At 33.4% G+C, this 102,782-nt stretch overlaps 3 protein-coding genes and 1 long non-coding RNA gene across 5 annotated transcripts; all 4 read left to right on the plus strand.

The window, feature by feature from the left end:
* Window positions 1-13,460: 13,460 nt before the first annotated feature.
* LOC143084031 (AP-2 complex subunit alpha-2-like) lies at window positions 13,461-68,411 on the plus strand. 2 transcript variants are annotated; one of them, XR_012980992.1, is made up of 24 exons: window positions 13,461-13,587; window positions 25,611-25,688; window positions 30,564-30,632; window positions 31,318-31,460; window positions 31,944-32,137; window positions 32,891-33,020; window positions 35,953-36,054; window positions 38,980-39,088; window positions 39,840-40,062; window positions 41,016-41,112; window positions 41,614-41,751; window positions 42,440-42,622; window positions 44,351-44,448; window positions 45,146-45,275; window positions 46,917-47,018; window positions 49,255-49,437; window positions 50,304-50,506; window positions 52,450-52,621; window positions 53,336-53,460; window positions 55,155-55,271; window positions 61,698-61,767; window positions 62,118-62,252; window positions 63,473-68,212; window positions 68,282-68,411. XR_012980992.1 is itself a non-coding variant. In XM_076260444.1 (23 exons), exons 2-23 carry the CDS (start codon window positions 25,625-25,627, stop codon window positions 63,548-63,550), a joined length of 2,865 nt encoding a protein of 954 aa, XP_076116559.1. In that variant the 5' UTR covers window positions 13,461-13,587; window positions 25,611-25,624; the 3' UTR covers window positions 63,551-68,411. The 2 variants fall into 2 exon arrangements, 1 of the variants encoding a protein (XP_076116559.1); XM_076260444.1 differs by having other exon boundaries at window positions 63,473-68,411.
* A 2,145-nt stretch (window positions 68,412-70,556) lies between these two features.
* On the plus strand, window positions 70,557-75,308 carry LOC143084032 (synaptic vesicle 2-related protein-like). The gene is made up of 3 exons (XM_076260445.1): window positions 70,557-71,132; window positions 72,588-72,869; window positions 73,382-75,308. Exons 1-3 carry the CDS (start codon window positions 70,592-70,594, stop codon window positions 74,077-74,079), a joined length of 1,521 nt encoding a protein of 506 aa, XP_076116560.1. The 5' UTR covers window positions 70,557-70,591; the 3' UTR covers window positions 74,080-75,308.
* A 5,853-nt stretch (window positions 75,309-81,161) lies between these two features.
* On the plus strand, window positions 81,162-89,865 carry LOC143084033 (uncharacterized). The gene is made up of 4 exons (XR_012980993.1): window positions 81,162-81,897; window positions 87,639-87,690; window positions 88,757-88,803; window positions 89,543-89,865. It is a non-coding gene; the product is annotated as an uncharacterized LOC143084033 (long non-coding RNA).
* A 4,273-nt stretch (window positions 89,866-94,138) lies between these two features.
* Window positions 94,139-99,620, plus strand: LOC143084034 (uncharacterized). Its single transcript, XM_076260447.1, has 4 exons — window positions 94,139-94,276; window positions 97,011-97,131; window positions 98,297-98,472; window positions 99,332-99,620. The coding sequence occupies exons 1-4, from the start codon at window positions 94,171-94,173 to the stop codon at window positions 99,556-99,558; spliced, it is 630 nt and encodes a 209-aa protein (XP_076116562.1). The 5' UTR covers window positions 94,139-94,170; the 3' UTR covers window positions 99,559-99,620.
* Window positions 99,621-102,782: the final 3,162 nt, after the last annotated feature.

Consider the following 102,782-nt stretch of genomic DNA (forward strand, 5'->3'; position numbering starts at 1 on the left):
GTAATTAACGTACGTTTTACTTTATGTTATTAGCTGTATCGATAACGTCGTATATGGCGCAACTTTGTCATGTATTGTTCAGAACGTTACCGTTGGGTCAATATTTTAAGCGTGAACCCAAAAGTGTACATTTATGAGTTCTTAACTGGAAGAATTAATATGTCTAGATATGTTTATTTATAAGAGTGTTTTATTATAAGCATTTTGAGTCGAGGACTCCTATATTTTATGTAAGCGTTTTACGTTGTTTTTCTTCCTGCTTAGAATATTTACTTCCGGTAATTTGAAATAAATACCAGTGCAACGTCACATTCGTCAGTCTTTGTTGTGTTTACTTTTGGCTTGCAGCAGGGCTCATCCCGGGGGTTCATATAGAGGTAAGAAGCAGCGCATTAGCTGTATGCCTCGCATTTTATATTACAAGTAAGGGTTATAATTTCGAGGTAAGAAGCAGCGCAGATAGTTGTATGCCTTGCATATTTATTTATACTGTCAAGTAAATCCCGGTTGGTCCGTACGAAAATACAAGTAAAAGACTATCATTTTAGTAGCTCCGCACGTATGTAAATTGTATATACTATTGTTGGAATATTGTACTTGTATGGAAATATATCAGATGTTTAATAAAAGTATCATTTTTACTATTGACTATTTATTCACGCTACCAAGAGAGAACAGACAACATATTTGACGTCCGTATTTATTTATCCCGTGTATTTACTAGTTTTATGAGATGTTCGTATTTTCTGGCTTTATAACTATACCAAAATATAGCGAGAAGCAGAAATCACGACATACACCATGAACAGTTGATCAAGTTAGAATTTTTTCACATCATAGAAAGACACACAATAAAATATCAATTGAAATGGCTTAACTCAATCATCAATGGAAATACAAAATCACTTAATTAGGTGTGAAAAATAAAGGTAACAGTAGAATACAGCTGTGGAATATTGAAAAACCACAGAACGTAAACCATATTTCCTAGAACAAATACCATTGCCGCTAAAAAGAATATTGTAGACAGGTAACAGAAACCAATTTTTTTGTAAGGTATTCAGAATAAACGGAGACCAGAAATATTTGTTTGTTCATAGTACGAGCAACGAAGTAAAAATGTATGTTTAGTCTGTTTTTGCTTATATCCTTTTGACGTGACTCTGACGAAAAACTAAGGATTTTCTTACCCCAGGAGTAGATTACCTTAGCCATATTTGGCACAACTTTTAGGAATTTTTGATCCTCAATGCTCTTCAACTTTGTATTTATTTGGCTTTTTAACTATTTTGATCTGAGCGTCACTGATGAGTCTTATGTAGACGAAACGCGCGTCTGGCGCATAAAATTATAATCCTGGTACTTTTGATAACTATTTACACCACTGGGTCGATGCCACTGCTGGTGGACGTTTCGTCCCCGAGGGTATCATCAGCCCAGTAGTCAGCACTTCGGTTTTGACATGAATATCAATTATATGGTCATTTTATAAATTTTCTGTTTACAAAACTTTGAATTTTTCGAAAAACTAAGGATTTTCTTACCCCAGGAGTAGATTACCTTAGCCATATTTGGCACAACTTTTAGGAATTTTTGATCCTCAATGCTCTTCAACTTTGTATTTATTTGGCTTTTTAACTATTTTGATCTGAGCGTCACTGATGAGTCTTATGTAGACGAAACGAGCGTCTGGCGTATAAAATTATAATCCTGGTACTTTTGATAACTATTTACACCACTGGGTCGATGCCACTGCTGGTGGACGTTTCGTCCCCGAGGGTATCACCAGCCCAGTAGTCAGCACTTCGGTGTTGACATGAATATCAATTATATGGTCATTTTATAAATTTTCTGTTTACAACACTTTGAATTTTTCGAAAAACTAAGGATTTTCTTACCCCAGCAGTAGATTACCTTAGCCATATTTGGCACAACTTTTAGGAATTTTTGATCCTCAATGCTCTTCAACTTTGTATTTATTTGGCTTTTTAACTATTTTGATCTGAGCGTCACTGATAAGTCTTATGTAGACGAAACGCGCGTCTGGCGTATAAAATTATAATCCTGGTACTTTTGATAACTATTTACACCACTGGGTCGATGCCACTGCTGGTGGACGTTTCGTCCCCGAGGGTATCACCAGCCCAGTAGTCAGCACTTCGGTGTTGACATGAATATCAATTATATGGTTATTTTATAAATTTTCTGTTTACAAAACTTTGAATTTTTCGAAAAACTAAGGATTTTCTTACCCCAGGAGTAGATTACCTTAGCCATATTTGACACAACTTTTAGGAATTTTTGATCCTCAATGCTCTTCAACTTTGTATTTATTTGGCTTTTTAACTATTTTGATCTGAGCGTCACTGATGAGTCTTATGTAAACGAAACGCGCGTCTAGCGTATAAAATTATAATCCTGGTACTTTTGATAACTATTTACTCCACTGGCTCGATGCCACTGCTGGTGGACGTTTCGTCCCCGAGGGTATCACCAGCCCAGTAGTCAGCACTTCGGTGTTGACATGAATATCAATTATATGGTCATTTTATAAATTTTCTGTTTACAAAACTTTGAATTTTTAGAAAAACTAAGGATTTTCTTACCCCAGGAGTAGATTACCTTAGCCATATTTGGCACAACTTTTAGGAATTTTTGATCCTCAATGCTCTTCAACTTTGTATTTATTTGGCTTTTTAACTATTTTGATCTGAGCGTCACTGATGAGTCTTATGTAGACGAAACGCGCGTCTGGCGTATAAAATTATAATCCTGGTACTGTTGATAACTATTTACACCACTGGGTCGATGCCACTGCTGGTGGACGTTTCGTCCCCGAGGGTATCACCAGCCCAGTAGTCAGCACTTCGGTGTTGACATGAATATCAATTATATGGTCATTTTATAAATTTTCTGTTTACAAAACTTTGAATTTTTCGAAAAACTAAGGATTTTCTTACCCCAGGAGTAGATTACCTTAGCCATATTTGGCACAACTTTTAGGAATTTTTGATCCTCAATGCTCTTCAACTTTGTATTTATTTGGCTTTTTAACTATTTTGATCTGAGCGTCACTGATGAGTCTTATGTAGAGGAAACGCGCGTCTGGCGTATAAAATTATAATCCTGGTACTTTTGATAACTATTTACACCACTGGGTCGATGCCACTGCTGGTGGACGTTTCGTCCCCGAGGGTATCACCAGCCCATTAGTCAGCACTTCGGTGTTGACATGAATATCAATTATATGGTCATTTTATAAATTTTCTGTTTACAAAACTTTGAATTTTTCGAAAAACTAAGGATTTTCTTACCCCAGGAGTAGATTACCTTAGCCATATTTGGCACAACTTTTAGGAATTTTTGATACTCAATGCTCTTCAACTTTGTATTTATTTGGCTTTTTAACTATTTTGATCTGAGCGTCACTGATGAGTCTTATGTAGAGGAAACGCGCGTCTGGCGTATAAAATTATAATCCTGGTACTTTTGATAACTATATATTTACACCACTGGTTCGATGCCACTGCTGGTGGACGTTTCGTCCCCGAGGGTATCACCAGCCCATTAGTCAGCACTTCGGTGTTGACATGAATATCAATTATATGGTCATTTTATAAATTTTCTGTTTACAAAACTTTGAATTTTTAGAAAAACTAAGGATTTTCTTACCCCAGGAGTGGATTACCTTAGCCATATTTGGCACAACTTTTAGGAATTTTTGATCCTCAATGCTCTTCAACTTTGTATTTATTTGGCTTTTTAACTATTTTGATCTGAGCGTCACTGATGAGTCTTATGTAGAGGAAACGCGCGTCTGGCGTATAAAATTATAATCCTGGTACTTTTGATAACTATTTACTCCACTGGGTCGATGCCACTGCTGGGGGACGTTTCGTCTCCGAGGGTATCACCAGCCCAGTAGTCAGCACTTCGGTGTTGACATGAATATCAATTATATGGTCATTTTATAAATTTTCTGTTTACAAAACTTTGAATTTTTCGAAAAACTAAGGATTTACCCCAGGAGTAGATTACCTTAGCCATATTTGGTACAACTTTTAGGAATTTTTGATCCTCAATGCTCTTCAACTTTGTATTTATTTGGCTTTTTAACTATTTTGATCTGAGCGTCACTGATGAGTCTTATGTAGAGGAAACGCGCGTCTGGCGTATAAAATTATAATCCTGGTACTTTTGATAACTATTTACACCACTGGGTCGATGCCGCTGCAGCCAGCTGGTGGACGTTTCGTCCCCGAGGGTATCACCAGCCCAGTAGTCAGCACTTCGGTGTTGACATGAATATCAATTATATGGTCATTTTATAAATTTTCTGTTTACAAAACTTTGAATTTTTCGAAAAACTAAGGATTTTCTTATCCCAGGAATAGATTACCTTAGCCATATTTGGCACAACTTTTAGGAATTTTTGAAACTCAATGCTCTTCAACTTGGTATTTATTTGGCTTTTTAACTATTTTGATCTGAGCGTCACTGATGAGTCTTATGTAGACGAAACGAGCGTCTTGCGTATAAAATTATAATCCTGGTACTTTTGATAACTATCTGACCTTTTACATTCCGTCATAGTGTTATCGTTCTATGATCATTTTTATGTAATTGTCTTTTGTTTTGCCAATATGTCTTGTCTATACAGTCTACAGAGGCGGTTACAGGATTTGAGATTAGGGGGGCGCAATGTTAAAATTTCGCCGAGCGGAGCGAGGCGAAAATTTTTTTGAGGTATAATTATCGAAATTATTGGAATATTCTTCTAAAGAGGGTGTAATGTAGATATCTTGCATGGCAAGCAAAACGTGGCGAATATTTTGTGTTAAAATAAGCGAGAAATTAAAGTTTCAAGCTAAAACCGCATAAATCCACCCCTGTCAATCTACAATCACCATAATTAACAAGAAATGTGCAAGTTTCAATTCATTGACTCAACAATAGCTCAACTGTCCAATATTAGATTTTAAAAAAAAACGGTCCACTTTTGCCAGCGATTTTTCATTGTCTTTTCACAATTTTTTATTATTATTATTTTTTGTTGTTTTCGGAGGTCGTGCCAAACTTTTTATGTACATTTTTTTTTACAGCAAACCACTAAATTCAAAATGAGATCTTTATTTTCATGGGATCCTATATGTAATACGGAAATACGAGTTGGAGCCTTGATCGTTTATGCATGCTTCGGCAAACTTTACAGGTTGCAACTAAGTGAGAAACATATATTGATACAGATATATTAAATATTAATACAAATTAATAAAAACTAACCTTTCGCTTGAACCAGTATTTCTATCTTTCATTAAGAAAGAATTTAACCAGTTACCTTGACTGTTTTCTTCGCTGTGCACTGATGAAATACCCAACCCAACCGCGGGTAGGGCACTTTCACCTACTTCGTTGGAAAGGGAGTTTGTGATGTTTTGGAGTTTCGATTATCAAAGAAATTGTTTATAATTTATAAATAGTTTTACTTTAACTGCCAATTAAAGCCTATGATATGTGTCATCAAACGTAGTACCGCGTTTGACACCTTTCTTTGAAGTATACCATATTTATGATAGAACTTATAGATAAACCGTAGGTCAGTATATTAGTAATCACATTGGTTCTGTTAAACTTACTGTTTTATATACTTCTTTGAATGATAAAACAGATTGCAATGCGACGACATTATGTTTCGTCGACTGTTCAGATACTTTATTGAGCTGGGGACAACCCATGCTTTGCAAATTTTAGGGGGGGCGCACGCCCGCCACGCCCCCGCCTAAATCCGCCCCTGGTCTATGTATCATCAGCTTCCAAAAACTATGCAATAGCCTATTTTGTGATCAGCCTCCACAAACTATACAATAGCCTATATGTCATTAGCCTCCAGAGACTATACAATAACCTATGTGTCATCTCCTCCACAAACTATGCAATATTCGATGTGTCATCAGCTTTCCCAAACTATGCAATAGTCTAAGTGCCATCTCCACAATCTATGCAATAGTCTATGTGTCATCAGCCTTCACAAACTTTCAATAGTCTATATGTTATCAGCCTCCACAAATTATGCAATAGTCTATGTGTCATCAGCCTTCACAATATATGCAAATGTCTATGTATCATCAGCCTCCACAAACTATGCAATAGCCTATGTGTCATCCGCCTCCACAAACTTTGCAATAGCCTACATGTACCTGTCATTAGCCTCCACAAACTATACAATAGCCTATGCGTCATCAGCCCACAAACTATGTAATAGTCTATGTGTCATCAGCCTCCACAAACATTACAATAGCCTATGGGTTATCTCCTCCACAATCTATGCAATAGCAAATGTGACATCAGTCTACACAAACTATACAATAGTCAATGTGTCACCAGCCTCCATGAACTATACAAAAGCGTTTGTGTCATCTCCTCCACAATCTATACAATAGACTATGTGTCATCAACCTCCACAAACTATACAATAGCATATGTGTCATCAGCCTCCACAAACTATGCAAAATCTGATGTGTCATCTGCATCCACAAACTATGCAATAGTCTATGTGTCATCTTTCTCCACAAACTTTGCAATAGCCTACATGTATCTGTCATCAGCCTCCAAATACTATACAATAGCATATGTGTCATCAGCCTTCACAAACTATACAATAGCCTATGTGTCATCAACCTCCACAAACTATACAATAGCATATGTGTCATCAGCCTCCACAAACTATGCAAAATCTGATGTGTCATCTGCATCCACAAACTATGCAATAGTCTATGTGTCATCTTCCTCCACGAACTTTGCAATAGCCTACATGTATCTGTCATCAGCCTCCAAACACTATACAATAGCATATGTGTCATCAGCCTCCACAAACTATACAATAGCCTATGTGTCGTCAACATCCACAAACCATGCAAAAGCCTGTGTGTCATTAGCCTCCACAAATTATGCAATAGCCTTTGTGTCATCAACCTCCGAAATCTTTAAATTAGCCTATGTTTCATCAACCTCCACAAACGATACAATAGCCTATGTGTCATCAACCTCCAAAAACTTTAAATCAGCCTATCTGAAATCAGTCTCCAGAAACTATGCAATAGCTTATGTGTCATCAGCCTTCAAAAACTATGCAATAGCCTATGTGTCATCAGCCTCCACAAACTATACAGTAGCCTATGTGTCATCGACCTCCACAAACGATGCAATAGTCTATGTGTCATCGGCCTCCACAAACTATATACAATATCCTACATAGGTGGATCCAGGGGGTCTTTGAGGCCCGGGCCCCCCTTTTCGTGGGAAAAATTTGGTTGATTATATAGGGAATCATTGAAGCATGACTGGAACGGCCCCTCCCCTTTTTAGGTCAGTCAGCGGCCCCCTTAGGAAAAGTTCCGGATGCGCAACTGGCCTTTGTGTCTTCAGACTACACAAATTACTCTTCCTCGTATGTGCTATCGCCACTGAGTATCGGTCAGGAAAAACGATAACAACTTTATTTTGTATCGTATTTGAAACTATTTAAAGAAGATGTATGTCAATGGATTCTTAGTCTTACGTTCTATGAACAATTATTATACTTCCTGTTAGAAATTCCTTCTAAAGTCAAATTGATCTATTTTTGCATAGTGTTTAAACGAAATATGCAGCATTAACTTAAAATTGTTTGACTACTTTAAAATTCATTTATTACAGATAAATACAGATAAATAGTTAATAATAAATTTTACTGTTAAATATAACTGCTTTAATGTCATTGAGTACTGTGGAGAAGGTTAATAAGAATAAAATGGAAGGGTATGGAGTTAATCTTCTCGAGACAAAATAAAAAACAATACAGGATAAACAAAGCTATAACATAATGCTTTTATGGTACATCTTTATCTTGAAGTCAACATGAGTTCATGCCTTCAACAATGAGTTATATACTTGCACATCTTTGACTGTTTACGCAGTCAATGTTAAACAGAACATTATTATATGATTAACAAGTTTAGTTAATTTTCTTCTTTTTACATTTAAATAATTCATAACTACCATTTTAAATTTTAGAATTTATTGGTTAAATTTTGTATATTAAATCATACAAAACTCTGCCTGATTTTGAAGATTAAATATTAGTAATTAAATTTTAAATTTAGGATCCAAAACTTGAGGTTTCCACGCGGTTTAGGAAACCCTATCTTTCCTTCCAGTCATTGATAAATCATCAAGACGTTTATTATAAAATGTGTTGGGTTCTTTTTAAACTGCATACATATATATTTGAACTAATTTAGATAAAGGATACTATAGATACAATTAAGTCGGCCTCATATCTTGACTTACATCTAGAAATTGACATTGAGGGTCGGTTGAAAACAAAACTTTACGACAAAAGAGATGATTTCAGCTTTCCAATTGTGAACTTTCCATTTCTAAGTAGCAACATTCCAGCAGCACCTGCATATGGGGTATATATCTCCCAATTGATACGATATTCCCGTGCTTGCATTTCCTATGATGATTTTCTTGATAGAGGGTTGCTGCTCACAAGGAAGCTATTAAACCAAGAGTTCCAAATGGTGAAGTTGAAATCATCCCTTTGTAAATTTTACGGACGCCATCACGAGTTGGTTGACCGTTATGGAATAACCGTTTCACAAATGATATCGGATATGTTCCTTACGTCGTAACTACAATTTCCTTCCCTTTCATGAATGTGACCTACCGAATTAAACTATTTACCGGAATTTGTTATCACATAAGCAACACGACGGGTGCCACATGTGGAGTAGGATCTGCTTACCCTTCCGGAGCACCTGAGATCACCCCTAGTTTTTTGGTGGGGTTCGTGTTGTTTATTCTTTAGTTTTCTATGTTGTGTCGTGTGTGCTGTTGTTTGTTTGTCTTTTTTCATTTTTAACAATGGCGTTGTCAGTTTGTGTTAGATTTATGAGTTTGACTGTCCCTTTGGTGAGGGGGGCAAGGGGTTTAGCTGTTATGCTGTTATGGGGCATTTTAATTCTTTGTTATCTGTTATTCTGAAAATATATTTGCTGTTAGCTGTTATTGTCTTATTCTTTGTTAGCTGTTATTGGGCTTTTAGTTTTTTTGTTATCTGTTATTGTGATAATGTATTTGCTGTTAACTGTTATCGAAAATTGGAATGTTAGCATTTTTTTGACAGCCACGAAAGAACATATAAAATTAGAACAATTCTTAATATGACAAAAAGGAAAACATATGGCCAGGAATATCTGACAAGGATCTCAATTAAGGACTAGGTCCTTGCAACCAGTTAACTTGTTGTATTATATGGTACATAGACTGAGCTCTTTTCATAGCAGAACAAAATACATTGTACAATGAAAGTTTCCACCATGTACTAGGTCCAAGGCCGAAGCTGCACATAACTCATAACAAACAAAGATTTATTTCGTCTTCAAGCCATCGTTCCACTACTAAACTATGTATTCTACTTATTAGTAGACTTGGTACAATCAAAAACCTGATAAAAATTGTTCAAATAAGGCCTATGAAAATAGTGGAATAAATTACTTTTGGAGTGTCGAAATTGGTTCGAGGTACTTGATAAATTGCATGCTTATAATTGGGGCTTTTGATTTTTCTACTCTATATACAACTTTGCCTATTAGTCTTATTCAGAAAAAAATCACACACCTCATTAAATGGGCATTTAAAAAAGTCAGAATGCGAATATATATATTAAAACTCTTTTAGGTCATTTTTTAGTAGCAACAAACACAAGAACTATGTCAATTGGACCTACTTTGATACCATAACTTCCCTTGAATTTTTACGAGATATCTTTTTTGTCTCTTTGACATATTCCTCATTTTCATTCTCAATTTTATTACTCACTATTTATGTGAGTTTCTATAATTGTACAAAAAAATGCTGAAAAAGTATTCTATAACAAATAAATAGCTACGCCATGAGCACATGATACGCCCGTCACCTTTTTGAAATATTCAATAACTTCTCAATGTCATATCAGATATTTATAAAAATCAGTCAATATATATCATGTATATAAACAATACACCAAAGTTTTATGAGAACTGCTGAAAAAAAATTTGAGTTATTGTCCGAAAACTGGAAAATACCAACTGTTTTAATGAATCAACCCCTTAACTGAATAATAAAATCGAGAAAAAAAAATAAAAATTGAAAGATTGCTTACAACAATAGATATAAACAATAGATATAAACAATTCAGCAAAGTTTCATGAGAACTGCTGAAAACGTCTTTGTGTTAATGTCTGAAAACTAGAAAATCCCCCCTTTTTAATTAATAAAACCCCTTAACTCGGAAACGTAAAATCTAAAATTTATAAAAATTGAAAGGGAGCTCATGTCAATAGATATAAACAATTCACCAAAATTCCTTGCAATTTTATGAAAGGATTTTTGAGATATTATCAGAAAACTGAAGAAAGAAAATTATTGAATAAAACCCCATTACTCAGAAACTTAAAATCTAAAATTTATAAAAAACGATAGGGAGCTCACGTCAATAGATATAAACAATTTACCAAAATTTTATGTTAATTGTTTAAAGAGTGTTTGCGTTAATGTCCGACATGTTGACGACAGACGGACAAGAATATACCAAATACATATCTAGATACATAATTCTAAAAACCATGTTCATAGGAAATGGAATTCATTACAAAGGATGATTATACCCGTAATAAGAAATACTGGATTTGTCAAGGACTCGACTTATTTTAATATTTCATTTACTGTTATCTGTTTTTGTCCATTTCAATTCCTTGTTATCTGTTATAAGCCAAACCAATTTGCTGTTTTGCTGTTATTGGGACCCCCCTTGCCCCCCCCCCCCTCTTTGGTATCTTTCGTCCCTCTTTTAATCAATGTGTTTTATTCATTTTAAAATAATATACGCGTTTTTTTAATTTCTTGTCAGACCAATGTGACGGTACGGTGTAAATACATGTAAAAGTTCTCTCTCGTTTTAACTTTTATTCTTATTTAATTTAGCTAAATAAAATTGAGAATGGAAATGGGGAATGTGTCAAAGAGACAACAACCCGACCAAATAAAAAACAACAGCAGAAGGTCACCAACAGGTCTTCAATGTAGCGAGAAATTCCCGCACCCGGAGGCGTCCTTCAGCTGGCCCCTAAACAAATATATACTAGTTCAGTGATAATGAACGCCATACTAATTTCCAAATTGTACACAAGAAACTAAAATTAAAATAATACAAGACTAACAAAGGCCAGAGGCTCCTGACTTGGGACAGGCGCAAAAATGCGGCGGGGTTAAACATGTTTGTGAGATCTCAACCCTCCCCCTATACCTCTAACCAATGTAGAAAAGTAAACGCATAACAATACGTACATTAAAATTCAGTTCAAGAGAAGTCCGAGTCTGATGTCAGAAGATGTAACCAAAGAAAATAAACAAAATGACAATAATACATAAATAACAACAGACTACTAGCAGTTAACTGACATGCCAGCTCCAGACTTCAATTAAACTGACTGAAAGATTATGATTTCATCATATGTACATCAGGCACAATCCTTCCCGTTAGGGGTTTAGTATCATACTATCATAACATATATGAGAAGAACATAACCCGTGTCATGCCAACAACTGTTTTTAGAATAAATGTGTTTAGTTTCGACGCAAAGACCTTATCAGTGACTCAATATTAACGCCAAAATATGCAATCTTTAATGACTTGACAACAGTATCGTAATTATATCCCTTCTTAATAAGTCTATTCAAAGGTTTTTTAAGTTTCTGAGGTGAATACTGACACCTTTGTGCTTTATAAAGAATATTTCCATAAAAAATTGGATGTGAAATACCTGAACGTATAAGAAGTCTGCATGTTGAGCTATATTTACGAATGATGTCTTTATACCGATGATAAAATTTAGTAAATGTTTTGACTAGTTTGTGATATCGAAAACCCTGGTGTAATAATTTTTCAGTAATACATAAATTTCTCTCGTTAAAATCTAAAACATTGTTACATACACGAGCGAATCGTACAAGTTGAGATATATAAACACCGTAAGATGGTGACAAGGGAACGTCACCATCTAAAAACGGGTAATTAACGATAGGAAATGAAAAATCATCCCTTTTATCATAAATTTTAGTATTCAGCTTTCCGTTAGTGATATAGATATCAAGATCGAGGAAAGGGCAGTGGTCATTGTTAGTATTAGCTTTATTTAAAGTAAGTTCAGCAGGATAAATTTCATTAATATACATACTGAAGTCGTCATTATTGAGAGCCAAAATATCATCCAAATATCTAAAAGTATTATTAAATTTGTTTATCAGATGTTGTTTTGATGGGTCTTTGCTTATTTTTGTCATAAATTGTAACTCATAACAATACAAAAAGAGGTCCGCAATAAGTGGTGCACAGTTAGTCCCCATTGGAATTCCGATAATCTGACGATATACGAAATCCCCAAAGCGAACAAAAATGTTATCTAGTAAAAATTCAAGGGTATATATAGTATCAAAGCATGTCCAATTAACATAGTTTTTTTGTTTATTGCTACTAAAAAATGACCTAAAAGAGTTTGAACATATATATTCACATTCTGATTTTTTGAATGCCCATTTAATTAGGTGTGTGAATTTTTTCTTAATGAGAATTTATATATATTAATAAAACATTTATAAATAGTTTTTAACAAGGTAAGTTATTTTTAGACTGATTAATCCTTATTTTTTTTAATGCCGTGACACTGTCGCGCTGAAGTTTTACACTCCTACCTAGGAGTCTACTCCCGTATTCGGAAGAAGAAGAAGAATAGGGTGGATAACAGGTCCGAGACCACAATTGTCGTCCTTTCATTTTCGTTGTTCTAGTCTCTAGTGTTGACTGTGGGTTACTTGCCATGAATTTTAATACCCCTTCCAAATTCATTTCTCCTTGTTTAATGCCTCAAATTGCAAGTAGGGGGTGAAATTACACTGTAAAAAAAATTGGGTCCGGAATTTTAAAGGAAAGTAGTGATGTGGTCCAGGTGAAAAATGTTTGAAATTAGCACTACGGAAGCTGTCAAAAGATTTCAAGACGCCCTAAACATAAAATTGTCCATATTTTGAGTTAGAGCCGATGGTTTTCTATAATTTTGATATATTATGTCCCAAAAGTAGTACAACACACTGTAAAAGTTTCTATGAGAAAGGGCAGGTGAGATTTTTTTTTAATTTTCATTTATGTTCTATTTAAAAAGAAATGCACTACGAAATAATTGTGGTCTCGGACCAACAGTCTGGAATATTAATAATGTTATCATTTTTATATTCACGTAAAAGATAACCACTTGTTCCCTGATTTGTGTTATTCATTTAGACGAAAGAAAATTCAAATTTTATTAATCTTTTGTGACGAAAGAATATAGTGTCGACCGATTTAAGGACGAAAGCAGATAAATTTTGTGGGTGTCTTCAGAGCCTCGACTTGACGTTAGACATGCAAATGGCGGACATGTTTCGCCGATGATACCCCTATTGGATGAATTACGAGTATAAAAACCTTTACAACAAATATTAACGATATATTACATCAAATATAAGAAGGTATTATATAATATTACACAAAAATAGCATGCAAACTATACACCAAACCCGGAAAAAATAAATAAACATACATTATTCCCAAATCTTCCGAGTACATAATTTTTAATATCTGTCATAATCTGATAGGAAAACACTACAAGTAAAATGTTCATTCGCTATTACTATATTCTAAGTCAACTACCATGATTTTTATCTACTATCAATATGTCATGTTTGATAAACATGCTGCTGGTTTCTAGCATATTTGTATTTTAAGTAGTGAGGGAAAATAATTAACCTAATCATGCTGTCCCTGATGAAACGCCTACTTTCTACACTTCAAATAGTTTGGTAAACGAAAGTATGGAATATACACCAACCCAACAGCAGAGACAAGCGGCATTTGTCCAAATTATCAAATCTCAGTCTCTACTGGAATCTCTAGACAATGCTACATGTAGATGAACACTCAGAAAAGTATCTGTATCATGTTTTTTCGCCAACTAAATTCTTTTTCTTCTTCTTCTTCCTATATAGTACAGGCCTCCCAGCGGAGTATTATCGTACTGTTTTATGTAAATGTTCGATGTGAGAACAACAAATGTGCGATTAGGTTCTAAATATCTACAGTGAAACGGTGATTCTTTAAAATCACGTTTAAAACAAGGTTGAACATCTATCGAAACTGGACCCCTTGCACACTTCATTTTGAGTGATTCAAGTGTTGTGTAACTTACTAGCAAAATGGCAGTCCATTCCAGATTCTCATGACTTCTGTGAAAAACGATTGTCGATATACTGGAGTCCTCGCAAAAGGAACAAGGAATCGTTCTTTGTGCCCTCGTACTGTTGTTGTTACTGGCTGTAAGGCCAGGTTTTTGGTTTTATGGATCCGCTGTCCAATTTTGCCGATTTCGAGTCAGCGGATTTATTGAAATAAATGATTTTTAAATCACTTATTGAAGTAGCAAATTTGAAATTTTGTCATAAATTGTGATTTTGTAGTTTTACCAAAATTTTAAACACATAGGTTTAGATAATATCTTCTCATTAGTAAAATTGAAAAAAATGAACTTTTTGCTTCATTTAAGTAGAAAGGTTACTGCCTGTGTTGCAATAATCTTGCTGTAAATTCTATTTTAGTGGATAAAATGCTATAATAACGGTGTAACTTAATGATCTGATACTTTTCAAACAGATTTTCCCCAGCAGTGGGAGTATTTTTCCTGTAAAGTTCAAGGTTTCATCTTTCAGATTATGTAATAAAATTCTACTAATCGCGATAAAAATTTCACTGTTCAAGGGAGTGTTGAAATTAGTAGGGGTTAATTAGAATAATGATACTTAAGGAAGTGATTTTTTGGAAGGAAATTGAGGTATGATACTTAAACAAGTGATTTTTATGTCATTATCCTAGATTTAGTACAAAGTCATCACCTGACATGACCTGGTCATCCTAGACAACACAGATGTTGGTTCTGATAATTTTAGCAACATAATTAGTCCCTGGATCATTATAATTAGTATTCTATATTTAAAACTACAATAAAATTAAATCACTTAGTCTAGTGATAAAATTGTACTACTTAAATAAGTGATTATTAAAGAAACACAACCCTTACTTCCAATCTTTATGAACATAATGTTACTTGAATCAGTGATTTAGAAAATCACTCATTTAAGTTAAAGTCCCCTGACTGATTTCCAGAATAAAAATAAAATTGACTTTTCATGCTTTTTTATTCCGGCCAACCCTAACAAAATACATTATCCCTGAAAAATAATTAAAATATTCTTTTTTTATGAAATGAAATGCATTAACCACTAACAAAATTGATAACACTTTCTGTTGTGAAAAAATAAAACTTCCAGTTTACGTTTCTAAAAATAGACAAATCAATTATAACTGACCTTGAAATGTCGTTTGTGCAAATAATATTGCGGAACGAAATTTGTGTTTAAAACCAATTACACAATAAGTTTGTTTCCCTTATTTGTCATCAGTCTGTAAGATGCATTATCTCATAGAAAAAGACTTGTCCAAATGTGGACAAGTCTAGGGTGAAGGCATCAAGTTAAAGGCCGTACAGTGACCTATAGTTGTTTTAATGTCTGTGTCATTTTGGTCATTTTTGTCATTTGTTTACAAATGCACGTACATTTGTAGTTATGCAAAATTAATCGATCAAAAATTTGAACAAATCAGATTATTACATTAATAAAACTCCTTTAAAATTTAAGCAAATGAATGTTAGCATAAGATAAATAAAATAAAAAACAAAACAATTCCATAGAAAAAATGAAATTTCTTTAAATGTTTAAGATTTATTTTTAGCTCACCTGGCCCGAAGGGCCAAGTGAGCTATTCCCATCACTTTGCGTCCGGCGTCCGTCGTCGTCGTCCGTCGTCGTCGTCCGTCGTCGTCGTTAACTTTTACAAAAATCTTCTCCTCTGAAACTACTGGGCCAAATCAAACCAAACTTGGCCACAATCATCATTGGGGTATCTAGTTTTAAAAATGTGTGGCGTGACCCGGTCAACCAACCAAGATGGCCGCCACGGCTAAAAATAGAACATAGGGGTAAAATGCAGTTTTTGGCTTATAACTCAAAAACCAAAGCATTTAGAGCAAATCTGACATGGGGTAAAAATGTTTATCAGGTCAAGAACTATCTGCCCTGAAATTTTCAGATGAATCGGTCAATCGGTTGTTGGGTTACTGCCCCTGAATTGGTAATTTTGAGGAAATTTTGCTGTTTTTGGTTATTATCTTGAATATTATTATAGATAGAGATAAACTGTAAACAACAATAATGTTCAGCAAAGTAAGATCTACAAATAAGTCAACATGACGAAAATGGTCAGTTGACCCATTTAGGAGTTATTGCCCTTTATAGTCAATTTTTAACCATTTTTCGTAAATTAAAGTAATCTTTTACAAAAATCTTCTCCTCTGAAACTACTGGGCCAAATTAATCCAAACTTGGCCACAATCATCTTTGGGGTATCTAGTTTAAAAAATGTGTGGCGTGACCTGGTCAACCAACCAAGATGGCCGCCACGGCTAAAAATAGAACATAGGGGTAAAATGCAGTTTTTGGCTTATAACTCAAAAACCAAAGCATTTTGAGGAAATCTGACATGGGATAAAAATGTTTATTAGGTCAAGATCTATCTGCCCTGAAATTTTCAGATGAATCGGTCAATCGGTTGTTGGGTTGCTGCCCCTGAATTGGTAATTTTGAGGAAATTTTGCTGTTTTTGGTTATTATCTTGAATATTATTATAGATAGAGATAAACTGTAAAAAGCAATAATGTTCAGCACAGTAAGATCTACAAATAAGTCAACATGACCAAAATGGTCAGTTGACCCGTGTAGGAGTTATTGCCCTTTATAGTCAATTTTTAACCATTTTTTGTAAATTAAAGTAATCTTTTACAAAAATCTTCTCCTCTGAAACTACTGGGCCAAATTAATCCAAACTTGGCCACAATCATCTTTGGGGTATCTAGTTTAAAAAATGTGTGGCGTGACCTGGTCAACCAACTAAGATGGCCGCCACAGCTAAAAATAGAACATAGGGGTAAAATGCAGTTTTTGGCTTATAACTATGAAACCAAAGCATTTAGAGCAAATCTGACAAGAAGTTAAATTGTTAATCAAGTCAATATCTATCTGCCCTGAAATTTTCAGTTGAATCAGTCAACCCGTTGTTGGGTTGCTGCCCCTGAATTGGTAATTTTGAGGAAATTTTGCTGTTTTTGGTTATTATCTTGAATATTATTATAGATAGAGATAAACTGTAAACAGCAATAATGTTCAGCAAAGTAAGATCTACAAAAAGGTCAACATGACGAAAATGGTCAGTTGACCCGTTTAGGAGTTATTGCCCTTTATAGTAAATTTTTAACCATTTTTCGTAAATTAAAGTAATCTTTTACAAAAATCTTCTCCTCTGAAACTACTGGGCCAAACTAATCCAAACTTGGCCACAATCATCTTTGGGGTATCTAGTTTAAAAAATGTGTGGCATGACTTGGTCAACCAACTAAGATGGCCGCCACAGCTAAAAATAAAACATAGGGGTAAAATGCAGTTTTTGGCTTATAACTATGAAACCAAAGCATTTAGAGCAAATCTGACAAGAAGTTAATTTGTTAATCAAGTCAATATCTATCTGCCCTGAATTTTTCAGATGAATTGGACAACTGGTTGTTGGGTTGCTGCCCTCCAAATGGTAATTTTTAAAGAAATTTTGCCGTTTTTGGTTATCTTGAATACTATTATAGATAGCGATAAACTGTAAACAGCAATAATGTTCAGCAAAGTAAGATCTACAAATAAGTCAACATGACCTTAATGGTCAATTGACCCCTTAAGGAGTTATTGCCCTTTATAGTCAATTTTTAACAATTTTCATTAATTTGGTAAATATATGTAAATTTTTACCAAATATAGTTCTCTGTTACTAATGGGCAAAGTTCATTATAGATAATATTGTAAGAAGCAAAATCGTTCAGAAAGTAAGAACTTCAAACACCTCACCATCACCAAAATACAATTTTGTCATGAATCCATTTGTGTCCTTTGTTTAATATGCACATAGACCAAGGTGAGCGACACAGGCTCTTTAGAGCCTCTAGTTTTTTATACATAAAAAATGGTAAGTTGAAAGATGAAATTAGGTGCCAGGAGATTGCGAGAATGCAGGATTTTTCTCTTTTTATGCTAGAGCTAATGGGGGCCTTAAGCGGCCCCAGACCCCCTGATGTCAAGCATCAAGCTTCGCCGAAGCATGTTACAGCCAAAAACCATCTGACACTTCCATTTCTCTTTTTTTTTAAATAAAAAAAGAAATTGCCTACCTACCTACCCATTGTCTCTACTTTTGGGTAGCGTTTGGGCGAACTAAAATATTTTTATGTGTGAGCCAATTTTATTTCAGAGTCAATACATTTTTAATATATTTTTGATAACTTTTAAATTGAAAAACTACTAAAATACAGAAAGCTTGTGTGAAACTCTTCCATTGCAATTTATCAAAGATACAGACATGACCGTCCATGATGCAGGGAACTTTCAGAAAAAATAGTTTTGTTATTTTTGCCTTCCATTGTTCATGATGTTTTTAAAATTGCATTGTCTTCCTTGATATGGACTTGGTGTACATGCAGATGTTTTTGTACAAATATAACAGACAAAATAAAATAAGAAGTCACGCATGATTTATGGGACAGGAAGAGTTACTGGACATGATAATTGATGACTGTATTGGTTAAAACGAATTTTCATTAAATTGCGTGAAAAAAATAATTTTTGATATTAAAACCAATTCTATATATGCCATTTTGGCTAGTACCATTTAGAAAACTTGGGCTAGATGAAGAGTAACTGTTATACACATGTTTAAATGAACTGTTTAGACAGAAAAGATCTAATAATACTATAATCCAATTGCTCTGGGCCACAATTAAAAATATTTTGGTTTGCCCAAACCCTACCCAAGGTTGAGACAGTGGGTAGGTAGGTAGACGTTTTCTTTTTTTTTTTTCAAAAAAAGAAATTGAAGCATCAGGCGTTTATTAGTCTTCATGTCTATCTGATTAAAAAAACAGGACAATAAAAGAATTTGATTAGGCAGCTTTTTTCTGGGTACATTGTAGGTAGAGTTTGGGAAAACAAACCTATTCTTTTTTATGGCCCTGATGTGTGATTGGGACTGACTGTGGTCAAGGATTGTCAGAGCACATTACATGCACATAAAAAACTTCGGACAGAGATTATTTTAACATGTTTAATGTAGATAATTCATATTAAGTTTCCTCCATAAAACTTTATTTACATATATACTGTTACAAATCTCCTGAAGTACAACAGAAAGCTTTATTTCTATCAACTCCCCATTTTTATGCCCCACCTACGATAGTAAAGGGGCATTATGTTTTCTGGTTTGTGCCTCCGTTCGTCCGTCTTTTCGTTTGGCCGTGCGTGAGTCCATTTGTTTCAGGTTAAAGTTTTTGGTTAAGGTAGTTTTTGTCGAGCCTGCAACTTTTGTTGCAGAAAGCTCGACATAGGGATAGTGATCCGGCGGCGGCTACGGCGGCCGCTACGGCGGCGGTGTTAGCTAACTTCTTAAAAGCTTTATATTTTAGAAGGTGGAAGACCTGGATGCTTCATACTTTGTATATAGATGCCTCATGTTACGAAGTTTCCGTCAGTCACATGTCCAATGTCCTTGACCTCATTTTCATGGTTCAGTGACCACTTGAAAAAAAAGTTCAGATTTTTTGTAATGTTGAATTCTCTCTTATTATAAGTAATAGGATAACTATATTTGATATGTGCGTACCTTGAAAGGTCCTCATGTCTGTCAGACAGTTTTCACTTGACCTTGACCTCATTTCATGGATCAGTGAACAAGGTTAAGTTTTGGTGGTCAAGTCCATATCTCAGATACTACAAGCAATAGGGCTAATATATTCGGTGTATGAAAGGACTGTAAGGTGTACATGTCCAACTGGCAGGTGTCATCTGACCTTGACCTCATTTTCATGGTTCAGTGGTTATAGTTAAATTTTTGTGTTTTGGTCTGTTTTTCTCATACTATATGCAATAGGTCTACTATATTTGTTGTATGGAATGATTGTAAGGTGTACCTATCTAGCGGGCAGATGTCATGTGACCTTGACCTCATTTTCATGGTTCAGTGGTCAAAGTTAAGTTTTTGAGTTTTGGTCTTTTTATCTAAAACTATATGCCATAGGTCATCTATATTTGGTGTATGGAAATATTTTATGATCTTTATGTCAGTCGCGCAGGTTTTATTTGACCGTGACCTCATTTTCATGGTTCATTGCACAGTGTTAAGTTTTTGTGTTTTGGTCTATTTTTCTATATATGTTGTATAGAACCATTGTTAGCTGTACATGTCTGCCTGGCATGGTTCATCTGACCTTGACCTCATTTTCAAGGTTCATTGGTCTTTGTTTAGTTATCTTGGTTAATGTTAAGTTTATGTGACAGTTGTATTAAAGCTTAGCTTTATACTTAGGACTATCAACATAATATCTATGATTAGTATAGAAGGCGAGACATTTCAGCGTGTGCACTCTTGTTGATGAAGTTGAAGTTCAATCAACTGAAAACTTAGTGCACATGTTCCCCATGATATGATCTTTCTAATTTTAATGCCAAATTATAGTTTTAACCCCCAAATCATGGTCCACTGAACATAGAAAATGATATTGCAACGTTCAGGTTAAAGTTTTTGGTCAAGGTAGTTTTTGATGAAGATAAAATTACAGCAACTTGAAACTTAGTACACTACACATGTTCCCTATGATATGATCTTTCTAATTTTAATTCCAAATTAAAGTTTTGATCCCAATTTCACGGTCCACTGAACATGGAAAATTATAGTGCGAGTGGGGCATCTGTGTACTATGGACACAGTGGGGCATCTGTGTACTACATTGTACTATGGACACATTCTTGTTAGCTCAATATATTCACCAGTAGTACCTATAATCTGGCCAAGGGAGGTAACAATACTTTGACCAAGATATTGCAATTTTGTATTAGGCCTAAATTAAAATATTGTTTGTTTGCCCTTTTCCGACCCTATTTTTTGAAACGGGGTAGGTAGTTAGGCCACCCTTAAAAAATTGTTTGTTTGGCATTGCCGACCCACACTATCAGCAGGTGGGTAGGTAGGTAGGGATTTTTTTTTTTTTACATTTAAAAGCTTTATACAATCATGTAAATTATGAAGTCTCTAGATCAATGTTGTCTTAAGCATTGCAGCATTGTTGTGTGTACATGCTGGTAGTTTCTTTGAAAGGGGTCAACCGTCAATGTCACATTCTACATCATGGATAATTTCATGTAAGACAGTCAGTTTTATTGGCAGAGTTAACCAAAGTACCCAGAAAAAAACACAGAACTGAGGCAGGAAACTGACAAATTAACCATATCAATTTATGTATGACGTGAAAATTGATCTTTTATAGTGGGACTGCCCACTGAACAGAGGCCTGATATCACATCTTGAAGTTGTGGTCAGAGTTTAGTAAACTTACCATAAGTTAAATGGTTCAACCACTACGGCTCCTTGTACAAATGGACAAAGATTTAAAACTTTGATTGCTTGCTTTGGTTTTATAAACATCACCATATAATAGGTAATTTCATGGCAGTCAGTTTTATTGGCGTACTAAACCGTAGTACTTGAGGAAAACGCCAAACTGCAGGAGGAAACTGACTAACCGTATCACATATCACATGAAAATCAAACCTTAATTTTACAACTGCCCAACTAAGGCTCAAACCAATACCTAAAGGCTAGTAATCATACATGTAAAGTGTGACGAACTACCATACAAACACACCTACTGCCCCTGATAAGTTTTGAGGATAAAGGATCTGTACCAAATTAGGATAGCAAAATATTAAAAATTTGGAAGGTTGGCACAAATAGACATACCGGTACTAATATTATCCAAGTGCAAGGTTTTTCAGGGCTAGGTTTAAAACGTATGATAAATTCAAAATGGAAATATGACGACAATTTTTGCAGATAAATAAATTATGGGTTGTAATGCTTGTTTGATTAACAGAAATCTGGACATGCATTACATGAATACAGATAAATTAATGAGCCCTTAGAATTGTGGAAAAGGAGGGGATTTTATCCATCACTAGTACGCTAGATTATGTAACATTTATAAATATGTTTCTGTCAGTATCTTTTCTGTTTTAAGAATTATCTTATTCATGTTAAGAAGAAAGGCAAGAAAAGGGGGAAGTACTTCAATTGACACAAGATGCTAGTCTTTAAAATATGTATGTTTTGTTTCAGGCTAGCATCTACTGGTACAAAACTACTATAAACCTGTAAATCTGGGACCATTTTGGTCTTTTAGCTTACAGCCATAATTATCTTGAATGCATCATTGTGGTTCTGACTGTAGTAGATACTTTGTTGATAAATTTCAAATATTTAATAAGTTCAACAAATGCATATTTGTTCTGTGATGTCCCGGTGAAAAACTATCTCATCAAGCGACAAAGTCAAGCAGAAATCATCTGTTTCTGCTTTACAAAAGATAAAATTTGAGTCCTCTACAAGGTCTCTCAGAACGTTTCTTTCAAAGAATAGCTGAAAATTAGATTTTTTGATAAAATCCATGTCCCTTAACCAATTCATTGTAGCATAGGGAGATGCTTTCCCCTGCCGGCATCTATGACATTACTTTTGGCAGACTTTTTCTATTCCAAGTCATTTAAATGTTTGCTCCCAATACAGTGTAAGGCAAGCGCTTTTAAGATCGTGATTTGAAATAAGTAAAGCCAGGAACAAACTCGGCGGATACGATCAAATTCCGGCACAATTTCGATTTTTTTTAAATAAAAAAAAATAAATTCCTGAAACGCAAATAAAATTATTTGGGCGGCAAGTTTTTCAGTGGGTCGGGCGGCAATGCCAAACAAATAAAATTTTATTTTAGGCCTAAAATAACTTGGCTCGGTACATTTTTGTCATGGGTAGGCAGGTAGGTATAATATCTTATTTTATAGATACAATATCTGCATGATATTATTTTTGTCTGTATTTGCCTTTGTTTTAAGAATGATCGATTTTACTGATCTTTACTTTTATTAAAGTTTCTGAATAGTCCCAGGAAGTTATGAAAAAAAAAATAATCATGTAGAATGTAAAGTTTAATTCATATGCACTACCAAGGATTTGTATAGTATACAAATCCTTGGCACTACTATTTGTTTTCAAATATCAAAATATAGGGCTCTAGCATATTTACAACAATTATATGCATGGAACATTTAAGAGTTTTAACTTGCACTGATATTCTGTACTACGTACATGTACCTTGTACGCTTAACTTGACCGAAAGATTTATTAATATCATATATATCTCCCTAGCATGGATTGTGAAACAGCTGTACAATGTGCAATCTATAAGGGGGGGGGGGGTAGGATCTTTATCGGGACTCCGGGATCAAGTGTTTTTAAGCTCAGGATTTCCAAGAATTGTTTTTTCGAATTTGGGGATGCAGAATTTAAATTTATTTAAATTCGGGAGCTCAGGATTTCGTGTTTTAAAGCCAGGGATTTCAGGATCAGGACCCTCCTACCCCATCTACATGATCTATAGCATGTGTTATTCTGACATTCTACCAATTTTATAAAAAATTGAACTGAAATTATCAGAAATGATATCTTTGAAATAAAAAAAATATTTGACTAGAATATAAAGCCACTGCCCGGCATTGCATTTGATTTTCCCACCATCATCATCATGCAACCAGTTAAAAGAGCTAAAACTAAGCATTTATCTTACTTTACTTACAACCCTAGAGACTGAGTGTTTAAATTTCCTTGTGTCCTGGTGTTATCACTAAAAACATAAAAGACTTGAAACTCAAATGTCACGTATTTTACATCGCATTTATAAATGGTCTGCAAGGAAAACTTGGCGATTTTACTGCCAATTATTCCCCAATTTACAGGACAAGGTTCATGTCAGATATAAATAAAATGTCAAAGCTGGTAGAAGGCAGCGTTAACATAATCATCCTGATATACGGATCACTAAAGGTCATCCTTACATAGGATACAACATCCGTTAACAAAATATTTTGTACACACGTTGATAATTTTGTATTGGACAAACTTTTTTGAATGAACCCTGCCCTTCAAGTATAAAGGGCACCGTTTGTCATACTTTCAACATTGACTTCAATCAAATGCTTTGAATCTCTAAATGCAAGTGTTCATGCCAAACGCTCACGTGATACCAAATGGACTTAACCTTATACGGGGAAGATAAAAACCCATGGATTCCGGTAAAAAAGTTTTGAGCGGGAAATACAAATATAAGATTTTCAGTAGGAACGGGAAAAAAAATTAAAATAAAATATTGCTGGTAAATACAAATAAAAGATTCTCAGTCGGAACGAATTTATAGGGTCGGTCGGTAAAGGGCAAACAAACAATATTTTAATTTAAGCCTTATTTCCTCATAGTAATAATAATCTGGCCAAGGGAGGTAACAATACTTTCACCAAGATATTGAAAACTTGTATTATTTCCTCCTAGTAAATATAATCTGGCCAAGGGAGGTAACAATACTTTCACCAAGATATTAAAAACTTGTATTATTTCCTCCTAGTAAATATAATCAGGCCAAGAGAGGTAACAATACTTTCACCAAGATATTGAAAACTTATATTATTTCCTCCTAGTAAATATAATCAGGCCAAGGGAGGTAACAATACTTTCACCAAGATATTGCAAACTTGTATTATTTCCTCCTAGTAAATATAATCTGGCCAAGGGAGGTAACAATACTTTCACCAAGATATTGAAAACTTTGTATTATTTCCTAATAGTAAATATAATCAGGCCAAGACAGGTAACAATACTTTCACCAAGATATTGCAAACTTGTATTATTTCCTCCTAGTAAATATAATCAGGCCAAGGGAGGTAACAATACTTTGACCAAGATATTGAAAACTTGTATTATTTCCTCCTAGTAAATATAATCAGGCCAAGGGAGGTAACAATACTTTGACCAAGATATTGAAAACTTGTATTATTTCCTCATAGTAAATATAATCTGGTCAAGGGAGGTAACAATACTTTGACCAAGATATTGAAAACTTGTATTATTTCCTCATAGTAAATATAATCTGGTCAAGGGAGGTAACAATACTTTGACCAAGATATTGAAAACTTGTATTATTTCCTCATAGTAAATATAATCAGGCCAAGGGAGGTAACAATACTTTGACCAAGATATTGCAAACTTGTATTATTTCCTCATAGTAAATATAATCTGGTCAAGGGAGGTAACAATACTTTGACCAAGATATTGAAAACTTTAATTTGTATTATTTCCTCATAGTAAATATAATCTGGCCAAGGGAGATAACTCTGTCATAGGCAAAAGATAGACTGCTACATGTACAAATCTATAGTTACAATGTATATATCAAATATAAAATGTTTATTTTATGTAGGTTAAGAGGTCATCATGCCGGCTGTGAAAGGAGATGGCATGCGAGGATTGGCTGTTTTTATATCAGACATTAGGAATTGTAAGTATCAGTAATTTACTCTATTACAGTCTGTGAAATCCCTTCTTCATTGTATTTCAGAGATGTTTCGGCAAAACAACCATAATGCAGAGCTATGAATTATGAATTGAATTGTAAATTTATTTATATTCTATATATAGCTATATTCATTCATTACTTTTCTTTTTTTTTTGCCCCACCTACAGGCTACAATGATCAATTTATAAAAAGTTTTAAGTATGTTAAGGAACAGAAAAAACATTTTATTAAACTATAAATTCAGAAATTATTGCATAAATTTATTATTGCTTTTTTTTCCCTTTTAGACTAAAATATGAATCTAATTTTTGAAATATGGAGAAAAATCCTGTTTAATTCTTATAAAAAAAAATCAAAATGTGAGTTTAAATTATTGTGATTGTAAACTCATCGCATTTTCGCAATAATTTCTGAATTAACTGTAGTTATTGCCCTTGGGTAGATTAAATATGTACAAATGAAATAGAGAATGGAAATGGGGAATGTGTCAAAGAGACAACAATCCGACCATAGAACAGGCAACAGGAAAAGGTCATAGGAGACATAGGAATTCAGATGTACGGTGAATAAATGCAATTGCCGGTGAATTGTAACATTTTAAGCAGAAGAATTTAGATAGATATATGATACAATGAATTTAGTACTATGAATTTAGAATGCATGTACAAGATCTAGATGTGCATGTATGTATAACAATTAACCCTTTTTCACCTGAACAAATTGCCTTTAAACCTTTTGTACTCCATTGTAACACCTTTTGACGCCTGAATGTATGTGTGTTACCTCATTGGAAAAGTTTAGCCTTTGAAAAATCTGTATTTATAAATTCCTCAATTTTATCAAATATGAAATGTATATATATATATATATATATATATATATGATTAGGAACATCTGACATGAATTTACTTGATAAATTATTTTTTTGCCATGCATATTATAACCATTAAACGTAGGGATTTTTTTGATAATCAGTGTCACCATTTTTATAAAAAAAGTTTTTATTATGGTCCCGCAAGAAATTCTGTAATTCCGTCTTTCCGCAACAAACCATTATACAGAGTTTTTTTCTAAACACCTTCCGATATTGGACTGATTTTTGGTTTGTGAGTTAACCATGATGAGTTACAGATCAAGTTTATGTTCATTCTGCTCCGCTATTTTTTGCCAAAAATTACGGGCTTTGGACTTTATTAAATTGTTGAAAATCACAGTTATACCAACTTTTTTTCTAAACGCTTTCTGATATTGGGATGATTTTTGGCATGTGAGTTAACCAAGATGTGTTACAGGTCAAGTTAAAGTTTCGTTCCACTCCGCTAATTTTTGCCGAAATTACGGGCTTTGGACTATGTTAAATTTTTGAAAATCAGTTATTCAGACTTTTTTTCTACACGCCTCCAGATTTTGAACTGAATTTTGATATGTGAGACCACCATCATGTTTGTGTCCACATGTGTTATTGAAATTGCAGATTTTTCAACTTTTTGAGTCGGGGCAATTCGTGTCGCTTTGACACATCTAGTTTTTTTTTATTGATTTTAGCTAATTTTAACATTTTATTGCGGGTTAAGGGAATCAATACCCAGACCTTGAGTGTCTGTCTCTTATTATGAACATTAAACACTTTGATCAATGGTATAATGTGTATGTACACATGGTATTGATTTCTGGTAATCAAGTTACAATCAAATACAAGACAAAGTAAACGAGGAAACTCTTCCTGTATTATAAATACATGTTGTATGGTGAATTTATTTATTTTCATAAATTGAGAAAAAATGTAAATTTCATTGGAAGATTCAAACATTAATAGCCCCAAGCACATAATTTAATTTATAGAATAAGGAGATGTGGTATAATTGCCAATGAAACAACTATCCACAAGAGACCAAATGACACAGACATTAACAACTATAAGTCACCATGTGACCTTCAACAATGAGCAATCCCATATGTACAGCAGTCAGCTATAAAAGGCCCTGAAATGACAAATGTAAAACAAATCTAATTTGTAAACTTGTGGTATGGGGAAATAACGATTTAACTTTGAGCTTGGGGTATGGTTTTTTCCTATAAAAAAAAAATCTGATCCACAATTTGAAGAAAAAAAATTGCGATAAGGCAGATGACAAAAAATTATGAATATTCTGAATCCAGATTTTCCCCATACTTAGCTTGAAAAGAAAATATAAAATAATATAGTAAACTTGTAAGATACTTGTACAAGTGTATTTTATTAACCTGTATATATGCATAAGTAATGTTAATGACTTGGTTGTGTAATCAATCATGTGGCAACTTTTGTGGTCTCACTTTTGGCAGCCTTTGTGATTACCCATGTGGCAACTTTTGTCATCATACATGTTGCAATTTTAGTTTTCACACTTGTAAGTCACAACCTTTTATGATTACACATGTGACAGAGAGGCTAAAGATACCAAAGGTATGTTCAAACTAAAGGAAATGATGATCGGAAATACAAGTCCTGGAGTATGATATATACTCTGTATGCAGGCTCTGATGAAATACAAGTCCTGGAGTATGATATATACTCTGTATGCAGGCTCTGATGAAATACAAGTCCTGGAGTATGATATATACTCTGTATGCAGGCTCTGATGAAATACAAGTCCTGGAATATGATATATACTCTGTATGCAGGCTGTGATGAAATACAAGTCCTGGAATATGATATATACTCTGTATGCAGGCTGTGATGAAAAGCCTAAATGATCATGCATATTGACAGCCTTTGTGATAAAATAAATTCACACATGTGGTACATGTGGTAGTCTTTATGATTACACATGTGACATGTGTCATTTGAACAGTATTTGCAGTACATGTTCAACTTCATTGCATTCTAACATTCAATAGTCCATTTGCCAATTACTGATTTGATTCTGTTATTACACACTTTTTAAACAAATTACTTCCCTTTGTCAATCGTAGACTGGTTCCATACCGGACAAAATTAGGATGAATTGAAAGTGACGGTTTAACTAATTTTTCATAAAAAATAATTTCTGATGTCAAAAGTATTTAGATTTCAAATTAATGTAATTAAAAGATTTGAAAGCCTTAAATGTTACTCACATTACGCACAGGTAAATTTGCTCGTTCTGCTAGCTCTTCATTATAAATGAAAATTAATGTCCCTCATAAGGGAGACAACTGAAAGAGGGATCTCTAATTACAGGGTCAATTACGGGAATTGGCAAATAGCCTATTGTATAGCTCAATAAAATGCAACATTCAAACTGTACGTAATTCCCCTCAAGGTCTGATTTTTGCATGATCTAAAGTAGAATTCACAACTTTCTGAAAGAAAATGTGTTGTATGTTATAGTTTACCATTAACGTTGTTAATTATAGATTTCACTGATCACTAACAAAACAGCATCCCAGAACTATCATTGTAAATTGATTGTATTGATGTTTTCAGTTCTTGGTTGTTTGTTTTAATGGTCTGATCTTGATTGGTTACTGGCTATATTTAGAAGAATTGTTTTTGTTACAATGATAACAGTAATTACCAAAAGATCATTGAGAAAAATCCATCATTCAGTCGTTACTTATACAAGTGCTGTGAATAAATAAGGTTTTATTGAATAAAAACAAGTAATTTATTTTAAGCATTAATTTTATTTAAAGGTAAAATAAGATATCAGTCATTTCATGTCCAAACTACACCTCATCTTGGATTGTTTTGAAACATGTTCAATGTACATTTAGGCTCATGACAGGGCCAAATAAGTCACATGGTTTATCCCGATCATTAAAAGCGTAATCTAGTCACCTAGATCATTTGTAGATGTTCAAAACAATCACTCTCACCGTATCAAATGATCATCAAAAGCGTAATCTAGTCACCTAGATCATTTGTAGATGTTCAAAACAATCACTCTCACCGTATCAAATGATCATCAAAAGCGTAATCTAGTCACCTAGATCATTTGTAGATGTTCAAAACAATCACTCTCACCGTATCAAATGATCATCAAAAGCGTAATCTAGTCACCTAGATCATTTGTAGATGTTCAAAACAATCACTCTCCCCGTATCAAATGATCATCAAAAGCGTAATCTAGTCACCTAGATCATTTGTAGATGTTCAAAACAATCACTCTCACTGTATCAAATGATCATCAAAAGCGTAATCTAGTCACCTAGATCATTTGTAGATGTTCAAAACAATCACTCTCACCGTATCAAATGATCATCAAAAGCGTAATCTAGTCACCTAGATCATTTGTAGATGTTCAAAACAATCACTCTCACTGTATCAAATGATCATTCAATATTACATTTTCACCAAGTAGTTTAAATCACCAACTTATGATTACAAGTATCGAAATTTATCCATGATTAGGCTAATTAAAATTAATTGATAGATTTTCATTCCCGCCTGCCCCTCTTAAATCGTTCCGCCCTGATTTTTTTTTAATTTAAAAAATTTACAATTACGTTTTTTGTTCATTTCCGTTACCGGTAACTGTTAAGATTTCATTTCATTTAAAACTTCCTGTTTTAAATTTTGGTTTTGTACCTCTAGTAAATCTAACCAAAATGATTAAGTTGACATATTCTGCTGCTCGATTAATTACGAGAATGATGTGATCATGCAATCACTTCTCCCTGTCAGAAATGACCAGGATTAATTACGAGAATGACGTGATCATGCAATGACTTCTCCCTATCAGAAATGATCAGTTGTGAAAAAGAGAAGTAAATTCTCCCTTTGATTCTGTAGTGAGTGCTCTGGACATTGAACATGCCTACAATTTTGATTAGTTTTGTTAGGTAGTAGAGGCTATTTTTAGTTCACTGATTATTTTGAAATCCTATTTTTAGGTAAGAGTAAAGAAGCAGAAATAAAAAGAATCAACAAAGAATTGGCAAATATTAGGTCAAAGTTCAAAGGTAAGAAAACAGAAGAGAATGAGGTTTGATAATAAAGTGTTAATATCTAAACAGAAGAGAATGAGGTTTGATAATAAAGTGTATATATCTAAACAGGAGGGAATGAGGTTTGATAATAAAGTGTATATATCTTAACAGGAGGGAATAATTTTAAATGATAAAGTGTATATATATCTTAACAGGAGGGAATAATTTTAAATGATAAAGTGTTTATATTTTAGCAGGAGAGAATGAGGCGGGATGATAAAGTGTTTATATTTTAACAGGAGAGAATGAGGATGGATGCTAAAGTGTTTATATTTTAATAGGCGAGAACTATTGTTTTATCAAGTGTTCATATTTATAAGCAGGAGAGAATGATGTTTAATGATAACGTGTTTATATTGTAACAGTAAAGTGTGATGTTTAATGATAAAGTGTTTATATTTTAACAGTAAAGAGTGATGTTTAATGATAAAGTGTTTATATTTTAACAGTAAAGAGTGATGTTTAATGATAAAGTGTTTATATTTTAACAGTAAAGAGTGATGTTTAATGATAACGTGTTTATATTTTAACAGTAAAGAGTGATGTTTAATGATAGAGTGTTTATATTTTAACAGTAAAGAGTGATGTTTAATGATAAGTGTTTATATTTTAACAGTAAAGAGTGATGTTTAATGATAAAGTGTTTATATTTTAACAGGAGATAAAACATTAGATGGTTACCAGAAGAAAAAGTATGTGTGTAAACTGTTGTTTATATTCTTACTTGGACATGATATTGACTTTGGTCAGATGGAAGCAGTGAACCTCCTTAGTTCTAATAAATATACAGAAAAACAAATCGTAAGTTAAATAAATGGTGATTGAAGTTTTTTCACAAATACTCTGATTTATCAACGTTTATTGTCACATGTAAACATCATGAACATGGTCAACACCTAAAGTTCCCCTATAAAAAACAGTTTGCAGGACATTTGCACTACAAATAAAGACTATTGATATTGCTTAAAAGTTCAAAAGTTTGGATACTTTTTATTTCCAACTTAAGTGGATACAGGAAAAAAGTATATTTGCTGATATTTGGTTTCATGGTTTTGTCTAAGTGTGTATAAAAAGCCTATAGACATGATAAAAAATTTGTATTATTCATTGAACTTTTAAAGTTGTAGTTCATGTATAACATGTATAATGAAAATCTGTATCTTAATATGAATAATTTAACGAACCACAGTAATTACTTGCTAATTATTAGAGGTCTAATCTCAATTGAATATCTTCCTGAAAATAACACAGTGTAATGATTTTCTTATTGTATCTTTTATTTAGGGATATTTATTTATATCAGTGATGATTAGTGCTCATAATGACTTGATGAAATTAGTCATCCAGGCCATAAAGAATGATTTATCTAGTCGTAATCCTATCCATGTTACCTTGGCCCTACAATGTGTGGCTAACATTGGTAGTAGAGAAATGGCTGAAGCTCTAGGTACAGAAATACCAAAACTATTAGTCTCAGGGTAGGTAAATCTATTGTATGTTACAAACAGTTAAATTTAGAATGGAAATTTGGAGTATGTAACACAGACTATAATCTGACCTAGTTATTAAACAGGGTTATCTAGAAGATGTGGTATGTGTGCTAATGAGACAACTCTCCATCCAAGTCATAATGTGTAAACAGTAAACATGACTTGTTTACATGTATAAAAATACTGAGATGTGATCATATGATTTTCAATGAAAAAACTATCCATAGACCAACAACATGAACAAGACAAAGATCTAAATAATCACAAAAAATAAAAACAAAAGGGGAAAACAATTCATATAGAAAACTAACAGCATTATATACAACAAATAACAACAAAAATGTACCAGAAAGCAACCATTGAAAATAACACTTGATACACTATGAAAGCAACCACTGAAAATAACACCTGATACACTGTAAAAGCAACCACTGAAAATAACACTTGATACACTGTGGGTTTGGTCATTTACAACTGCATGAGCTGTCCATGTCAGTTTTGTTGTTATTTGCCAAACTGTAAATGATGGACTGAAGGGGCTTTATCTACTTCTGCTTAAAGTTAATTGAGTCTGATTGATTATTTGGATGATAGTATAATATAATACCATAAATATTGATAGTGGTTATTTAATTTCAATGAATAAGTAGCTTTAAACAATTAAATTGTATTTTGATCATCATTAAAAGGGAACAACTATTTGAGAAAGATTCAAATCAACCATGTATTTTATACCTTCAGAGATACGATAGATGCTGTCAAACAGAGTGCTGCATTGACGTTGTTACGTTTGTTACGTACGTCACCTGATCTTATTAATATAACAGAATGGTCATCTCGAGTCATACATCTTCTTAATGATCAACACATGGTTAGTCTCACAGCTATAATCTTCCCTCTTTAGGCGCACCTCAATATGTTATTTAAGTCTAACAACTATAATCTTCCCTCTTGAGGAGCACCTCCATATGTTACTTAAGTCTAACAGCTATAATCTTACGTCTTTAGGAGCACCTCAATATGTTACTTAAGTATTACAGCTATAATCTCCTCTCTTTATGAGCACCTCCATATGTATGTCAACTGATCTTATCAATATATCAGAATGGTCATCTCAAGTCATAGATCTTCTTAATGAGCACCTCCATGTGTTTTAAGATGTAGCACATATAGACATCAATAAAATAGAAATGGGAAATGTGTCAAAGCGACAACAACCTGACCATAAAGCAGACAACAATCAATGTTTACTTTATTATTAACATTTTTTTAGAAGAGAGTCAAAGGGTTTTTATTATTTTAGAACAGACAGATTTTTGAAAGTCCCTGCTGAATTTGTTCACCACTTTTCTAGATGTTGTTCAATTAAGACTTTGACATATTTACGTGTAAGAGACTAATGTCTTATAGACTTCTTTATCATGACTTTCGAATTGGTTTTTGCTACCAAGTTGACATATAGACCATAGCTTCTTTTCTATGCCCCTGCCGTAGCAGAGGGGGCATTAAGTGTTATCCTTGTCCGTCTGTACGTACGTACAAACGTCCCAAAATCGGTTTCCATTCCCTCAACTTTAGTTTGCCTCAAGTAAATATTATACACAATGCTTATCACCACAAAACACAGATCAAGTACAAATTTAGGTAGAATCATTTTACAATTCTTAACCCTTTCAACACTATACACGGCATATGCCGCGATGACATACGCCGTCCGCCACTGCTATTCGCGGCATATGCCGCGATGACAACGGATTTTTCATAAGGACTCTTAAACCATTCGGTTTTCATTCGGGTCTTCTCTAATTTTTCCTTGTATGAATCGAGGATATGCAAGGTCTCATTTGCGCTTGAAATCCTGGCAATTTTTATTGTAAAATCATGCAGTAGAAGGAAAATTGAAGGAAAATAAAAACAAATATTTTGACAAATGCAAATGGCGGAAATCGGAAACGAAGCTGTAAATATGGAAATATTTCAGCATTTCTATGGCAAAACTGATGACGAGGATTAGTTAAAAGGTTTCTTGTTATCTAAATGTGTTTATTACATTCAATTCGTGTGGGAAATATGATTTGATCGATCATTACGAGACGTAGAAAAAGGGGGGAAAACGGAATTTTGAGGACGGAGCCACTGATTTGTGCCATGATTACATAATACGTTGTGTATGGTGCAATACGCTACGGAATCGAGCAATTGGTGTTTTCTTTATTATATGGCAGATAAAAAAACAAATTAGATGAAGACGAAAAGTAGTTTTTATTCAAAATTCAACACAAATGTAACAAATTACACCTTTTACCTGTTAATTACCTGAAAATGCAGGTAACCTGATAAAAATTTTACTGAAATAACTGCCTAACATTACAGTTCATACTCTCCTGAGCATTTTTCATGCAACAACTTTTTCTGTATCTCTTACAATAAAAAAGATACAGCAGTCTGAAAAGGAATATACTGTTCTAATGAATGAACACAAAAAAAATGCAGCAGCAGCAGCCATTTTTGTCGAGCCTGCAACTTTTGTTGCAGAAAGCTCGACATAGGGATAGTGATCCGGCGGCGGCTACGGCGGCGGCGTTAGCTAACTTCTTAAAAGCTTTATATTTTAGAAGGTGGAAGACCTGGATGCTTCATACTTTGTATATAGATGCCTCATGTTACGAAGTTTCCGTCAGTCACATGTCCAATGTCCTTGACCTCATTTTCATGGTTCAGTGACCACTTGAAAAAAAAGTTCAATTTTTTTGTAATGTTGAATTCTCTCTTATTATAAGTAATAGGATAACTATATTTGATATGTGCGTACCTTGCAAGGTCCTCATGTCTGTCAGACAGTTTTCACTTGACCTCGACCTCATTTCATGGATCAGTGAACAAGGTTAAGTTTTGGTGGTCAAGTCCATATCTCAGATACTATAAGCATTAATAGGGCTAGTATATTCGGTGTATGGAAGGACTGTAAGGTGTACATGTCCAACTGGCAGGTGTCATCTGACCTTGACCTCATTTTCATGGTTCAGTGGTTATAGTTAAATTTTTGTGTTTTGGTCTGTTGTTCTCATACTATAAGCAATAGGTCTACTATATTTGTTGTATGGAATGATTGTAAGGTGTACATGTCTAACGGGCAGATGTCATGTGACCTTGACCTCATTTTCATGGTTCAGTGGTCAAAGTTAAGTTTTTGAGTTTTGGTCTTTTTATCTAATACTATATGCCATAGGTCAACTATATTTGGTGTATGGAAATATTTAATGATCTTTATGTCAGTCGCGCAGGTTTTATTTGACCGTGACCTCATTTTCACGGTTCATTGCACAGTGTTAAGTTTTTGTGTTTTGGTCTATTTTTCTTAAACTATATAAGTAATAGGTCAACTATATATGTTGTATAGAAGCATTGTTAGCTGTACATGTCTGCCTGGCATGGTTCATCTGACCTTGACCTCATTTTCAAGGTTCATTGGTCTTTGTTTAGTTATCTTGGTCATGTTGGTTAATGTTAAGTTTATGGTACAGTTGTTAGAAAGCTTAGCTTTTTACTTAGGACTATCAACATAATATCAATGATTAGTATAGAAGGCGAGACATTTCAGCGTGTGCACTCTTGTTCTATTTTTTTGTGTAGCGTTGAAAGGGTTAAGATATGTCCATTGATGACATTATATATGCAAGCGGGGGCATCGTCTGTGTACCATAGACACATTCCCTATTTATCTTGCTTCAGAAGTATTTCTTTTTTTATTTGACCTGAGAAGCACATATTTTGATTGTATGACCTTATATTCTATATTTCAGGGGGTTGTTACATCAGCTGCCAGTTTTATAGAAGCTTTAGTGAAGAGAAGTCCTGAGGAATATAAAGGATGTGTCTCATTAGCAGTATCAAGACTTAGCAGAGTAAGATAGATTTACACAATAACCCTTTTTGATTTTACTTTTTTCACCTGCTGACAGTGGACAACCCACCTGTGCCCAGGGTTGGCAAAGTATTACCCACCCGGGAATTCCCGGGCGGGAAAACCGGGCTGGGCAATACTCCCAGAAATGGGTAATAGTGGGCATTACTGGGCAATATGATTTTTTAAGCTTATTTTAACACAAAATAGTAAAGACTTGTTATAGTTTCATAGTATAACAGCTAAATATATAATTTTTATACAGATAACTAATGAACTATTGACAGTCATTTCTAGAAAATTCAATTTCATTCTCTTCTCTATTAATTTTTATACGCCCGTCGTCTTTTAGACGGGACGTATTATGGTATACCGTTGTCCGTCCGTCCGTCCGTCGTCCACACTTCGGACAATAACTCAAAAAGGCTTTCACCAATTTCCACGAAACTTAAGTGAATTGTTTATATCTATTGACGTAAGCTCCCTTTCGTTTTTTTTTAATTTCAGATTTTAAGTTTTGGATTTATGGGGCTTTATTCATAAAAAAAGGGTGATTTTCAACACTTCGGACAATAACTCAAAAAGGATTTCACCAATGTCCATGAAACTTTGGTGAATTGTTTATATCTATTGATGTAAGCTCCCTTTCAATTTTTATAAATTTCAGATTTTAAGTTTTGGATTTATGGGGCTTTATTCATAAAAAAAGGGGGATTTTCAACACTTCGGACAATAACTCAAAAAGGATTTCACCAATGTCCATGAAACTTTGGTGAATTGTTTATATCTATTGATGTAATCTCCCTTTCAATTTTTATAAATTTCAGATTTTAAGTTTTGGATTTATGGGGCTTTATTCATAAAAAAAGGGGGATTATCAACACTTTGGACAATAACTCAAAAAGGCTTTCACCAATGTGCATGAAACTTTGGTGAATTGTTTATATCTATTGATGTAAGCTCCCTTTCAATTTCTATAAATTTCAGATTTTACATTTCCGTGTTATGAATTTTTATGCTTAAAAAAGGGGGGATTTTTCAATTTTGGGACAATAACTAACACTTTCACAAAATTTTATGCAACTTTAATAAATTGTTTATATCTATTGATATAAGCTCCCTTTCCATTTTTATAAATTTTAGATTTTACTTTTTCTTAAGTAATGAATTTTTATACTTAAAAAAGGGGGATTTTATGAAACTTTGGTGAATACATTAATGTAACATCCCTTTTGATTTGTATATATATTTCTAGTTGATCATTTAAATTCATTTAAAGCATAAAAGACAATTTAAAAGAGCAACGGGCGTATCATGCGCTAAAGCGCAGCCCTTTATATATGTAGGCAGAATACAAGATTTGCACATTTAAAGATACCTTTTAATTACCAAGTATTATTTCAATAATTCAAACTTTAAAAAATGCATTTTATTGCAGTGTTTAAGTGATTTGTTAATTTTAATTGTTATAAATTCATATTGCTAAATAAACACCCTACAGGGTCATGCCATTAACTCTTATAAAATTGAAAAGACTGATTATTGTTACATAGACAAATCTGTGTTCTAATCTGAATAACTACTTATTAATTAGTGACAGTACATATACATTATTTAAATGTGATGTTTCTTTAATACATGTAATTGTTAATTCTTAATAGGAGCTATATTCATTTGAAAAAAAAAAAATATTTGCTTTCTATTTACAGTTTGCCAATCTAGACAAATGCTAAACAAACAAAATAGGGTATAGATATCTTATTAAATGTATTGCATTTGTGTTTATCACTGAATTCTCTTTAAAATTCAGACAAATATTTTATATTACCCAGTATTGCCCAGTATTTCCCACTAAAACCCAGTAAAACCCGGGTTTTCCCAGTATTTCCCACTGGGCTGGGCAATACTTATAAAACCCGGGTTTTTGCCAACCCTGCCTGTGCCCACTCAAGCTATATCTTTATTTCTGTGAAAATTTTGATATTAAATGCTTATTTGCATTTTTCAATTTACCTGCAAGTCTTTTGATTCAACAAAAAGAATTAAATACCTACTCCTATGGGTGGGCAGGGTGGACAAACTAGAAATGTAGCCCTCCTGGTGCCCACTCCTATGGGTGGGCAGGGTGGACAAGCTAGGAATGTAGCCCTCCTGGTGCCCACTCCTATGGGTGGGCAGGGTGGACAAGCTAGAAACGTTGCCCTCCTGGTGCCCACTCCCACTGTGGGCAGGTGGACAAAGCAAAACACACAAAAAGTAAAGGAACAGGGCTTGTATTGCTGTTATTCAATTCAAAGTCTCAGTGAGGTCTTCAACACAGAGCAAAAAAAACTCACTCTCACCTCAATGTAAGTTGAAGACCGCTCCTAGCACTGGATTGAGCAGAATCCTTCGCAAAAATAATGTGGAAGACTTTGTAAGATGTTACAAACCACTGCACGGTCAAAATGAACATACGGAAGTAAAGGCTTATGTAGTCCACAGTTTTATTCTCCAAAATTGAACCTATCACACAGGGGTGCGTACTACAAGGTACAAAAAGCAAGAAATAAAACAAACAATTTGATTCACATGATGGGAAAAGGATTTCTCAATAAAAATACAGCAAACGATCACTTAGGATTTGGAATTACGGGAGTTTCATAAGACATTTTCTAACAGTTACAAAAAGAAATCTCATGCGAGAAAGTAGTGTGGACATTGTATCAGTGCAAACTATACAAGCACTAGTTAGGACCTGGAAAGTAGAACATATTTAATAAATATAGTTCCTGTTGAGTCTATGTTCGAACTTTTGTATACACCATATACTCTGAACTTTGTCAATTCTTCATAAAATTTTATTAAAAATTAGACATAGATTTACAAGGATTAAAAGACTTTAATTTGAAATTACACGACTACACATACTATTTTGTATTTTCAGATTGTGACTTCATCATACACAGATTTACAAGACTACACATATTATTTTGTACCAGCTCCATGGTTATCTGTAAAACTTCTTCGACTTCTTCAGAATTATCCACCACCAGGTAAGAGGAGGGATCCTGATCCCAAAATGCTGGGCTTAAAAACAGTAAATCCTGAGGTCCCCAATTTAAAGAAATTTATACCCAGACATCCTGAAAAGAGAAAAAAGAATTCCCAGATCCTGAAGAAAGGGATCAAACTCGAAACCCAGAGCTTAAAAACACCCAAACCCGACGTCCCGTAAAAGGTCCTACCCCCACCCACCCCTCAAGTAAAGATTTCAGTAAACAATCATATTGTGCCGTTACACCAATTTCCATGATAAGTGCGAGGGTGAGTACTTAAAATATACAAAAGAAGATGTGGTATGATTGCCAATGAGACAACTCCCCACAAGACACCAAATGACACAGAAATTAACCACTATAGGTCATCATATGGCCTTTTACAATGAGCAAAGCCCATTGAGTACTCGCAAGCATTTTAACCCTGTCTGTTCCAAGCTGCTTACTATACAGTTAGGGTATTAGTCATTGTTAAAGGCCATAAAGTCATGACCTATAGTTGCTAACATGAAGATGAATTTTAGAAAAGCATAAAAATCAGGAGGAGCATACAATTTGCACATTTGTATATCTTAATACCAAAAATATTAAGGTAGGACTTTTCAGTAAAATGAATGACCAAGGTCCAGATTGGAAGTCATTTTACATACATTACTTTTAAGTTATTGAAATTGAATAATGACATGTATATTTATGAAACTTCATGGATAGGACTGACTTGTTTATATTTTAAATGTGTGTATTTCAGAGGATCCTGCTGTTCGCACAAGACTAACAGAATGCCTGGAAACAATACTCAACAAGGCTCAGGAGCCCCCAAAGTCAAAGAAAGTTCAGCATTCCAATTCTAAAAATGCTGTTTTGTTTGAGGCCATTAATCTAATCATACACATGGACAGCGATCCAAATCTTCTAGTCAGAGCTTGTAATCAATTAGGACAATTCTTACAACACAGAGAAACTAATCTAAGGTAGATAACTCTAATCAGAGCTTGTAATCAATTAGGACAATTCTTACAACACAGAGAAACTAATTTAAGGTAGATAACTCTAATCAGAGCTTGTAATCAATTAGGACAATTCTTACAACACAGAGAAACTAATTTAAGGTAGATAACTCTAGCCAGAGCCTGTAATCAATTAGGACAATTCTTACAACACAGAGAAACTAATTTAAGGTAGATAACTCTAATCAGAGCTTGTAATCAATTAGGACAATTCTTACAACACAGAGAAACTAATTTAAGGTAGATAACTCTAGCCAGAGCTTGTAATCAATTAGGACAATTCTTACAACACAGAGAAACTAATTTAAGGTAGATAACTCTAGCCAGAGCTTGTTATCAATTAGGACACTTCTTACAACACAGAGAAACTAATTTAAGGTAGATAACTCTAGCCAGAGCCTGTAATCAATTAGGACAATTCTTACAACACAGAGAAACTAATTTAAGGTAGATAACTCTAGCCAGAGCTTGTTATCAATTAGGACACTTCTTACAACACAGAGAAACTAATTTAAGGTAGATAACTCTAGCCAGAGCTTGTAATCAATTAGGACACTTCTTACAACACAGAGAAACTAATTTAAGGTAGATAACTCTAGCCAGAGCTTGTAATCAATTAGGACAATTCTTACAACACAGAGAAACTAATTTAAGGTAGATAACTCTAGCCAGAGCTTGTAATCAATTAGGACAAATCCAGAGATGGGTTGTTACATTTGGGCCCTTTTCATATTTGCCAGACATCTATTTGCTGTGTACCAATAGTTTTAATTACTAATGAGGGTATGCTAAGAACAGCAATGCATGTATTCTTATAATTGGTTATAATTTTTGTTATAATTTCAGTTAGTGTTAGGGTAAGGGGGATATCTGTGATTCAAAAAGTATTCATTAATTGACATATTTTATGATTTCAGATATCTTGCATTAGAGAGTATGTGTTTATTAGCCACATCAGAATTCTCTCATGAAGCAGTCAAAAAACATCAAGAAACAGTTATTACTTCATTGAAGGTATGGACTGTGTACATGTATAAAGGGAAGTAATCCAAATATTACAAAAAAATATCTCTCTTTCAAAATAAGGACTTTCATTGGATTTTTAAAGAATTTCTATTTCTATATCTTTTTTATGGTACAGATTTGTTAATACTTTTAGAAACCCATTTTGATCAGTATTATGGGGAGGGGAAAAGAAGATATTAAATACTTTAATATCAATATCAAATTTTTGTCCACATGTAATTATAATGAGAATTTCCTGCTTCCAATCTCAATGCTGATTTGTTTATACACAGTTACCTTGGTTACACAATTGATCTACAGTTCATTTCTCAGTTGCTCTCCTGCTTTACAAAGCATTTTACCAGTCAACAGACAGATAATACTATCCCTATTGTATACTCAGATATTCAATTTACAAAACGGTTTGTGTAAATGACTTCATTGTCAAGAAGAGCATTGACTAGGTTAAACTAATGTAACCTTTTAATGTATTACATGTATATTTTTCAGACTGAACGAGATGTGAGTGTACGACAAAGAGCAGTAGATCTTCTGTATGCTATGTGTGACAGAACAAATGCTGAAGAAATCGTCGGAGAAATGTTGGAATATTTGGAATCAGCTGATTACTCCATAAGAGAAGAAATGGTATATATAGTTTAGTTATCTGATATAACCGTCAGGTGTCAAAGGGTCATGTTTGGCTACAGTTAGCATCAAATTGATTAGAATTTTAAAGTGGTTCATCAAAATATCCTTATTGTGATTCATTAGATGTCTCATATAATTATTGTTGCAGTTATTATTGTTTTTCAGCTTGATTCGTCAAAATCAGTTGTTTTTTATCGTCTAAAAGAAAGTGTACATTTTATCGTCATGTACCAAAATTTACCGTTAATATCATTTGGGCAGAATTTTTAAAGTTATTGGTCATGAAGGTTCCCCTATTACGACCCTCTTACAAATTATTTTATATGGGTTTGGTCAATTAGATATATTTTGATTGAATTAGTAGTTACAACTAAAAATAAGTCTGTGAAAAGTTTGTTTTGGAAAAATCTCTTTGTAACAAAATAGAATGGAATCGTGAAACCCTAATCATGTTTTTTATCCTGATATATAAACATGTTTCAGGTGCTGAAGGTAGCCATCTTTATGCTGATATATATATACATGTTTCAGGTCCTGAAGGTAGCCATCTTTATGCTAATATATATATACATGTTTCAGGTCCTGAAGGTAGCCATCTTTATGCTGATATATATATACATGTTTCAGGTCCTGAAGGTAGCCATCTTTATGCTGATATATATATATATATATATACATGTTTCAGGTCCTGAAGGTAGCCATCTTGGCAGAGAAGTATGCTGTAGATTACACTTGGTATGTTGATGTCATCCTGAACCTAATTAGAATATCAGGAGATTACGTCAGTGAAGAGGTTTGGTATAGAGTTATACAGATTGTTATCAATAGAGATGATGTCCAGGGATACGCTGCCAAAACTGTTTTTGAGGTTAGGACTTTAAACTCTCTTTTTTTGCCCCCGCCAAGTGGAGGGGGCATTTAGTTTTACCCTTGTCAGTCTGTACAGATGTACGTCCTAAAGTTGGTTTCCGTTCTCAACTTAAGTTTGCCTCAACCAAATTTTATGAAACTTATACATAATGATAATTACCGCAAAAAACAGATCATGTTTGAGTTTTGGTGTCATCACTTTAACAGTTATAGAGTTATGCCCCTTTATAAACCTGTTCTCTAACTTAAGTCTGCCTCATCTCAATTTTATGAAATTTATACACAATACTTATTATACAAAACTCAGATCAAGTATAAATTTGGGTAGCGTCACATTTTGTCTGTGAACAAGACAATTTTAAGGGAAGTGTGATGCAGGTATTCAGTGATGATAACACGACCGGTTCGATGAGGGGGAGGCACATTTCTGTCATTAAAAACTTATCAATACATGTAGCGAGTTGAACATACTTTAGAGACTATTTTTTCAATCTTTTATGTTTAATGTATTCATTGTGTTGATCTGGAATCTATTGGTCATTGGTGTTAAGAGAAAATATTCAAACCAGTTACTTTGAAATATGTTTAAAAGGAACCGTGTGGTAACGCAATAACTCGACCAAAACCCCTTTTTATGCAAATCCTAATTTCGTTAATGGATATGAAATGATTAATTTGCATAGATGTTTAGGTGCATTATGAAAATTCGAAAAGGGTTCTGTTAATTGCTAAAATACAAGTCTGTATGTCAATTGAAAAATGAATAAAAAATACTCTCAAAATGTTGCTTTAGACATAAATCACAAAAAAGCTTTTGCCAATGTTTTATAAAATTTGATGGAGGTTTGATAAAGTAACAAACTTTAACCACATACTTTATATCTACTTGTTAACTGCAAAAAGAAATTCCTTTTTAGTTAGATACGGGGAAATTAAGAATATGAACTCACCATTATGCTCTGGGTACTCTTTTGAGAATAAAAAAACTTATGCCAACTTTCGTAAAATCATAAGTTCATGAAGGTTTGACAAAATTGTTGATATTAAAAACAATTTAACCACATATTGAACCTAAACGTTGACGCTGCCGACAAAATATAGATTCACTATTTCTTTTCTACGCATCATAAATGCCAGAGGCTCGGCTTAAATTCAAAGCACATATCGAATCTCAGCTGATTATGAAATGCTTTAAACAAAAGAAAAGTAAGAAGAATTCCCAGTAGATTCAGACTTTGACTGACAGAAAATGAATAAATATATAATAGGGTTCCATTTGATAAAAAGTAAATTTCATCACTTTTATTCGCAACTGCAAGCTATTGAAGAAAGATTTACAAGACTGATGTGCTTTAAAATCAGATATTTTTAATTTATTGAGATTAAAATATTTTTTTAACAAAATTCAAGTGTACGCCCGGGCGTTTTGACGTAAATGTAGCTACGCGCCTGGTATTGTACACAAATATGTCAATTGCATGCTTGTTTTCTGATATTGTACTGTTCAATATATATACATGTATTCGCTAAAACTGATTAAAATTTATGAATAATCAAGGTATTTTGTCATTTTGTTTTTGATTAAATGAACATACATTTATGTATCTGACACCAGAACCTTTGATCAAATCTGAAAAAAGTCTGAAAGTAGTTAAAGAAATTTGCTAGAATTGAAAGAGACTAGTAATATGGACAATGTCAGCCTCATTGCTTTCTTATATTACAGGCATTACAGGCTCCTGCTTGCCATGAGAATATGGTCAAAGTTGGAGGATATATATTAGGAGAGTTTGGTAATCTAATTGCTGGAGATCCTAGGTCAAGGTAGAGTTATATATATATATAGTAAAGATTTGATTTACAGGCCTGTAGCCAGGAATTTCCAAAGGGGGGTTATTTGGCCTCAAAAACTTGACTTTAACGGTCACAATTCGAACAGACCGTTGACTTTAACAGTCATTATTTGTTTTCAATGGGGGGTTTGTCCGAACCCCCCTGGCTACGGGTATGATTTATGATACACAACTGATACTGGGAATTTATTTATTTTTGGGTATTGAGAAAAACTTAAATGTTTGTGGATATATGATTTCGTGGTTTATCTAAATTTATGTGAAAAATGTCTAAATAGAAAAAGAATGTAGCCTTTTAAATCAAGAATCTGATTCCGGATGATTCTAAAATTTTCTGGTACTTAATACACTTTAATCAGAAATGAGTATTGCAAAATGTTTATTTTCGATGAGGTCAAATTTCAAAATTCCCTAACACAAGGTTATATATTTGTGATTTTCTTCTACTGGACTCTATCTTCTTTAAAGTTAAATTTTTTGCAAAGGAACATGCTCTTGATTTTAGCCTTTTTACAGAACAACTGACTAAAAACCCAGCACAAAAGTGTTCCTCTTTGGCAAACAGAGATAACGGAAATAAAGTCAGAGGATGCCCTAAGCTTAATAGTATGTAAACATTGAAAATGTGTAGTGAACACTGTTAAAAACATAACTTTTGTGTATTTCAGTGCAATAATTCAGTTCCAGTTATTACACAGTAAATATCATTTATGTGGACCAGCAACCAGAGGACTTCTTCTGTCTACATATATCAAGTTCATTAACCTGTTCCCTGAAATAAAGGGAGATATACAAAATGTAAGTCAACACATATAAACAGCTCTCTTGCACAAATTTTCTAATGGATTATTTATATAGATTAGACTGTTGGTTTTCCTGTTTGAATGGTTTTACACAAGTCATTTTTGGGGCATTTTTTCTTTGTGTTGTATGGGGTCAAGGCTCTGTGTTAAAGGCCATATTTTGACCTATAATTGTTTACTTTTTACACATTGTAACTTGGATGGAGAGGTTTTAATTGGCACTAATACCACATCTTCTTATATCTATTTGTTATGTCTACCTATCTATGGTGGAAGTAGAAAAGCTTGGGCCTAATTTCTTGATGGATTCCTTCACCTAGCTTTCAGATTGGAGATATCATTTCTTTTAAATTCATAGATATGGAGGGAAATCACATGCTACATATTTAAGGAAGCTGGCTTGTCCTATTTTGGATTTTTTGTCAGATTTTCAGAATCCTCTGGTTTTATCCATATGAATGCATTGAAAAAATTTACCCGGTAATCCCCATTTTTCTTTTTGAAAATCTTTTACATGTATAATGATAAGTCTTATAAAATTTTAATTACTTTTTAACAGTTTTCGAGAACTTCAACTTGTCAATGATAAATCTATGATAAGTCAAGAGAGAATATTTTCCCGCCAAAATTTCAATGGCTAATATCTCGAAAACAAGCACGGTGACCTATACATTGTTTTTGCTCTTTGGATTCCTTTATTAATCCCCTATCTATATAAACTAGTGTTTTGAAAAGTTAATTACTTTGAAACTGAGAAGCGAACTCCCTTAATTACTGTAAATTCAGAAAATATTGCTATGTTTTTATTATTGCGAAAAATGTGACAGGGTAATAATCGCAATAATTTAAACTTGCATTTTAATTTTTTTGAATAGAATGAAACAAGATTTTTCTCAATATCACAAAAATAAATATCGCATTTTAATCTAAAATGACAAAATCGCAAAAATAAATGCACGCAATAATTTGTGAATTTACAGTAACATCTGGATAACCATATAGGTCAGACATGGATTCAATGTAAATAAAATTAGAGACACAATTGTTCATTTATTTCAAAACATAGGTTGATACTACCATCTGGATATTGTATTCCATAAATGTCCACTTTGATGACACTTGTCTTTTTTCATGTCATTGATAATGTATTACAAACAAAATCTGACAGAAAATTGTCCAATATTATGGTTTTTTTTCATTCTGCATAAAAAGTTTTGAGACACAGATCCCTGATTCTCTAATTGCAATGTTAACATTTAGATACAGTCTGTAATTAATATTTTTTTTCAGACATAAATCAATTGGACAAATCTTCATGCAATTTGATAAAACTTTTTGGACAGAAGCTTCTTTTTGGTCAAAAGACACTCTCAAGAGCAAAATTTTGAAAATATTTTTTTTTAATTTTGGGGTTTTTTTTTTAACTGATAGATTGACTTAGATTTAGGCTTTACACTTTTACATTGATAGCAATAATAGCAGATGAGACACAGAATTCTGAGGAACAACTCTTTACAAATGTTTAAAAATAAGATATGAACAGTGTCCTTCCTGGTCAAATACTATATCCTTTAACAAATAAATTTATTTAATAAAAGATGCTATAAAGTAAAAAATTGCTCCATTTTTTTTTTAGGTTTTAAAGAGTAACAATAATCTGAGAAATTCCGAGGTGGAGTTACAACAGAGAAGTGTAGAATATTTACAACTAAGCACAGTGGCATCACTTGATGTTTTGGTAAGTGTAGAATATTTACAACTAAGCACAGTGGCATCACTTGATGTTTTGGTAAGTGTAGAATATTTACAACTAAGCACAGTGGCATCACTTGATGTTTTGGTAAGTGTAGAATATTTACAATTAAGCGCAGTGGCATCACTTGATGTTTTGGTAAGTGTAGAATATTTACAACTAAGCACAGTGGCATCACTTGATGTTTTGGTAAGGGTAGAATATTTACAACTAAGCACAGTGGCATCACTTGATGTTTTGGTAAGGGCAGAATATTTACAACTAAGCACAGTGGCATCACTTGATGTTTTGGTAAGTGTAGAATATTTACAACTAAGCACAGTGGCATCACTTGATGTTTTGGTAAGTGTAGAATATTTACAACTAAGCACAATGGCATCACTTGATGTTTTGGTAAGTGTAGAATATTTACAACTAAGCACAGTGGCATCACTTGATGTTTTGGTAAGTGTAGAATATTTACAACTAAGCACAGTGTCATCACTTGATGTTTTGGTAGGTGTAGAATATTTACAACTAAGCACAGTGGCATCACTTGATGTTTCGGTAAGTGTAGAATATTGTTTTGGTAAGTGTAGAATATTTACAACTAAGCACAGTGGCATCACTTGATGTTTTGGTAAGTGTAGAATATTTACAACTAAGCACAGTGTCATCACTTGATGTTTCGGTAAGTGTAGAATATTTACAACTAAGCACAGTGGCATCACTTGATGTTTTGGTAAGTGTAGAATATTGTTTTGGTAAGTGTAGAATATTTACAACTAAGCACAGTGGCATCACTTGATGTTTCGGTAAGTGTAGAATATTGTTTTGGTAAGTGTAGAATATTTACAACTAAGCACAGTGGCATCACTTAATGTTTTGGTAAGTGTAGAATATTTACAACTAAGCACAGTGGCATCACTTAATGTTTTGGTAAGTGTAGAATATTTACAACTAAGCACAGTGTCATCACTTGATGTTTTGGTAAGTGTAGAATATTTACAACTAAGCACAGTGGCATCACTTGATGTTTTGGTAAGTGTAGAATATTTACAACTAAGCACAGTGGCATCACTTAATGTTTTGGTAAGTGTAGAATATTTACAACTAAGCACAGTGGCATCACTTGATGTTTTGGTAAGTGTAGAATATTTACAACTAAGCACAGTGGCATCACTTGATGTTTTGGTAAGTGTATAATATTTACAACTAAACACAGTGGCATCACTTGATGTTTTGGTAAGTGTAGAATATTTACAACTAAGCACAGTGGCATCACTTGATGATTTGGTAAGTGTAGAATATTTACAACTAAGCACAGTGGCATCACTTGATGTTTTGGTAAGTGTAGAATATTTACAACTAAGCACAGTGGCATCACTTGATGATTTGGTAAGTTGAATATTTACAACTAAGCACAGTGGCATCACTTGATGATTTGGTAAGTGTAGAATATTTACAACTAAGAACAGTTGCATCACTTGATGTTTTGGTAAGTGTAGAATATTTACAACTAAGCACAGTGACATCACTTGATGATTTGGTAAGTTGAATATTTACAACTAAGCACAGTGGCATCACTTGATGATTTGGTAAGTAGAATATTTACAACTAAGCACAGTGGCATCACTTGATGTTTTGGTAAGTGTAGAATATTTACAACTAAGCACAGTGGCATCACTTAATGTTTTGGTAAGTTGATAAAGAAAGTTGTAATTTAAAGACAAAGTATTGTTGTTGTTGTTTTTGTTTTTTTTCTCTATCTTCTATAGTTTTTAAAACTTGAAAATGAGTAAAAGTGTGTAAAACGAGGGGAAAAACTTTTTGGAAGATTTTGTGTTTATGTTTTGATAATTTAATTTTGGATGTAATACATCTTCTGATTGGCTGACATTGTTTTGTTTATCAGCTCATAGACATAATTTAGTCATGTGACCATGACATCATCAACATTTTTTCATGGTTTACTCTTGTTTAAAATGGAATTTAGAATTAAAATATGATAAATAACTAATATTTTATCTTTCTATTTGAAATAACATAAAAAAGTGGTGCACACTTTAAAAAAATACGCTTCGCGGGTTATTTACCAGACTTAGGTTTGTCACAAAAATTTTACTAGATCAATTCACTCACTTAATGATAACATCTTGTGGGCAACTACAGAAGAATAGCCACCCTCCTATTTTGTGGGTCACAGTATTTAATACAAAAAAATTGGCCTTTCTGTTTTTAGGCAACAGTATTAGAAGAAATGCCACCATTCCCAGAACGAGAATCTTCAATCCTTGCCAAACTGAAGAAAAAGAAGCCATCGTCAGTACCTGATGGTCCCGAGGAGAAAAAGGAACACAAACTACCACAGGCTCAGATGAGTAACAATATAGAAGTTCACGCTCTTCCTGCAATCAGTGCCGCTGTAAGTTGTCTATTTTATAAAAAATGACCAATTATGAGAATTATTTTTTTTGCCAGTTTTCAATGAAAAATAGATGTACATAATAATTTGCTTTTCCTTGTTGATTGTAGATGTCAAAAATATTTTACCAAACAGAGGCCCCAATACATGAATTGTTTTGCTTATGTACAAGAGAATCGATTATTATACCCCCGCTTTAAAAAAGGGGGGGTATACTGTTTTACCTCTGTCTGTCAGTCCGTCCGTCCGTCAGTCCGTCCGTCCATCAGTCCGTCCGTCAGTCAGTCAGTCCGTCCCACAAAACTTTCATCACATTTTTCTCAGGAACTACACATCCACCCTTTCTGTAATTTGGTATCAACATTTATATATGTCAGCCATACCGTGTGATGCGTTTTCAGATTCATCACTCGACAACTTCCTGTTTACCGAACACTTGTATGATTTTACACATGATAGCCAAGTTGAAAATTTTCGTCACATTTTTCTCAGGAACTACAATACAAGGATTTCTGAAATTTGGTTTCAGGATTTATATAAGTCAGCTTTACTGTGTGATGCGTTTTCAGATTCATCACTCGACAACTTCCTGTTTACCGAACAATTGCATATTTTTACACTATTAATATTATCCAATTGCGGCGGGGGTATCATCAGTGAGCAGTAGCTCGCAGTTTCACTTGTTTGTTTCTGTGCAGCAAACAAAAATGAACAAGAGGAATTTGTTGACATGCCAAATTTTCTATTTTTCCAATTCCAGGGCCTAAGCAATGGCTCTTGGTATATTACTGGCCTGAGTAATGCAATTGTATGACTTTCAAATTTCCCAATTTTAAGTAAAGATCTAATATAAATGTTTTTTGTAGTCATTATCAACACCAATTGCAAGCAGTACTGGGTCAGCAGATTTGTTAGGACTCGGAGCACCAACTGTAGCGCCCTCTACTGGTGGAGGAGGGGGTGGTGGTCTGGGTGGTTTATTGGTGGACGTATTTGACACACCCACACAGAATGGGGGCGGAATGGATGCTAATGGTCTGTCAGCTGGTTCTGATGAAAATTATAGAAAGTAAGTAAAGGATCATTAACTTTTACAGTTAATTGAGGATTTAAGAATGTAGAATTATAGAAAGTAAGTAAAGGATCATCAACTTTTACAGTTTATTGATGATTTAAGAATGTAAAATTTAACCAATTTTGTAAACAGAACAATTTAGATAATTGAGATAAAAAATTTGAATTGAAATTTCACTTTACCCTTAACCATGATAACAACTGGTGAAATGATAAGAGCAGTGACGATTTTTATATGCTTGTCAACAATAGTTAAACCATGAAATACTGTTTTCTCTCTGTCTGTTCCATGAAATACTGTTTTCTGTCTGTCTGTTCCATGAAATACTGTTTTCTCTCTGTCTGTTCCATGAATTACTTTTTTCTCTCTGTCTGTTCCATGAATTACTGTTTTCTCTCTGTCTGTTCCATGAAATACTGTTTTCTCTCTGTCTGTTCCATGAAATACTGTTTTCTCTCTGTCTGTTCCATGAAATACTGTTTTCTCTCTGTCTGTTCCATGAAATACTGTTTTCTCTCTGTCTGTTCCATGAAATACTGTTTTCTCTCTGTCAGTTCCATGAAATACAGTTTTCTCTCTGTCTGTTCCATGAAATACAGTTTTCTCTCTGTCTGTTCCATGAAATACTGTTTTCTCTGTGTCTGTTCCATGAAATACTGTTTTCTTTCTGTCTGTTCCATGAAATACTGTTTTCTCTCTGTCTGTTCCATGAAATACTGTTTTCTCTGTCTGATCATCTTTAACATATCAGTATGAAAATCACAGATTTAAGTAAAAAGGTAGTAAGGGTGAGGAGGTCACATTAAAAAGTAGTTATTTCCAACTTTTAAAAGTAAAAAGTTTACGGCAAAACTGTTTGCCCCTCCTGTTTTTGTCCCTCACACTTATACTATTTATCCAATTTTTAATATACCATGCATGTATTAATGGAACACCCCTAATTTAAAAATGGCTAAAACTCACATTTAATGTATAGATCTTGAAAAAAAATGATTATGGAGCATGCATGACCTGATAAATAATTCTTTAAGTTAAATAATCATCTGTTGAATAACATGTCTGAAACTAACAAAACCTTTAAATAGACTTATTAAAAGGGGATATAGTTACGATACTGTTGTCAGGTCATTAAAGATTGCATATTTTGGCTTTAACATTGATTCACTGATAGGGTCTTTGCATCGAAACTAAACACATTTATTTCTTAAAAAAAACAGTTGTTGGCATGACACGGGTTATGTTCTTCTCATATATTTTATGATAGTATGATACTAAACCCCTAACGGGAGGGATTGTACCTGATATTCATATGATGAAGACATAATCTTTCAATCAGTTTAATTGAGGTCTGGAGCTGGCTTGTCAGTTAACTGCTAGTAGTCTGTTGTTATTTATGTATTATTGTCATTTTATTTATTTTCTTTTGTTACATCTTTTGACATCAGACTCGGACTTCTCTTGAACTGAATTTTAATGTGCGTATTGTTATTCTTTTACTTTTCTACATTGGCTAGAGGTATAGGGGGAGGGTTGAGATCTCATAAACATGTTTAACCCCGCCGCAATTTTGCGCCTGTCCCAAGTCAGGAGCCTCTGGCCTTTGTTAGTCTTGTATGATTTTAAATTTAAGTTTCTTGTGTATAATTCGGAGTTTAGTATGACGTCCATTATCACTGTACTATTATGCATATTTTAGGGGCCAGCTGAAGGACACCTACGGGTGCGGGAATTCTCGCTACATTGAAGACCCATTGGTTGCCTTCGGCTGTTGTTTGCTCTATGGTCGGGTGGTTGTCGCTTTGACATATTCACCATTTCCTTTCTCAATTTTATGTAAATGCCTGTCAATCCATGATTAAGTACAAAAATAGATTACAAAAAAAGAAAAACAATATCTTAGAAGTCCATTTAAAATGTGTACAATTGCTATTTTTCAGATTTATTTGTAAGAACAATGGTGTATTATTTGAAAATGATTCATTACAAATTGGTGTAAAGTCTGAATATAGACAGAATCTAGGACGACTTGGGATATTCTTTGGGAACAAGACATCATTCCAGTTTACAGGATTTACTGCTGATTTAGTGTGTCCAGGAAATCTGGGGGATCATATCCTTTATATTAAATCAGACGTGTAGAGAGAGTGCTGTGCTCTCTGTGTAGTAAAAAACACTTGCAACATCTCTTTGATGGGTTTGTAGACGACCTGTTGCAAGGCAAAATTTTGGTCTCTATCAAGCATATTATATCCTCATACTGCTAATTCATTTATTTGTCGTGGAAACTAACATTCGTGGATAATTGATTTCATGTTTTAGCCTTTACAATACTTGTAGTTTGTTGAACATTTAGGTTTGTGGTTCGCTGGTCCCTACAAAACACATGATTGCTATTCAACAAATAATAATGCATCCACAGTATTCCATTGGCAGTCAAAATTTCTCTTACCTTCATGCCAATTGAGGCCTAACTTGTAGGACCTAATTATTGTTGGTTTGTCCTTTGCAAAAGATACCAGAGGGACATTCAAACTCATAGATGGACTTAAAACTGACAATGCCATGGTTAAAAAAGAAAAAGACAAACAGACAAATAACAGTACACAAGACACAACGTAGAAAACTAAAGACTAAGCAACATAAAATGATATAAATGAATAATTTTTTTCTTGATATTAATGCATTGCATGGAAGAACTATTGGTGACCTTCTGCTGTTGTCTGTTTTATGGTCGGGTTGTTGTCTCTTTGACACATTCCCCATTTCCATTCTAAATTTTAATTGCTATACAGAATATATATTTTTTCCCTTAACTTTTATGTACAATTAAGTTGTCAACCAAAGCCAGCTGGTGAAGTGATAGAGTGTGGTGCACAGAACCAGCAGGTCATTCAAGCTGAATGTGTCACAGAATTCTCAGACGCTCCAGTTTTAAATATTTCTTACACGTAAGGATTTGTTAATAGTTGCTTTTCACAACTTATTTGATTATTTTGAATTTGATGCGACTGTCATACAAGTGAGAGGTTTAGTGCTATTAAAACCAGGTTCAATCCATCCTTTTCTACATTTGAAAATGCCTGTACCAGTCAGGAATATGACAGTTGTTGTACATTCATTTGATGTGTTTCATCATTTGATTAGGGACTTTCTGTTTTGAATTATCTCTTGAGTTCAGTATTTTTTGTGATTTTACTTCTCACAAAGGAGAGGTATTTACATCATTTAGTTTATGGTGCACTAAAAAATACCAAAACTCTAAGGTAAACTGAAAAGTTCATGAAAACTGACACAATCAAAGTTTATCAACAGAGGAACGAGTGGAAAACAACTGTCATATTTCTGACTTGGTACACGCATTTTTCAGAAAAAATTGATGGCTTAAACCTGGTTTTATTGCTAACTAAACCTCCAACTAAACCAAGAGGTCATCCATATTGAATGGGTATTGGAATTCTCAAAACTTCCAATATTTGAATATTTATGTTTTTGTCGAGCCTTCGACTTTAGTCGAAAAAGCGAGACTAAGCGATCCTACATTCCGTCGTCGGCGGCGGCGTTCACAAATATTCACTCTGTGGTTAAAGTTTTTGAAATTTTAATAACTTTCTTAAACTATACTGAATTTCTACCAAACTTGGACAGAAGCTTGTTTATGATCATAAGAAAGTATCCAGAAGTAAATTTTGTAAAAATAAAATTCCATTTTTTCCGTATTTTACTTATAAATGGACTTAGTTTTTCTGCGAGGAAACATTACATTCACTCTGTGGTTAAAGTTTTTAAAATTTTAATAACTTTCATAAACTATCCTTGATTTGTACCAAACTTGGACAGAAGCTTGTTCATGATCATAAGATAGTATCAAGAAGAAAATTTTGTAAAAATAAATTTCCACTTTTCCGTATTTTACTTATAAATGGACTTAATTTTTTTGCCAGATACAAAACATTCACTCTGTGGTTTAAGTTTTTAAAATTTTTATAATGTTCTTAAACTATCCTGGATTTCTACCAAACTTAGACAAAAGCTTGTTTCTGATCATAAGATATTATTCAGAAGTAAATTTTGAAAGAAAAAAAAAATCACTTTTTCCGTATTTTACTTATAAATGGACTTAGTTTTTCTTCCAGTTAACATTACATACAGTCTGCAGTTAAAGTTTATAAAACATTTATTAGATTCATAAACTATCCTGGATTTCTTTACCAAACTTGGAAGCTTCTTTCAATCAAAAGACAGTATCGAGAGGGAAATTTTTATTGATGTTTTTCCTCATTTTTGTTGAGTCTGCGATTAACAGCAAAAGTAGGCGAGACACTGGGTTCCGTGGAACCCTTACAAATTTTTTAAGTAATCATGAAAATCTTTTAAATTCCTTTCTAAAGTAGAAGGTTAATTGTTTTACCCCTTGAATTTATAAATATTTTTGATCACCTATTGGTGGCCTTGTATGCTCCTTAATCATGTTAAATGGGTAGTTGACATTTTGACACATTCTTCATTTCCATTCTCAATTTTATAATCATGAAAAAAGTAGTCATTAAGCAAATTGAATCTTTCATAAATTATCACAATATATACAGAAAATATTTCTAGCATATTGTTTCACCTCTAAAAACATTCTACATTTTTGTTTCAGAATGAGTGGATCTATACAAAGAATCAACCTGAAGCTCCCAATTATGCTTAACAAATTTATAGAACCAGCTGAAATGGACTCGGCCACTTTCTTTACACGGTGGAAGGCTTTAAGTCTGTAAGTATAGAGTTGCTAATTATACCCCCACTTTAAAAAAGAGGGGTATACTGTTTTACCTCTATCTGTCCATCAACCCAACCATCCATCGGTCCCATGAATATTTTCGTCCCATTTTTTTTCAGGAACTACTTGACAAGGATTTCTGAAATTTGGTTTCAGGGTTTATATAAGTCAGTTTTACCTTATGATGCGTTCAAGGCTTCCAAAACGGTCATATATTCCGGTCATTTGTATAATGTCCGGTAAAAGTCCGGCTGGGCAAAGCATGAAACGGTCATATACGTTTTAGTTTTCAAGGCTTTTTCGGTCATTTTTACATAATTCACGATCTTTTTGACCCAACCTTTTGCCTTTAACATCAACACATTTCCGGTCATAATTGTGACATGATGATTAATTACTATCAAAACAACACCTAATCCAATACTTTCTAATTTTAATCGAGGCTAATTAGTATTTGGACAGCTGAAATCTACCTGTTCAGGTGACAGGTGAACTATGTTCAGTACAGGACATCGTATAAATTGATCGGTCTATTCACAATTTTTTTCTTACTTTTCAGCGGTTTGTTTTTAATTAATTTAGTCCAAAAGATTAAAATTATTAGAAATTAGTTTATCAACAAGATTTGATGAAAAATTTAAAAAGGTTTTAAATGAAAAATCGTCAGAACTACGTGTGCACATGTGCACAGGTGGGAAATTTAATTATGCATCCTACATTTCTTCAAAAATGCTAAAACTATCATTGATACCTGTATCTAACGTTCATTTCAAGTATTTTGTTGAAGAAATAACGTGGAAAGAGCTTCTTCACTCAGTCGTGCTTTGTAAACATACACGGATTTTACGTATCCTTTTATGGTCCATGTTTTACCATTGTCAAGTCAACATCCGGTTAGAACATGTGATAACGAAACTAAAGTTTTTTGCACAAATAAAAAGTCTAAGGCAGATATGAGCACGCTGATGTGCACACTTTGAATGATGCACTGCCAATTTAATAGCTACATCAGAACATCAAATTCATATCATATCAAAGTAAAGTTTAAAATCGTTTTTTTTTTCAATTTAATGTCAATCATTGGAATGGCCATCTGATTACCATAATTGCCTTTTGTGACTAAGTCTTAAGGAATTAAAATCGTGATCAGATATGAAATGTCCGGCTGGCTCAAACATTTTTTGGAAGCCCTGGATGCGTTATCGGATTCATCACTCAACAACTTCCTGTTTACCAAACACTTGTATTATTTTAAGCATAATAGCCAAGTTTAAAACTTCCGACACATTTTTCTCAGGAACTACAATACAAGGATTTCTGAAATTTGGTTTCAGGGTTTATATAAGTCAGGTATACTGCATGATGCGTTTCAGATTCATCACTCAACAACTTCCTGTTTACCGACAACTGGTTTCTTTCTATTTCTATGAATATCAGTTCTCTTCGCTATCACCCCATATGGAATTTACCCACCTCATAAATATTGTATTAGATCACTAGCACACTATGTAACTGATATTGCCATGCAAAACTCGCAGAATGCTTTTTCTTTAATGTTTTTTTTTGTATACTATGGTTTGTTGTTTGATGAGGGTGGTAATGGGGGTACCTTCATGGGAAATCACTGTAAAAATTCTTGCCAAATGACGTTAACAGTAATTTTTTATGCATGGCGATAAAATGTACACTTTCTTTTAGACAATAAGAAAATTGACTGATTTTGACGAATTAGGTTAAATTTTCCCAAAAAATAACGGTAACAATAATTATTTGAGACCTCTGACGAATAACAATACGGAAAGTTTGAAGAATCATGATAAAAATTTAACCGGTGTTACGCTAACGGTAGCTGAAAATGACCATTTGACGCCTGACGGTTATATAGCATTACTACCCTCTTTGATTGTTTATTGCCATGGTTTTGTCAGTTTGTCATTTACTTATGAGTTTGAATATGGGGCTATCCTAAGTGACACCACACTCCAAGTAACTAGATGCTTTTAGTATTGGAGTGTGAAATTTTAGAGAGCATCCAATTCTTGTAGTGTGATCAAACACAGACAACGAGAGAGGGTGGGAGGGGCGGAAACAAAATAGTAGTTGAGAGTTCTTACTCTAATAAACAAGAACTTCACCAAACCAACAAACTGGGCCAACAAAAAATGAACAAACAAATGCTATCTCAGAGAGAGAAAGTTTCAACCTCCATCCTTAGATCAACTGCATCTCGAAATATGATTTAAATCTAAAGGTCTCGTGACTTCTCGTGAGATGTCGCTTAGGATATAGGGCTATCCTAAGTGACACTACACTCCAACTAACTAGATGCTTTTAGTATTGGAGTGTGAAAATTCCAGTTCGCATATCCATACTCTCAAGATTGTTACCATTGAAGCAAATCCCTATCCGTCCATCATACCTACTATTAATCCCAAAACTCACAAAAAACAAAACACCAAACTAACCAAAACTAATTCCTTTAATATATGTGAAAGACAAAACCATGATATCTATAGTCGTTTCCTTCGTAAACTGTAACGCCTAATCTGGTAATCATTATATGCTGTATTGTCTGATAATTGTCTCATTGCCAATTACTCCTCGTTTATTGTTATCAGTAAGTAAATGAATACAAAATTAACAAATTCAAATTTATTCATATGTATACAAATCTTCAGCAAACGTTAAATACAATACACTGAAAACTATTTTAATACAAATAACACACTCTTGAAAAATGAGAAGTTAGAGAAATGCTGAAGACAATTTGGTTGTGTCACCCACTTCGTCAAATACTCTCTCAGCTGTTTGAGGTAAACGAGCAATTTCCTTTATAGGGAACCTACAGAGTTGTTTACAAAATTGTTTATCCTAGAGTATCTATCATAACTTTTTTGGAACCAGCCTACATGAGTCATACATTTTCCCTTTAAAATTGTATTTGAAATGTCTGAAATAATTTTCAATATTAACCCCATTTTCTAACCATTCTAAAACTTCTGCAGAAGGATTAAGTTCCCGCCAAGCTTCTAAATGTTTGTGCAGATTTCCTGCGATTAAGGATTCTGGCTGTCTAAAAGGTAGATTTTCTGAATCAAAAATACTATTTTCTGCTACTTCTTCTGCGCGGGGAAAGGAAAATGGAGGTAGGAGAACTCTTCCTCTGTAATCCACCCAAACTTCTTCGTTCTCTTTAAAATCAATGCTGCTAGGGTCAAATAATGACTTCATTTCCCATTCAGATAATTCAAATTTCATTCTCTTTGAATTATAATCCTAAAATGAAAAAATTACAGAGAAAAAATTCCCCGAACTTTATTCTGCATGACTAACAATAAGCCACTAAGGATTAGATTCCCATGGAATGAATGTCAGAAAACTTTGAAACCTTACGAAATTTTAACAGAAAAACATAACTACTCCTTCTTCAACTTCGAACACGAGTTCACATGATGGCCATTCTTCTTACAGAAGAAACAAACGCCCCTAGTTGTCCTTTGGAATCTAGGGCGAAAACCTTTGGGCCGCCAATCGAATTGGCATAAAGAATGGCTTGGTGCATGAGTCGTAAACCGTTCTCTAAATTTACGTCTTTCCGGCTAGCATCAGAACATACTTAAAAGATTCTGCCGTTAATTTCTTAAACTCTATTGACAGCTCATCAAGGGAATAGTTGTTCAATGATCGATCTGACTGGTGTATGTCTAGACTTTAATATCAAGTGTGGCTCAGCCATCTACAAAATATAATATATTCCATAAAAACGAATATATATATAAAAAACAGCTAAATATGACCAAATGTCAACTAAGATTAAAAGATAAACCCACATTGCAAACATAATACTTATATGTACAGTTAACTCTCGTTGTCTCGAACTTGGTTGACTCGAATTTTTCATGTGGTCCCGAACTTTATTCCATACAAAAGTATGTAATTCGACTCCTGATGAGTCGAAATTGGATTAGTCGAAATTTTCGTTGAGTCGAACTAAATTTACGGTCCCAAGGTTAACAAAGCATTCAAAATTCATTTTTTATCTCGAACTAATACACATATGTCAAAACATGACCTCCGGGATTTAAATGGATTGAAGAGTTAATCTGACAATACACGTGTAATTAAATTTCCGGTCACTGACCACTGTATTGATTTATGACATGCTATTTCCATGAGTGTTTACCTAAGATTATCTTTTATAGAATTTTGATAAATAATTAGTGATACATTGTTAATGTTCATGAAAAAGTATTTAAAATGTTTACAAAACAATTAATTTGTGATTTACACTACTAATAAGCTTGGGTGTGTATAAAGTGAGGATTATGGCTTCCGTTGATGATCACCTGAAAACTACTCAAACGGCGTCTTTAATCTTGTTATATTTTCTTTTGAAAAGGAAGAGTGAGATAAAACAAAATGAATAGAAATCAAAATTTTCTTAAATCTCTTGTATCTGAGAATAAACAATTTTGTCAGCTACAACCTGAATAATGGAACTATCGATTGGATTTACTCTCTTGGAAAAGCCATAGGATTTTTTTAACTGAAACAATTGAAGAAGTAAAAATAATGTCATTATAATAATAAAAGCCATATTCACCCGGATTTATTTTAGCTTTACCAAGCTAAGCAAGAGTTGTGTCCCTTAGATTGTCGAACTTCCAGTGTTCATTTGAGTCGAACTACGTGTGTCTCGAAATATTTCTCTGGTCCGGCTGACTTCAACATAACGAGAGTCGACTGTATATCACTATGGAATGTGCCGTCAATAAACTCATCATAGATACCAGGACTAAATTTTATATACGCCAGACGTGCGTTTCGTCAACAAAAGACTCATCAGTGACTCTTGAATCCAAAAAAGTTAAAAAAAAAAAAAAAAAAAGCCAAATAAAGTACGAAGTTGAAGATCATTGAGATCCAAAATTCCTAAAAGTGTTGCCAAATACAGCTAAGGTAATCTATGCCTGAGGTAGAAAAGCCTTAGTATTTCAAAAAATTCAAAATTTTGTAAACAGATAATTTATAAATATAACAATATCAATGATAATTCATGTCGGCACAAAAAGTGCTGACTACTGGGCTTGTGATCACCCATTCAATCATTTCAATTCCATCCGTCAAATTACACCGGTAGCACCTATTATCAAAATTGATAATAATTACCTCAAATAAAGTAAAATAACATCATGTTCTGTATGGAGCCCACAATGATGGGCTGAATTCACTTTATAAAAATTAAAACTAAGTGGTAGTTATTCTTCTATCTAAAACCCGCTAAACAAAAATAAAACTCATTCATGAACATCATTAGCTATTGAGCGAACCTTAAATTTAACAACAAACTTGCGTAATTACCTTTAACACTTTAAATATTTCACAGAAAGTTCACCTGTTCAATCAATGCAATAAAATCAATACTGACCTATCTGGGTCAATCAACTGACGAAACCTGTTTATTCATTGTGACTAAAATATGCTAAATAGGAAAACTTCTCAAATTGTACACATCATATATAATCATGATAATAGCATATCAAATGTTATATCTTCAAATCACATAATAAAATCATAATTCAAACTGACTAAAAGGGAATAAATAAAGAGCCAACCTTAAACGCATGGACGAAGTAAAAGGCAGGAAACCGGCCAAACACGTACCTCATCTCAGTAAAAAATTCTGTTTTCAACAAAATAAAGTCAACCAGCCGATTAAATATAACCAAAATTACACTGTATTTCGAGGAAAATGACGACATCGTCAAAAACAATAAATGTAAATTAGATGGTAATCCTTAAATCAAACATGACAAACTAAATTCGCTCTCTTAAGTAAAGAGACCAACATCATAAAATTAAGTCTATAGGACCAGCATCCTATAACCCAAAGACAACACATGTCTGTTCTCAAATAAGAAAGGATCACCATCCTAAATAACAGGACAACAAATGTCCGTTCAAATAAATAGGACCACCGTCCTTAAAAAATTCCACAGGACGACACCATCCGTTCCCATAACAGAATAAAGTAAATAAAAAATGCAGACCATCTGCTAAATAGGACCACCGTCCTTTATAAAAAATTCCGACGGACGACACCATCCATTCCCATAACAGAATTAAATAAATGAAAATGCAGACGACACCAAAATATACTTCCATTGAACCGATAAATGAAAACTTGGATATCTTTCATATATAAAATAAAGCATGTTTTGCACGAGCCCGGGAAAATATCTTTAAAGGGAGGACAGAGGCAGGTCTGTCCTGATGACTGCAGCCGGAAATATGATTTAAATCTAAAGGTCTCGTGACTTCCTGTGAGGTGTTGCTTAGGATATTCCTTTGGTAAGTTTGGAATCTCCTACCTCTCTTACAAGAGATCTTGTATGGTTAATTTATTTGTTTGTTTTGTAGACCTAACCAAGAATGTCAGAGAATATTTAAAGCACAGTTTCCAATGGACATTGAACAGGTTAAAACAAAGGTAAATAAATGTCAGAAAATATAGATAAATTTTAAGCTGAATAATACACAAACTTTTATGTGTGTTAAGACTTCTAAAAATATGCTGAAGAAAATACTTTTGTTTAGGACTTGAAACTCTTATATTTCATAGTGAGCGACATTTGCATTATTTTTGAATTTAGCATTGTTGTTTAAACCTATTGAACATGTGTTTCAGTTACTTGGAATTGAACTTGTGTTTCAGTTTCTTGCATTTAGCATTGATATTTAAACTTATTGAACATGTGTTTCATTTACTTGGAATGGAACTTGTGTTTCAGTTTCTTGCATTTAGCATTGATATTTAAACTTATTGAACATGTGTTTCAGTTACTTGGATTTAGCATGAGTGTGATACTAGATATTGACCCCAACCCTGAAAACTTTGTATCTGCTGGTATCCTGTACACTAGGACTGCACAAATAGGAATACTGGCTAGACTGGAACCAAATAAACAAGCACAGGTAATTATAATATACACTGAAAACTGACTAGACTGGAACCAAATAAACAAGCACAGGTAATTATAATATACACTGAAAACTGACTAGACTAGAACCAAATAAACAACCACAGGTAATTATAATATACACTGAAAACTGGCTAGACTGGAACCAAATAAACAAGCACAGGTAATTATAATATACACTGAAAACTGACTAGACTAGAACCAAATAAACAACCACAGGTAATTATAATATACACTGAAAACTGACTAGACTAGAACCAAATAAACAAGCACATGTAATTATAATATACACTGAAAACTGACTAGACTAGAACCAAATAAACAAGCACATGTAATTATAATATACACTGAAAACTGACTAGACTAGAACCAAATAAACAAGCACATGTAATTATAATATACACTGAAAACTGACTAGACTAGAACCAAATAAACAAGCACAGGTAATTATAATATACACTGAAAACTGGCTAGACTAGAACCAATTAACAAGCACAGGTAATAATAATATACACTGAAAACTGACTAGACTGGAACCAAATAAACAAGCACAGGTAATTATAATATACACTGAAAACTGACTAGACTGGAACCTAATGAACAAGCACAGGTAATTATAATATACACTGAAAACTGACTAGACTAGAACCAAATAAACAAGCACATGTAATTATAATATACACTGAAAACTGACTAGACTAGAACCAAATAAACAAGCACATGTAATTATAATATACACTGAAAACTGACTAGACTAGAACCAAATAAACAAGCACATGTAATTATAATATACACTGAAAACTGACTAGACTGGAACCAAATAAACAAGCACAGGTAATTATAATATACACTGAAAACTGACTAGACTAGAACCAAATAAACAACCACAGGTAATTATAATATACACTGAAAACTGGCTAGACTGGAACCAAATAAACAAGCACAGGTAATTATAATATACACTGAAAACTGACTAGACTAGAACCAAATAAACAAGCACATGTAATTATAATATACAATAAATACCGTCTATAAAAAGAAGATGTAGTATGATTGATGGCCTATGAGACAACTCTCCACAAGAGACTAAATGACACAGAAGTTTACAAATGTAAGGTTATCATATGGCTGGACTCTAACTATTTTACCTGTTAATTACAAATTACTTTACCTGTTGCCATACCTGTTATATATTTAGTATGCCTGTGTTTTCAGATGTACAGACTAACAATAAGATCAAGTAAAGAGTCCTGTCCTTCCGTGCTGTGTGATTTGTTAGAGAGCCAGCTATAGATCATTCCATAATACAGAAGGCTGTTGGTCGTATATTGTTTTTGCATTGTGATAAAGTAGAAAAAGACTACATGTACTTTAAACAAAATGATTTTCCATGTAGACAATTAACAGTGTTATACTTTTTTCCTGTGAACATTGAAAAGTGGTGTATGTTTTAATGTAGACATGAAACAATTATCATGTAGATTGTGAACTTTTATGAGCAGTTTTTTTTTCTCACAAATATTGAACATAGTTTGACTATCCAAAAGCGTTACAGATATTTTGATGTAGACATCGAACAGTATAAAACTATTTTATGTATACATTGAACATGGCTATACTTTTTTTATGTAGACATTAAACAGGGCTATACTTTTTTCATGTAGACACTGAACAGGGCTATACTTTTTTCATGTAGACACTGAACAGGGCTATACTTTTTTCATGTAGACACTGAACAGGGCTATACTCTTTTCATGTAGACATTGAACCGGGCTATACTCTTTTCATGTAGACTTTGAACATTGCTACATTCTATCCATGTAGACAGTGAAAATATAGACAGTTAAAATTGCTATTCTCTTTTCACGTAGACAGTGAAGTGGCCGACACTCTTTTCATGTAGGCATTGAAAATTGCTACACTATTTACATGTAGACATACATTGAACAGGATTTATCTTTCCATTTGTACAATGAAAAATGTACAACATTGGTTTAAATTTGTTCATAGATTAATGTAATGTGGATTCATTTATTTTCGTGGGTACCAATTTTCGTTGTTTGAAAAAAAAAACTTGCATATATATTTGTGGATATCTAATTTCATGGTTTTGGCAAAGTTTGCATCCATTCCTTTAGAAAATTTGCAAAATTTAAATTCGTGGATCCGTTGTACCTGCGAAATCCATGAAAATTGGTATCCAAGGAATATTTAAGAATCCACAGTAGTTTAGTGTATATATAAACAAAGGTGAACATCTACACCTTTAGCTTTGCTTTGTTGTTAAAAATAGTATCAGGCAAAATAAAAGAAATCTGAAGTTTTTCTGCATCTGTTTAAAGGCTGCAATGCCATGTCATGAATATAAAACAATATTAATTTTGAAATTTGTCTTATTGGGATAATATTTTAATTTGATCAATTTTAGTATTCCCTTCTTTCTATAAAACCATAAAACCCATAATTTAGATTCAAATGATAACATTGTTTGAGTTGGGCATGGGAAGACTTACTACCTACTAAGAATTCATTGACGTTGTGAGCATGTTTGCAAGAAATATCTTTGGAATGGATTTGGCATTAAGATGGCATGAAATAAAATGAAATGAAAAAGGGGCATTGATGGCCAGTCTATTTTTTCACAAAACTTGTTAAATAGGAGAAAAGTTATTGAGATAAGTTTCCATGTTATTTGTCCATTCATAACACTGCTGGATCATTAAGGGCAGAGTAATATCTAATCTTTCTAGTTCATTGTTTATAATATATATTTTGAATTTGTAATCTATGATATAATGCTTTCTTCTTTGACATTTAATAAAAATGTGTGTTTAGAGTTGTGCTATAGTGAAGTTTAGTGAACAAAATACTCTGTTGAAGTGCTATAGTTAGTGTTTATACAACATTAACATATTACATACTGTGGAGTCATTTATTTTTGTGGGTACCAGGTTTCGTGGTTTGATGAAAACTTGTATTTTTGTGGACATTTAATTTCTTGATTATACAACCTTGTGGAAAGTTTGTAATTCCTTGAAAATTTGTGTCTCACCTGTACCCACGAAATCCACGTAAATTTGTATCCAACGAAGGACAATGAATCTGCAGTAGTTGGTGTTTATATAACATTAACATATTATATAGTTGGTGTTGATACAATCTTATTAAAATAAGTTCTCATCACTTGCTCCTCGATTTTTTATATGTCGCCGTGTGACATATAAAAAATCGAGGAGCAAGTGATGAGAACTTATTTTAATAAGATTGGTGTTGATACAACATAAACATGTTATATAGTTGGTGTTAATAGAACATAAACATGTTTTATAGTTAATGAATTGTTCCAAATAAATTGAGCTTGGTAATGTATTGATTGTGAGATCCTTAGGATCTTTGTGTTGGTTGTATTTATTTATTTGCCAAAGTCAAGCGTATGATGTTGCCATTGTATGGACACTTTCATGTCTAGTTTAACATTTTTTGTTGCCTAATTCTGCTTAAAAGAACTTTATTATACAACAGAAGATCTTTATTTACATCTTTGCCATATCCAGTCTTCACTCTGAACGGCAGCCCAGGCTTTGTAAAATTGCAGGCAAACAGAATCTAACTAAACATTTTCTAAAATTGAGCTCCGGGGGCCTGTAGATTTAACAGTTCATCATGAAGACTGCATATCTCAACAGTGGGGTTCTTAAGCTTTGTCATGTCATTTGAAATTCAATGTTTTTTGGTGAAGTGGCTAAGGGGTTTAAGATCTCCCCAGGGGGGGATCCAGCCATTTTAAAAAAGGGGGGGTTTCCAGCTATATGTCTCCATTGCACTGAGCGGTCAAAAAAAAAGGAGGGTTCCAACCCCTGGAACCATCCCCCCTGGATCCGCCAATGCTCCCAATCTTAATTGATTAGGAAACCAAAGGTCAGTGGTTCTCCCCAGGCTCTCGGGCATCCTCCACAATTATAAACTGACCACCACTATATATATATATAGCCAAAAGTGTTGAAAGTGGCATTTATTTTTAAAGCAATTTTTTTTTATTGAAATAAGGTTTATTAAAACTTTAGTATATTTATATAAGTTAGGTAAATTGTTTTGGAGAAAAAAGGTCAATTGAACAGCCAAACAAGAAGTGTTGATTGACTTTCGTTATATATTAAGAATAAAGATTTAAAACATTAAAATTTTAGAAATTGTAGTGTTTTGTATAGGTTAGAGGTTATACTGCAACATGGCAGCTTGATGCAGTGAGAGTCTTAAAGTTTTTATGTGCAATAAATGGAGTTTAAATAATGTAGTCGCCAAAGGTTTTCTAAGGTCGACTTTATAGACGTGTATAAATATGTTTTTATTTTATGTATGTAGCATATCCTAGGCATTTGAGAGAACTCTTGTTATATATGTATATCATTATTAGATAATTAATAGAAAGTGCTATATAGTTTTATTTTTGTGTTGACTAGAGAGTTGTTTATTTTTCCACCACTTTATAAAGTGAAAGACATGTAGAAGTCGTAAAACAAAATCTTTTTCTTCAAAAATTGTTTCATTTTCGTGACAATTTTAAAAGAGTATTTTTGTCCTTGGTATGGACATGGTGTAAGTAGTATACTGGTAAGGACTATTCCATTAAAATGTTGGAGGGTAAAAAGGAAAGTTTCATTATTGAATGTGGGTCATAGGTCTTTTTTTCAGTATGCGTCTTTTACCATTATGCAAAATTATCTAAAAAATGGTTTTTGGTTGTAGGATATTTTGAAAGTCCATTCCTACCCTTCCCCATACATTTTAATGGAATAGCCCTAATGCAAAAACTGTCGTTGGGCCTACATCTGTTTAACATCCATTTTTCTGGCGATGGTCATTAAAACATTAAAATGTCACCATTCAAAATTTAACTTTGTGTAATTAATCATTATATTGCTTTAAGGTGGTACAGATTAGTACAGGAAGATAACTCTTTTAAAATCAGCTAAACGTTTTAATCACATTCAATTGTTTGGGAAATATTAAACTTCTCAATGATAAACATTAGTGTGTGTCAAACTGCTATATATCCAATGAAATTCTCCAAAAAAAGAGTGGCTCAAGTTTTAAAAAAAAATCAAAGGGTCCAAAGTAAATATTTTGACCATTTATTTAGAAAAATGATTGAGCTATTTAATATTAGTCAAGGTGTTAGGAACCACCTTAAGAATCTTTGGAAAAAGGGAGAAATGAACCTAGCTAGATGTAAGTGCTTGATTTTAATAAGTTGTCATGAAAATGGAAAGAAAGTTTCTGGTTTGTACATTATTTAAGGAACAAAATTAGCTTGGATTTTGAGAAAAAAAATCCTCGATTTGTTAAGAATATTATATATATATATATACATTCCCAATTTGTTCCATTGTTTCTTAAATGAATGAAACAGTTGATAGTATGGAAGTTGGTTTGCTTTTTGTAGCAATTTTTTCTGCTCTAATATCATGGTTTGTGGCCTATCAAATAAGGTTATACATCAAATTTTAAATGTAAACATTGTAAAATATTTATAATAATGAATGTATTCATTTTGCTTGTTATAAAGTTGTTCCAGAACAAGCTTGTTGTAGAACCACATATCAGGTTATAAATCTGGAACACAAATGATCATTTTATGTCTGGAGTGTACCAAACCAAGGATTTTATATGAACATGTGTTTTGTGTATGAAAAAAGGTATTTCTTCAGTTTTTCCAATGCAAAATCATCAGAAAATTTATATAAAAAATACTGAACTTTGCTGCATTGTATGAAATAACTCTATTTATAAAGATTTATAGCTGTATTTAATCTCTTTGTGTGTGTAAAAAATGTGTTCTGATACAATACAAATTGTATAAACTATAAACCTCTAAAGGAACCTGAATAAAGATAACAGTGACACAAACTTATTCCTGCAGTGTTTGGTACACAGTTGTAATAAAGATTTATAGAGGTGTACCAGCTACTCTTTGTTATAGCCTGACAACAAGCTGGTACATAGTTGTAGTAAAGATTTATAGAGGTGTACCAGCTACTCTTTGTTATAGCCTGACAACAAGCTTGTTTTTTGTTTCATTGCTGTTATTATCTTAGAACCAATGTGTACAATGTAAATGTATAATCTGAATAGACAAAATAAATCCATAAGTTTATATGTCTTTCTCTTGTTTTTATAGCCAATGCTATATCAGTCAATACGTCAGACAATACTTAAGTATTTTAACAAAACGTTGTCATATTAAGTGATACAAATAAAGTACAGATCTGATGTGAGCTCTGTGTTGGAGAGTGCCAATAGGTCAGTCAGTCCATCAATATATCAGTCAATACATAAGCCAGTCAGTCATTCAACACATCAGTCAGTCTGTAGCACACTCATTCAATCAATTCATCAGCCAGTCAGTCAATATATCAATCAGTCATTCAATTAATACATCAGCAAGACAAAAAAATCAGTCAGTCAATCACTAGATCATTCATTTGGTCAACACAAGTATACATCAGTCAATCAGTCAAAACATCAGCAAGACAAAAAAAACCAGTTAATCAATTAATACATCAGTGATCATCAGTCAGTTGGTAAATACATCAGACAGTCAGTCATTCATTAAATGCATCAGCCAGACAACACATCAGTCAGTCAGTCAATCTGTGTCACACATTCATTCAGTCAGATAATATTTAGTCAGTTAATATGCCACGCATTCGCTCAGTCAATACTTCAGTCAGACAGATAATATTTAGTCAGTTAATATGCCACACATTCATTCAGTGAATATGTCAGTCAGACAGACAATACGTCAGTCGGTCAGTTAATATGCCACACATTCATTCAGTCAATATGTCAGTCAGTCTGTCAATACATCAGTCAGTCAGATTGACAGTGTCAGTCAATCAATACGTCAACCAGTCAGTCAATCAGTAAGTAAATACGTCAGTCAGTCACAATATGTCAGTCAGTGAAGCAGTCAGTTAGTCATATTGTTTACAGGTGTTGAACAAAATTTGTTTCAAGATGCTAAATAAAATACTTTGTTTTGGATAAGAACCTTACTTGGGTATTTGTTCTCAAAGAATAAGAAAAAGACCACAATTTATTTTGTAGACAAGGACAAAGTTACTAATGATAAATCAAATGTTAAGACAAAAAACTCGCCAGAAAAGATACAAACTATTCTAAATTGCTTTCTATCTGACTTCAACTAAACTATAGGTTTTGTCGTCCATTGCCATTGATATAACAAAAATATGTCTCTGTACTCCTGAGACTACTATAACAATGTACTCTAAGTCTACTAATCATCGGGTTCAATCTTACTTGGAAACAATGATCTTTGAGAGTATATGTAGCTTTAAAATTTGTCAAACTTGGAAACAGTGATCTTAAAGAGTGTGTGGTTTTAAAATGATATAGTGTAGCTTTAAAAATGTCAAACTTGGACTTAAGGTTTAACCCCCACCCCAAACAAAGTCAACACTCGTTGAGGTTAAAAGTTCGGCACGACCAATACTTTACTCGTACATGAGATTTCCTTGACACCCATCCCTTACCAATGTACCAATACATAAACTGTAAATCTAAAATCAATGAGGGTCTGATGATGGTCCTTTACTGATCTCTTCTAAGATTTCTGCTTTCTTCATTATTTTTAGCCACTCCGGCATTCTGTTCATTGTTTTCATCTTTTTTCTATAGTTTGGCGTATTGTTCTGAAATATTAGATAGATCTGTAGTATAATAGTCCCAGTAATACCGTATAGCAGTCTTAAACAGATGTAAAGCAAAATATTGTCCTATGAAATATTGTCCTATGAAATATTGTCCCACAACACAATATTTCATTACTAAATTTACTATGCATCATGAAATATTGTCATCGTAATAACATTATACGATCCTTACTATACAAAACCATTTCAGTTATAAATCTACAAACTTATGTACATGCTGCATGCTTAATATGTACTACTTCTAATTATATAATAAATCGATTAAAAAATTTTAAAGCCAGTATTTCATAGTGAAGTATTGTCAACTCATCAACAGAATTTCATAGTGAAATATTGTCCAAAAGGAGGTGACAACATTTCATGGACAAGGACAGAATTTCATAATGAAATATTGTCAAGGACAATATTTCATTATGAAATACTGTCAGTGGACAATATTTCATAAGAAATTTTGTCCGACGTACAATATTTCATGGGGGACAATATTTTATGTTACACAGACACCCCCTCGTCTCAGTGTAAAGTCCCGTAGACGCACCATCAGTCTAGCTAAAGAAACTAAGTTATGACTAGTTTCTGTCCCTTTCACTAAAAGGCCCCTATGGATCTGCCGGAAAGCGTGGTGGAAAACAGTAAACAATATAACAAACACGATCAAACATTGACAACTAATGGCGAACTTACACAAAATTGTGACGAAAATGAAAAAAATAATGAAGATCACACACAACCCTCCAGCACAAACAATGACATTGACGCTGTACTTTCCAACTTAAAATTTGGAAAGTTTAATTTGAAGATGCTGGCTGTGACTGGCGGAGCATATTTTGCAATTTGTTCAGAAATGATGGTTATCATATTTTTAAGCAAACCAATCAAAGATTTATGGAAAGTTGACCATTTCACATACGCATGGCTGCCTGTCGCGACACGGATAGGGAGTATTATTGGGTGTTTTACATTTGGAACAATAAGTGATCATTTTGGAAGGCGAATCCCATTTATAATAGCTATATTTATTACAGCGATATTCGGCGTCGTGTCAGCATTTGCTACCAGTTTTATATTTCTAGTCATACTACGTGCATTTGTATCTATTGGAACTGGAGGCATTGAAGCCACAAATTTTGTTTTGATGTTGGGTAGGTTTTACTGTACATAGTGGTGCTTTCCCATACCTACATGTAGAAGTTGCTTGAGGGTGGAAATGCCCTTTACCCTCAGGCATCAAACAGTCATTGTTGGCTACTGTTTGCATCTAGCATGTCTAGTTGTTTAAACTTTATTACAAACGTATCATGATTGTCATGATCATCTTTCCATGAATTATCCTTAATGCATTAATGCATAGGCGGATCCAGGGGGGTGGGCCTGGGCCCCCCTTTCGTGGAAAAATTTGGTTGATTATATAGGGAATCATTGAAGCATGACTGGAGCGCCCCCCCCCCCCCTTAGGAAAAGTTCTGGATCCGCCACTGTTATGTCAGAGGGCTCAAATAATTAGCCTTTACTGTGCTTTTTGGAAAGAGTTTAAAGTTATGTGGTCATATTCAGCATTTTCAGTCAAATACTTTCATTACTTCGACTTTGTACGTTTAAAGATTATGTCATGTATGTACAGGTGTATCATAGGCGGATCCAGGGGGGCCCTAGTGGTCCCGGGCCCCCCTTTCGTGGGAAAAATTTGGTTGATTAAATAGGGAATCATTGAAGCATGACTGGAGCGGGCCCCATCTTAGGTCAGTCAGTGGGCCCCCCTTAGGAAAAGTTCTGGATCCGCCACTGTGTATGTTATACATGTTATAGTTGTGCATCCCAAATTCCTGTTAATGTCATTTGATTTGGAAAGATTTTATACTGTTATTTGTCATGAGGGTACATTGTATCCTCATATGGTATGATTGCCAATGACAATGAATGAGACAACTCTCCACAATAGACCAAATAACACAGAAATTAACAACTTTAATCATGATAAAAGGTCACCTTCAACATCGAGTAAAGTTCATATCCCATATTGTCCGCTATAAAATGCCATAAAATGAAAAGTGTAAATCAATTCAATTGAGAAACTACATTGTAACTGCCTAATTTATCCACAAACTAACATGACTAATGCATGAAAACAAATACCACTGAATATGTGACACCATGAACACAGTCAACAAACGACACACACTAAACCCTCCCCCTAATCTAGGACATTGGTGCAACAGCACAAAACAACAACACACTAATACTATAGATACAAAACAAAAAACAAGTATGAAAAACATGATCAGGATAAAGGGCGACACACATGTACATCAACCACTTAATAAGGCTTCTGACTTGGGACAGGGTGAGGCACACACAGGGTGAGGCACACACAGAATGTGGCAAGGTAAAACTAGTTTGAAGGCACCAACCCTGCCCTAACCTGGGACAGTGGTGTAACAGTAATGCATGTTATGTAGACAAAAATTTATTGTTTTTGATATGAACATGCTGAAACTATTTTAATTATTTTACATTTTTACCCTAATCTATTTAAAATTAACAAATGATTGAAGACTATAAATGAATGATTTCATTCCTATTTTGTCCTATTTTTACAGAATTCTTGCCCAAAAGGAACCGGGGAGCAGTGATGGTAGGTATAACATTCTGTGGTGCATTAGGGGCTATATTAACAGGGGGACTAGCTTGGTGGCTACTACCAAACTATGGATGGCAGACATTACTTGGAGCTTGTGCAGCCCCCTCAGTTGTAGTATGTGGAATAGCCTTATTGTTTGGAGAGGAATCACCAAGATATTTATTTATCAGTGGTCAGAAGGAGAAAGGAATAAAACTACTGAAGAAAATCGCTTTGCAGAATGGAACAGAAATTGAAAATGGTAAAAATTATGTGTCAAAATTAAAATAACACTATAAATTTCAGTGATTTCCAAAGTGTGTATGGGAAGCGGCCAGGGGCCCATGCAACAGAGAAAAAATGTTTGTGAAATGTTAGCTGTGTTGAATATATATATATTCTTCTTTGCCTGCTTATTAAAATACTGTTTATTCATATGTTTTGCCTTGGTTTTTCATAATTGGAAATGTTGCGATATATATATGACAAATTTTGCAAATTCAAATATTGTATTTAATCTGTTAATTTTGATAGCATTATATGTTAGCAGCATGTTTTGAAATGTGATTATTAATCTTGTCATTTTAGTTCACTGTTCAAAATCCCCAAATATATATTTCTGAATTAACCATGTTAACAGTACATTTGTACATAACAGTATTTCATTAAACATCATGTTGTTTTTCCTTATCTCATTTAAAACAGGTGTCCATTTTGTAATTTATAAAACTAAGGACCAGTAAAAAAATAAACCATCATGTCTTTATTTTTCAGTGACCATCACAGTACCACCAACTTCAGATAGAGGCAGGATACAGGATCTATTTAAACCAGAACATCTGTCAAGCACTACTTTTATCATTCTGATCTGGTTCCTTCAAGCGACTGGTTACTGGGGTGTGACAGTCTATTTACCTGAGTACATTACTTCGTTAGGTGTAGACGGATATTTCAACATGTTCATGGTTTTTATTGGAGAATTACCTGGATTGTGTCTAGCAATGATATTCGTAGAGAAACATATGTTAGGCAGAATTAAGTCATTACGTGTTTTTTCATTAGGAACTTGTTTATCATTAATAGTTTTTGCTGTGGTAGATTTAGATTATTTAAAAGCTGCAGTAGTGATTGTTTGTTACTTTTTCATGGTGCCGATTTATTCCCTTTTAAATACATATACACCAGAAATATACCCGACAAAAATGAGAGGAGTTGCTATGGCAACTGTCAATGCCATCATAGAGGTACCTGGTTTGATCACCCCATTTGTGGGGGCCACATTATTGTCCCATCCAAGTAAATGGTTGTACCCTGTGGTTTGGTCTGTTGTATTTTTTGTCCAGTTTTGTCTCATGTTTGGTTTACGACATGAGACAGCTGGTGACAGCCTGCGAGATAGTGACTCACAAAGGAAGAAGGATGATGAATCTCAAGATAACAGTAGAGATGAGTCTCTTATAACAGCTCTTTAGACCAGAACAAATATATCTATATTGAACAAAACCATGAAAACAGCTTAGGCTGACTTTGACATTCATTAGGTCCACTCATGTCTTCAAATTTATCCACATATCTTGTATGGAAAGTATTGAATACAAAAAATCAGATTTAAAAAAAAGTTAAATATATTTTTTAATGGTTTCTAATTATATTCAGATATATAAGGGGTCAGTTTAATCCATAAGGTTGTCATAGCCATATATGGCTATAAGAGACCATCTAGGAATGTTTCCATGCCATGCCACCCTCCTACCATTGAAGGGTGGAAATGACACCATCCTCTCAAGCTGTAGTATACTTCTTAGATAGATTTTACAATTTTGCAAAGATTATGTTTGATTTTTAAAGATGTTTACTCTTATTCAAGGAGGAAATAAAGAAACCATGAAAAAAACTTAGAAAACTTTCTATCCTGTTTTAGCATGTTTAGGTTAGACAACTGACCTTGTTATTATTTCATTTACTATCAGAATATGTATAAAAATATATATGTGTCCCATGGTATTTTGTTTCATTTGGGTTGCTGTCTGATTGGCATATACTGTCCTAACCTTTATTTTTATGCCCCACCTACGATAGTAGAGGGGCATTATGTTTTCTGGTCTGTGGCCCGATTCGTGCGTCTTTCGTCCGTCCGTTTGTCTGTGTGTCCGTTCAGGTTAAAGTTTTTGGTCAAGGTAGTTTTTGACGAAGTTAAAGTCCAATCAACTTGAAACTTAGTACACATGTTCCTTATGATATGATCTTTCTAATTGTAATGCCAAATAAGAGTTTTGACCCCAATTTCATGGTTCACTGAACATAGAAAATGATAGTGCAAGTGGGGCATCCGTGTACTGGGGACACATTCTTGTTTCCTCCAGGTTTGTGTTAGACTAAGATTGCTAGTTTTCTGTCAGAGGTTCTTAAAAACAGGCCATAAAGATATAGTCAAGAGAGATGAAAATGGCATTAAACAAACAATTTTCATAATTATCACCTTTTTTTCATTTATTTACAAAAAACATAAATCAAATCATTGTTGCCTCATTTATCAAGTCAAAACTGAAAAAAGGAAAACCATAGGAAATCTTTAACCTAACTCCATCTTTTGTATGCATTTTTTTGATATTTTTATACATTGATTATATTTTATTTACATGTTGAAATGTTTTTGTAATGTTTGGATTTTTGTTTGTTTCTGAAATAAATTTATTAAAGTATTCTTTGTGCTGATTTTGACTGACATTGACTATAATCTACTGCTAATGTTATCTTTTATTGATATAAAAGGAACAAGTAGATATATATATATTACAGAAGGTGTGGTATGAGTGACAATGAGACAACTCCCCATCAAAGTCCCAATTGTGGACTATCAGTTCCCGAGGGTATCATCAGCTCAGTAGTCAGTACTTCGGTATTTCTTGTCATATAGCTCTACAACTGATTTGGTAATTATACATCCATGGCTTTCAAATATTTGGCTTTGAGTGTTTCTGATGAAGGTAAATCCAGAAAAGATCTTCAGATACATGAAATTATTTAACGTGTTGTTCACAATTTTGTAAAAGTAAACCATTTTATGTCAAAGTATGGTCTTCAACATGGAGCCTTGGCTCACACCAAACAACAAGATATAAAGGGCCCTAATGGTATGATTGTCTACAGACAAATGTCAGTCAGAGACCCAAGGATTGAAACAATTATATAGGTCATTTCATCCTTTATCAATGATTACAAAACTCATGTGCATCAGAGGCGGATCTAGCCATTATGAAAAAGGGGGGTCCTAACCCCGGGTAAATGGGGGGGGGGGGGATCCAATTACATGTCCACATTCAAATGCATTGATCATCCAAAAAAAGGGGGGTGGGGGTTCCAACCCCCGGAACTCTCCTCTGGATCTGCGCCTGTGCATAGTAAGCCTTGAAAAGCTCTAGCATGGCAAAATGTGAAACAATTCAAGCAAGAAAACCAACAACCTGATTAACCATGAAACAATGAATGAAGGACAAATATGATATACAGCATAAGAAACACACACTGAATAACATGCTCCTGACTTAACAGGTACTTACAGAATGTGATAAGGTGTATTTTTAAAATGAATTAAGCATCTTCTTAGTCTTATACTTCTAGGTAATCTGGCAGATATTTCGGTAGTTAGGGAGGGTGAGGAACGATGAAACATGGCTAAAACTGTGTTGCATAGGAAAGTAAAAAATTCCTGATGACAAATGTCATGTGATTTACAGACCTGCGTAAAACAGTATACCAAGGGGCGGATACAGCCATTTTCAAGAGAGGGGTTCCAACAATATGTCCCCATTCAAATGCATGTACTGTCACAAAAAGGGGGGGTCCATGATGATTGATAGAGGAGGATTGTTGGTTGTTTAAAGTTCAGTGGCAAATATTTCGTGCATTTTTAGGTCGAAGGCTCTTTATGCTCTAGTTTTAAAATTGATTGCTTTATTGGTTGTTGTATAAGTCCGTGCCACTTTCAGTATTGTACTTCAGGCCCTATAAAAATCCTTACTGTAATATTGCATGAACACTGTTCTGTTTTTTATTTCAATCCTACCATAAATATTGATCAAAGAAATTTAAAGTGTCCGCCATATTCAATAAACGAAGGCATATATTACAAGGTCATTTGATTTGTCCAGATCAAAACTATTTCTCTTTCATGCTGAAGTTTGCCGTCTTTGGTATATCCTACGCAGGAGTTTGCTATTTTTAGTATATTCTACGCAGAAGTTTGCCGTCTTTAGTATATTCTACGCATGAGTCTGCCATCTTTAGTATATTCTACGCAAAAGTTTGCCGTCTTTAGTATATTCTACGCAGGAGTTAGCCGTCTTTAGTATATTCTATGTAGAAAATTGCCGTCTTTAGTATATTCTACGCAGGAGTTTGCCGTCTTTAGTATATTCTATGTAGAAAATTGCCGTCTTTAGTATATTCTACGCAGGAGTTTGCCGTCTTTAGTATATTCTACGCAGGAGTTTGCCGTCTTTAGTATATTCTACGCAGGAGTTTGCCGTCTTTAGTATATTCTACGCAGGAGTTTGCCGTCTTTAGTATATTCTATGTAGAAAATTGCCGTCTTTAGTATATTCTACACAGAAGTTTGCCGCCTTTGGGATACTATATCCTACGCTCTAAGTTTGCCGTCTTTGGTACATTCTACGCAGAAGTTTGCCGTCTTTGGTATATTCTACTCAGGAGTTTGCCGTCAGTTTGGTATATTCCACGCAGAAGTTTGCCGTTTTTTGTATATTCTTCGAAGATGATTGCCGTCTTTAGTATATTTTATGCAGAAGTTTACAGTCTTTGGTAAAAGTTTGCCTGTGTTTGGTATATTCTATTAGAATTTACTGATTGATAATAGTTAGGGTGCCCAACTTTAAAAAATCTATCAATTCCATGAATTTTACGGAAAAAAACACGCCCCCCTCCCAATTTAAAGTGGCACGGGTGTTCTCTCCCCATCTCTTCTTAAATGTGAACCTCAATTTGTCTCGTCTCCCGTTAGTATGAGTAAATATTTGTTTACACACACCGCTTTATATTATCATACAAAGCAAGCAACAAATGTCTTTTGAAGAAAGATTGTGATATGTATACACATTTTGATTTTTTACTTTGATAAATATAGAAGTAACATTTCATTAAACATAACGTGTTTGTACTCAAATGATACCAATCTAAACGCATTAAACCGTTTCAAAAACAAAATCAAATGAACTGTGTTAAAATTGTTAGTTTCTTTAAACTGTTATTTACAAAATATTTTATATATTTAAATAAATGTTTATGGAAAGATAAAAATCAAGCCGTAGATTTGGAAAAGATTGAAATACTTAATGTACATTTAAAGTTTAAATGACTTTATTAATAACATAAAACTTAAAAATATAGCAAACAAACTTCTGTTGTAAGCAATTAACCTCCTCAGTTGTCTCGTAGACACTTTCCTCGTTCGCGTAAAAGACGTTGGTTCGATTTTCGGCCGAATTAAACAAATAATTGGTTATTGATGCTTCTATGAGGGGGATAGGACCTTTATCGGGACTTCGGAATCGGGTGTTTTTAAGCTCGGGATTTCTGGATTGACCCTTTTGGGATCCAGGAATTCTTATTTTCGAATTTCGGGATGTCGGGATTTAAATTTACTCGCGTTCATATTATGGACGTTCTGTTACTATAAACTAGTTACTGGTGCGACACTGATAGCAGATGCCCCTCATTGGGCGGGGGCTTCCAAGCACACATAATCACAATTTTTGCCAATTAAATCACATAATCATTAATAAAAATTTTAACAAGATAATCAAATAATCAAAAATACATTTCTAGATTAACAAATAATGAAATAATTATGAAAGATTTGGACTAGTAATCAAATAATCACTTTTAAAACGGCCGAGTTATCACGTGATCAAAACTTCATGGCCGAGTTATCACGTGATCAAAACCTCATGAGGTGGCTCATAACAAGAAACAGATCGAACACATGTATTTTAGAAAATAAAGCGGATATTGTCAATTCGATTGCCCGACTCGCACTGGAGTACAAACTTCAGAAAAACATACTTAAGGGAGTGTTGGGATCCCGCTAACATATTTAACCCGCCACATTATGTATGTATGTGTTTTTCCCAAGTCAGGAGCCTGTACATAATTCAGTGGTTGTCGTTTGTTGCTGAGATACGTATTTGTTTTTCGTTCTCTTTTTTGTACATTAATTAGGCCGTTAGTTTTTTCGTTTGAATGATTTTACATCTGTGATTTCAGTGCCTTTTATAGCTGACTGTGCAGTATGGGATTTGCTCATTGTTGAAGGCCGTATAGTGACCTATAGTTGTTAATATTTGTCATTTGGTCTCTTGTGGAGAGTTGCCTCATTGGCAATCATACCACATCTTCTTTATTATATTGTCAGTTTGACTGCCTGACACTCACATAAGTAAAAACTCCAGAAAACATTTTATATTGCCAGTTCGACTGCCTGACACTCACAAAAGTAAAAACTTCAGAAAACATTTTATATTGTCAGTTCGACGGCCTGACACTCACAAAAGTAAAAACTCCAGAAAATTTTTATATTGTCAGTTCGACTGCCTGACACTCACAAAAGTAAAAACTTCAGAAAACATTCGTAAAATTAAGAATTTTGCTAGGGGTTACTCTTTCATGTTAGAAACGGCTTTTTGAAATGACAATTAAACAAACATACAATAATCACTTAAAAGATTAACAAAAGAAGATAATGTATGACAAATTAGAGACGCGTTTGTTATATATATGTGATTCTTACATAATAAATAGTAATGATTCGACAATACATGATTATACTTAAGATATGACATTATCCGTTTCAATAGGATTATTATCCAATTTGAAAGCGAAATATATAATACACTGACTGACTGATGAAAAACCACCCATAATCATCGTCATATGTTCTAGTCTGTTCTATTGTTGAAAGGGGTGGGTCTGTATTTCTATGTCATCCAGTGGCAAGTTTTACATGCCTAGCTAAGATAACTTTTAAAAGTGGCTTATGTTTTAAAACGATACTTTTCTATTAAAAAGCATTAGGCATTATTTAATGTTCTTCCAGTGCAATAGGGCTCCACTATTAATCCAATGCGGATTCAGGGGGAAAAGGGGGGAGGGACACCCATAATATGAAGCTGCATTTATAGTTACCTCCCCTGACCTTGTGTACATTTCAATATAAAACGCTTCCAGTTATAGATAAGATTTGGCAACTTTCATATATATATATTTCGACCTTGTAAGTAATATTAATTCAGGGGAAATTTTCCAAATTTTGCTTCAACTAGAATGTATATCATTTGGTTACAAACGATTTTTGCTTAGTTCTGCCTTCCCCATCCAGAAGTAGCTCATGCACATTTGGCACATGTAATTCGATAGAGTTAAAGTCTCCCCTAAACTACGAAATCCGTTCCTTCGTGAATCATATCCGACATATTGATCTAACGAGGTTGTCGCTATTTTGTAGACCTTAGTGTAGACTTGAGTCGAAATATGAAAGTTTGTTCCTTTGTTATGCTGCTCCACCACTGTCCCTGGTTAGAGGGAGGATTGAACGCTTACAGACATGTTTAATCCCGCCACATTTTAATGTGCTTGTCCCAACCAAGGAGCCAAACTCCGAAACAGTGGTGACGTTGCTTCGCTAAACTATTAAAGTCAACGTAGCGTAGTAAAGAGGACGTAACCGCTGCTTCGGAGTTCGCCAAGGAGCCAGTGGTTCAATGAAGTTCAGTGGTTGTCGTATATGACTGTCTGTAATATTTGTTTTTCATAGATTGTTTTTTTTTATGAATAAGGCATCTACTATTCTCACACCTTTATATTAACCGAATATACAACATGTCTTTTTTGTTTATTGTCGAAGGTCGTATACAGTTGTCTATGATGCTCACACCAACTTTATGTTTAATTTCGTGGATACTTGGCAATCATACCATAACTCTTTAATTTTATATAGCAGAAAATGATTGTTTTTGATGGAAATAAATTTATCAAAATAGTAGTACCGACACCAAAATCACACAGATAACATACTCAGTACGCAACATGTGTTTTTGACAGATACAACTAAGGACCTATAGCTTTAGAAGTTACGATTGTCCCAGATTTAAAGAAAGTTTCCTTCTAGTCAATTCTAAGATAACAACAACACATATTTATAAATGGGGGAGGGGGTGTCTATATTCTGCTTTTAAAAAGATTACATGTCGCTTATATCGATGTATTTCCTGAGTAATAACAAACACAATGTTTGTAAGTAGCATGTATACATATGTATATATTGATCTACTTTTGAAATAAAACTATCCGACTTTTAAAGAAATGAATTATTTAAAAAGAGAAAATATTGAATCTTCATTGTTAGTGTTTGTTTAATTTGCCGTCTATAACAATCACAAAATTTGTCGATCCCTGACGAACCTTGATATATTATTGAAAATCCGTAATATTATCTGCGGATTGTAATCACCTCTTTAACAAAGGATAATACACCGTATCTATATCTGAACTTCCAATTTTACTTGAGTATTGATTTTAAAACCACTTCATATTTCTGTTTTGTTTATTTATGCGCAACATTCAAGTGTTTCACCGTCTTTTTAAATATAGGTGAAAATGAATTATAATGGATGTGAATTAATTTTTTTAACTAGAAGGACTTGTAAAATTTAAAGTTTAGAAGTAGCCGAATTTTAATCTTATTTGGTATTTTTAATTAGAAATAGTTGGGGTGTAAAGAATTGTATTTCTTATATCCTAAAAGCTTTTAGGATTTTGTTAGTGTTATTTTTTTCTACCGAGGAGAATGATGGCGTATTAGAATTAATCATGTAAATAGATATATTATGGTCATTGAAAGGTTACAGGGATAGGGTAAGGTAGTGTTATGAAAAAAATTACCGGAAAAGGATAATACAAACTACCATAAGAGTGACACGATATTATAAAGGAGAGTGAAACGGATTATTATAATGAATTACATTCGAGAAACTAAATGTAGTGATGAATTTCTGAGACCAAAAACTGACAGAAGGTTATTTAAAACGACATGTAGTCAAAATGAAGAATTTTCTCTGTTTAAAAGCAGGACGTTCATAGAACAAACTGGGGGTGCGTCCATCAAATCACTACCCCCAAGGAAAATTACACCAACAATCTATTTCACAACCGATCCGCACGTGAGGAAAACACTATTACATTTCGAGATTAAATTTTTCTATGGAAGAGACGACCGCGTAAGTATAATATTGAATAAGTATGATATTGAATAAGTATGGTATTGAATAAGTATAATATTGAATAAGTATAATATTGAATAAGTATAATATTGAATAAGCTGGGACTCCTGAAGGATATTGTAACAAGCCAATATTTGAAATGAATATTTAATTATGCTGTTAAAAAGATACATTGAATAAGTATAATATTGAATAAGTATAATGTTGAACAAGTACGATATTGAATTAGTATAATATTAAATTAGTATAATATTGTATATTGTATAAGTAAAATATTGAATAAGTATTATATTAAATAAGTATAACATTGAATAGAAAAAGGGAGAAGGCAATCAAACCATAAAAAGTAAGAAAACACCACACCAGAACGGACATAAAGTAAAAGATGAAAAGGAAAACGGCAATCTTAAACACATTCAATCTACACCATTTTTTTTTTTAAACTAGTAGATTCAGTCCCTGGTCTTGTCAAACATATCACGGTACAATTTATTTTGAAATTGGCATTTGTTGCTTCTGCGCTAAGATTGTAGGAGATAGAGAAAAGAAGTCGGAATATTCCCATGTAACACTGCGGATATTTATAGACTGAATAGCTTGTTGTTCGGTGTGAGCCAAGGCTCCGTGTTGAAGGCCGTACACTATGATTGACCTATAATGGTTTACTTTTTTTTAAATTGTTATTTGGATGGAGAGTTGTCTCATTGGCACTCACACCACATCTTCCTATATCTATGAATCACTGCTTGTCAACACCGTTTAGAATGCGGCTTAGTTTAACATAAATGGCATTGCCATGATAAATATCTTCTTATAACAGGGACGTAAAACAGTCATTCTGTTTAAGTCTGTTCTGTTTTGAGGTTTAGAAGAACTAACTCTATAAATTCGTATGCATCCGAGGCACTTTCCTATATATCTTCACAAGGGAGACTCAAAGCCGAATGTTTGAAAGCTAAGGATGAATAAAACTGAACAAGGTTTATATGATTAAAAAGAACAGAATAACAGTCAAATCTATCGAAGGTCAACTTTGTATAATGGTCTTGAAACCTTGGTGTAGTTTCTTAATCATTTCTAAATTTATGAACGTACAAGCTACAGTGTAGTACGGATGTCTTAGTATTTTATTATAAATTGCCTTTCAACAGGTGAATTTGAATACAATTAGGCTTTTGGAAAAGTATCCTTTTCTTTAATTTCTTTCATTTAGTTAAAATCATTCTCTGTTTTCTTTCATTTAATTAAGACCTTTCCCTGTCAGTCATTTTAATCTGAGGTTTAATTACATGTATGTGCTAATTACACGTTTACATATTACGTAGTGTTAATCCGGTGTCATCGTCTATGGTGTAAATTCTATAGCATTCGAATTCTTATCTTAATCCTTCTATTTTTTTTCTTCATTTCAAGCTAATTTTGTTATATTACATGTAATCTTTCCATGTGATTTGTCTATTTGTTTTCTTTATTTCAAGTTATTTATGCTATATTACATGTATCAGGCACTTCAACAAATAAAACCTAAAAAGAGATTATTGAAAAATCCCAGAAAATATTCAGAAGTCAAAATAATGTACATATATGGGAACCCGGGGACTGTTTATCGAAGCAGTCGTATGATTAGGACGTGTCCTAAGACCAACTTAGGACATATTTTAGTTCTAAGTTGGTTTATCAAACATGTAGCAACTTAGGAAAATCCTAGGAATTGTCCTAACTTTAGGATGATCTTAGGAAGGTTATTTTATAAACAAATATGGCGTATGATAAAGAAGTCCAAATTACCATTTTATGTTGCATGCATGATGGTCCCTTACCATTCAAAATTTTCTCTTTATACATTATTTATGCCAGTCAAAGCATTTTCTTTTTTCTTTTTATTTCAGGAACCCTTTGTTCCCTATTCTTTTTATTTCAGGAACCCTTTGTTCCCTATTCTTTTTATTTCAGGAACCCTTTGTTCCCTATTCTTTTTATTTCAGGAACCCTTTGTTCCCTATTCTTTTTATTTCAGGAACCCTTTGTTCCCTATTCTTTTTATTTCAGGAACCCTTTGTTCCCTATTCTTTTTATTTCAGCAACCCTTTGTTCCCTATTCTTTTTATTTCAGCAACCCTTTGTTCCCTATTCTTTTTATTTCAGCACCCTTTTATTTTTCTATTCTATCAACTCCATCCAGGCCCTTTCGGATGTAATACTAGTGAAATCAGTATTAAATGCAACTAAAACATTTGTAAACATTCATCAACCGTGACTATTTGTTTGTTAAATTCTACATTTAAAATAGAATCCGTCGTTTTGAAATCTAAAACATGCAAACATATTTTGGAAATGAGTTGTCATTTATTAATTATACGTTTACCAATAATAAGCTATATATGAAAATTTACAAAATGTAAATAATTAAGACTTTAGTATTTAGGAAAAATAGTTGCAACTCAATTTTATCGATGAGGCCAAAATGAAAATAAAAATAAGAACGTATGTTTCGCTACCTATCCTACGTTTTCGTGCTAGGGTTTTTATTAATACTTTTGTTATTTAATTCTGCAAACATTGCAAGTCTATCCATTCATACACTCAATGTAAAAATAATGAGGGAAAAAAAAACAGAATTCATACCTATCTAGTTTATTTGCCTAAAGAAAAAAAGCTTAAACCCACATAATTTCTGTCTGGCCTGTTCACACAGGCATGAAATGAGCCTGTTATTCAGTGGTTGTCGTTTGTTTATGTGTTACATATTTGTTTTTCGTTCATTTTTTGTACATAAATTAGGCCGTTAGTTTTCTTGTTTGAATTTTATAGTTGTTAATTTGCTGTGTCATTTTGGTCTGTTGTGGAAAGTTGTCTCATTGGCACCCATACCACATCTTCTTTTTTTTAACTTTTTTTATAGTCTCTAGATTATGTAAAACATTTATTTTATTCCAATCATTAACTTGTTTTATATTTCACTTGTAGAAATAGAATAATCACGTTGAGAGAGAAAAAGGAATTATTTTCGTACCGGCCCAAAAGATATTTGTCAATTATAATTCTATTAAATCAAAACCTACTCTTCAACCGTTAAAGATTTGGTGCCTCAAGCGTAATTATTATGATTTATTAAAAAAGTCAATATTTGAGTAAAGTATAAAAATGACAATGAAACGGTGTGGTAATACTTAATATGATCTTCTATGTCCTAAAGTTTACCACTGGTAAATATCCCGGGACGGAAGGATATGTATTAATGTAAAAATGAAGTACCTCCGTACCTTAGAAATGTAGGTAAAGGTAAATACCACATACGTATCTGACAACAACATTTAAATCACAAACGCTACCTTTAAAAGGAACCTTAATAGAGATTAAAAACCAATTGTTCAGAGAACAATTGAAGGTCTTTCCACTAGTAAAGATCTATTTTGATATTGAAATATGAAAATTCAGTTTAAAATGTTAGTTCCTATGGCTTTGTGATGTATTAATATGAATTTAAAGCAAAGGTCAAAATATAGAACGTCCAATTAACCTATGACCTTGACCTCAATTTCAAGGTCACAAACCAAAGACCTTAAATCAAAAGACCCTAGGCCTTTAATATGTTTGGTTAATGAGTAATACCACTTTACGCGTAATTGTAAATGTAAGATGGACAAAAACTCCAATTTATTGTATGCGCACCCTTTCAACCAAAATATACAAGTAAGGACATGTCGCAACTAACAATTTATGAAAAATTATTTGTCGATATGTCATACGGTAATTGAAAATAAGTGAAAATAAGCCAAAATCAAAATTTAAAATATGACCTTGACCTTTGACTTTGGCCTTATTTTCATTTTTTTGGACCAAGGACCTCAAATCCGAAAACCCTAGGACTCTATCACTTATGGTTTACCAGTTAGAAATGCAAATCACTTATATCAAATACATAAGGGGGAATAACTCTCATATGGAGTCTCCATATAGCTTCGGTATAAACAGCCAACCTAATCCTGAAGATGTAACGAGCAATTTGGTAAAATAAATTTGTCATAATGTCTTATGGTTGCGAAGGAGTAGTGGCCACAAGAAAAACAGTGTTTGGGGAGACAACTCTTACAACGTAAAGTATTTGGTTACGCGGTTGTCAGTTTTTGAAGCGTATAAACTATGCGATATCATCTTCCAAAAATCTAAGCGACAACTTATGAAACAACCATACTACGCAAGAAAAAAATTTGGCGGAAGAAAAAAAAAAATAATTAAAAACCAATTGTTCAGAGAACAATTGTAGGTCTTTCCGATAGTAAAGATCTATTTTGATATTGAAATATGAAAAATCAGTTTAAAATATTAGTTCCTATGGCTTTATGATGTATTTATATGAATTTAAAGCAAAGGTCAAAATCTAGAGCGTCGTATTAACCTATGACCTTGACCTCAATTTCAAGGTCACAAACCAAGGACCTTAAATCAAAAGACCCTAGGTCTTTAATATGTTTGGTTAATAAGTAATACCACTTTACGCATAATTCTAAATGTAAGATGGACAAAAACTACCATTTCTTGTATGCGCACCCTTTCAACCAAAATATACAAGTCAGGACATGTCGCAACTAACAATTTATGAAAAATTATTTGTCAATATGTCATACGGTATTTGAAAAGAAGTGAAAATAAGCCAAAATCAAAATTTAGAATATGACCTTGACCTTTGACCTTGACCTCATTTTTATTATTTTCGACCAAGGACCCCAAATCTAAAGACCCTATGTCTTTATCACTTATGGTTTACCATTTAGAAATGCATATCACTTAATTTAAGGGAAAAGGGGGAATAACTCTCATATGGAGTCTCCGTAAAGCTTCGGTCCAAATGAATATCCTAATCCTGAAGATGTAACGAGCAATTTGGTAAAATAAATTTGTCGTAATCTTTAACGGTTGCGAAGGAGTAGTGGCCACAAGAAAAACAGTGTTTGGGGAGATAACTCTTACAACATAAAGTATTTTGTTACACAGTTGTAAATTTTTAAAGCATATAAACTATACGATACCATATTCCAAATATCTAAGCGACATCTTTTGAAACATCAATAATACGCAAGAAAAAAAATTAGGCGGAAGAAAAAAAAAAAAAAAAATAATAATAATAATCAGAACAAATTCAATAGGTCTTTCCACGGAAAGGTGGAAAGACCTAATAATGATGATTTATTATCTATCTTGAATTTAAATTGAGTTTTTGATTAAGTTTAAATGTATTTATTAACCGGACGCGGATAAGCATACTAGATTGTCATATATTACATTGTTGGACCAAAAGAAGAACATGGGAGGTATTAAAGGGGGAGGGGGTCGTATGGAGAGGGGTAATAGGTAGGACATGGATGAAGGTTGACCCTCTATCCTTTAAATGGGAGTGGCCACCTACCCTTTTAAATCTATTCAAACACCGCGACTGCTTTTGTTTGACAAAGTCGTTAGAAGACTAACACAAATATTATATCACAAAGATTTAAGATTTATGGATATAAATGTCTGTCTGTCTGTCTGTCTGTCTGTCTGTCTGTCTGTCTGTCTGTCTGTCTGTCTGTCTGTCTGTCTGAATAGTCACATTTGACTGTCCCTTTGGTATCTTTCGTCCCTCTTTTGTTATTGATTATGCATTATCGTAGTTACTTAAATCAAATTAAACTAAAATACATTGTTTCAACGGTGTTCAAAAGATATCAGTATATTAATACAAGGTTTTTCTATTTCAGTTTAAGTTTCCTGTCGTGACTAAACGACCACACACTCCTAGGGCACCAGCTGGTATGTATATATATATGTTTGATAAATGAAATTGAGAATGGAAATGGGGATTACAACCCAACCAAAGAGCAAAAAAAGTGTGATGAAATCTACCTAAGCACATTCCGAATACAGTACTGTTCTTGTTCGTTCAGCATTGCTTCCGGGTCTCTTGTTTCTTATTCGTCTACCATTTAATATTTTCTGATAATGCATGGTAGTATTATATTTTCCGATTTAATATCAATGCTGAACTGGTCAACATTCTCTAAAGAAATTTGTATTTCGTGTACGCGATACTCCAAAAAGAAGTCAAAACGAAAGATAACATCAGTTTGAATATTACCATCGCTCCCAACTCCCTTTGTTTTGGGTCATATTTCAGTCACGAAAAGGAATGTTTCAACAATTCTTAGAAACTTCTTATAACAATTAAATTATATATGTAGTGGAAGCGAGAGTGGAAACGCTGCAGTTTACATTTGATTGGTTGATACCTTTTAAAACCTTGTGCAAAAGCCCTACGGTGTAGTCAGCTACAAAACACCTGAAATTAAAGATTCACCAGCAGCCTTGTCATACGTTTCATGGTGTCTTATCATTAGACATTGTGAGTGCACCTCAACTATCATAGTGTCTTATCATTAGACATTGTGAGTGCACCTCAACTATCATTATAGTGTCTTATCATTAGACATTGTGAGTGCACCTCAACTATCATAGTGTCTTATCATTAGACATGTGAGTGCATCTCAACTATCATAGTGTCTTATCATTAGACATGTGAGTGCACCTCAATCTACCCGGGCCATACAACATAGTCAAATACGTTTCGGTTTATAAACGAAACTGTCTTAACCTTCAAACATTTATTTTTGACATTTTATCATCATTTATCTCAATCTCCCATACAGACAGAGTTATCGTCCTTTCCTCCTCAATCTTTTGGAGGAAAGGACGATAACTCTGTCTGTATGGGAGATTGCATTTATCTTAGGCTTATTTTGAGTATCTATTTGATGTAAGCCATTCATTTCTTTAACTGTCTTATTGAGCAAGTTAAATAACAAAAACAATTTTTTTTCAGCATATTCGTGGAATTGTTCCAATGAAGCATTTTCACAGATGTACAGAGTAAGTCAATCTATGTTCATGATTGCTAAGATGTAATTATAAGAATAAAATCTTCCTTTTTTTTTGGAATTCTATAAATTTGAAAAAGCGTTCGTCATGCAATACGTTCTGCTCAATACGAAACGTGCTTCGGTCAACGCTTTTACACCCAATAGAATTAGAAAAGAAGTTTTTTTCTTCTTTGATAAATGTTATTTACATGTTCAGATTTATACGGTCCTACCGTCATAAAAATTTCACAAGAACTAAAAAATAAAATAACCGCTATGCAATTTTCGAATATAAATACATTTTAGCCTTAAATCCACATGGAAATTTAAAAAATGAAAATATGGAATGTGTCAAGGAGACAACAACCCGACCAAATAGCAGAAAACAGCCGAATGCTACCATGGGTCTTCGATGCAGCGTTGTGTTTATATCGCGTGAAGTTTATGGTTGTTTAATATTCCTTGATAACGTTTCAATTCTATCATGTATATAGGAACATGTGGTATGAGTGCCAAGAGACAACTCTCCATCCAAGTCACAATTTGGCAAAGTAAACCATTATTGTTCAAAGGACGGTCTTCAACACGGTGCCAAGGCTCACACCGAACAGCAAGCTATAAAGGGCCCTAAAATGATTAGTGTAACCCATTCAAACAGGAAAACCAATGGTCTTCTCTATATAAAAATCGAGAAACGAGAAATATTTACGAACCACGTGAATGTACTCTTTGATTTGTTTTATTTTTAGAGACAAAGAAACAGACATCTGATTTCACCAGTTTGCACAACAACCGTACAGAAACCATAGCAACTACTGATGATTCTCGGGAAACCAGCCATATACTATATAACAAATATGCTTTACACAAAAACATTCATTATTCAGATACAGTTGTGATGGATATGTTAGTTTCGACCATGGATATTTAACATTATTTGGCCCGGTGAATTTATTTTTTGAAAGTTTGGACCAAAACAAGAATTTTATTCAAATAAGAGATACATGTGTAATATCAACTGAACAATGCACTCGATTAGAAAAAATAAAAAAAAAAAAGATATAGAAATGAATATCATTTTACCAAAACCCATAGTAACCATTCCTCGCCTATTGGCAAAACTCCGACGCTGCCTTATGTAAATAGACCACTTTCGAGTTCATCCGTCACCGGAAAAAACTCGTCAATTATACGCGCCTTTATGACGTCATTTACCAGATAGAGGGGGTCGCCTGTATTCCTGCACTATTTACGTTCATCAAGCGTCTTGGTGATCGTCATTGTGCAGGATAAACAAGAAATAATGGTTGTTCTGTAGGTACTTAATGACAATTCCCTAATGACATCAATGCTGATTGTCAATTTTGAGAATTCAATTTGTCGTATAATTCGTACAATATAGAATTATAGTTTTCCAACCACTCGCTCAACATTGGAATGTAAGTGACGACGCCCCTAAACGCACAAATGACGTTCACTAAAACCAGAGTTTTTGACGGAAATGCATCGAACTCGAAAGTTGTCTAAAGACACAAACAAAAAAGACAAAAAGACTGAAAGACAAGAAAAAGGTAAAATTATACAAACACTGAACTCCGAGGAAAACCTAAAACGGAAAGTCCCTAATCAAATGTCAAAGTCAAGCGAATGGATAACAACTGTCATATTCTTGACTTGATACAGGCATTCTCTTGTGTAAAAAATGTTGGATTAAACCTAGTTTTAAAGTGAGAATAACCTCTAACTTAAATGACAGTCGCATCAAAATTCGTTATATTGAAAATACCGCAAAACACCTTACAGATAAGGACAAAAAAGAAAATGAACCACAATAGTGCGGGGATTAACGGAAGGCTAAACAGTATATGCTCCTTGAGTTACACAATTTCACCGATTAATCCACTGAACACTTTGCATATGAGAGGTTTATTTTATTGTTTTAAGTATTTGAGCCGAACAAATATCTTTACATTTATCAATAATGTTTTCCTTTTTTTTCTTCACGCCTTTTTTGTAATGATGACATTCGAAACGGAGAAAAGGTAATACTAAACAGGAGAGGGGAACCCATGTCTATCATATTTTAAAATTCTAAAATCCTTAAATCCTACGATTAAATTTACTTCATAGCTAATAGATAACACTGCATTTGGTACTAACCAGACTTATAATCAAATAGCTCGTTTATAAATTTATAAATTTGAAAGAAACTAAGGTTTCAACTCCCTAAGGGAAAGTTCACCTTAGATGTATTTGGCTTTTTTATGTATTTTTTTTGTCATAAAGCTCTTCAATTTGGTTCTTTTATATCATCGGCTTTCAAATATTTAGCATTGAGCGTTCCAGATGAAGGTAAATCAACATGATCAAGAAATGCACGTCGGACGCATAAAATCATTTAAATGCAACAGTGGTACACCGCTGTTCAATATTCACAAATTGACTTAACAGAAACAAATTCGGGTCACAAATAAAAAATACATATAAGTTAATTAGTTCTTTTGACCTCAAGGAAGATTGAATTTTATTATACTTGCGATACTCTATCATTTCAACAAAATTTCGTGTGGTTGTATAGATAGTACCCAAAATATGATTAAATGAGATAAAGGTAAAAATATTACAACTCTCAAAATATTTCATTTAATAGGATGATGAATTCGAATTAAAAACGATTTAAATCTGTTTGAACTTAATTTTCTTAAATAAACTCATTCATGTGTGGTTTGTTTGTTACAGTTAAAATTCATGGAATAGAATATGAATCTACCAATGATAATTTAAATTTAAGTAATCTTTCTTGGGACATTTTTTTATGTTTATTAAGTTTGCATTTTTCACAAAACAAATTTCATCAATCAAGGTAAAGTTGCAGTTTTAATTGAGTTACCCTTCTTGTTACAGTTCTCGTTAGTTATAAAAGGTACCAGACTTACCAGGCTTATAATTACATATACCAGACGCGCGTTTCGTCTACATAAGACTCATCAGTGACGCTCCGATAAAAATAGTTAAAAAGCCAAAACAATTACGAAGTTGAAGAGCATTGAGGACCCAAGATTCCAAAACGTTGTGTCAACTACGGCTAAGGTAATCTTTGCCTGGGTTAAGAAAATCATTAGTATTTTTACTAATTCATACTTTTGCAAACAGTAAATTTATAAAAAATAATGTCCATATAATTGATGTTTATGTCAACACCGAAGTGCTGACCACTGGACTAGTGATACCGTCGGGGACAAAACGTCCACCAGTAGTGGCATCGACCCAGTGGTGTAAATAGTTATCAAAGATGACTGGATTATAATTTGATACGCCAGACGCGCGTTTTGTCTACATAGAACTCATCAGTGACTCTCAGATCAAAATAATTACAAAGCCAATATTAGTACATAGTTTAAAACTAGTTTGGAATACGATGTTTTGAGTCGGTGATCAATTAGCCAATACCATTTTGTGACGTTGGTGTATCATCTGCAAAAGCGTTCAAAGAAACAATGGCTTAAAAATTTTAATCCTGGTATCTATGATGAGATTCTTCATAAAATGTTACCAAGGTAATCTTTCCGGAAAATGTTAAACAGTTCAAACAATTTAAAGAAAATCAATCAAGCTTCCAGGACAATATTGCAAATAATTGTCTTGGTGGTCATTTTCGGAACTCTGCCATATAAGTTACCCATAACGAATCTTTAGCATTGGATGCAAAGGAAAATTGATCGGCTTTTATGACATGGGAAAATAATTTTGTTGACTTAAAAGGAGGTAAAGACAACAGCAAATTAAGATGTTAAGAAAGCTATAAAACCAAGCTAATTTATTATTTTCTTCGGGAAATGCTCTTACCAAATGAGGAATATGACAGCTGGTTTTCGTTCCGTTGGTCAATAAAGTTCAGAGTTTGATTCTGTTTAGTTTTATGGACTTCCCCTTTATAAATTTACTTAGGAGTTACTTCCCCTTTATAAATTTACTAAGGAGTTACTTCCCCTTTTTAAATTTACTTAGGAGTTACTTCCCCTTTTTAAATTTACTTAGGAGATCGGAATTTTGGTTACACTTTTGTACCGAGATTCAAATCTTTTGAATCTATAAAAAGGAGGCAAATGAAGGCAACATACAGTAACTGTGCTAATTGCATGAACCACAATTATGCATCATCCGCAGTACTTGATGTTTTCATTGAAAACATATTAGCTATGTTTGGAGGACGTGTTTTTCCTCAAGCAATCGACATTATCTCTGGAACCAGCTATGCTCCTCCTCCTGTCGACTTACTCCTGTATTCATAAGAGACTGACTTGATACAGAAGTCTTTTAACAATAATCAATAGAACCTAGCATTAACTCTGAAATTTACGTTCTGCTAAATAGATACTGTCCTCTCACTAATAATTATAGTTCGGTGACTATCTTACGCATATATCTCATCACATTTCAAATAATGAATTCAGCAGATACAGTTAAGTCTGCATCTATACTTACATCTATCAATAGACAAAGACAGTTGATTGAAAACAAAAATTATGATAGAAAAGATGATTGCGTTGCTCAATTGTGAACTGTCAATTATATATGCAGAAACATTACAGCAGCGCCTTCATAGTTTGCATTTTCTATAATGATTTCATGACAGAGCGTGTGTGCTAATAAATCTGCAATTGAAACAATATATCGGAGAGGTTAATATCAAACCATACCTTCAAAAATGATACAGTCATCAAGGTATGGGCTTTGCTCGTTGTTGAAGGCCGTACGGTGACCTATAGTTGTTAATGTCTGTGTTATTTTGGTCTTTTGTGGATAGTTGTCTCATTGGCAATCATACCACATCTTCTTATTATATCAACACAAAATAGTTGACCGTAACGAACTATCCTTTTTCACACGTGATGACTTATATGTTCCAATTGTCATTGCCAGAATCCCGTCCTCTTCCCTCGATTGCAATCAACAAAATAGATATCACCTGGTTTGTACTTACAGGAGTTACAAGACGGGTGTCGCATTTGGAGTATGATCTACTTTCACTTACGGAACACCTGTATTGTACCCTGTTTTTTTTTATTAGGAGTTCTTTCGCTCAGGGATTGATTTTGTATGGTGTACTTTTTGTACTCTCTTTTACATGTAAATGAAAACCAAACATTATTTTTTTTTCAAAATATATTCCGTTACAGACAAATATATTTAGTAACCATGTGCGAAATAATCTCTATCAACGACGAACCCAAAATTACAATAAATTCATGAGTGTAAAAATCATAACTATTTAAATGAACTTTAACAATGTTTACAAAAGTTTATCTTTTCATCAAGTGTACGTCTATTTAAATTTAACAGACATTACTTATTCGAGTATAGTACAATTATTTCAATGAGAAATTACGTAGTTATTTCACATACAATAATCAAACCGTTCGGCTTAAATAAATATAAAATGGCGATCTTAGTGTTGGTCTTATACTTAGTACATACGTTTGGTAAGATTGATATATTATTCAATGAATTTCATAATGTAAAGTTACTTCGCACGAACTAATAGAAAGTGGTTTTTTCATTTTCGGTAATAATTTCAACATGTTCAACTTTACAAAATCGTGTACAAATGATATATCGAATGACCGATTGGCAATTAATAACTACACTTTATTTAAAATAGTGGAATGATTAGAATTAAGATTTATTTTATCGAATATTCAAAATAAATAACAAAACAACTAGTGTTATTTCTTTTAGATACGTGTTATTCAAGCATAAAAAGAGAATTCTTGGAATTATAACAATTTAATAATTTTTCTCTGGTGTCATTCTTAAGTTCGATTAATGCTTATCGTGAAATTATGTTTAAACAAGATTGATAAGTGAATAGTGTTGAAAAAAGAGGGACGAAAGATACCAGAGGGATACCAGAGGGAGAGTCAAACTCATAAATAGAAAATAAACTGACAACGCCAAGGTTAAAATAAAAAGACAAACAGACAAATAATAGTACAGAAGACACAACACAGAAAACTAAAGACTAAGCAACACAAACTCAACCAAAAACTAGGGGTGATCTCAGGTGCTCTGGAAGAGTGAGCAGATCCTGCTCCACATGGGGCACCCGTTCGTGTTGCTTTTGTTATTACAAATCTGGTAAATAGTCTAATTCGGTAGGTCACATTCGTGAAAAGGGAAGGGTATGGTATAAAGGAACATATCCGATTTAACTTGCATTATAGTACATGTAGTAGATTTATTTGAAAAGTTAGCAAAAAACAACATTATTTTACAATTATTGAAATGTAAGCTAAATGGAAAGCAGCGGTTACATACATAAATATACACCAAATAAACGACGAATGTCATGATATGTGGAAATAATGTCATATTTGAATAACAATTATATTTAGTATGGTAGATAGAAACAAAAAACAAAATGTTAATGCTGATGCAAAATGGTCTAACAATAGTGTAGTACTTGATTTATTTCACTTGACTGGGCGGAGTTTTGACCGTTCGATGATCATAGATCAGTTCACAAATATATGTACATGTAGGTGCTTTTGAATAAACTCATTTATGAAGTGTTAAGTTATGATCATATGTGTATTCGCAAAATTAATAGTTAGACGCAGCCGTTAATTTTCTTGTAAGTTTAAAAATATGTAAAATTTGTCACATTTGGAATTTGTGGATATGCAAATGGATATGACGAAATCACTTGCATAATATGCATGGCGTTTATCTAAAACGTTTTGAAATGCTTTATTGGGTGCACGAGGATAACTTGCATATAGAGTTCATCATTTTTAAAGGAGAAATAAATGCAACAGTAGTATAACGTTGTTCAAAACTCATAAATCCATGGACAAAAAACTAAATCGGGGTAACAAACTAAAACTGAGGGAAACGCATTAATTATAAGAGAAAAAATAGAGTCTGAAAATTACTGTTTTTTTTTTAAATCACTCTTTAAAGAAATCTCACAATCAGAAAAGTTTCGTTCAAACAAAATAATACATAGCCAATATTTTAAAATACTCTTTTTTTGCTGCTTTATAGGCATTTATAAATCTTAAAACTATTTTATTCGCGTCTGGCGTACAAATTATAATCCTGGTAACTTTGATAACTATTTACACCACTGGGTCGATGCCACTGATGGTGGACGTTTCGTCACCGAGGGTATCATCAGCTCAGTAGTCAACATTTCGGTGTTGACATGAATATCAATAATATGGTTATTTTTTTTATAAATTTCCTGTTTACAAAACTTAAATTTTGTCGAAAAACTAAGGATTTTCTTATCCCAGGCATAGATTACCGTAGCCGTATTTGGCACAACTTTTTGGAATTTTGGATCATCAATGCTCTTCAACTTTGTACTTGTTTGGCTTTATAAATATTTCTATTTGAGCGTAACTGATGAGTTTTATGTAGACGAAACGCGCGTCTGACGTACTAAATTATAATCCTGGTACCTTTGATAACTATTATTTGTCCCATATCGTGCACCCAGTTCTTTTGTTTTTTTTTGGAGACAATGATATGTGATTATAAATCACCAATACTAATTATAACGGCATTCATCCTTATCACACATCTTCCAATAGACTGTCCTTATGCAAATTGAAACGTAAGCTCCACCTGATCAGTTGAAATAACATTGGTAATACATATTGGTACCTTATATTGTTAATTTACAGATAACTTTGTTAATATTAATACCAATAAAAACTATATAATATTTTGTTGTTTATGACGAAATAATACTAATCTGTGTTGAACACTGAATAAACTGTGTAAAGGGTTATTAAAAAGTGTGGACCACATTTGTGAGGTTATTTCGAAGTGACAGAAAGAATGTTAGAGTCATTCCTTGTATATTAATTTTGAATTCCACTTTATGAAGGAAATCATGAAATTACGTTGATGACTTAACGGTAACAAGACAAAATTATGTTTTATAAGCTGATAGACGAAAAAAAATTCAACCAATCGGAAGACGAGTTACATCTTAAATAAAATTATAAATTGATAAATCATGTACTGCTGGAAATAATAAATTACTAGAGAAACTTGATTTTGTAGTTATGTGGGAATCAACCAAATAATTTTTCAAGATACAATTAAGTAATTCAATATTTTATATTATACTATCATTTCATTTCAGGTTTAGAATTATCAAATATGACAATCTCATTTTCCTATACAAATATTATCTAATTTCAGGTTTAGTATCTTGTGAATTTTGCTATAGCTCCTTCTATGGTGTTTCGTACTGTTCTGGATACTGCGATGGGTACTATGGTTCGGAATACTGTATCGATGCTGATACTTATATCGGTTCATTGTAAGTAACACTATCATATGAATGAAATATACAAATATGAAAAATGTGGTCTGATGAGGCAATTCTTCACAAGAGCTAAAAAACGCCCCGAAAAGAAAGTCCATTTTAGGTAAACATGAACGCAACAATAACTGTACGAAACAAGAACTAAAATAAATTTTAAACGAAACATTCAGTCTTAAAATATGTCCTGGTGCTTATATGCAGTACATCCGTCATATACAATAAAGTATCTTATATAATAAAAGTAGCATATACAATACAAGTAGCATATACAATATGTGTATCGTATGAAATACAAGTAGCATATACAATATATGTATCATATGCAATACAAGTAGAATATACAATTATGGACACCTACGGGTGCGGGAATTCTCGCTACATTGAAGACCCATTGGTTGCCTTCGGCTGTTGTTTGCTCTATGGTCGGGTGGTTGTCGCTTTGACATATTCACCATTTCCTTTCTCAATTTTATACAATATATATATCATATACAATACAAGTAGCATATACAATATATGTATCATATGAAATACAAGTAGCATTTACAGTATATGTATCACATACAATACATGTTGCATATGAAATACAAGTAGCATAAACAATATGTGTATCGTAACGAATACAAGTAGCATGTACAATATGTGTATCGTATGAAATACAAGTAGCATATACAATATATGTATCATATACAATCTAAGTAACATATACAATACAAGTAGTATATACAATACAAGTAGTATATACAATACAAGGAGCATATACATTAAAAGAAGAATTTACAAAAAAAAAGCATATACAATACAAGTATCATACACAGTACGGAAAGTCATTAAACAAATGTCAAAATAAAAAAGTCAAACACATCAATGAATGGAAAACGACTGTCATATCATAACTTTGTACAGGCATTTTCCTACGTCAAAAATGGAGGTTTCAACCTGGTTTTCTAACTAACTAAACCTGTCACCTGTGTGACAGTCGCATACAATTCCATTAAATTGACAATAATTTGTAATCAAACTAAACATCCTTTGAGACGAAGGATATCGATTAAATACTTTCATATAGTTAGAAAAAGTTTTGGTAAATTATGATCTGGTATTTAGTTCCTAATTATTCTGTACACCACTTTCACGCCTTCATTGTGTATGTTTTTAGCACAGTTGCTGCCTTTGCCGGCATCATAATTGGAGGTCTGATTTTCCTTGGAATTTTTGTTGCTGTTATTATTGCAATATGTGTTTCATGTACAAAATCAGCCGGACAAAGAGGACGAGTTGTTCAACCTATGACAACAACAAGTGGTATATCAACTGTACAGTCTAATGGACATGGTATGTTTCAACAATTTGAATACTATTAATTAAAGATGTCATTGTATTAGTAAAAAAGTTCACAAATGTACATGATATGCAAGCATTCTATGGATCTGTTTGTTAACCAATTCTCATCTGAAAAGTTGATTTCAATAAGACAACGTTAACTTGATAATGTTTTTTGTTTTTCTGAAACTTTCTGGGGACCTTAAGGGGGACAAAATATACCAGAGGAACAGTCAAACTCATAGATCGAAAATAAAACGACAACGCCATGGCTAAAAATAAAAAGACAAACAGACAAATAATAGTACAGATCGAAAATAAAATGACAACGCCATGGCTATACAATAAAAAAAAACCCAAACAATTAATAGTACAGAAGACACAACACAGAAAACTAAAGAATAAGCAACACGAACCTTCTTCCCCCCAAATAAATAGGGGTGATCTCAAACTCTCTGGAAGGGTGAGCAGATTCTGATCCACATGTAAACTTGATAATGTATTTGTTTTTCAAAAACTTTCTTGAGACCTTAATTGTAAACTTAGAGTATTCTTGCTATATATTTCAGTGGTACAACGAAAGATACCAGAGGGACAGTCAAACTCATAGATCGAAAATAAAATGAAAACGGCATTGCTAAAAATAAAAAAGACAAACAGACAAATAATAGTAAAAAAGACACAACACAGAAAAACTAAAGAATAAATAACACGAACCCACCCCCTCCCTAAAAAAATAGGGGTGATCTCAGACGCTCCGGAAGGGTGAGCAGATCCTGATCCACATGTAAACTTGATAATGTATTTGTTTTTCTGAAACTTTCTTGGGACCTTAAATGTAAACTTAGAGTATTCTTGCTATATATTTCAGTGGTACAACAGCATTTCAACTATGCAACACCAACAGCTCCTCCGGTGTACTCGAATATGGCGTACTATCCAGCATATCCACCACCACCACAACAGCAACCAGCATACCCACCACCACCACCCCAACCGATGAACGAGCCAATGCCGCCACCAGTGTACGCTGAACTAAATAGCCAAGGTCAACAACCATTTACACACAATGGTGGAGGGCCATCAACAAAACAATAGATCAGAAGCATGAACAATATGGGCAATGCATGTTTAACAAAGCGGACTATAGAAAGGGGAAACATTGTTTAAAAACTGGTTGTTATATTTGATAAAAGATATTTAAATTGCATAATCATATAAAAAAAATCATTAGGGTTATTATACTTTTAACCATTCAAATACCATTAGTTACACATTGTGCTAGTGACCTTATACAATTTAAAGAGTCGGGAAATTCCATGTGTCGCGAATGCGATACTTTTTACCATAACATCATCATTAGTTACACAGTGTGCTATAGATGAACTAATACAATAAATAAGGGGTCAGAAAATTTCATGTGAAGTGAATGGGATTCTTTTTACTATTAAATCATCATTAGTTACACAGTGTGCTATTGGTGAACTAATACAATATATAAGGGGTCTGGAAATTCCATGTGAAGTGAATGCGAGCGAACTAGTTTTTAGAGCACGAAAGAAAAACAGAAGCTGCATAACAGATATAAAACCATACATCCGGTCAATACGAAATTCTACCTCTGTTACCAAAATCAGCTTTCTAAAATGATTCAAGAATTTTTTTTCAGGACTTTTTTTAATTTGAAACACAAAGCGTAAACGATAAGTGAAGAATTCAGACAATTGTACAAGATATGTGTATCACTAATAAATAATGCCTTGTTGTATCAAGAAACATAGTATACATAATTGATTGGTTAATTCTGTACGACTACATTTACCATTATTAGCCAAAAAGTGTGTACTATTCGTAAAACAAAACAACTTGCTTTTCGTTAAGAACATAGAAGTCAGTTCTGTGTTTCTGTGGTAATATTTAAAAAAAAAAAAAAAAAAAAAAAAAAAAACTACTTCAGCTTTGAAATGTTGAAAATACTAAAAATATTAAAGGTGGTACCCAACACTTTCACTAAAATAATTTGGCTCATTTAATTTTCATAAAATTTTTACAAACTACTTACTTTGACCCTTTGACAATTTCAAAAAATTTGAACCAACCGTTTTATCAAAAAAATTACACAGGTTATATAGCAGTTTGACAAACACTTATTTGGATCATTGAGAAGCTTAACATTCCCCTAAAACACAACGTGATTAAAACGTTCAGCTAAATTTATAGAGTTATCTCCATGTAGTGTTAGGTACCACCTTAACCCTAGGAAAAGATTACCTTGCTTTGTTATGCAAATAATTCAAGCTTCATCGATTTTTTTAAACAAAACGCCCATTTGGCATATTTTTTTTATTAGCCTTGTATTTTGGATGAGTTTTTGTATACACATGTACTTAAATGTGTCTCAACCATCCCCCTATACCTATATTCTATTTAGAATACACATAGCAATACGCACAGTAAAACTCAGTTAAAAAAAAGCCCGAGTCCAATGTCAGAATAGGTTACAAAAGAAGCAAAGAAAATGACAATGAAACATAAATGAAAAAAAGGTTACTAGCAGTTACTGACACAACGGCTCTATACCACATTTAAACGGAGTCAAAGATTATGTCTTTATCATATGAAAATCAAGTACAATTCCTCCCGTTGGGTGTTAAGTATTATACCATCATAAAATATATGGGAAGAACTTAACCCGTAGCATGCAAACAACTGGTTTTAGAATAAATGTGTTTAGTTCCGATGCAAAGAACCTATGAGCGGATCAATACTTATTCCAAAATATGCAATCCATAATGACTTGTCAACATTATCGTAACTATATCCTTTCCGAATGGTTTTCTTTAAAGGTTTGGTTAGCTTTTGAGGTGAATGCAGACATTGTTGTACTTTGTAAAGAACATTTCCATAAAATATTGAATGTAAAATACCGTATGTCTGCTGATTTATATTTATGAGGATAACATTTCATAAATGTTTTGAATAGTTTGTGATATCGAAAAACCTGGTGTAATAATTTTTAGGTAATACAGATACTTCTTTCGCATATCAAATACGTTGTTATATACACGAGTGAATCAAACAATTTGAGATATATAAATAGCATAAGATGGCGACAAGAGAATGTAACCATCTAAAAATTAACAATAAGAAATGAAAAACCATCTCTCTTATCACACATGATACAATTCAAAATTGCTATATGAGCTTTACGGAATTAAACTTCACAAATGTGACCTACCGAATTACGCTATTTACTGGATTTCTAATAACATAAGCAACACGACGGGTGCCCCATTTGAAGAAGGATCTGCTAACCCTTCCGGAGCACTTGATATCATCCCCTGTTTTGATGGGGTTCGTGTTGCTTAGTCTAAAGTTTTCTATGTTGTGTCTTCTGCACTATTATTTGGTTGTGTGGGTAATAGCAAGTTTGTTGTCCCTTCGCATACCAACTATTGCTCTTGGCTTTGCCTCGAACAATAGTTGGTACCTCAGGGATAACAACTTGCTATTACCCTCACACCCAGTCAATAAGTGTATACTGTTAAGTAAAATAAGACATGAAACCAACAAAAGACGAGTAGGATCTAAAGTGATCCGATAGGTTAAGCTGACCTAGCAGCACACATGTCACCAGTCATATTTCTTATGTATGATAGAATTTGGTGACAAGTCTCATTATATGATATCACCAGTCATGTTTCTTATGTAAGATTAAATTTGGCGACAAGTCTCATTATATGATATCACCATTTGTGTTTCTTATGCATGATTAAATTTGGTGACAAGTCTCATTATATGATATCACCAGTCATGTTTCTTATGTATGATTAAATTTGGTGACAAGTCTCATTTGATGATATCACCAGTCATGTTTCTTATGTATGATTGAATTTGGTGACAAGTCTCATAATATGATATCACCAGTCATGTTTCTTATGTATGATTAAATATGGTGACAAGTCTCATAATATGATATTACTTTGAAATGTATGAGGACATACACGTGGACAACGGTTACCGATCAACAACCTCGTGAAAGACTCTGTAAAATTTATCGAAACATTACGTTAATTTAATTGCAAATATACAGTCTTGAGAAAAGAGCCAACCTAGAATTTGTACGCTTCATCGGATGATATACTTGTATATGCTTTCATTTCAACCAATATACCCAATCTAAAATATGAACTGCAATCTGAGTACTGTAGCTATTATCTAACATTGAACAATTAACATGTTTGGTGTCCCGCTTTGACAACTTTATGTACAATTAAAACGGTTATTTAAATGATTTATATTTAAATGTTCGTGGTGCTTTA

The sequence above is a fragment of the Mytilus galloprovincialis genome, chromosome 7, assembly GCF_965363235.1.
Source record: "Mytilus galloprovincialis chromosome 7, xbMytGall1.hap1.1, whole genome shotgun sequence".
In the NCBI taxonomy this organism is placed as follows: Eukaryota; Metazoa; Mollusca; class Bivalvia; order Mytilida; family Mytilidae; genus Mytilus; species Mytilus galloprovincialis.

Coding starts and splice junctions, on each gene's coding strand:
- LOC143084031 (XM_076260444.1), top strand. CDS start 25,625: ATGCCGGCTGTGAAAGGAGATGGCATGCGAGGATTGGCTGTTTTTATA. Junction 41,113..41,613: donor CAGTTATTACTTCATTGAAG/GTATGGACTGTG, acceptor TATATTTTTCAG/ACTGAACGAGATGTGAGTGT. Junction 42,623..44,350: donor CTGCCAAAACTGTTTTTGAG/GTTAGGACTTTA, acceptor CTTATATTACAG/GCATTACAGGCTCCTGCTTG.
- LOC143084032 (XM_076260445.1), top strand. CDS start 70,592: ATGGATCTGCCGGAAAGCGTGGTGGAAAACAGTAAACAATATAACAAA. Junction 71,133..72,587: donor AAATTTTGTTTTGATGTTGG/GTAGGTTTTACT, acceptor CTATTTTTACAG/AATTCTTGCCCAAAAGGAAC. Junction 72,870..73,381: donor TGGAACAGAAATTGAAAATG/GTAAAAATTATG, acceptor TTTATTTTTCAG/TGACCATCACAGTACCACCA.
- LOC143084034 (XM_076260447.1), top strand. CDS start 94,171: ATGAGAAATTACGTAGTTATTTCACATACAATAATCAAACCGTTCGGC. Junction 94,277..97,010: donor ATACTTAGTACATACGTTTG/GTAAGATTGATA, acceptor ATCTAATTTCAG/GTTTAGTATCTTGTGAATTT. Junction 98,473..99,331: donor TGTACAGTCTAATGGACATG/GTATGTTTCAAC, acceptor TATATATTTCAG/TGGTACAACAGCATTTCAAC.